Raw genomic sequence first — 144179 nt, forward strand, 5'->3', positions numbered from 1 at the left:
TCCCAACACCAGATCCCAAGTATCTACCCCCTGGTGTTTCCACCCTTTATTTCTTGATAACTCCTCCAACTCCTGGGTATCGGTACTCCAATGTTCTTTCCTAGGGGGAGAGGGTGGTGGGGTGGTCTGAGTCTCCCTATGAACCGCGGGGAGCGACGGCACTCCCATGAACGCCTCCTGTCTTTGCTTGGGGACTTCACACTATTTCCTAAATCTGTTTATATGAACACCCTTTTCAATGCGGGTGAAGTCCCAAATATTCCAGAGATACCTCTTCACATTCAGTTTTCATTCAAATCAGCACAAATGACTGTGAGAAGAACCCAAAAGACTGCATATCTCTTGCTTGGCTTGCGAGAAAGATCACCTCTTCCCTAATCTCTTTAGTGCAGTGGTTCCCAACCTTGGGTGAACCAGGTGTTCTTGGACTGTAACTCCCAGAAACCCCAGCCTGCAGAGTTGATGGTGAAGGCTTCTGGGAGTTGCAGTCCAAAGTTGGAACCATTTGCACAGCAGATACCTGAGCATGGAAACAAGACAACATGGGGTGAAGCACTTTCTCCTCCCCCTCCCTTACAAATGGAGCAATCACACTGGACTACACAGCAGGGCTGTGTCCAAGCTATTTTTGTCGTCTTGTGATGGGAGGCATTACAATGGTCTGCATTGCAGGGCTTTTGTGAATCACTTTCTGCTGCTTTGGTTGGGAAACAAAACAGCTTTTTGTGCTACAGCTGCTTTCTTGCCCTTAAGAAAAGGAGAGGGAAACAGAACTACACTTGCAGGGCTGTTGTCAATCGTTTTCACCTCCCGAAACTTAAGGGGATGTGAAGGGATCAATGATAATAGCCTTGCAGATCAATTATAATACCCTGCAGTCTATTAAATACCAGTCTTCTTCATTCAGACTCATCATCTTTGATCATCTGTCTTGGTGCATCTGCACTGGTTGCCTGCATGCTTTCAGGCCAAGTGGAAATTGTTTATGCTACCATTTATAGCCATTAATGGTTTAAGGACCTTGCTACCAGTTTGAGTGCCTCTCCCTCAAAACGTCTACCCATCCCACCTGTAGTATCTCATACTCTGGGGATGCTGTGAGTGGCGATCCCGAAGGAAGCCTGAAAATCTGTCACTCGAAACCGAGCCTCCTTGGTGGTCGCTCCACCGCTTTAGAAATCACTCCCACTTGAGGTACGATTCGCCCCATCTCTCCTCGGTTTCAGAAGACAAGTTAAAACCGGTCTTTATTCCACAAGCCTTTTATGGCTGTGCCTCTTTTATGGCTGTGGGGGGGGGGTTGTACTTATGAACGTGCTCCATTTTGAAGCCTAATAGTACTGCATTCAATATTTAAACTATTTTATAGTCACCGTTCTTTATTAGTTATTCTATTTTTAGATGTTAGGCTCCTTGTCTATGTAGGGTTTTTTAAAAAAAATGGGGTGACAAATTGCGTTATTGCAATTTGTTTGCTGCCCAAGGAAGTGGTTTAGCCACCAGTTGGACTGGATGGATGGATGGATGGATGGATAAATAAATAAAAATAAATCAGCCCTCACCTCCGGTCAGGAATACTCCATCCATCCAACCTCAGCGGGACGAGCTCCCTCTCCTCTCCTGCCGCCCTGAAACCCTCCAGCCAACCGGCATCCTCTCCATACTCTCTTCCGCTTCCGGCCCTCGCCGGCCAATCAGGGGATGGCCGCTGCTCTTTTTTGCTCTTCCCGGATTGGCGGTCGCTGCCGTTGCCCCTCCTCCTCCTCCTCCTCCTTCCTTCGGGCCACCTCAGCTCAAGAGAGGCGCCTTCCGAGCGAGCACGCCGACGGTTTCTCCCCATTCACGCCTCCGAAGCAGGGAGGGGGAACAAGGCGGGCGCTGATTGGCTCCTCGCGCCTCAGCCAATGGGACGCCGCGCCGACGGGCCGTGGCGGTGGCGGCGGCCCCGGCAGGAGGAACGACCAGCATCCTCGGCAGGCGAAGCCGGGCGTGAGGGGAAGGGGGGGCTGCGTGTTTCCGGAAGACGTGGCGGCTGCGGCGGCGGCGGTCGGAGCTCCCGCTCTTTCGGCGGCTTCCTTGGACCTCTTTCGACTTCCCCCTTAGAGAGCTCCGGGGCTCCTTCTCCCGCCGACACCATGATTTCCCTCACGGATACTCAGAGTGCGTGAAGTGGAGGAGGAGGAGGAGGAGGGGAAAGAAAGAAGGGGGGGATGCCGGGAGGGCCTCTGAGGGGCCGGGGCCGCGGGGCTGAGGGGGATTTGCGGGTGAAAAGAGGGAGGATTGTCCCGGCGAGGGAAAAGGGGGAGGCTGGGCGCTGTGACCTGGGGGCTTGCGTCTGGCTCCCTTCATCTCAGGCACGTCTCAAATCAAAAGTGATTAGCAGGAATACTAATCAACGGCGAACTGTTTAATATAGAGATCAGTAAGGGGGTAGCAGTAATGCGTGGGTGCGAAAGTTGCCCTGGCACACTTTTCACCCTTTCCCCCCCTTCATTCCGGGGCTATATAGGGTTGTCGGAATGGCCCCATGCATGATATCCCCACCCTAAAAAAAAAGGAACCCTAAAGGTTTAGCTAGCGAGAAAAATTATGATTAGCTCGAACTGAAGAAAACAAGTCAAGCCTTGGATGGGTGGGTGGGCGAAATGGTCAAGTTACATACTTCCTTTGTGTGAGAGGTCCCTTGGGAAATGTAGTTGTTGTGGGGGGTGAGGGACAATGACAGGTTGGGAAGAGCAGAAAGAATGGGGTGGTGGTGGTAGGAGGTGGATGTGGGGAAATGGCATATTCATTTAGACCAGTGGTTCTTAACCTTGGGTTACTCAGGTGTTTTTGGACTGCAACTCCCAGAAGTCTTTACCACCAGCTATGCTGGATGGGGTTTCTGGGAGTTGCAGTTCAAAAACACCTGAGTAACCTAAGGTTAAGAACCACTGATTTAGACCCCAGTGGGCAACTTGTAGCCCTCCCGGTGTTGTCGGACATCCGAATCCCAACGTCTTTCAGCATTCTTTATGCTGGCCAGACTGAGGAGAGAAGGACACTTGGAGGGCCACAAGTTGCCTGGTGCTGCTGTAGATGGATTACCCCTTGTTAGTGGAAATCGGGCCTTCTCGGCGGTGACTCCTCGCCTCTAGAACAATCTACCTCCTGAGATTCGCGGGGCTCCCTCGCTGGGTATCTTTAAGAATCCATTAAAGACATGGATGTTTCGGCAGGCCTTCCCATTAGACAATTCCTGACGCCTTTTCTTTCCTCTTCTATTGTTTCTCTTACTCTGTGTATGGCTTTTATTATTTAAATTGTTTATATATTTTTATTGTACTTTTTATGGTTGTTAGCCGCCTAGAGTGGTCCTGACCCGACCAGATAGGCGGGATATAAAATAAATAAATAAATAAATGTTCAGGACAATGCATGAAGATCTGGGGTATGCATTAGCATAATAGATTAATGAGACTGGGGGGGCACAAGAAGGCTTGCATTTCAAGAATATCAGTGGCTACAGGGTGTGTTTGTGATTTGGAGACAAATGACATTGGATATGGCTCTTTAATGAGAGTTGTCCATATTCCGGAAAAATGTGGTCCAAGAGCCAGCTGTTGTATGACGAAATGGTAGCTGTCTGGTGACCCAGGATAGTAGTAGTTTGCTTATCTTGAGTAAATAGATGGCGCTAGTACAGGTTTGTTGTTATTATTTTCTTTATGTTATGTGAACTTTTTGATTCTGAAGCTTTGAGTTGGGGTGACTTTAAAAAGTCACTCTGCTTGATATTCATGTTGTTGGTGCTCCCTGGGTTTACAGAGGCAACTTGTAATTCCGTTTCTGCATTAGGTGAAAAACTTAACTGACTTCTTTCCCCACCCCTAAATCCTCACCTGTTCATCCCACTTTGTAATATCCAAGAGGTATTCCAACTAGTAGTATGGAAGGAGGAGGTTTATTTGGCCGTAATCTAGTGTGCACTAAACTTTGAAAAAACCCCAGGTTTTGTATAAATTTTGTCAGATATCTATTTTTAGTTGGAATGGATGCATATGATTAGTGTTTCTTGATAAATAGTTTAATAGGCATAATCATTCCTATCTATGATGGCCTTGTATTTTCAGTGGAACAGACCAGTATTTCAGCAGTTAATTTTTTATTCTAAAATAATTCCATTGTTAGACAGGTTGTTCAAGGAGATGCTTGGGAGATTTACACAATTCATGTGAAAGTCAGAATTGTGATGCAATGATGCAGTTGGAATATATTTAGAAGAGCAAATTGATCAGTATAAAAATCAAGCTAGCATCTCCTATGTTATATTACTTAAAGCAAAGTTGTAACATTTGATATAAATCCAGTTAAGGCTTCTCTGATGTACACCTGGCTTGTTCTTTCAATGTGAATATGTGAGAGTTAAAGGTTCAGATGTTTTTATATGGTCTTATGTCTACGGCTGGATAAGAAGAGGTGGCAAGAATACACAGAGGTATTATACCAGAAAGATTTAGATATCCCGGACAACCCAGATAGTGTTGCTGACCTTGAGCCAGACATCCTGGAGAGTGAAGTCAAGTGGGCCTTAGAAAGCATGTCTAACAACAAAGCCACTGGAGGTGATGGCTATTTAAAATCTTAAAAGATGACACTGTTAAGGTACTACATTCAGTATGCCAGCAAGTTTGGAAAACTCAACAGTGGCCAGAGGACTGGAAAAGATCAGTCTACATCCCAATCCCAAAGAAGGGCAGTGCCAAAGAATGCTCCAACTACCGTACAATTGCACTCATTTCACACGCTAGCAAGATTATGCTCAAAATCCTCGAAGGTAGGCTTCAGCAGTATGTGGACAGAGAACTCCCAGAAGTACAAGCTGGATTTTGAAGGGGCAGAAGAACTAGAGACCAAATTGCTAACATGCGCTGGATTATGGAGAAAGCCAGAGAGGTCCAGAAAAACATATGTACTTCTTTCATTGACTATGCAAAAGCCTTTGACTGTGTGGACCACAGCAAACTGGCAACTCCTTAAAGAAATGGGAGTGCCTGACCACCGTATCTACTGAGAAACCTATACATGGGACAGGAAGCAACAGATAGAACAACTGATTTGTTCAGAATTGGTAAAGGAGTACCACAAAGCTGTACAGTGGTGCCTCGCAAGACGAACGCCTCGCGGGATGAAAAAACTGCAAGAAAATAGTTTTTTTGATCACTATGGTGTCTTGCAAGCTTCTTCTATAGCCGTGCTTCGAAACACGATTTTCCCGAGACAAATGCCTCGGAAGATGAAAAAATTTCATTCGTCTTACGAGGTTCCCATAGGAATGCATTCCTATGGGAAGCTGCTTTTCACAAGATGATTTTTTTCCCAAGACATCTCTTCTCGCAGAACAAATTACATTCGTTTTGCGAGGCACCAATGTGTATTATCCCCTGGCTTATTTAACTTATATGTAGAATACATTGTGCAAAAGGCTAGACTGGAGGAATCCCAAGCCAGAATTAAGATTGCCAGAAGAAATATCAACAACCTCCGATATGCAGATGATACCGTTCTCATGGCAGAAAGTGAGGAAGAATTTAAAAAAGATAATGGCCACTGGTCCCACCACCTCCTGGCAAATAGAAGGGGAAGCTATGGAGGCAGTGACAGATTTTACATTCTTGGGCTCCATGATCACTGCAGATGGTGACAGCAGCCACGAAATTGAAAGACGTGTGCTTCTTGGGAGGAAAGTGATGACAAACCTCGACAGCATCTTAAAAAGCAGAGACATCACCTTGCCGACAAAGTCTGCATAGTCAAAGCTATGGTTTTTCCTGTAGTGATGTATGGAAGTGAGAGCTGGACCATAAAGAAAGCTGGCCGCTGAAGAATTTATGCTTTTGAATTGTGGTGCTGGAGGAGACTCTTGAGACTCTCCTGGACTGCAAGGAGAACAAACCTATCCTAAACAAAATCAACCCTGAGTGCTCACTGGAAGGACAGATCCTGAAGCTGAGGCTCCAATACTTTGGCCATCCCATGAGAAGAGAAGGCTCCCTGGAAAAGATGCTGATGTTGGGAAAGTGTGAAGGCAAGAGGAGAAGGGGACGATGGAGGATGAGATGGTTGAACAGTGTCATCGAAGCGACCAACATGAATTTGACCCAACTCCAGGAGGCAGTGGAATATAGGAGGGCCTGGCGTGCTCTGGTCTATGGGGTCACAAAGAGTCAGACAGGACTAAACAACTAAACAACAAAAGGTAAATTGCATAAACTACAGTGGCAGATTGCTGCTAATTAATGAGTTGCCACTCACTTTCTTAATGACATGTTGATCACACAATTTGGTGCATGGCCAAGGAGGTGAATGGCAACTTGTTAATTAGCAGCAGTTCACTGCTGGCGCTTGTTACCAAATTGATGAAGTTTGTACAACATTCCTAGAGGTTCTCAATCTTTCTAAGAAATGTATGTATGTAGCGTAGTCTGTTGTAACTGAAAAATCTGTCTGGCCAAGGACAAGGACATGTTAAAAACAGTGACTGTAACAAAATAGTCTCCTGTCTTAAGTGAGCCAAACCCCCAAGAGGAAATGACAGGAATATAGCTCTAAATGACACTTATCAAAATTGCTTAGAAGACTTGAATACCCCAGCCAAAATGTCATCTCACAGGATAGCTCTCATATAGAGAGACCATGTGTATCAGATAATCTTTTGCTTTTCTGCTACCAGGATTGTCTGGAGGTCTGTGAATACAAATAGACTAGAATGGTCTGCATTTTTATAAGCAGAATCGGGCCATTTCCTTCTACCTGTATATGAAGTGGCCCACAGTATCCCATTGTCCCTGGACCATCAGATTGGGTTACCAGATGGGTAACATTCCATAAACCATTTTTTAGAAGAGGAGATACAGCAGATTAAGTGGACACATGGCTAACAACAGGCCAGATCACTTTAGTTAGCCTGGCCAAAACCAAATAAATAGACACATGGTAGCCATAGCTGGAGTTTGGGGGAGGCCAGGCTGAACCTCCCCGTCTCCAAGACAATCTGAGACTAAGGAGAAGTAATCCTTGTCACCACTAATCTATCTTTTTGGAGTATTTCCCCACCACATTCTACCCACACTTCCATATGTATCTGTGTGTGAGTTAAGGAAAGATTCTTGCTTGCTTTCTTATTTTCATTCTTACAGCATCTCTGCAGATAGTCTCTTCAGGCACTGCAGATCTTTGCAGTACAACCTGAATCTCAGAACCCTCTCAGCCATGCAAGTGTGCTTTTAAGTCTATATTTCCCAATATACTTTATTGTTTAATCTTTATTGTTAAAATGTAATCATTGTGTATCTTTAATTTTGGTCGTACAATAACATTGCCCTTATGTATAGCTCTGTTTGAGTGTGATACACTCAGCCCAATCTGTGTCAAGATGCACTGTTACTGTAGTTCAAAGATCCCTTACAGTATCCTGAACATGTGAAAATCCATGCATGTACCCTGAAGGGATACCTAGTAATAGGCTTCTGTAGTTACACTTATGCTGACATATATCCCCAATAGGATTCTGACCAATCTGTCATAATGTTTCTGCATAAAACTGAGTAAACTGTTAGACAAGTTAAATTTTCTCTTGAAGAAAGTGTATCTAGGATGGTGCGGAACCACAGCCCAAGAACAAAAGGTTCTGTATTTTTTCAATATAAGATCCCTAGCTCTCCTGGTCTTTACATTGACATTTTCAGCTAATGTTTTTGAGAAAGCTAGTGGGGAATACTGATTTGGCAACAATTGCCAGTGTTGGGTGAAGTTCGCAGAGTTTCTCAAGGATCTGCTTATATCTTTTTCCCATACAGTAATTGTTTCACTGCCTTTGGGTGTAATAACTTTGTATTAATTGAGGAGTTCTTCAGACAATACTCTTTGTACTTTTGTATGATTCTGGAGTACAAGATACACACACCAAACCTTCTTTCAAATGCATAGCAATGCAGTTGTGAACCCATCTTTCTTTAATGTGTACATAGCAATTGCATGTGTATATTAGAGTTGAGATGAAGAATATGTGAGCTTCCAGACATCATTGGTCCATGACTTTAATCATTGTTAGTTAAACTGGCCAATGGTGAGAGATTAAGATTAGCCAGTGGCAAAAGACTATGCGGGTTGCAGTCCACAACATCTAAGGGCCATACATTTCATGTCCATATGGTAAAAAAAGTACGTGTCTGTATACTGTATAAAAACAAGCACCTTCAAATACAGCCAGATATAATGACATGAGGAGCCATACTAGTCTATAGAATTGTTTAAAGTTGTATTTATCCCTAATACAACTGGAACTTTAGTGCTTTGAGGTAGCCTTAAATTTACAGATTTTGGTAAGTGTCAACACCTGTAACCTTTTGTGCGACCTGAAGCAAAACTTCTGTGAGAAAAAAAAGGCTGAGTCCAGTTTTATGTTAGGTACTTCTTTCTGCATGAATGATCTGTGACTTCCTTCTCGTTCCTTGAAAGGAAAATGCATTTTCCTGGAGTAATCGTCCACATAAATCAAACTTCTGCCAGGCTATCAAGGGACAGCTTCTTTTCAGTAGTGTGTAGCTGCTGCTACTAATTGTATCTGAATTAGTGGCTGTTTCATGATTTGGAAGTGCCATGGATATACATCTAAATATAAATTTTGGCACTTCCACATAATGTATGCAAGTTGTGTATAAGTGCACACAGGATATTAGATTGGGAAAAATGTACTAGCCTTCTGGTGGTTTGCAGAAGTAGGATGGAGAACTGTGTTTCTATGCTGGACACAGAAGAGGAAACTTTTCTCCTCTGATAACCGGTTCAGTTTCTGTGCTGGTGCAGATCAAGGATGAATCATTCCATCCCTCCTCTATAGCAGCCTGCTCCTGTATACAGGAAATTTGTGTTCTCCTGTGGTTCCTGGTCTACTGTTTAATGTTGATTAATACAGCATCAGAAGCAATTACCTTTATTTTGTATTATTTTTTCCTCTTTAGATTCTTAATTGGAAAATTAAGAATCCTTTTCATAGAACTGCTCCAGCTGTTCAGTTAAGAGCTGCTCATAGCTGCTTGTAACAGTTTATAAGTGTTTTGGGAGTGAAGACATGAGCTTTCTCATTTTTGTTGCCATTCATAAAATGATTCATTAATAATAGTAAGAACTAGCTGTTCCTTCCAGTTTCATTGTACGACTGTTTCAATAAGATTGTGGCTTCAAAGGCTTTAAATTTGCACTGTAAAATATTTTGAATGAACAGCACTTTCAAAAATAATCTTTGGCTGGAGAAATGAAATCTCATTTCGTTTTAAAAACATTCTAGGGAAATGATGATTCATATAATTTGATATATGCAATGCACATCTCTTCAATAAAATTAAGACCAGCAAATACACATAAAATGTAATAGGTTAAAAACCCCGAAGTGATACATTTCAGTGTGAAACATCAGATTTAGCTACTTAAAATTAGATGAATTATTAGATACAGTGGTGCCTCGGTTCCAAAAAATTCATCGCTATGGGAAAACATCGCTAAGCGAAACACAGTTTCCCATAGAAATGCATTGAAAACCGGATAATCCATTCCAATGGGAACGGATTGCCGTCCTTAAGTGAAAATCGCCATAGGAAACATCTCTAAGTGAAACGTGGTTCCCCAATTGAAATGTATTGAAATCTATTCAGTGCACCTCAATGGGGGGGGAAATTACAACAAATTTAAAAAGAGAACAAACTCAAATTAGTTTAACAAAGGGTTTATTAAGTGCACATGATTTCAAGCATTTTAAACATTTTTAAACGTATAAAAAACAGCCAACATGAGGCTGTCAAAACCATCGTTAAGCGAAACAGGGGGACCCAAACTGTCATCGCTATGCGAGCATGGTCCCAAACATTGCTATGCGGAAATCGCCCATAGAGAACATCGTTAAACGGAGCGCAAGATCACTCCGAAAAAGCCATCGCTAAGCGAATTCGTCATTAAACAAAGTGCTCGTTAAGCAAGGCACCACTGTATATAACAAGAGGGATGTAATAATTCAATTTGAACCACCTACTTTTTTAATCCCCTAGTGATTATCACTGATATTTTAGGTCAAAACATTTCACTTTCATTATGCATGCGCTGGTCATGATTTTATTGTTGAGTGATGCTTCAGTTTATTCAGTAAGAATTATTTCCAACTTTGTGTTTGTGTGACAAGTACATTTTATATTAAACATCTGCAGCATATTCCTTTTTACCTGTTGCTTATATCCAAAATGGCGACATCATTTTTGTTTTTTGAGAAAGCCTGAACAATTAATATTCTAGGTTTAGCAACATTGTTGTTTTTCAATTAAACTCATCTGTGTAGATGGCATGCATAGAGATAAACTTCAGATAACTTCTGAGGGGTAGTGTTCTGTTTGGTATTTATGTGCACAGAACTCCCAACTGTGGAAGATGCTGTGGTAGTCTCACATAGTACTAGTCATGCACAACCAGAACCTTGTTAGATTGCCACAATATCTTCTGTAGCTCTGCAAACACATATAATACAGAACAGGCTACTGGCCACTGTGTCTAAACTTTGCAGGGGGAACCAGTAGAAAATATAAATACATGTATGTTTCTGGTGTTAGCATCTGTTCAACCCATTTTTCAATTCATGTTTTCTAGTAGTATTGAACATTTAGCAGCACTTTATAGTAAGGGCAGTAAAGAGGTTTCACCTATTGAACTGAATAGTTTACAAATTCCATTTTGAAGGGGAAATTTGGCACACTATATCTTTCTCTGAACCGTACAATGGCTGAAATGTCATTGCTTAGCACATTAAGTGGCACTAGAGTGAGCCCACTGAATCAGTAGGGATTTGGTGAGTCAACTCCTCCATATGTCTTATTGATTTAAATGGGCCAAATTAAATGTGCCAACTATAGCATAGTAAGTTGTAACCAGAATGGAATCAATGGAACATATGGAGGAGTTGCCTCACCAGATCCCCACTGATTTAATGGGTTTGCTCTAGTGCAACTTACTGTGCGAAGCAACAGCAGTTAAGTTGGCAGATTTATTGACTTTTTGAAACATTCTGAATATAATTAGCAAATATTTTAAACCAGCACTTTTCGACTTGACTTACAATTGACTTGTGGAAAACTAAAGTAAAAAGCAAAAGTGGGGAAACAACTAAAGCTGCAAACATAGTTGATGAACTGTAGGATTAATCTAATCGTGTTTGTTTCAGGTCTCCCTATTCCTAGAGATAAGAGTGCTGGACTAGATAGACTAGGTCCAGTAAGGAAATTCTTTAATGATGCTGTAACGGTTGCTGTCAGAATACGCATCCTGCACCAGATTGGACAGGTGTCTTGTGTGGCTGTAAAAAGAGCCAATAATCCAGGAATGTTATGGCTGCAAGTTAAAAAAAAAAAACCCAAAAACTAAAGTTTTGCATATTGTATTCAAGCTTCATTGTTACTAACACTCTCGTTCTTTTGTTGCAGAAATTGGAATGGGGCTTACAGGTTTTGGAGTGTTTTTCCTCTTCTTTGGAATGATCCTATTTTTCGACAAAGCACTTTTGGCTATTGGAAATGTAAGTGATTTTGTGCAAGTAGCATTTGCATAGAGTATCATCTGAACATGCTTCCCTCTAAATATTCCGCCATTAGGAGGCAGGATGAACGAGTCTGCCTGCTCAGCTGCTGAGTGGTTAGCAGCGCAGGGAGGCAGGGAAGCACCAGCTGGGCTACTTCCACAATTGGCATGGTGCGAACAACAGCCATGTACACGCTGCGCCGCAAGCACTAAGTGAGCTGGCCAGTTCTGAGGGGTGGGTCCAAAGGCCCCAGCCACCTGCGGTGGCAATATTCATATTCGTCTCCCCTAGGAGACAAATATGAATATCTCATCTCTAGTAACTACTGTCTGGACAAAGGTCTTTAAGCACCAATAAGATCTGCTCAATGTGGTATTTGTCCAGTCTCCTTCCTAGCTCTTTCAGCTTGCCTAATGTAACTAAGATGTTCCAACAATACATCTTAGTTGCATTACACACATACACACAGCCTGCCTTCCTGTCTCATATTGATAGAAAGTAATATAGTGGTTGAGAATGAGGGCTTCTAACTGATATGGTGCTTGGCAGGAGTGGTCATATTGACCAGTTAGGCGGTGTGTGTGTATGTATCAATCAATCAATCAATAAATAAATAAATAAATAAATAAATAAATGAGGGAAATTAATAATTCCACTTAGGCACAAGAGATCAACATTTAAGATCAGATGTGAAGAAATCCCATAAAGGGTGGTTAATCTATTGATGCAGGGCAATGGATAATAGAAAACACAGGTAGTAGACTAGTACAAATTTTGCAGATACATTTATTAAAGCTACTTGTACACTTTTGTGACCCTTTTTTTTTAACTCTTAATACTAAATTTCAGCTTTGATTGTCTGGAAACTAAGTTGTAACCCATTAGCAGTAAGCACTCTTGCATCCCATTAGATTTCATTAGAAGAAATACAAATCTGTAGCCTAAGTGTCTTACAGAGATCCGTGAGATTTTAAAGTGTTTAACTGTAGTTTAGCTATGCCTTCTTTATGTAAAAAAATAAAATAACTTAAACAGCTTTTTTTGTTGCTCATAGGATGAGGAGGGTCATATTTGTGAGTCAGTTCCGGAAGTGATATGGCAATAATTTTGATTTCATCAAAATGAAATTAGCCATGGCCATATATAAGACCAATGAATCCTCTTTCCAGACACATAATACTTTGTTTTTTATTCGTGTTAACACATTTCAGCCTCATTCTTGCAAGTTTGCAGTGATGTCATATTAGACTAAGCTGGAAAGGCTTCATAATGTCCGGATAGATCAGTTTTCTTCTCTGGCCTATTAAAAACTTCTTCAGTAAACCAAGCATACACTATTCATGACAAATAGTGCTGATGTCAATCCCATTTATTCTAAGTGCTTAGAAACTTGTTAATTTGCCCTAGCAAAGTCTGGTTTTGTATTGTACCAACACCAGGGAAACAATCTTTTAACACATCCATGTTTCTTTCTGTAGCATCATAATGTCACAGAAGCTTCAAGGAACAGACTTTGATTTTGTGTAATGCCTTGCATTTATTCTGCAATTTTTAAATCTTTCTGGGCTTGTACTCAGATTTCATTTCTCTGATTGCATCGTTTTATTCTTGTTTCTTCTAGGTTTTATTTGTGGCTGGTCTGGCATTTGTGATTGGTTTGGAAAGAACATTCAGATTCTTCTTTCAGAAACATAAAATGAAAGCAACTGGCTTCTTTCTGGGTGGTGTACTTATAGTTCTTATTGGTTGGCCCTTGATAGGAATGGTCCTTGAAATTTATGGCTTCTTCCTTTTATTCAGGTAAGACTGCTTTTGCTTTGAGCAATAATCTTTTCAATTGGCAGCCAATAAAAAAATTACAGTTTAATGCAGAAAGGTTTTGTAAGCATAGCCTAGACATTTCTCCCATTACGTTGTGGTTGGCATTTAAAACTCCATGGGGGGGAGACCATGATGTGAATACGTATTTACACTGGTGTCACTCATGGTTGCATAACTCGGTGTGTAACAGCAAGTAGCTATGTACACTTCTTTTAGCAGGTCACTGCTGATATTTAAGTCAACTGCATTGTACCAATGGCATAAAAAATAGGATTTTGGCCAATATAAATGTGCAAATAATAAATATATGTAGAAAGTGGAGAAGATTATTACAATGGTAAAGTATCACACATCCTTAAGTCTAAACTCATGCAGGTGGGAAGAGCCCAGAGTTTGAGAGAGAGTAGACAGAGAGGAAGAATCAAGAGAAAGGGGAGAGAGAGCCAAAACAGAGAACCAAGTGGGAATTGAGGGAGGCGCAGCTAGCAGTTCAAGCTAGCAGTTCAAACTCCCAAAAACTGTGCTCAGGCTCTCCTGCAAGGCAACAGTATGAGATAGATAATGATGTGGCAGAATGAGGCCCTGGGCACTGCCAGTATAGTATGCTGAACAGCTAACTCTCAAGGGGATGCAGCTCTCCACAGAGAAAGGATACCTTGCTCTACGCCTTGAGCAAAAGTCAGCTTGGACCCAGAATGTATTTATTTTCACACCAAAATTGCAAGCATATACATACTTATGAGGAGTAGAAAGAAAGAAATACACATAAATATTTCAAAGTAGGATACAACAGTGATAAAAGGCATACAATAAATCATAACGTACGTAACAAATGTTATGCACTAACAGCATGCACTAAGTGACCTTTCCATGGTACGTTGAATCAGACTGATAAAAATTGCAAACAGAGATGTGTTCTCAACATGTGCTTTAAAAAAAGCACCAAGAATTGTTATATGGGGAGAAGAGGAGGCCAAATAGGAGGCCGTGATTGTGTTAACTGCCCTGCTTGAACAATCCCTGCGCAGGGATTAGGCTGACGGATGTGTCATTTAGATTTTCTGCTTCAGAGGATGAAATAACTTGAGCCAGCTCTTCCCATCTATTTATACTATGGCCCTTTCATCTCTTCTTCCTTTTGTTGATGTGATGTCTTCAAATATGAAACAGTGAATTTATCTTAAAGTAAAAGAGGAATTTCAGTCTTAATTTGTCATCTTACATATTCCCTCTAGCATGTTTAGATAGCAGGACCTATTTTTAGAAGTGGACAACAATTCATAATTTAGGTCATCAACATTTTCCTAATAATGCATAATTAATTAAATTAGAATTGTTTTAGCAACAGAATATTACGGCTAGTACCCATTTCTCATGTTAGTGAGATATCTTCAAACTCTGAAGTTATATGTCCTATTTTTGAGACTTTTAAACTTAGTATGCATGTACATTTCAGGCTTCTCTCCTATAGTATGAGGGCTGGCGATTGTACATATGTGTATATGTTTAAATTAAAGCCAGGTCCAAATTCTAAAAAGCGTAGTCTGTGCGTAAGTATATTGGAAGCTTTCTGCAGTCTGTTTAGTTCTCCTCCTGATTATACAAATGCTATGTCAATGCACGATGTTTTCTACAAGTGCTTGTTTTAAAAATCAGTATCAGTATTCTGTGCAACCACTTAAAACATTCATCAGAAAATAAAAAACTGGATTATCTTGTGGTGTGGTTTCTATTCTGTAACACAGTAGTATACTTCTGTGCAGTGTTTGTTTCCGTATAAATTGCAGGACAGGAAGTGTAATATTGCCTTATTTTATTAGTACTGACCATGTGTCAAATAAGTGAGTACTTTATTTACTTATTATCCACTGATGGAAAAGGCTTCAGGAGTTAACCTAGAGGCAAAATCCAGAGCTGGAGTCCCAAAGGCAGTTTGTGTCGTTCTGCCAACTCCTGCGATGTTGCCAGAACCAGTTGTATTGGCCCTTTCCTTTCCATTGGAGCATTTCAGCAATGTGGGGAGGGGGAATCTGGTTCTTGGGTAGCAGCCTATCCTCCGTATTACTTTACCAAGGCTTCATGCTCTGGAGAGGACACTCCTCGATTCAGAGCATGTTACAATAGTCTCTCGAGACTGAAGGATGCCTGTGGAATGGAAGTGTGCAATAGGATGCCCTCTTGATCCTTTGGAGTACAGTTCCCACGATCTCCACCTGTTGACTGAGCAGGCTTGCGGCTTATGGAAGTAGTAGCCAAAAAAAGGGGGGGGGGACTGGAGGGCACCAAGTTGCCTACTCTCATCTTTAGAGCCTTCTACATGACTGTTGTTTACATCGCTGTATTTCGTGCATGTCATCTCGGGAACCACAGCCAGTCGTGGCTTCTTCAGAGGAGCAGCTGCTGAAGAATTAAAAGCCTGCTGCCTACTCTTAGCTTTCATACTTGTGGCTTTTTCCTTTAAAACAGTGTCTAGTTCTGCAAAGGAAATGATAACATTTTAATTGGCCTGAGGTATGTAACAATTTAGACGAGCTTATTGCTCTCCTTCTGAAACTAGGAGAAGGCATATGCTTTATGAGATATTGTTGGTAGAAAATATAGCAATTTTGGTGATAATTCTGACTTAGTCATAACCAGGTAGCCAAGGTAACAAATTCTTCCTAACCTGCGCCATTTTCTTTCTTTCAAGGGGCTTTTTCCCTGTGGTGATCGGTTTTATCAGAAGAGTGCCTGTTCTTGGATATCTCTTGAATTTACCGGGCATAAGCTCAGTAAGTACTAAACTGTTCCCTTCAAGCTCTAAAATATTGTTTTACTTCTGTTTCCTTAATTCCAAGGCCTGGGGACAGTTGCCTTTAAGTTCTGGCATTTTTAGTCCTTTTTGCAGTCATACTGCATCTATGAACTTTAGGAAGACAAATGAAACACAGGTGGCACAAACAGTTGGGAGAGGAATCTTAATTTTTTGAGTCTACAGTCAAATATTCTAACTACTGCCCTGAAAAATGATTTTGTCAGAGCTCAAAACTGTCACAGCTGTCTAAAGATTCTGGGCTAATGGATGGTGTGTTTTGTCAAATTGTATACAGTACAGATGTATTCAAAATACAGTATGCCTATAGTTCCTTGCTCTAGTCTACATTGCTAGGTAGGTAAAAATAAAATTGCGATTCTAAATTGTGCTGAGAGAAACAGAAAGACGCATAGCTGTGCCTGTATGTGGCATAAAAATTCTGAGAGAACAGCATACTAATACAGTTTTGTCAGTTGGATCACGGCATAGATTTCCTTTCTCTTCTGCATATTCTACCAGCATCATTACTTTTTGAGAATCCTCAAGGAGAGAACAGTGGCCTATAATTAAAACAAACAAATACATTTATTCAGACTTCACATTTGATAGTCTTTGTGAAGTTGTGCAAGTGTGTTTTGATTACCTTGCAGCTGCTTCAGAAGCTGGAGCGTCAAGCTTGTATCAGGTTCAATAATAGTAATTCTATGTTTCTAACATGCAAATTTTAATTATCCGTTATCATGTAACATGTAAAAGATCCATCTGGCATTAATCCAGATCACATCTTTCCATTCAAAAGCTTTGCTAGTTGCAATATCTCCAAAGTGGGGCTGATTGTATAAGACAGTTGCCACTTCTGCTCACCTTCCCTGGACGCCTGCTTCCCTGGAGGAGTTTGGGTTATGTTTAGGGGCAACCATGCACACAGAACGATGGAGAAGATGCACTCTGTAGTAAATTTTCATTTTTATAATGGCCATGAGTGCTATGATAAGCATATAGATGTTCTTTTGAAAGAGGAGTGAATAAATAGTTCTGTAGTGAGTGACAGGATGTTTGAAAATCCATGGGCTGCACCAAGGATCACAGGTTGCCCATGTCATTTTAAAGCATACACTTTTTTTGAAAATAGCCTTTGCATGTAAACAAACATGGTGTCCTCCTTGTGGGTGCTGTCTTATTTGTTTGTGCCTGTGATGGCTAATTTTTTGCATCATGCATGCTTGAACACATGTTGTCATAAACAGCTGGAGCTAGGTCATGGGCAGCTGAGCTGCAATATAATTATTAACATTAAACATTACCTATACAGGATTGCACTGTGATAATGGACTGCTTTGGCCACAATGCCCTTAGGACAGGGGCTGGCCAGTTCTGTTCTAGCCACATGATGCTCTTTGTCTGCTTAATCGTATGCTAGACCGCACCTTTGTACATCTAGCTACGCTGGTCCAGTGATTGCTACCTCCCCCCCCCCCCCGAAATGTAGTAAATACAGCAAATTGTGAGATTTTTCCAAAGGCCTAGTTAAGATAGATACATAGGCAGATTTTTCTTCTCATGTTAAATCTATGTTAACGTTGTTACTGAAGTACTTGGGTATCTGGCTGGGCATCTTTCTAAGCCCTGATCTGTACCCACATCATTTATAATTTGGTCTTTTTGAAGTTAGGTCCTACCTGAAAAGTAATTGTTGATGTTTTCTTCAAAGCCTGCGTAGGCTCAGGAGACAGTCCCAGTAATGGTTAGTTGAAAATATCATCTTCAGTCTATTAATGCATGAATAGCTAATTTTTTCCCCAATATCCTTTTTCTTTTGGGCTTTTTTTTTGAAGCTAACAATATTTATACTTCCATTTCTCTGGTTCTTTTCTTTTCTCCATTGTGTTGCATCTTCTCGTTGCTCTGTGTCAACATAGAAACATGCTGTGCCTAAACACAATTGCCATGCCAATTGCATTGTCTTGTATAAACCACATAAACCTTAGTGAATACTACTGGAATATAGTAACAGCTCAAATGCCTACTTAAAAGATCAGCAGTGTATATGTATTCTTAAGCTGCATGCTAGTATGCTTGAATCTTAAAATTGCAATTTCCTTTGTCTCCCACTTTTCCTCTCTCTTTCCCCCCCCCCCCCCCTGGCAGCTTGTAGATAAAGCTGGAGAAAGCAACAACATGGTATAATGACAAGAGTGCTGAAGACTGGTTCTAAACTCACATTATTTATAAGCTCTCCTTGAAGAAAAGATCAGCACAAAGATTATGTTGTATACAAAGGCAAAGTTTGTAATGGTCTTGATGTAAGTTTTTAATTTACACCATAGTCTACCAAAAAAAAAATCTTTAGCAAAGAAAAATGGAACCACTGTGCACCAAGACTTGCAGCTTCAGGAATTCTGTCAACTAAACTGAAGAAAAACTGAAGCGGAAAACTTTGGTATTAAACTGTTCAAGACTGCTGAATACTTTCGGAGTTTGAGCTAAATGGAGCAGCCACACCCGTGGAACTAACAGTGCCTGTAACTTTTACCTCCTCCTTCTGAAGGTATAACAGAGCAAACAACGGTCTGTTTTTAAGACAAGACCCTGCCTACCCTGCCAAACCTCCTATTTCCTCTCCTGTCATGGAAGAAATCTCCCCATCTTTTCTTCCATTGAAAGCAAGAAGTTCCCATAAAGGTGAGGTGCATGGTGTTTAAGATGGATTTTCATCTTCAACTGTACTCATTAGCAGAGGATTTCACTACAAAGTTCTGCTGTATTCAACTCTTTGTAAATATATGGCTGAAATAAAACTTAGTAGGAAATTATTTAAAGCCAGATGTAAATTCTAATTAGGTATGTGTTTACCCTTGGAATATGCAAAAAGACTTTTTTTAAAAAAAAAACTTCAGTCTTAAACCACTCCTGGTTTTGATATCAGTTTGTTTGTCAGGGGTTATGGCGAACAACTTTTACACTCCTTGGCTATCTGGCCAGATCCATGTTACATGCATTTGCAAAGGGGATGTAGCTTTTTCCATTGAATAAACTTTGTATACGTCATGTGTAGCTCCTGAAATGATTTGCTGTGATCCACGTTGATTACACAGTTTATAAAATATGACTTGCCCAGCTAGCCAACCTTTTGGAGAGAGAAAAACATGCCCATCCTGAATATTATTTGCTGCTTCCATCGTCTGCAGCTGACGTTATGTCCCTGCAGCATGTAACACCATGTTTTCTGTACAGACAGTACACCCAGTATACCATATAGACATTAGGATTTGGGCATTAAATTTAACCATCCAGTTCTGGTTTGCAGACAGCATGATACAGAGCTAACCTATTGTGTAAATAACATTTTTTCTAACAATGAGATGAAAAGATATGAAATTTGTGTAGTGGAAAATCTTGGGAGACGGTATTTAAGTATCCTTGATCAAGTGTTACATCTAAAGACACATATATTCATGTAGGTCAGTTTCTCATCCTGATGTTTAGCTGATGACAAGTCTGAGAGCTAGTCTGAATATTCCAGTGAATCAGGAAGAGAGGGAGTGTGAGTGACTTGAGGACAGGCAGACTTTGCAATTCCTCCCTGAAGCCCTGATTCAAAGATGTAGAAGTATAGGAACATTTCCTCTACACCCCTTCTACTAGCCTTCTGATGTAGCTCTTGGGGACGTGTCTAGTTTAAATTGGTCTTTGGCAAAGTTCCACATTCATTCAAGACTTACTGTTTGCTTGTTCCCAAAGGCCTACCATAAGTGCCTGTCGAGAGAGCTGGATGAAGACTTACCATCAGACTTTGTATGGGCATGTTTCATTTATGCTATATGATTTCTGAACACTAGTATAAGCCACTTGTGTCTGCAAATGCTTAAAACAAGGGGCCATATAAAAAGAAATCAGAATAATGGGCAAAACCCTGTAGGTTCAATCTGTTGATATAAACTGGATTGGGGTCCTAGAAGTAACTAATTTAAATTAATGTAAAGCTTCCTGCCCCCTGTTTCTGCTTCTGAGGCTCCTCCGGACTCCCTTTTGCCCTGGAGAAAACTTTGGGAGCTGCAGGACTGGGTTGGGTGGGTGAACTTTCAATAGTAAAAGAAATGCTGCTGGGTTGCCACTGCTAGGATCAGGATGTCTGCTAGTGATCAGGCAGCAGTATTTAATCTTTAAAAGCCCCACCTGCATCCCAAGTCTCCCAGAGCAAAAGGGAGCCCTAGGGAGCTTCAGAACCTGAAACAAGGTGATCACACTGTAATTAATTGCCTTCTTTGAACCTGAAATGAAAATAGGAACTTGAAATTAGGATAGGAAGTCTTGTTTCTGGCATCCTAATCCAGTTTATGCCAATGGAGCTCCACCAACAGGATTTTGCTGATTATGTGATTTTATTAACTTTTTTTCTCCAGTTGAAACAAGCTAGCTGTAAATCTCTGAAAATCATTTTGAGTTCATGCTTTCAATTGCATGAACAGCCGAAGAGCCCCATTTCTTTGCTTCTCTCTTGAAAGGAAAGCACCTCTTAAGGAACTAAACAGATTCTTCTCAAGAAGAGGTCTAAAATAAGTTATGTTCAGATTTGAAGCCATGTGTGTACCTCATCCTGTTCTCACTGTGATACACTTTGCTGTCTAAGATTTTTTTTAAAAGAGATGATAGAAACAATCCTTTAAAAAATGAATCTAATCAACTTGAGTGGGAAATGCTGGTGAAATAAGCTCTGGATGTCTCATCTATGTTTAATAACTCCCTCATGAAGTTTTAGTTACAAAAGAAGGCTTTTGTGAATTATTCCCATATTTGGAATCAATGAATTCATGTTAGAACCTCCAGGAGAGATGCTTATGGTTTGGAAACTTCATTTCTAGAGCTGCAACAGCCAATGGGGTGTCCTCTGTAGAGATAGGAATGGACTGCTGGTATTCTGCAGTTCGGCACCCCGCCCTATCCTGTGGGTACCCACTCAGAGGCCGTGCTTGGAGGAGACAGGTCAGAGAAGCTGGGACGCTGCCTCTGAACGGGCACCCAATGGAAGGGGCCCAACACCTGTTAGATTGTCGGCCAAACCAAGGCTTTGGGTCCATCTCTACTCCTCAGTATTCTCCTTAAGAGGTGATTGGGTGTGTGCTGGTTGCATGGGTCCTTCCTTTCCCCTCACCATGAAGAGAAGGAACTGAGTGAACTGGAGGGATGGATCAAAGTCCTGGATTCTGCAACCTATTACCCAGTGATGGAGACTCTGTCTTCAGATAAATGCTGAATCTTCCCAATTCATCATAGTCTCCCTGTGTTGACGTGAACCAAGCTGGAATCTGCACCCAGTCACTTCCAGCTATGATCCAATGGAGAAGCATTGTCTGAATGCATGCTGAGGTTAATTGTACCCATGTGAATGCTCATGCCTCTGGTTTACTTACATATTGGATGGAGCTTCTCCATTAAACAGTAATGATGGTAGCACTGACCCCCTAGATAGCAAAGTCAATTTGCTTCTTAAATACAGTATTCAGAGAAGCAATCATGTTAGTCCGTCTAGGTCCGTTGCATTAAAGGGGGGGGGAGGGAGAGAAAGGCAAAATATTGTGGTACTGAAGACTAACAGATTAATTTCAGCATGAGCTTTCATGGATCAAAATCTTCAGACAAATTTTCAATTTTTTTCCAGTTTTCACCCATATCCGCAACCTGTACTTCAGAATGCTCACAAGATCTCATTAAAATTTCAAGACGCTGTGTCTGGCTTTGGCATCCATGAAAACTCACTGATACTGGTTAGTCTTTAAAGTACCACAATTTGCCTTTGCTCCTTAAACAGTCTGGTTCAGTAGGGAATCTGGCTGTTTGGTGAGAATTGCATTAATCTTCAAGCCCCATTTCATTTTTAAGAGAAGACACAGAAAAGGGTGATGGCCTCTAAGGTGATCAGAATATAAACGTCAGGTACAATCTTCTTTTTTTACTGGCTGTCCTATCTAATAGAAAAGTATGCAGATAATTTCTGTCCTCCATAATTATTGTGAAGCTTTTAAGGAATAGTGCCTCTGCAACTGTCCTTTGGTGAAATGGAAATTTCCATAAAACTTGACCTCTGCTCTACCTAAATATGCTTTGTCTTGAGATTATTTGGAGTGTTTATCTCGAGGACAGTGAGATAAATTTTCTCAAAGCTTTGACCTGTAATTAGCAGCAGAGACAGGAATAAAGCCTTTGGTTTCCAAGGTACTTTACGATGGTAGATGCAGCTTAAAATTTTGCAGAATTGGTATTATGGTAGAAACCAGAATGAGTCTTTAGCCTTTAGACTGCTCTCTTATGCATATTTATTTTGGAGTACGTCACACTGAATTGGGTAGTGTTTACTTCCAAGGAAACTTCTATAAGATAGGACTGCAATCGACGGGGCTAATTTATTATTATTATTATTATTTTGCAAAACAGAAAAATGTATCTTCTATAACAAACTCAGATTTTCCCCATTTAAATGTAATTTTTAAATGCTTCTTTGAGAATCACACAAAGGTCATGTCTTGGAGAGGAAAAAAAATCTGTATATACACTTGTCATACCTTGAATAAATGGATACTTTTTCTATTAACTTTGTTTTGATATCAGATGATTTGGTAACTCATGTGGTGTTCTGTAAAATGCAACATAGTGGGAGAATAGTTATGTTCCTTTGCCCCCTCTGATGTATGAAGGAACATCATAACCCACTAGGTCAGCTGGATTGAGTGTTTTCATACTACTTCATACCACAGGAGAAAGTGGTCCATGTTGCAGCTCACTTCTGTGCCTGCAAGAGGGCCCTCTGAGATCAGAACTGCACATGTGGGTCAAATGGAATGTTACTTTGAAGATGCAGCCACTGTTACATCTTTCTTTTTCTTCCCCATTTCTGGAAAGTGATGGCAAGATGTTCAGATTGGTGACCCACCATTATGAGTGAGGTACGGCAGGGCAATCTTTTTAATTCTGTTGTGACTTGTATCCCACCTGCCACTTCCATGCCTATAATGTTCACTGAGAAGGCTAAACAATTTGGGAGAGGAGGTTATGCTCATTTAAAGGATTGCCCCTGGTCCCTGCTTCCTTCCAATTTTTTCTCATTCCCCCACAATAGCTGTATGTCAGAATGTCCCCAAGATCACACAATACACTAACATTTCAAGAGGCTGCATTTCAATAGCTTCTCTGGAACCAGTTTGCCATCGCTGCCATAGCAATTGAGGTGGATGATTTCTAAGCAGAATTTGTCCAAGGCAAATGATCCTTCAAATAAGGGTCCAGACTCGGTGAAATCTTTCCCCTTTTCCTTTCTAGCAATGCTTGCCATGGCAGCATCCTTCAGAGTATCGATTAGATTTCAAAATGCAGCTTTTGAACAGATGCAAACACATTGTTGGCTGGATTGACAGGAAGCATTTGCTTCACAACAGATCAAGCCCAAAGTACCTTTTCATTTTGTATTGGCTTCCATGCCACCACAACAGTGTGTGTAAAAGAGACCTGTAGTTGAACGAGACTTGTAGAATATTTATTTATTTATTTATTGGACATATACCGCCCCATAGCGCTACAAGCACTCTCCGGGCGGTTTACAGTTTAATTATACAGGCTACACATTGCCCCCCCAGCAAGCTGGGTACTCATTTTACCGACCTCGGAAGGATGGAAGGCTGAGTCAACCTTGAGCCGGCTTCCTGGGATTTGAACCCCAGGTCGTGAGCACAGTTTTAACTGCACTGCAGCGTTTTAACCACTGCGCCACGAGGCTCATATTTTTACACATGGTACTGACTGGCTTAAAAACTGGCGGTGGCCCGCCAGCACTATTATTTTAGTAAGTGTGTTTGTCAGCTTCACTGTGAGCTTTCTTTCAAGGATGAGACTTCATTAAGTTATTACATCTTTCCACAGAATGGAAGTGAAAGTCAACTGCAGGTACGGACTTTAAACAAAACTGTATACCAAGATCCATCACAACCTCTGAACTGCATTGTATTTTTCATGTTCCCTAGCTCACAAAATAATTACATACCATCAAGTCGATTCTGATTTACAACAGCCCCTTTTCAGTGTTTTCAAGGTACTATAGACTGAGCACTGGTTCTTAACTTTGGGTTACTCAGGAGTTTTGGACTGCAACTCCCAGAAGCCTTCACCACCTGCTGTGCTGACTGGGGTTTCTGGGAGTTGCAGTTCAAAAGCTTCCGAGTAACAAAGGTTAAGAACCACTGCTATGGAGTACTCAGAAGCAGTTTATGGTTGCCTTCTTCTGAAGGCACTTCTTGGATTGTGTGGCTTGCCCAAGGCTACACAGGCTGACTCTTCTCCCAGGAGGCACATTGTGCAATCAGATTCCTAACTTCTACCTCTGAAGCCAGATAACTGGCCCCCAGCTAGCTCACAAACCAGTGGACGGCAAACAAATTGGTTAAACCCACTATAAGCTTGTCCTTATCATCCTGGAAGGGGCAGGTAGGGAAGCTTATAACATTCTGCAGATGTGGAATTTCCCACGCAGAGCATGTTACAGTAATCTATGCAGGTTGTAATGAAGGTATGTGTCACCCTAACAAGACCAAGAATAAGCACAGCTGGTGCACAAATTATAGCTGAGCAAATTCACTCCTGGCCACTGCCAAAACCTTGGATATCCAGAGATGAATCCAGGTGTGCCTTCAAGCTATGCACCTGTGTTTTCAGAGGAAGTGTAACCCCACACAGCACAGGCTGGTCCCTAACCCTTGATCTGCCTTTCAACTGACCAGAAGTCCCCTTGTCTTGTCCGTATTAAGATTCAAATTAATTCACTCTCATCCAGTCCATTTCCGACGCCAGGCACTGATCTAGATCTGGAACAGCTTTCTTAGATTTAGATGGAAGGATAGAGTTGGGTGTCATGGTCCATACTGATGACACCAAAGCCGAAAACTCTGGATGCCTCTCCCAGAGGTTTGGGGTAGGTGTTAAAAAGTGTTGGAGATAAAACAGAACTCTGTTGTAAAAACTGGTCCTGCAGGTGCCCTGATTTTCACCCCAACCAAAGGGAAGATCCAGAACTGAAGTCCATTCAAGTGCATTTCTGACCCTAAAGGTGACACTTCTTTTGAACTTTGCAGGGGATCTTGACCTGTCTTGCAAGGCTGCCTTACAATAAGCCCTCCTGAATCATCTAAACTGCTGCCAGTTGGTTGTAGGGCTGCTGTTGTCTTATTGTTGTTGTTTGTTTTGCTTTTTTAAAAGCCTGCAGTACTCGTTGGCATGGCAAATAGGTTTCCAGCATCTTTTGCTGCTGGCTTATGATTTGAACATTTCCATGGCAACCCTTGCTCTCTGCTTTCTGATCTTGCAAAGGCTTACTCACAGGTTGCTTTGCTGTTCTGGGAAGGACTCATGCTGCTCATCAAAGCCAAACAAAACAAGCAAGCAAGCAAACAAACACAGACTTTGCCTAATGGTTTCACTTTGTTCAGCCCCACAAAAGGGTCCGCAGGACTTTTCAGCACCAATTCAGAAACAGCAGCCTTTCAGAATTCCAGTGACATTTAAAAACTGATGACTTCTTAAAAAGCATAATAATGTGTTTTTATTCAGTCCTTTTCTAGCTCTTCTCAGCACATGAAAGCCATCAAGAAAATCCTACAAAGAAACCAAGAAATGAGTACAATATCGATAAAATGTAAATTAAAAATTACAGAAGATGCAATAACGTGGAACATTGAAACAATTTGCTTTCCAAAGCCCAGCTATGACTGAGTGGGCCCCCATCCAATCTCCACATGTCTCATCCCTAATGCTGGGGGATGCTGGGAGTTGTAGTCTGAAGCCTTTGGAGAAGGTACTGATTTGGAGGGGGCTACCGAGGGGGAAAGTAGGGTTTCTAAAGGAGTGACGTGGGGAATACAGATGGAACGAACAACATCAATAAAGAAACTTCAGTGAGATTCACTGAATTGTCAGACTCTCTCTCCTTATGATCCTCTACCTGGACCATTTGATCATCTCAGGGTTCATTCTTGCAAGTGGTTAACCTGAGGGAGGCCCAGGAAACAACCATTACAAACTGGGGCTTCTCTGTGATAGCTGCAGCTCTGTGGAATATCCTCCCTGTTGATGAACGCCAAGCTCCCTCCCATTGGTCCTTCAGGATGCAGGTTAAAACAGGACTATTCAAAGAGGCATTTAGGAACATCCTTCCCCTGGAAAAGATTTGTTACATTATCTGGGTTTGTTATTGTCACCATTATATATAATGTTAGTTTTTTGCTGTGGGTATGTGTTCAACTTTTGTAAACCACCCAGGGCAAGTGGCTTGTCACAGGACAGGTGGTATACGAATACAAGTAAATAAATAAAATAAATTCACCTTGGACTGGACACTCTAGATGACAATGACATACTGCAGGTATGGTAGGACTCTGTGTCCCTCTAGCTCAATGTAGTTAATGAGGATAATGGGAATTGTGTTGTTGTTTAGCTGTTAAGTCGTGTCCGACTCTTCATGACCCCATGGACCAGAGCATGCCAGGCCCTCCTGTCTTCCACTGCCTCTCAGAGTTCGGTCAAATTCATGTTGGTCGCTTCAATGATACTGTCCAACCATCATGTCCTCCGTCGTCCCCTTCTCCTCCTGCCTTCACACTTTCCCAACATCAGCGTCTTTTCCAGGAAGCCTTCTCTTCTCATGGGATGGCCAAAGTACTGGAGCCTCAGCTTCAGGATCTGTCCCTCCATTGAGCACTCAGGGTTGATTTCCTTCAGAATGGATAGGTTTGATCTTCTTGCAGTCCAGGGACTCTCAAGAGTTTCCTCCAGCACCACAATTCAAAAGCATCAATTCTTTGGCAGTCAGCCTTCTTTATGGTCCAGCTCTCACTTCCATACATCACTACTGGAAAAAATATAGTTTTGACTATGCGGACCTTTGTCGGCAAGGTGATGTCTCTGCTTTTTAAGATGCTATCTAGGTTTGTTATTGCTTTCCTCCCAAGAAGCAGGCGTCTTTTAATTTCGTGGCTGCTGTCATTGTCTGCAGTGATCATGGAGCCCAAGAAAGTAAAATCTGTCACTGCCTCCATATCTTCCCCTTCTATTTGCCAGGAAGTGATGGGGCCAGTGGCCATGATCTTTTGATGTTCAGCTTCCGACCATTTTTGCATTCTCCTCTTTCACCCTCATTAAGAGGTTCTTTAATTCCTCCTCACTTTCTGCCATCAGAGTGGTATCATCTGCATATCGGAGGTTGTTGATATTTCTTCCAGCAATCTTAATTCCGGCTTGGGATTCCTCCAGTCCAGCCTTTCGCATGATGTATTCTGCATATAAATTAAATAAGCCAGGGGACAATATACAGCCTTGTCCTACTCCTTTCCCAATTTTGAACCAATCAGTGGTTCCATATCCAGTTCTAACTGTTGCTTCCTGTTCCACATATAGATTTCTCAGGAGATAGGTAAGGTGGTCAGGCACTCTCATTTCTTTAGGGACTTGCCATAGTTTGCTGTGGTCCATACAGTCAAAGGCTTTTGCGTAGTCAACGAAGCACAAGTAGATGTTTTTCTGGAACTCTCTGGCTTTCTCCATAATCCAGCGCATGTTAGCAATTTGTCTCTAGTTCATTTGCCCCTTTGAAATCCTGTACAATGTAATGAGCCTCCATCCATAGTTCTTCCAGCACTCTGTCCACCAAATCTACTTCCTTAAATCTCTTCTTCACTTCCACTGTGTATTCATAAGGGATTTGATTTAGATTATACCTGAGGAGCCTAGTGGTTTTTCCTACTTTCTTCAGTTTAAGCTTGAATTTTGTTATGAGAAGCTGATGATCAGAGCCACAATCAGCTCCAGGTCTTGGTTTTGCTGACTGTATAGAGCTTCTCCATCTTTGGCTGCAGAGAACATAACCAATCTGATTATGGTATTGCCCATCTGGTGATATCCAAGTGTAGAGTCGCCTCTTGTGTTGTTGGAAAAGAGTGTTTGTGATGACCAGCTTATTCTCTTGACAAAACTCTATTAGCCTTTGTCCTGCTTCGTTCTGTACTCCAAGGCCAAATTTCCCTGTTGTTCCTTTTATCTCTTGGCTCCCTACTTTAGCATTCCAGTCCCCTAGAATGAGAATAACATCTTTCTTTGGTGTCAGTTCTAGAAGGTGTTGTAAATCTTAATAAAATTGGTCTATTTCAGTCTCCTCAGCATTGGTGGTTGGGGTGGGATATAAATTGAATAAACAAACAAACAAACAAACAAACAAACAAACAAACAAACAAACAAACTTGTATTACTGTGATGATGAAAGGTCTGCCTTGAATTGGTATTGAAATCATTCTATCATTTTTGTATCCCATTACAGCTTTCCCCACTTGTTTGTTGACTATGAGGGCTACTCCATTTCTTCTATGAGATTCTTGCCCACAGTGGTAGATACTATAATTGTCTGAATTGAATTCGCCCATTCCTGTCCATTTTTGTTCACTGACACCCAGGATGTCACTGTTCCTTCTTGCCATCTCCTGTTTGACCACTTCCAGCTTACCAAGGTTCATAGATTTTACATTCCAGGTTCCTATGTAGTATTATTTGCAGCATTGGACTTCTAGTTCAATTTTTTTCTGGGAAAGGCTCAATACTTATCAGCACCCTCTTGTACAGACTTTATCCACCCTAAAAATATGGGCTGCAAGCCCTTCTCCATCTTTACTGGGGATTGTCCCATGAAGTTTGCTAATGGACCAATGGGGGAAAGTTCCCCTCCTATATTCTGCTCAAGATACACTAAGGCCCACAAGACAGCGAGGATAGGTGAAGCCAGCAGAACTTGGAAAACTTGTTTGTTTAAAATAAAAGGGAGCTGTGTGGCCAAAACAAAATGCAAGAGTAGGCGGTACCTAATTTTTTTAAAAAAAGCCTTTATAGACCAGTACAAAAATTGTCATACAAAGCGTGAGCTTCCATGGATCAAGACTACTGAAGGGGACTTGATCCACGAAAGCTCGCATAGTGTATGGCGATTTTTAAAGTGGTCTGTAAAAGTATTTTTACTTTCGTTATTTATTCGATTTATATACCGCTTATCTGGTCTACGGCCACTCTGGGCGGTTTACAACATCAAAAAGCACAGTAAAAAGAAAATAAAAACAACAAGAATCAAACAAGTTTTAAAATACATTCTAAAGGTCACGCTTACTCTTGCAATTCTTTTTTTAAAAATTTTTTATTTCGTTTTGGTTTTTTGGACTACAGAATTCCCCAGCCCAGCCTACTTTTTGGAACAAAACGCGGTGGGGGGGGGGAAGGAGAAAAACTCCTGGCTTTCGCGACTGTCCGGGCTTCAATACACGCCTCCGTCCCGCCGGGTGTCTCCAGCGCGGGGGCCCGTTTATGTGACCTCGCGGGAGCCCCCCGTGTCCGCCCTCCGCGCCCCGGAGACGTGCGCAGCTATTCCGCGCCTGCTGCCCCCCAGCGGCGGCGGCGAGGAGTGCGCCCTTCCTGCGCACCGTGATGCAATCGGAGCGGACGCGGAGCAGAAGCTGCACCCTCGGCCGCCTCGCCGGGGACTCTTCCTTCTAGGCTCCGCTGCACCGGCGGCTGCCTTTCCTCCGGATCCGCGGGGGCTGCCTTTTTGCAGGGGAAAGCCCGGATCGGGCTGCCTGGCTCCATCCGCACCGACAGAGCCCTCCGGGAGAGGAAGACCGCCGTGCCGAGCCGCCTTCTCGTTTTTCTCGCCTCGCTTCTGCCCCCCCCCCTTTTATAATTTGGGGAATTTCGAGGAGCGCCTCGGCCAGCATGATGAAGGTACATCGCGATCCCGACCAGCAGCCTCGATCGCCTCCCGTTTACACGGAGGGAGTGTGGGCGGCGGGCGCCCCATTCGGAGCAACCCGGCCACGTTTGCAAAAGGCGCGCGCGGCGGCGGCGGGGGGGGGGGATAAGCGCAAGCTTCCACTGCATCATGATGAGCCTGAGGATGATTGAGGATGCATTTGCAACGGGGTTTCAGATATCCCCTTCTAAGGAAGTCATTCCAAATTACTATTCTCTCCAACCGGGTCCGTATGGATGCGCGTTGGAAATCAATCGAATCACAGGGGAAATTTGGTTTTTTTCCCCCCCTCTATTCCTTTCAGAGACGTATTGCATTCATTCCCCCCCCCCAGGAGGTCCGATTCTGAAGATTCCTGTACGATTCATGCATGTATATACTGTATATATTTGTATGCATAGACATTTTAAAAAGCGACCCTTAAAGTACCACTGCAGGCTTAACCATATATGTATATAGTAAAATATCTATCAACCCATCTATATAGTTAAGTCTGCAGTGGCTTGCGTGTGTGTGTGTGTGTGTGTGTGTGTGTGTGTGTGTGTGTGTGTGTGTGTGTGTGTGTGTATGGTGTTTTATATATGTGTGTGTATCCCTATATATACAGTATATAAATATATATATATATACATAAATATAGCAAAGCTAGAAAGGAAATGAATGCAACCCCTTCAGAAAATCCCTGGAGGAATGAATTGGTTGTGGGTTTTGGGGAAGGGGTGGGTTGTGGATGTTTTGCATGTTGCCTTTAGGGCCCAGGAGTTTATTTATGGATCTTAGCTTTGGGATCAATTTCCAGCGTTCTGAATCAGGTCAACCGGTGGGAAGTGGAGGCCCTGGTGATGGTTGTAGCTGGAGGTAAGGGGAGGCATGGGCTTAGTTCCATTCCTGCTGTGAGATCCTGCATGCATCACATCTCCCCTTCTCTGCTAATTAAAATGTTTCCTTCTCTCTCTTTTTTGCCATCGTTTTGGTTTGAATAGAGGTGTGCTCCATCGGGTTATTTTCCCTTTCTTTTGACCTCCTTGCCTTGAGATGAAGGAGAGAAAGCAAATGATCTTTTCTGCAGCACCCTGCAGATTTTCAGCTTTCCAGGATGCTAACGGATGGGCTGGGGAGGAAAAGAGAGAAACGGTCATTCCACACCAGTGATGAACAGTTGCACCCCAGAAATTCTTGAGGGTGGGAGGGTTGGGGTACCAGCATCTGCACTGGAGACTTCAGTGAAGGCAATTCACGTGAGCCTGGGGACATCCATGTGGGGACCCTTTGCTAGTGAAAAGAACATGGTGAAGTTGTGTGTATTGTCTTTCCCGTGCTTCGTCTTACTACAGTCAGGGTGGGACGTGCTGAGAGCTAAAAGGCACAACTTGCTTCTTTCTGAAGTCGCTTAAGAAGATGATCTTATTTTCTTTCTCTTCTTCCTGTCCTACCACAGGTGGGCTGCCATTATGCCTGTTTTGACTTCAGACGTGGCGTTCTGAATAATCATACACATTTGCTTCCAAACCAGTCTCTCAGGTTCTTCTCCTTCCTCTGATGCTTTTTTTGTATTTTTACCCCCTTGTATAGCAGTAACAAGCTATAATTTTTATTTCTCTATTTTGTGACTTATCCTGGCTTTCAGCATTTTACCTGTTTTAAGTATTCTTGGTCTTTATTCATTTGCTATCGTACTTCTTCATCGGTCACCCTCTCAATCCAATAAACTCTTAGTACAGTATCTTGTAATTAACCCATGTTTAAAATATTTATACCCTTTCGGTGGCAGCACATATTAAAGTCCACCATTCCATGCTGTACAGTAGACCTGACAATACACAACACAATAGCACGGACTTTCTCAAAGCCAGTTTTAAGCTTTTGTTATATATTGAATATACTGTATATTCTTCATATGCATCAGTTGTTATGAAACGAGACTTATTCTACCATACTGATTGGAAACAAAGGCTTCAATTTCTTTCCACTGTTTTTTTTTCTGTGCCATTAACAAACTGCCTGACAGTGAGGTCGCTGAAACTTCCCTCACACATATCCTGTTTTGTCTCTGAGGTTAAAAAAAAAGTATCAGGGCAGCACTGAAGACCACAGGCACTAGGCCAGATGGAAGACTTGATAACCTGAAGAGTAAACTGTAAATTATGAGATTTGGCATTAGGATCTGCAACAGAATGTTGCAGTGTGATGTGCTTCTCCTCAGAGATCCAGCCTGTCACATCCTCTTCTGTGATTCTTCATCCCATTCCTCAGAGAAGCTCCATTGTGCTTCATCTTTTGTTTCCTTTTTTTGTGGGGACAAGAGATGTTGGCCACTTAGGATCCCAACCCCTTTTTTACCTATTTTCTTCAGTTTAAAAGAAAATAACCCCCCAACCTTTATAGTTGAAAACAAAATAAAAATAGAAAAGTTTATAAAAAGACCGAAATATGGTGGCACCTTAAGACTAACATAATTTTTTTAAGGTGAGCTTTCATGGACATGAGATATAACATGGCAAATATTTATACATAGCCACCATGTTTTGGTCTTGTGTTACTTTTTATTTTTATTTTGTTTTTACCTATAAGGCTTGCACAGACTAACGCGGCTACTCCTTCTGCAAAAACCGCTGGACTTAGCCAGATAGAGTGGAGATTCTGATATCTATTCATTGAAGCCATGTGTAAATATTTGCCATGTTATGTCTTCTTCTTCTCCATCATCCGCTAAGTCATTTGTGTTAAAACTGATGATGCCGTGAATTATATCTGAGATTTTCTCAGCACGTGCTTTACTACTACTATTACTATCTGTTCCCTGTTGAAGATGTAATGGAAAGTACAGCTTGGAAAAGGACCTTTTATGGCTCACAAGTTCCAGAACCCCCAAGCTTGCATGGCCAAAAGAAGGGCACTTTCTCAAGCCCTGAATAACAAGATTAGTGTGGTTCTGGCAAGTCTTGAAAAGGAAGATCAAAAGGGAGAAAAAACATGCGGAAAGAGAAGAAGAGGCTGCTCCAGATACAGTATGTCTGGCCGTTTCTTCTGAGCATCTCCAGGCAGAGCTGAACACAGAACGAAAGCCTGCGTTGTCTGGAAGAAGGTTTGTCTAATCTGACCATGAGGATCCTGTGTCTCTTCCGATGTCACTACATTCCCGCTCCCATGGGTAACAGCCATGATACCAGGGGGTCATGGGAGTTGTGGTCCAATAGCATCCTGACAACCGCACACTACACACACACACACACACCCGTTTTACGTCAGCAGACAGATCAAGGTAGTACGGGCTGCAAGAATTCAGATTTCATACTGGCATGCACAACTTCGACATCCTCATCAGAGCATCCTTCAGTCTTGAGAGACTATGGTATCGTGCTCTGCATGGAGGACTTGGAACAACGTCTAGTGTGGCTGAGAAGGCTAATTCAAGAGTGACAATCTCTTCCACACTTAGGACAAGTACAATCTGTACCCCATCTAGCTCCCTGATTTTGCTGCTTTCGTGACTGCCTCTTTGCCTCAGCCTGCTGCTCGAGGGTCTCTTCAAATTGGGAGAGGCCCTGATGCACCACCTGCCTCCAGGCTGAACGCTCAGAGGTCAAGGTTTCCCATCTGTTGAGGTCCATACCTAAGGCCTTCAGATCCTGCTTGCAAATGTCCTTGTGTCGCAGCTGTGGTCACCCTCTGCGGCGATTTCCCTGCACTAATTCTCCATACAGGAGATCTTTTGGAATCCGACCATCAGCCATTCTCATGACATGCCCGAGCCAACATAGGCGTCGCTGTTTCAGTAATGTATACATGCTAAAAATTCCAGCTCGATCTAGGACTACTCTATTTGGAACTTTGAAAGGCATAGAAAGAGTCTGTCTTGTCAGGGAATATTCCTCCCTTCTGGGAAGGGCACCCCTGTGCTCTGTTTATGCCCTGAATCATGGGTTGAGTCATCTTTAAAAAGAACAAGGATGGACTGGAAAATTCATCATAGGCATATTGATTTGCCTGGCAACTGTAATATGTGCAATCCAAACAGAGGCTTGGATAAGAAGACCTTCATTAATTATGAGGATTGCATGCCATCAAATCAATTAAAACATACAGTGACCCTTTGCAGAGTTTTCTCAGTGCAGGATACTTATTTATTTATTTAACTTAATTCACTTAGAAGTGGTTTACCATTTGAATTCACTTAGAAGTGTTTTACCATTTCCTTCTTCTGGGGCTGTGCAGGATGCCCAAGGCTACACAGGTATGCTGTTCTGACAGGAGGCACAGCTGGGAATCGAACTCCCAACCTCTAGTATCTCACTGAACCATCCGGCCCAAGGCTTGCCACTGATTAATTGCTACATTTATATCTCAAGTTTTCTGCACTGTGCTCATAGTATTCCTTTCTTATTCCACTTCTATCTTCACCGGGCAGCTGAGCCAGGATCATTCAGTGAGTTTCGTGACTCAATAGGGACTAGAACTTTAATTTTTCAAAGCTTTGTCCAGCACTTTTACCACCATACTGCACTGGCTCTTTTGATCTGCTATTTAGGAGAAGAAGGCTTTAGAGACAATTAGCGTTATCCAGGCTTAAAAGAAATAACAGGGGACAAGCTATCTCCCCTGTGATGGGACACACAAAAAAAGTTTTTTTTATAGATTTTGTGTGATAACTTCAGCAAGAGCTATTTGAAATAATAGCATTTATTGATATGTGACGGTGTACATTTTTGTTGACTAGAGCCTCATTTTGTGAGCTGCATGAAATAAAATGAACAGGTGAACTAACTATGTATGTATGTAGGAAATCATGGACAGTGATGATGGTGGATAAATTATTTTGCAAAAGAAAGTAAGACAGAGGGCTAAATCCAGTTGCTGGCCTCGAGTAGACCTACTTCAAGCATGGGGCTTCTTAACTTGCATAGATCCTTTGATTCAAGGCTCTGTTGTTAGGATTTAGCCTAAAACTGCAATATTTGTCTTCAGGATTCCAGATGGTCAGTAATTCCTTCCTCCAAGATCCTCCATTCAGTTCCTTGCCCCCCCCTTCATTTTACGTCTTTCGACTCCGCAGGACTCAACCAGCATTTCATGTCTGATGAGAGTCTTTAATTTTCCAACAGCTGTTTTTTTTGTGCCCATCGCCAGCAGGTCCAAAATACTGCAACCAGACTGTTAACTGAGGCTGGTTACAGGGATCTCAAACATTCCCCTGTTATAGCAGCTCCACTGGTTACTGATCTGTTTTTGAGCACAATGCAAAGTGCAGATTTTAACAAATGAAGCCCTCAATGGCTAGGGTCCAAGCTATGTCAAAGACTGCATCTCCCTTTATGTTAAGATCGCTAGGAGAGGCCTTTCTCTCAGCCTCACCACTCTCACAGATGGGGGTTGTGAGCAAGGGCCTTCTCTGTGACTGCTCTCAGTCTCTGGAACTCCCTCCCACTGGAAGCTAGGCTGGCCCCGTCTTGGCTGCTCTTCTGCAAGCAGGCAATCTCTCTGTTCAAGCAGGCTTTTCCTTGGTTATTGACCGTCTAGGAGAGGTTTAATGTGGAATGGCTTGTATTTTGTTGCTTCTAAATGCTTTTACCTAACATTTAAATATAATGTTATTAATTATTTTTAAATATTTGAATATAATGTTTTAAGCTTTGAAGATATAAGCTGCCTTGAGTTTTTTTTAGGAGAAAGGTGGGAAATTCCTTGGTGGTCTCCCTTCCAAATACTAATCACGTTTGACCCTGCTTAACTTCCTAAATTAACCCAAGATCAGAAATATCCAGAGTGGTTCATGTCCTTCTAGTGTCATTTCTCCCTGGAGGAAAAATACTGCTTTCTGTACCTTTTCCTAGTAGAGATGGTGGCAGCTGATTGGGGGGGGGAGGTTTTAATGCTGCTTTGTAAGTTTAAGCTTATAATTAGAAAGACCTTTCCAATCAAAAGCCATTGATTACAGGAGAAATATGCAGAATATGCAGAATACATCATGCGGAAGGCTGGACTGGAAGAAACCCAAGCCGGAATTAAGATTGCCGGAAGAAATATCAACAACCTCCGATATGCAGATGATACCACTCTGATGGCAGAAAGTGAGGAGGAATTAAAGAACCTTGTAATGAGAGTGAAAGAGGAGAGTGCAAAAAACGGTCTGAAACTCAACATCAAAAAACTAAGATCATGGCCACTGGTCCCATCACCTCCTGGGAAATAGAAGGGGAAGATATGGAGGCAGTGTCAAATTTTATCTTCCTGGGCTCCATGATCACTGCAGATGGAGACAGCAGCCCTGAAATTAAAAGACGCCTGCTTTTTGGGAGGAAAGCGATGACAAATCTTGACAGCATCTTGAAAAGCAGAGACATCACCTTGCCAACAAAAGTCCGAATAGTCAAAGCTATGGTTTTTCCTGTCGTAATGTATGGAAGTGAGAGCTGGACCATAAAGAAAGCAGACCGCCGAAGAATTGATGCCTTTGAACTGTGGTGCTGGAGGAGGCTCTTGAGAATCCCCTGGACTGCAAGGAGAACAAACCTATCAGTTCTAAAGGAAATCAACCCTAAGTGCTCACTGGAAGGACAGATCCTGAAGCTGAGGCTCCAGTACTTTGGCCATCTAATGAGAAGAAAAGACTCCCTGGAAAAGACCCTGATGTTGGGAAAATGTGAAGGCAAGAGGAGAAGGGGACGACCGAGGATGAGATGGCTGGACAGTGTCTGCGAAGCAACCAACATGAACCTGACACAACTCCGGGAGGCAGTAGAAGACAGGAGGGCCTGGCGTGCTCTGGTCCATGGGGTCACGAAGAGTCGGACACGACTAAACGACTAAACACACACACACACAGGAGAAATCAAAGAGAAGAGCAAGGGTAGGGAAAAGTCATCATGATTCAAGTACAGTACTGTACTCATTCTGTGTATTGCAGAATTAATTGTAATGCTCTAAAATTGCACCTTTATCTCTACAGAACATCACGGAACAACATAAGTAGTTTATAGTTCTCTTCGGAGTCCAAGAATTCACATGATTCTATCAGTCGTGTCAACAATCAGTTAGATGTAGTTAGGGACAGATAGAGCGAATCCAAGCAGGTTGGGTTTCAATTATCTCCAAAACATCAGAAGTGGTCATTAATTGTTGTTTGCAGTGGCAATACCAGTCTTTGTATTGTGAGATCTGTTGGGCCAACGATACTGATAAGTTGTTTTAAATTAGAGGAAACTTGCTTTAGATTTTAGCGGTCGAACTTCCTTTTGACGATGTTAGCAACAGAGATAAACGTGTGTAGGGAACAGAAATCCAATCCTCACTAGAATTCGCATGAGACAGCATGAAGGGGTGGATGATGGGAGTTGTGGCTCACCCTGTTGTGGCATGGCTTTCCCCAAAAATCTTTGAGGAGTGGAAGGATGGCAGCAAGATCAGTTTTAAAAAAGAGGCCGAAAGAAAGAAATGACTACATCTGCCCATTCTCTGGACTCAAATGCTGCCAATTGGCTGTATCCATTAGTTGAAGTGTTGCAAAACTGTTTTGCAATGTTTGGCTTATATACATCTGCTCAGTTCTCATAAAATGGGTACAATCCACTCTGCCAAAAAATTCATCCTCATTCTTTCTAACCCATCCGCCCATTATATGAGTTAGAAAGAATGGGGATGAATTTTTGGCAGAGTGGATTGTACCTGTTTTATGAGAGCTGAGCAGATTTCAAGGTTAATTCCTTTTTAAACGAACCCTGTGATTCACTGCCTAAACTCAGGTGACTGTTGACACTCAAAACAGTAGCGTAGAAGGCATAGCCAATCACCTGGAACCAGTTGGAGGCATAGCTGGTTACTGAATTACCTGGAACTGGAGCCATATCTTGGAATCCTTTCCTGTGAATGCAGGATGAAACCCCACCAGCTACTGATGTCCCTCATTTCACTCTGTGTACAGAGCAGTTTCCCAGACTTGGATCTGCAGATGTTCTTAGATAACATCTCCCAGAAATCCTGGCCAGCACAGTTAGCGGGGAGGCTTCTGGGACTTTTCATCCAAAAACCTCTGATATGGTCCGTCTTGGGCACTTTGGATGTTTCAGACTTCAGTGCCCAGCCTATTTTGGCAGTGATAAAGTACTATGGGAGTTGTGTTCCGAAATATATGGGATGCCAAGGAATCTAGACAGTGATCTCATGGACTCATAGAAATGGAATTAGAAGGCACTCTATGAGTCATCTAGAACAATCCCTTTCAATTTTAGAAATCCACAGCTAAAGCATTCTTGACAGTTGGCTGTTCATCTTCTACTTCAGAACTGCTAATAAGGGAGAGTCTAATTCTCTGATTCTCTCTCTGGCCCTAATATGGTAAATAGGAAAGCCAATTAGATTTGCACACACCTGGGAGGCAGGAAAGTTTTAAAGAGTCGGACCGGACCATACTTCCGCACTATTAAAGAGCAGGCCGGGTAGGTGGGGATCATCAGTATATGAAGGCAGCCCATCTAGGAGAAGGAAAACTCCGATTTCAAACCTCCACTGCCTTGTGGCTCTATCCACTGATGGAAAAGGCTTCAGGAGTTAAACTCAAGGCAAAATCCAGAGCCGGATTCCCAAAGGCAGTTCGTGTCATTCTGCCAACTCCTGCAATGTTGCTGGAACCAGTTGTATTGGATCTTGCCTTTCCATTGGACCATTTCAGTGACATGGAGAGGGGGGATTTGCTGCTTGGGTAACAGCCTATCCTCCATATTACTTTACCCAGGCTTCATGCTCTGGAGAGGACACTCTTTGATTCAGAGCATGTTACCATAGTCTCTCGAGACTGAAGGATGCCTCTGTATGTACTACCTTGCCAAGACGATGTATTTTAGGGTGTGATCCATGTCATTTAGCTTCAGTCCAAGCTATCACAAGGACCACATCTCCCTTTATGAGCCTGTTTGGCCGTTAGGATCACCAGGAGAGATCCCACCACCTTGGGAGAGGAACTTCTCTATTGGTTCTTCCAGAATCTGAGACTCCCTCCCACAGGAGGCTAAGCTGGCCCCATCTCTACTATCCTTCCGCAAACTGACAAAGACCTTCCTCTTCAGGCAGGCTTTTCCTTAATTGACTGATGGTCTGATAGGATTTTTAAACAGATTGTTCTGTCTTACTGCTTTGAATGTATTTTGGTGTTCTTGTTTACTAGTTTTTTTAGTGTGGTATTTGTTTGAGCCTTTAGTATTTGTATACTTATTGTTTTTAGCTTTAAATATTGTCTTTGAATGATGTAAGCCACCTTGTGTCCTTCTTAAGCAGGAAGATGAGGTAGAAATATTTTAAATAAACAAAAATACTATGTGAGTAGATGCTTGTGCGGAAGGTGTTAATCAGGGGCAGAATGGGAGGCTTATGATTCCTCTCCTGGGGTATCAGCCCAGAAGCATATATCTTAAGTGGAGAAGCTGGTTATTAATGCAGTCTGCTACACAAGAACACAGATTGTAGAACCATTAGTTCAAAAGCTCATCACAATCGAAAGCTGTCTCCCGTCAAAGCATGGAAGCAATGCACTACTATTTTACTTATTTATTTATTTAATTTATATCCCACCTATCTGGTCGGATCAGGACCACTCTAGGCGGCTAACAACATAAATAGTACAATAAAATTGATATATAAAGCAATTATTAAGTAGTAAAACACTACGTCTAACCATGTGGGTTCTAATATTTTACTTGGGGAAGTAATGGGAGGGAAAATGATTTTTTTAAAAAGAAATGGTCCAACATCAACTTTCATCGAGGCAGAGTTTAAAAATGAAACTTGCATTGAGGGGGTGGTTTCTGGGGTGTATTTGACCCTGTAGGTATTCCAATTTATTCAGGGTTAGTACAAGAAGAATTGGTCTTAAAGTGACCACAAATTACCTTTCCTGAGCTCACTGAGAAATCTCATTCTTCCTCTAAAAATGAAGCCAGCCGTAATATGCCCTTTCTGCATTTTTGTGTTTTAAATTTTTTAAAGCACTTTAAAAGTTACATGTTAATAACACATGACCTCTGAATAATATGTCATGCTATTTTTTTGGCAGAGAGTAACAAGAATTAATTACTTGTTAAAGAAAGATAACACAAGCATGTTAGTGTTTAAATATAATGTTCCTGATTTTGGGAGAGGCCGTGATGCAATGCCTGCCTCCAGGCTGAATGCTCAGATGTCAGGGTTTCCCATCTGTTGAGGTCCATTCCTAAGGCCTTCAGATCCCGCTTGCAGATATCCTTGTATCAGGGAGCTGGACAGGGGACAGATTGTATTTATCTTCGGTGTGGAAGGGATTGTCACTCTCGAATTGCCCTTCTCAGCCACACTAGATGCTGTTCCAAGTCCTCCATTCAGAGCACGTTGTCATAGTCTCTCGAGACTGAAGGATGCCTAACTTAACCTGGTTTTTGCTCCTGAGTGTTTTTCTTACTTCCCATAAGGGTGGACCTTTAAGGAGGATGGTCCTCCATTTGAAAAGTTACCTTTCATTTGCTTGTAAGTGGCCGTCCTACTGCCCCCTCCACCCCGTGAGTTTCCCTGATCAAGCAGAGAAGGTAGAGGCATTTATTGGTAAATGTATCTAATCACCCCTTTCTCATTTTAAGTGAAATAAAAAAAATGTGGGGTCATTTTATTTAAAAAAGACACAAAGCAGTGCTTTAGACCCTTGAGTCTGATGGTGGTGGCCTGGTTAGCCCCCTCTCATGGCATAGTGGCTCCACATGATTGCTGTGGAGAGTGTTGGGCATGCTACGATGCTGACACAGATGGGGGAGGCATGTCTCTCTCTGTGTGTTTTTAATCCACTATATGTGCTTTGTAGCTTAGTTTGGGTATTATATATACAAATTTTTATATATGTGTTATAGTATATACAAATTTTGAACTACACGGCAGTCCAGTGCCGATTACCCCAGTGTTGTTGAAGGGAGAATCATACAGTATTGCAGTAATAAAAGAGATGTGCTGCTAATTAAATAGTGATGATGATGATGTGTGGTCAAGTTGATTTTCGACTCATAACAACAACCTTCCCAGGGGGTTCGAGGTGTAAAGTGTTCAGAACTGGACCCCCAGTCCCATTTTCTTATGGCGCTCAGGGATCATGCAACCTGCGCAAATGGCGAGGCGCATAATGCCATCAGCCACATTGGCTCTCGGTGGTTTCAGCTGACCTCCTTCCTGGGAGGCTTAGTGGGGATTCAAATTCTGGACACCTGGTCCAAACCCATTGAGCTATACCAGATACGTCATATCTTAGACATGTCCCTATAGATGTAAAATTCCCAGAACTTTTGAAGCCACGGAAGGGGGAGGGAGGTCGTGGGGCAGGGAACCCACAGTCTTCTTTTTATATCGCACCTAAATTCCATTTACAGTTTTAGCATGATAAATTGTTTCATTTTTAATTTAGTTGCCAGGTGAAATTATACCATTTGACATACTTGTGAAATTTAAATATACAGACACTTTGGTTGCATAAACACGAAGTTGTAGATAAATCTTAATAGTAGAGAAGGGCATGCACGCAGCAATTTGCCCTTCATGTGCAAATCCACAACTGATGACCCCACTCTCTGTGAAGATGGTAGAACCACTAGGTGTTAAACATGTATAGTGGTGCCTCGCTTGATGATGTTAATTCGTTCCAGCGAAATCGCTGTAAAGCGAAAACATTGTCAAACGAAACGAAAAAACCCATTGAAACGCTTTGAAAACCGTTCAATGTGTTCCAGTGGGCTGAATACCTGCTCGTCCAGCGAAGATCCTCCATATGGTGGCCATTTTCGGTACCTGTAAATCGAGGAATCCGTCCTAGAAAACAGCGGGGGGGGCATTTTCTTCAGCCGGGGGCCATTTTGAAGCCCAACGATCAGCTGTTTGCTGATCGCCGTAAAGCGAAAATCGTTTCCCAAAGCAGGGAACCAATCATTGTTAAACAAAAAAAACAAAACACCCAATTTAAAACATTGTTTTGTGATCGCAAAAACCTAATCATATACTGATTTCCTCGTTAAGCAAAGCAATCGTTAAGTGAGGCACGACTATGTTAGATCTGAGCACTGCATATGTTGACATGCACAGGAATTATTGTGTTTTTTCAATTCTGTGGACTATTATACTTCAGATATATCATGAGAAGAAAATACAGTACAGTATTCAGCTAATGCTAGGAAAAGTTGAGAGTAGTAGGAAGAGAGGAAGACCGAATATGAAATGGATTGGCTCAGTAAAGTAACCATGGCTTTCAGTTTGCAGGACCACAGCAAGGGTTTAGGGACAGAAAATTCTGGAGGTCAATAATTTATATAGTTGCTACGGGGTTTGAAAGAACGTGATGACTCATAACAACAGCAATTCTGTGTTGTGCATCATAGTTTTTCCTTGTGTTGAATATTTGTGCTGTATCCGGTGAGCTGCCTTACATACTGATCTTCGTACTGCGCAGTTCCTAGCCTTTTGATTAAGCAAAACGTTGTCTTCAAAAGCACTCCATTCACTCCAAAAGCGACACTATTCCATAGAAATACTTTTGTGGGCTCCACTAAAAAAAATTTAAATTGTTTTTAAAAAAAACATTATTTTTTTTCCTGGGACTTCATTTTTTTCATTAGCACTGACATTATCCCCCATAACATTAAATGATAGTGTGATGGTTAAGTTAGTTACAGTCATAAAATATGAACTAAAACTGGGGAAATCTGGCAGCCCTCTTATTTGTTTTAATAAGCTTTATCACCTCTACCTCCCACCCCCTTATCTGTCATAGATCCAGGGTAGACATCTTCCCAGTTTCCTGGAAATTAATAGCTTTGTCTCATGAAGTACCCATTAAGAAACCGAGTTACTGAATTTAAAGAGCCAGGTTGTTAAATCGTTATTACATTTGAGGTCAAATTAACTTTAATCCCTTAGAACCGGTGTCCGCAAATATTGCCATATGCTACCAACAGTGAAAATGTGCCGGCTTTGCTTATCTGAAAGAGCAGCGCTTCCTTTTGCTGCATAATTCCCACAGAAATGGTCTTGCACGCTCATCAAAGCTTTTTAGTTGTTTTGTCTCACCTGATAAATTAGCCCCAGCAGATGGGTTTCTTCTTGTGTGTAATATCCTGTCAGAGACTCTCTGGGTGCAAATGTTTTGCCTTCCTTTGATCCTTGCTGCGCATCTACAGAATTTAAATGCCAGCTCCATGGTCTTTGGAGTGTAAGATGGTTGCCTAGGCTACCAAGCTTGAACCTTTTTCGACTGGTACATAATTCTGTCATCTTTTAAAAATAAATCTGACTTGGTGCTTGAGGTCTACACTAGATGTTTACTCTTCTTGCAAAGTTCAGCCACCCTCGCTCCAAGATATACTGGCTGAAATCCTGTGGCTTAGTTTAGTAAGTAAGAACCAGAGTAGACCCTTAAAATTAGTAGGATTTGGTGAGTCAGCACCTCTGCAATTTCCACAGATTCAAGGGGTCTACTGTACAGTAGTTGCAGCTTACCTTGCTGACCAACAGGATTTCAGCCATTGTTTAGCACAACTCGTATGCACGGAGAGACCAGTAATAATAATCTTAGAACGGCAGAGCTGGAAGGGACCCTATGGGATCATGGAGTCCAGCCCCTCTCAAGGATGCACGGTCGGAAATCAAACTCCCAGCCTCTGACTTCACAGCAGAGATCTGTGTAAGGAGTTTCCAGAAAGCATGATTGATATGGATAACAACCAAGGATATTTGACCTGTGTACGTCCTGATGCATGGGTTAAGTCATCTTTAACAAGCCAGACAAAACACTTGAAAATTTATCACAGTGATATTGATTTGTCAGTTAACTGTAGTGTGTGCAATCCAAATTAAGGCTTGGATAGGACCTTGATTACTAATAATAATCATATGCCTTCAACTCAGTTCTGACTTATGGATGACCCCCTTTTTGTAGGTACCGAGTACTCAGAAGCAGTTTACCATTCTGTTTTCTGGGGATACTCTATAGCTGGCCCAGGACCACATAGGTTGGCTCTTCTCCTAGGAGGCACAGTGGGGAATCATCCTCTTAGCGGCCATGTCCAGGTGCTCCAAATCACTGAGCTACCCAGCCAGCTACATACATACATAGGCATCTTTAATCTTGAGAGACTGTGGTAACATGCTCTGAATCGAGGAGTGTCCTCTCCATAACTGGACCACTAAAAATATTACAAAGGTTAAAAATCCTCCAGGATTTTTCATTGCACCAACCGTTGTGAATCTTGGTGGGGGAAGGAAAAGTCCGAAAATCCTGGCCACTTATCAAAGCCACAGGAAATCCAGAAACAACTAGAGATGTGATGGAATCAGATTTCAACAGAGGGGATGTAAAACAAATAGTCTTTTCCCACCTATATAGAGAAAAGCATTTCTGCCACTCAACAATTGCCTTTTGTTAAAGCAGAGGGTTCCTATACTGGCTGGGATTAGAAAAACACACAAAAAATACAGCAATCCTCGTGTCAGAAAGGATGGCTACGAAATTTATGTGGCACATTCACCTTGCTGTAAAGCATCATGTGCTAGGTCTCATCTGTGGTGGCAGATCTGTAGTGGCTGATTCAGAAATGCTTCTTCTGGAATCAAAGGATGAGAGTACCTGTACAAAAACTACCGAGGCTGAAATGCAGAACTTCTTAATTCACATCTTTCTTAACAATATTAAGAGATTCATTGTGGTGCAGTGGTTAAAATGTTGGTTGCAAGCATTCAGGTTTGAGTTCCTTCTGAGCTTTCCACTCAATGGGTCACCTTGGGCTGGTCAACCTCTCTCTGTCTTTCCCCTCCAGTCAGGAGGGGAGCTGCGTACGTCACCTCAAAGCAAAGTGTGCTGCTTATAGGCTGCCCCACAGTGCTTCAAACTCTCTCTCGGCAGTTTGCAATTTAATTTTGAATGCTGTACATTGCCTCCCCACCCAGTGAACTTTTATTGACCTTGGAAGGATGGAGGGATGAGTCAATCTCGAGCCAGCTATCTGAGCCTGAGATCAAACTCAGGTCATGACCAGAGTTTTCACTGCAGTTGTTGTTTAGTTGTTAAGTCATGTCCGACTCTTCGTGCTTCCATGGACCAGAGCATGCCAGGCCCTCCTGATTTCCACTGCCTCCTGGAGTTGGGTCAAATTCATATTGGTCGCTGCAGTGACACTGTCCAACCATCTCATTCTCTGTCGTCCCCTTCTCCTCTTTCCTTCACTCTTTCCCAACATCAGGGTCTTTTCCAAAGAGTACTGCAGTTTAACCACTGTGCCATGAGGCCCCTTCAGCCTCATTGAAAGAAAGACAGACTACATAATCAAGAAAAAAAACCCAGCTTATTCAACAAGTACACAGCTTTATTTTTAAAGCAAGAACTCAACTAACTACTCCTATTGTGATCAAAAGGCTGTGAGTATTAGAATGTCAAAGATCTTTCAGCTTGGATTGCACCAGCCATTTTTCCCCCTTCAAAATGACAACGGAACTTGGGAGTTTTAACATCATGAATCTCATAATATGTATTCTGTCCATTCTTGGAAACTAACACGCAGAACAACCTGTATGATGTTTTGAGAGCCCGTGATGCAGTGAATCAGGATGGCCAGTTCCTGAGCATGGTACTGGCTGGGAAGCATTGTCAGCAACTGGGCAGTCGCTGGGGTCCAGGCAGCTTGACTGCAAAGACTGTAGTCCTGGGCTGCAGATGCCAGTGAAAATAACAGTTCTGTTTGGTGATCGTCCTTGTCATCTCTTCCTAGACTCCTTGGTTCTTGCGTTGACTGATTCCTTGGTGCCTGAAGTTGGCTTTTGTTCGACCCTGCTTTTGGACTATTCCCTACCTGACCAACCAACTCTTTGGCCGCAGTTTACTGGTTTGATCTTTGGACTGCTTCTTGTATCTTGGTTGTGCCTCATCTTGATCTGATTTACCTTCTTTCTGTTTGGGTTGTCCTATCTTGGAACCCGGACAGCCTTTTGACCCTGTTTTCAGATTGCCCTTACCTGGATTGCCTTCTTTCTGGTTGGACCTTGCGGGCTTAGACCCTTGGCTCTTGAAATCTTGCTTAGTAGAGCCTGCCTAGTTCAAAGCAAGAGAGTTTGACTTGAACTATAGCTTGATGTCATATGAACGACTCTAGGTAAGGCTTGGGCTTTCATGCTCCTCCTTTCTCGTCTTCTCTTTCCAGCATGACTGGAAGGAGAAGGCAGTGAACAGAACCTTACTGGGGTTTATTCAAAGTTTGTGTAACCCGCTGTAGCTAATTACTAGGGGATGGGGCACATCTCAGTTAGGTGCCTGGCTATGCTTTCAGTTGCTCAGATGAGATGTGCAATTAGCTGTAACTAACCTTAACCAGACATCTGTAGAATTCTGGCTAATAGAACATTTTCACTTCCGTTTTAATTAGCCTAGTTTCATATCATGTCCGAATCCCAGACGAACTGTAATTGTCACTAGATTTACTGCAACAAACTACCTTCAACCTGTATTTGTAATGATGCTGGCTTTTTTAATAATTGTGGTCAAGATTAGCCATAGTTTGGACCCAATGCTAAACTTTGTGAAATAAAAAAGGAGAAAATTTAAAGTTTTTTTTTTTAAAAGTAAAGATTTTCATCTTTCTCTTGCTGGGGGTGAGAAGTCATGTAATCCTGAAATATAATAAAATGTTATGTCTGAAGGCCAGAATACTTCCTTTATGGTTTCATGTAAGGCTGATGATGGCCAGGGTAGCCAGAAGCAGAAAAAGAACAGCTTTCTTACATGTTTGATTTATTTGCAAGTGAATGGATTTTAGCAGGTGGATAATTCCGGTAATATCCATGATAAAAATTCTTGCTAAAATATATATTATTGTGCAAATATCAGCTGGTACATATGTTCTGCTGTTTCTACTTTTCTTATCTTTTATATTTGATCACCTTGGTCTGACCTTAATTGTTAGGCAGCCAGAAGGAGTAACTTCTTTATTTCAAGGAAACATCTGATCTAATCTACCTTTCTGACCTTTTCTACACTTCCTTCGTTTTTGATGGTACAGTATGTTGCCAGGGCAGCTTGGTAATAGATGCACCTTTAGATAAGTCAGTCATTCTTTTGGCCCTGCCTTACAGCGATAGTTATGATTTTAATAGTATTTATTAGTCAAATATTTTTTTAAAGAGTAAATGAATATAGTGGTGCCTTGCTTAATGAGGAAATCGCTGTATGATTAAGTTTTTGCTATCGCAAAACGATGATTTAAATGTTTTTTGGTTTTTTTTGTTTGTTTGTTTAACAATGATCGGTTCCCTGCTTTGGGAACTGATTTTTGCTTTACGACGATCAGCAAACAGCTGATTGTCGGGTTTCAAAATGGCCACCGGCTGAAGAAAACGGCCCCCCGCTGTTTTCTAGGATGGATTCCTCGATTTACAGGCACCGAAAATGGCCGCCGTATGGAGGATCTTCGCTGGACGAGCAGGTATTCAGCCCATTGGAATGCATTGAACGGTTTTCAATGTGTTTCAATGTTTTTTTTTTTAATTTCGTTTGACAATGTTTTCGCTCTACAGCAATTTCGCTGGAACGAATTAACATCGTCAGGTGAGGCACCACTGTACTATTCTGCTCTGTCTTGAGGTGATGTTAAAGTAGTTTGTAGAATGCATGTGGCTCAATGCAGGGGAGCAGGTTCAAGGTTCAAAGGCTCAGTCTCTCTAGCTGGGTTTAGCAGAGATCTCTGCACCCGATCAGGGTCAACCAGGATGGGAATCATGCAGCCTTCTCATTTTCCCAGATGCTGCTCCATCAAAAACGTTTGGCCAGAAACGATAGAACTGCCACAGCTTTCAGCATCCAGGAGAAGTCGTTGTCCTTAAACACTGTTGCAGAGTTTTTGAATTTGTGGTAAAAATGCTCTTTGTGCTTTGCAGTACAGAGATTTGCAGACAAGAATAAAGCACACTCCTTATAACTGCCCCGTAGCTCTTCACTCTTTGGGCAGTTTACAAATTAATTATTCAGGCTACACATTGCCCCACCTGCATCCCAGCAAGCTAGGTTCTCAATTTACCGACCTCAAAAGGATGGAAAGATGAGTGAACCTCTAAGCTGGCTGCCTGGGATTGAACCCAGGTTGTGTGCGGAGTTTTAGCTGCAATTCTGAAGTTTAATAGCTGCAAATTCTCCAGATTATCCACCCCTCTCTTATTAACTGGCACTTGTTGTCTCAATAACTCATCTGTAGGAGAGAAAAAAAATAAAATGTTCCATTACTCGTAGTTGTGAACAGATCAACAGCAAACAAAAGAACACTGCTTCCAGCAGACTAAAAAGAGGGAAAGGCGTTCTCAGCAGAGAAGGGGAGTGATCTTTGAGTGGGAAGGAATGGTTGATTAGTGCTGGAAAGATTGACATTTGCCCCCAGCCCTGAAAGGCCTCTTCCAGCCACACCTACTAGAGGGAGCATGCAAGATTGTAAAAACTCCAATTAAAAACAAGGTCAAAACTTGTTTTTGTTTTTGCTGGGGTGCAGCATGTACAAAGTCCTGGACCCTGAAACTTGCATCTTGGACATCCCAGTTAGAATTGGTATAGGGCAGCTTTGTTCTCAGCACAGTGTTTAAAAACTGAATATGAAAGACCAGTTAAATAAATATTAAATTGATAGTGTGCCTAATCTATAAATTAAACAATTCCTCTGCGGACCACTTGTGATCCATAGCAAATAGGCAAAAAGAAGAATGTGTGTCCTCTCTCTCTCTGTCTCTCTCTCTGTCTGTCTGTCTGTCTGTCTCTCTCTCTCTCTCTCTCTCTCTCTCTCTCTGTGTGTGTGTGTGTGTGTGTGTGTGTGTGTGTGTGTGTGTGTGTGTGTGTATAAGCATGCCTCTGGAGGAGCAGGGTGGGAACAGGAGAGCTTTGTGAAATCCTGGGCTTCTAGCACAGTCGTTTAGCTTAGGATATGATATTACTCACCCAGCACAGAACAGTTTGGGATGGGATCTTTTGCATGTAAGCAAATAGTTATTCGTCACTTTGGAAATACCTTATTCATTTAAAACTGGGATGAGCAGAGCTTTGTAGAGCTTAGAAAAACTTTGTATTTCTACCCCAGTGTGGAACTAGAGTTCCCAGAATTGGACTCTGGACGTTTCTGGGAGTTATATAGCCCCAAAATTACAAATAATTGAGCAAGAGATAGATGGTGGCCCATCAGTGGATGATTCTTCATTTCTAGTGGGATATGTAGTACAGTACCTCTTACTTGCCAGGAGGATCAGAGAGTATTTTTGCAAAGTACCAGTGCTGTCAGAGCAAGGCAGCTGCCTCAGGCAGCAGATTTTGTGTGTCTCACAAGAATCACTTCTTCTTAGCATAAGGAATGGGAGAAAGTACTTGGAGGATTTTCTACTTGATGTGCCTTAACAGCCTGGTTGATCCTACGTATAAGGCATCTGGACTTGGCAGGGACTGCATGCTGCTCTCCTTCTGGCAACTACTGTGCTTGCCTTGTTCCAGTCCTGCAGAACCAGATATGAGATGGATGGATTCCAAGGTCTTGGGTTTGCAAGAGCTGAGCAGGGGGCTCTTTGAGGGCATGTTGGAGGTCATCCATTCATAGGGTTGCCATAAGCTAGAGGTGAGTTGACAACACATAAGAACAGTAATAGCTTTTCAAAGAATACAGGCTTAAGTAGATCTTGTGTGATCCATACTACTGAACAAAAAAACATATAATAGTACAGAATGATGATGCCTTAAATGTGGCAGCGTTTCATGGCAAAACCACTTGGGATGCACCAATCTGGCCTGATTTTTCGAAGCTAAACAGGGTCTGGCTCGGTTAATATTTGGATAGAATATTGCCAGAGGATATCAAGGATCTTCTGGTAGGGGTAGGGGAAGAAATTCTGTTCGGAGTTCTAGAGACCCATAACTGCCCGTTCGTACTGGGCAGTTATCCAATACAAGTACTTTTGTTTTATAACTTTAAGCTGCAACCCTGCTTACCGCATGTATGACAGTGAGTCCTGTGGAACCCGGATGGCTCTGGGAGGCAGCTGGCACAAGGTCATCTTGTGAATTGGTGGTGATTTAATCATGGGTTGCCCCAGCCCTGGTCTAGTCCTTTAACACTAGCTGTCTACTTTCTTGCAAATACAGTGGTGCCTCGCATAGCGACAATAATCGGTGCAGCAAAAATCGCTGCAAAGCGATTTCGTCGCTATGTGATTTTAAAAAGCCCATAGGAATGCATTGAACCCCCTTCAATGCGTTCCTATGAGCTTAAAACTCACCTTAAAACGAAAATCCTCCATACGGCCGCCATTTTCGCTGCCCGGTAAGCGAAGAATCAGCGCAAAAACACAGCAGGCGGCCATTTTGGAACCGCCAATCAGCTGTTAAAAAATCATCGCTTTGCGATGATCGGGAAGCGAAACAGGGTATTGATCATCGCAAAGCGATTTTTCCCCATAGGGAACATCGCAATGCGATCGCAAAATCTTTGTTGTTATGCAGTTTCGTTGTTAAACGGGGTGCCCGTTAAGTGAGGCACCATTGTAGAGGGAAATTGCTGAAAGACGGTGGTTTGCTTAGGGCAGTGGTTTCCCCATCTTGGGTCCCCAGATGTTCTTGGACAGAAGCCTTCACCACTAGCTGTACTGGCCAGGATTTCTGGGAGTTGTAGTCCAAGAGCATCTGGGGACCCAAGACTGGGAACCTAGTGGCTGAGGGTCACTATGTGAGTACACAGCAAGGCAGGATAACAGCCAGGGTTCTGCATTGTGACGGTGCTGGCTGAAGGCTTCTGAATGTCCAACAAAGATATTTTCCCAAGCTCTGCTTCTTCTGTAAAACTAGATGTTTGGGAGTGACGGGTATGTTTTTGTTTATTAACTAGGCATGGCACAAAGAGATTTTATCTGTGTATGGGAAGTGATATTTGTCAGCTAGGCTCAGCAAATACCTTGAATATCATTGTACGTGGCTCTGTTGTCACAGTAGTGAACAATGCAATTGTTCAGCAAAGGAAATAACGCTGGATGTGACAAGCGGGTCAACAAGAGACACTTGCAGGCTCTGTCTTCTGGATCGGAAGAGAGGGAAAGGCTGGCTCTGCCATTCAATTCTTTCTCTCTCTGTCCCCAGTTGTTCCATATTAAGCGACACTGTGGGGTGGGGTGATAGCAGTGAGGACAACAAATGCAAGGGTTGTTTTAAGTTTGGAAAATGAGCCCGTGATCCAACCATTAACGGCTTCACACCAACAGAAGATGTTTCAAAGTTCTTGGCCTGCATTCAGTTGATAGCCTTCAACTGGAGCAGATTGCTCAAACCAGTAGGATTTACACAAGTATTGACTCATAATTAAACAATTGAGAAGATAGTTCTGCTCTACCTGGGACCACCATACTGGACTATGCAGCACTAGACTTCTAATTTTTTAAAAAAGAAAGATGTGGATGTAGATTTAAGGCCCCTATTGCGGTTAGAGTGCAATTCCCATCAGCCGTCACCATCATAGCTCCTCCTTAATCTCTCCTAAGTTCTGATGTATCTGAGATAGCGTGGCAGGTAGCAGGGAAGAATCGGCAAGCAGCCATAGCTCATTGAAAGGGAATGCAATTCTGGAAAGCTGCTGCCAGTCAGTATTGACAGTACCAGGCTGGATAAGCAATGAGATGACTTCAGTATAAGGCAGCTTCCTGTGTTCCAAGATGCCATCCACTCCCCCATTCGACACAGAAGAGGTAGTAGAATCTTAATTCAGTATAACCTGTGGGATAGGATCTTCCATCTCTGCTGACAATAGTTTTGGTGCATATGTTCTGTCAAGTCACTTCTTAAAGCACCCTCTGGATGGTTTACAATTTAATTATGAATCCCTCACTTCTCCAGTGAGCTAGGTACTCAATTTACAGACTTTGGAAGGGTGGAAGACTGAGTGAACCTTGAGCTGGCTACCTGGGTTTGAACTCGGATGGTGAGGAGAGTTTTGGCTGAAGTACTGCAGTTTAACCACTGTATCCTTAGAACAGTAGGCCAGTTTAATGCATAAGTGTCAGATTGGGGACTCATAACTCTGCTTTTGAACAGGGAGGAACCTCTGAGAGGTTCCAAAACAGCAGCACCTTAGCATCTGCTACTTGAGGCAGTTACCATACTCTGCCTAATGGTAGGGCCAGCCATATCAAGTGGAGCTGCTTTGCTTTGTAATGTGATCCATGCTCCACCCATGGCGAAACTGCCACTCCCTGGGGCCTCCAAGAGCAGAAAATGATTTTTCATGTTTTGTTTTGTTTTGTTTTATTTTTGCTCGCTTGGGGGCATGTGGGGGCTCTGAGAGATCGTGGGGTCAGAGAAATATGTGAACTGCTGACAGTGCTTCGTTTTAATTTTAATAAAAGAGAACATTTAATACAAGCGAGCAACCTAATGCTACCTGGAATCTATTCAGGTTGGTCTAAAATATAAGTTATTAAAGACATGATTCTCTCAGCTTTCTTCCAAACAGCTCAAGAAACCGGGCCTTCTCGGCAGTGGCTCCCCGCCTTTGGAATCATCTCCCCTCCGAGATTCGTTTGGCCCCTTCGCTGGGTATTTTTAAAAGCCAACTTAAAACCTGGCTATTTAGGCAAGCCTTCCCTCCAGACACTACTTAATTTATCTTTTTATCTTCCATCTTGAATAACTGTTTATTGTTGTGAAATTGTTGTAAAATTGTTGCCCTATTACATTTGTTTTTATTCTACTTGTTGTGAGCTGCCCAGAGTAGACATTGTTTAGATGGGCGGCATATATGTCTAATAAATAAATAAAATAAATAGGTTTGTGTATGTAGTCCTCCTAAACAACAGGTCTGTGAGGAAGGCATGGCCAAAACATGATATTCAGTTGAATGTCAACGTTATAGCAGGCTATTAACCTACATCTCCCTCAGTCTGACATTTTTATTCCTTGGTCAGTCTTCCATGTTTTCCCCATCCCCATCCAAAATTCCTTTTCCATTCCTGATCATCTGCGAGGACTTGTATTTGACAATAATATATGCATTAATTTTCTCTTGAGATTGTTTACTTTCTTGGCTGTCTCTTCCTGATTAGTCTAATTATTATACCAACCAACTGCTGCAACTGATTTTGAAGGGTTCTTATTTGCATAATGCTGTGTAATACATTCTTCACATTATTAGCCAAGCAAGTGGAGGAGCAGAGAATGAGGAGGGGTGAGGAGGACAAACCAAATTATTGATTTCCTGTTCACCTTGTCCTTTCCTCATCAGCATTGGGTCCTCGGCAGTAACGGGGGACCAGCTGGAGAACAAGGTGACACTGCAAGTTGGGAAGGAAGGAAGTCACTGCAGGCATTGAGTGGGTGACATTTTGTATTAGGGATGGATTTAAGACCGAAAGTCCTCAATTAAAGGACTTTCGGTGGCAAAGAAATAGGAATGAAGGCCTGTCTGGAAAGAGAACTGCGCCAGTGCTTGGCCGTCACCCGAAAGTCCCTGTTTCTACTAACCATCAACCTGGGAGGAAAGCCACCAAAGATGACTTCTGGCTGTTGGCAAGTTGATGGAGGAGCAGAAGATCCACCTGGGTAGGAATTGCCGCTTCATGTTTGAGGATTAATTGGATGGCTCAGGAGTTTAGACATCTGGAAAACAAGCAAACGCTTGTACGTGGGAAGTGGCTGAAACCTGGGGACATTGTAATATTTAGGGTGAGGACATCATGGAACGCCTACCGGTATCATGGAACTCCAGTTTAGTGTGAATTCTGTAGCAAGACATGGGTCCGTGGGGTTAAAATATTTCAATCTGGTGCACGAAGATTGAAGTCTGATGTGGAGAAGATGCTGAAGAGTCAAGTACACAGCAGCCTGTCTGAAAACAATCATTTCTGTGCATGTTTGCATCTGGAACTCTTCCGGGTGACATCAAATGTGAAATTTTAAGAGTCGTGGGATGGATTTCCTTAGCTGCATTTGATCCAGAAATAGCCATTTCTCCAGGCAGGTGTGGGGCACATGGTGGGCCTTCTCTTCTTTGAATTTAAATAATAATAATCATGCGCTGTCGAGTCAGTTCCAACATGGCAACTCTTTTTCAAGGTTTTCTATGTAGAGACTAATCGGAAGTACCGTATTTTTCGCACCATAAGACACACTTTTCCCCACAAAACAGGGGGGTGGAAAGTCTGTGCGTCTTATGGAGCGAAGAAAACAGATTATATTTTCCTGGTTTCTTCTCCTAAAAAATTGGTGCGTCTTATGGAAAGGTGCGTCTTATGGAGCGAAAAATACGGTAATTTACCGTTCCTATCTTCTGCGCCTGCCCTGGGACTGTGCAGCTTGCCCAAGGCCACACAGGCTGTCTCTGCTCACAGGAGGCACCGTGGAGAAGTCGAGTCCCAATGTCTAGCTCCACAGCTAGATACCTAATCCACTGAGTTATAAACTGAGTTTAAGAAGGTCTAACATTAACGAATCAACATCTTTTGGCACACACAGCAGAATATTTAGGAATTTACCGATGGTTGTTGTGGGTTTTTCGGGCTCTTTGGCCGTGTTCTGAAGGTTGTTCTTCCTAACGTTTCGCCAGTCTCTGTGGCTGGCATCTTCAGAGGACAGGACTCCATTTACCAATGGTTTTTGAGAACAAGTTTTTTTTAAAAAAAACTTTTGCCTGGTCTTGGCTCGGCTTCTTCACATCAACATGTAAATAGCTGCAATGGCTTTAGAGGTGCTGTGGGTGCCTCCCTTGCTTTTCCAGTTCCCCTTTGGAAAGGTCATCACGGCTGAGACACAAGCCACCTTGTCAGCTGGAGGTAAAAATAGCCACCAATTACTCAGCAGAGTTGCAAAATCCCTTTCGCTGTTGGATGAAAACAGTGGTGGCGTATTACATGCTTTCTGCAGCACCAACTTCACAGCTGGTGCTGTTCCTGACTTCCATTAATCTTCTCCCAGGTGCCTTCCCTTTTATGTTTTTTCAAGGTGATGGAGTGTGTGTATCTGTGCGCATATGATTTAAATCACTCTTAAGTGGCTCTGCTACAGCTTCTTGGTTTTGATTATTTTAAAAGGATGTTAGCGTTCAAGGTAGCAGCATGATAGGCAGTTTCTTGGTGGAAGAGGAAGCTTTGGTGCAATGTTATGAGACCTCCCGTTGGCTTGCAAGATTCAAGGAAATGTGCCATCCCTCTCATTATTATCTTACTGTTGGGAAAAGTTGTGGAACGCAAAAAAGGGCTTCGTTGACAAATGTGTCGATCGTCTGAGTTATCATTCTGTCATCATAGCTTTGGAAAATGTCCAGTTCTGAGAAACCAAGAGCATGACCAGCGACAGGATGGCCAAGGGTGGCCATTCTGGCTAGGGGATTCTGGGAACAAAGGAAATTTCACAAGGACTTTGCTCTGTTTTGAGAAAAAGAATAGGTTCTCCATGAGCATTGAGCCACAGGAACTGAGCTTGCCTTCTACTTCCTTGCAATTAGGCATAAGAAACTGTGTTTGTTTGGGTGATAACCTAGAGTTCCATTATTTGTTCATCTACCCTAGGTAGGAGTCACATAGGTTGCCTATAGATACAAAATGATAATTGTACTGCTTGGAGATACGATCATATTTCCCCTGTCTTGGCTCACCTGCATTGGTTGCCAGTTTGCTTCCATGCCAAATGCAAGGAACTAATGTTGTCCTATAAAGCCCTGATTGGTTTGGGACCTCACTACCTATTGAAATGCCTCTCCTTAAGATCAACTTTCCATTCCACTTGCACCTCTCAGGCTTTGATGCTGCAGGTAGCCACCCTGAGGGAAGCCTGGAAGTCTACGACTCAGAGCCGGGCCCTCTCTGTGGTGGCCCCTGTGACAAACCCAGACCTACTGGGATATGCCACACGTTAACTAAGCTGCCACCAACCATTCCCTGTAAGAAGTCACACAGACCAGGGATGGATTTTTAAACAAATAAAAGAATAAGGTTTATTTAAATACACACAGGGAAAAATAAAACGATCAGGTGAATAAGATAAAGTAACGTGGCTTATTCTCACTCATACATACACACAGTTTGGTTCACACAGAACCCTTAACTTGAAGCACAGACCCTGAACCTATCAGTTCTGGCTAACCAACAGACACCTGAACCTATCAGGTTGGTACTCTGACACACAGTAGTACCCTGTCTGACACACAGACTCCCACACCAGCTTCTTCTTCCCAGCTGCTGCTTCGTCACATCCCAGCGTCTCCTCTTCACCACACAGGCTTCACATATATATACAGTACAGCCCCTCCTCCTGATGTCCCGCCTTCCACTCCCCATAGGATGGAACTTTCCCTCCAAACCCATGACAGACAGGTAACATCAGTGCTGTATGTAACACCTCCCCTCTTTATAAGTTGTTTTGTAGGGGGAAAGCTAACGTGCTTTTTCCCAAAAAACAACCTGGATAAAACACACAAAACAGTTATATAATAACACACAATACCATATCATACTTACTTATACTTACATTCTAAGTTAACCATAGCAATTAGGCATTTAAACATTTACCATATACATTACATCAATTTACCTTTATTCATACAAACCAAGTTCAAAAAACAGGTACATTTAACTTTTTGTCATCAATATATATATACATAGTCCATGTTTCTTTCGCCGTCTTCATTCTTCAGGTCTTCTTGACAAGGCGTCAGCAACACAGTTCACTGACCCTCTGACCACTTTCACTTCAAAGTCATAGTCCTGTAGGTTTAAAGCCCACCTCATAAGTTTGCTATTGTGGGTTTTCATTGTCTTTAACCATTGCAGTGGTGAATGGTCAGTGCACAGAACAAAATGTCTTCCCCAGATGTAAGGCTTGGCCTTCTGGATCGCGTAGACTATGGCCAAACACTCCTTCTCCACGGTTGCCAAATGTCTCTCACCTTTTTGAAGTTTCCTACTCAGGTAGGACACTGGATGCTGGTCACCATTCTCATCCTCCTGGCACAGAACTGCTCCTACCCCGCTGTTAGACGCATCGGTGTAGATGATGAACTCCCGGTCGAAGTCTGGAGCCCGCAGCACAGGATAGTTGATTAACGCCTCCTTCAACCTCTGGAACGCCTCCTCACAGTCGCTGGTCCACGGGATGCGGTCATCAGCCTTCTTCCTCGTCAGATCGGTCAGCGGAGCCGCAATCTCGCTAAACCTCGGGATGAACTTTCTGTAGTAGCCCACCAACCCAAGAAATGATTTGACCTTTTTCTTGGTGTTGGGTCTAGGCCAATCACGAACAGCTTCTATTTTGGCCTCCAGGGGTTTTATCATTCCTCCCCCTACCATGTGACCCAAGTATTTTATTTCTGGGCTACCCAGCTGACACTTGCTGGCCTTTACTGTTAGCCCTGCTGCACTTAACCTCTGCAGCACTAACTCCAGGTGTATCAGGTGATCTTCCCAGGTATTACTGAAGATCCCTATGTCATCAATGTAGGCCACTGTAAAGTCACTGAGCCCTGCCAAGGTCTGGTCCATCAGCCTTTGGAATGTGGCTGGTGCATTTCTGAGACCAAAGCTCAGGACTCGAAACTCATAGAGACCAAAAGGGCTGCAAAAGGCAGTCTTTTCTTGATCCCTGGGATCAATTCTTAATTGCCAATATCCCTTTACCAGGTCCAATGATGAGATGAACCGACAACCCCCTATGGTTTCAATCAGGTTGTCTAGCCTGGGCATTGGGTAGGCATCAGGAGTGGTTACACGGTTTAATTTCCTGTAATCGACACAAAACCTAATGCTCCCATCAGGCTTGTCCACAAGGACTATCGGAGAGGACCAAGGACTAGAAGAGGGGACGATTATGTTCTCCCTAAGCATCTCGTCCAACTCCTTCCGCACCTTGTCCCTATAGGGTCCCGTTACTCGGTATGGGGATACTGCCTGCGGGGGTGCATCCCCTGTGTGGATCCGATGCATCACTCCCTTCACTATCCCCGGCTTGTTGGAAAACACCTGTTGATATTTACTAAGCAGCATTTTTAGTTCTTGCTGCTGGTCTTGGGTGAGTGCAGGACTGATCTTTACCTCCTCTGGGTTGTATTTTACTTCCCCTCTACCCTCCCAGAAGGGTAATTCAGCTTCCTCACTCTCAGCTGCTTTTATCGCAAATAGAACCCTCTGTTCCCCTCTGTAGTAGGGTTTTAGGGCATTCACATGAACCACCCTCCTTGCTTGGTTCTCCTCCTGCTCTATAAGGTAGTTCAGGTCTGACATCTTGGAAATGACCCTATATGGTCCTGCCCATTTGAGCTGCAGTTTATTCTCTCTGCAGGGCCTAAGCCAAAGCACTTCCTCCCCTGGGTCAAAGTGCCTCTCTCTAGCTTTGTGGTCATACCATGTTTTCTGTCTGACCTTCTGAGCTTGCAGGTTTTCTGCTGCCAGCTCTAGATTTCTCTGTAGGTCATTCATCAAGGTGTCTATGTATGTCACAACGTCTTGTGGGTCATCCTGGGTGATCTGCTCCCAATTTTGTTTGATCAAATCAAGGGGCCCTTTCACCCTTCTCCCAAATAAAAGTTCAAATGGACTGAACCCGGTACTGGCTTGTGGCACTGATCGATAAGCAAACAAAAGGGATTGCAGCTTCTGGTCCCAATTGTTTGGATTCTCTGCCAAGTAAGCCCTAATCATGCGCATTAGAGTCCCATTGAACTTTTCAGTTAACCCATTACTTTCAGGATGATAGGCAGTGGTTTCCTTGTGCTTAATTCCACAGATTTGCCACAAGCGTTTCATGAGCTTCGATGTGAACGATGCGCCCAAATCTGTGATTATTTCTGAGGCAAATCCCATCCTGGACATATACCCCACCAAGGCATCTGCCACTGTGTTAGTTTCAATGTTAGTCAAGGGTATGGCTTCAGGGTACCTTGTGGCATGGTCCACAATGGTGAGAATGAACCTGTTCCCCCTCTTTGTGGCCTTGGGCAAAGGTCCCACAATATCCACCCCTATGCATTTGAACGGAGTGTCAATCACAGGCAAAGGGCACAACTTTGCTTTGGTCCTGTCGCGGCTATTCCCCTGCCTTTGACACACATCACATTGTTTACAGAACTCCCTGATCTGCTTCCCTATGTCAGGCCAGTAGAAATTCTGTGTGATTCTCTGCTGTGTTTTGTTCACCCCTAAGTGTGCAGCAAACATGTCAGAGTGCCCCCTTTGTAAGATCATGGGGCGATACTTTTCAGGTACCACTAGCTGACTTCTGATTCCCTCTCCCCCTTTTGAGATATTCCTCAGGGTCTCTCTATACAAAATCCCCCTTTTCTCCAGAAATCTCACTGGGGTTTCAGGTGTTAGCTGGGCGTCAGTCACCTGTTCAAAACACTTTTGGAGAGTGGCGTCTGCCTTTTGCTCCTGTCCAAATCTGCTGTCTGTGGTTAAGGTTTCCACCACAGCTTCTGAACTCCCCCCACCTGCTTCCGTCTCTGGCTCATCATTACCCCCCTGAACTGTCCCCGTGGTGGCTTGTGAACGTGTAATCACTAGCACCCGTTTCACATGTTCAGCCAGGTCATTTCCCACGAGCACGGCTGCTGGCAGAGTCGATGAAATCGCTAGCCGCCAAACTCCCCTCCAGCCTTGAAAGTTGACAGGTACCTCCGCGACTGGCAGTGAGATTATCTGCCCCTCAATCCCTGCCACCTTCATGCTCTCATTTGGGATTACATATTCCCTAGGAATAATATCTGGATGGCACAGGGTCACCTGAGAACAAGTGTCCCGCAGCCCCCGATACTGACGGTCAAGTATTCCTACATCCACCCCTGCTGTCTCAAACAACTGAGAATCTGTTCTCACCAGCAGGCAGCGCCTGACTTCTACAAGAGGACCATTTTCCTCAGCCTGATCAGCAGAGGTAGCTGTTCCAGACTGAGTAGCCATGGCAACAGGCTCCCTCAGTGACAATGAGCCTTGCTCTTTCTGGACACAGAACACAGCTTTTGGCTTGGTTCCACTCGACTCCTGAGGCACCATTCCTTTTAGCTGCTTTAATTTCTCACACTCTGAGATTAGATGACCCTTTCCCTGACAGAAATAACATTTTCGGGTGTATTTTGATTCTCTCTCCTCTTGTTTTAGTTTTCCCTCCAAAATCTGAGGTCTTGGTTTCATGTCTGAGGGCTTCCCTTCACCATGGGCCCCTCCCCCTTGCTGGCTTTTCCCTGGTCCCTGAGAGTACTTGCTGTAGGTTTCTTTGGGTTTACCTACAGATTTCCCCTCACCCAAGGGCTTTCTTATTTGCGAAATAAAATCTGCGATCTCGGCTGCTTCTACCACAGATTTTGGTTTCCTTTCCCTCACCTGGAACTTCAATTCCCCATGGAGAACTGAATAGAACTGTTCCAGCGCTATTAAATCTTTAAGCTGCTGAAAGGTCTCTGTCCCCTCCTGAGATAGCCATTTCTCAAGCAGCCTCACCAATTGGGCCCCCACTTGGGTAAAAGTCTGTTCTGGCTTCTTGGTGATTGACCTGAATCTTTGTCTCAGTTGTTCCGCATTTATCCCATGTCTTGCAAACACCAGTTTTTTAAACTCTGCAAAATCTCTCATCAGTTCCTCAGGCATCTCGGCATAGACCTCAGCCAGGCTACCACTGATTAAAGATCGCATGATGGTCATCTTCTCAGTTTCCCTCACTGAGAAGTCCACAAACGCTCTTTCCACTAAGGAAAAGAACACCTCAGGACAATCTCCCTTGTGGTACACAGGGAATTTCTTCAGGTCAGCCTTAGACAATTGGCCTCCCTCAGAATCCCTATTGTTATTATTATTCTGGTTCATCATTTCCAATTTCCTTAATTCAAACGCCATCCTTTCTTTTTCCAGAGCAATTTTCTCTCTCTCCATTCTTTCTTCCCTCTCCATTCTCTCTCTCTCTCTCTCTCTAATTCAAATTGCCGCTGTTTCTCTCTTTCCCTTTCCTCCATTTCCCTCACCCTCAGTTCATGCTGTTGGGCTATGAGTATTTTTCTGAGTTCTGGGTTTTGTTCTCCCGTGCTGTCACCTTGCACTGAGCCAAATTCATCCTCAGAACCTTGGTCAATCTGGGGGTCTTTCACTTCACCCATTTCTGCCATCTGGCTTCGAGTCAAGGGCATAATCCCCCCTCAGAACAGGCTGCTTTAAAAAGTCAAGCCTCAAAATAAAACGACCACCTTTTTTTTTTCTTCTCTTTTGCCTCAGAAGCAGCTTTCCCTATAGAATGCTGCTGTCCTTCAGCACTTAACTTGCAACTGTAGCAAGTTGGAGTCTACCCCCCTCTGCTGGGCCTCTCAGCAGGCAGGCTAGATCACTGTTACTATACAGTTTTGCCTCAGCTTTTTTCCCGCCAAAACAGGCTGCCTCAGAGCACTCTAATCTAGTCTCCCCAGTTGGCACGTTCTTCCACTAGCGCACCTCCCCGTGAGGTACACCTAGAAGATTACCTACGCGCCTCAGATTGTCCCTGACTAGACCCCCCTTGCTCTGGGCACTCTTGCCAAGGCTTTGCTGGACCACTGGACAACTGGACCAGTCGTATCCCACACGCTGGACACCAATCAATGTGACAAACCCAGACCTACTGGGATATGCCACACGTTAACTAAGCTGCCACCAACCATTCCCTGTAAGAAGTCACACAGACCAGGGATGGATTTTTAAACAAATAAAAGAATAAGGTTTATTTAAATACACACAGGGAAAAATAAAACGATCAGGTGAATAAGATAAAGTAACGTGGCTTATTCTCACTCATACATACACACAGTTTGGTTCACACAGAACCCTTAACTTGAAGCACAGACCCTGAACCTATCAGTTCTGGCTAACCAACAGACACCTGAACCTATCAGGTTGGTACTCTGACACACAGTAGTACCCTGTCTGACACACAGACTCCCACACCAGCTTCTTCTTCCCAGCTGCTGCTTCGTCACATCCCAGCGTCTCCTCTTCACCACACAGGCTTCACATATATATACAGTACAGCCCCTCCTCCTGATGTCCCGCCTTCCACTCCCCATAGGATGGAACTTTCCCTCCAAACCCATGACAGACAGGTAACATCAGTGCTGTATGTAACAGCCCCCTCTTTGTAGAATGCTCTACCTGTGGTGGCGCTGTTGGCTAAACCGCAGAAGCCTCTGTGCTGTAGGATCAGAAGACCAGCCGTCGTAAGATCGAATCCACGCGACGGAGTGAGCTCCCATCGCTTTGTCCCAGCTCTTCGCCAATCTAGCAGTTCGAAAGCATGTAAATGCGAGTAGATAAATAGGTACCATCTCAGTGGGAAGGTAAAACGACGCTCCCTAGTCATGCTGGCCACGTGACAACGGAAACGGTCTTCGGACAAGCGCTGGCTCTACGGCTTGAAAAACGGGATGAGCACCGCCCCCTAGAGTCGGACACAACTGGACTAAAAAATGTCAAGGGGAACCTTTACCTACCTGTGGAAGTATGCCACGCCCCTTCTCTCCTTCTTTTCAGAAAGCAGACAAAAACATTGATTTTCAGGGAGATATTTCAAGTTACCCTCCCTTTATAACTTGCTTCTCAGTTAAGTCTTATTTCTTTCTCATGATATTTTGTAGTTTGTATCTTATCTGTTACCGCCATCTTGGATTATTCAGTGTGTACAGAATATAATGTTATATTTTTGTATCTGTGGGTTGCACGTAGTGTGGTTGTGCTCTTTATGTCTATTTTACTGCCGGAAACCGCCCAGAGTAGTGGCAAAGCCACTGTATGGTGTGGTATAAAAATGTAATTAATAAATAATGAAATATATGCTTAGCGATGTTCCTCTGGACCCTCAAACTGGGGCCCCCAGATGTTCTTGGGACTGCAATTCCCAGACGCCTCACAACGCTACAACAAAGCCTCTGCTTCCACCAAGAAAAGGTGATTTTCGAAACTGCCCATCATACTGCCATCTTGAACACAATCATCCTTTGTGTGCTGGCCAGGATTTCTGGGAGCTGAAGTCCAAGAATATCTGGGGACCCAGGTTTGAGAACCACTGCTGTAGACCGAGATAAGGACTTTCTGTGGTGTGTCTGGTGGGGGCTGCAGCTTTGAAGGTTTCAGAATTGTATGTGAACTTCCAGATGGGGTGAAAAACAAAACATTTTTGTCTTCTTTTGGAGGCAGCCTGTAGATAGTCCAAGACAAAATTGACCCCCTGACCTACCAAATTTGCCCATCTTTGCTCTAGTTTAATCAACGGCTCTGACTTGGGAGAAGCCCCGCTGAGGTTTTCCGCCTTACCTGACCCTTTTGTGGACTTGGAAGTGCAGTGCACTGGACCAGGGGCATTCTCCATGCAAAGCATCTTCTGCACTACTCCGTGTCTCAGCCCAACATCCATAACCCTCACTGAAGAAGCAGTTAAAAGAAATCATACATGATGAAGGTCACAGTGATCCCTCTATGCATACAACAATCTGTGTCTCCCTTGGAGGTCAGTTTAAAAAGACCAGTGTCTGTACAGGAACCCATTCCTCCACACTCTAACCTACACTCTATCCAGCTATTTGACAATGGAGTTTCCCCAACAAATATTTTGAAAGAGGGCTCAGCAACTTGAAAACCACCAGCCTAAAATCAATCCTATTTGATTGTATAGTTGGGGAAAATGTAGCCCCAACTTAGGAAGAATTTCTACTGAGCCAGTATGCTCAACTCTGGCTAGCAGAGATTTATCTGGGCTTTTGGTCAAATTCTTTCCTAGCCCTTCCTGGAGATTTTTGGTACTCCATAGTGGTTTCCCTAGGAAGCTGGGCTGAGGCTGGCAGCCAGGTATGTTTGCATGGACATTTTGTTGAGGAGTTTTTTTCTGGGCTTTCTTCGGGTCTCCCCCACCACATGGCCTGGTGGGTGGGGCTTTCTGCTTTAAATGAGCGTGTCCAAGGACCCTGGACTCTTTTCCCTAGGAAGCTGGCCTGAGGCTGACGGCCAGGTATGTTTGCATGGATGCCTTGCTGAGTTTTTTTCCCTGGGCTTTTTTTTTTGTCTCCTGACCACATAGCCTGGGGGTGGGGCCTAGGGGAGGGACTTCCTGCTTTAAATGAGCGTGTCCCAGGACCCTGGGCCCTTTTCCCTAGGAAGCTGGGCTGAGCATGAAGGCCAGGTATGTTTGCATGGACATTTTGCGGAGTTTTTTTTCCTGAGCTTTCTTTGGGTCTCCCCCACCGCATGGCCTGGACCACAAGGTGCATGTCCCAGGACCTACCGGCACGTGAAATTCTCAAATTCTCTGATTCTATCTCTGGCCCTAATATGGTAAATAGGAAAGCCAATTAGATTTGTATACACCTGGGAGGCAGGAAAGTTTTAAGGGTCGGACCATACTTCCGCACTATTAAAGAGCAGGCCGGGTAGGTGGGGCTCGTCAGCCATAGAAGGCAGCCCATCTAGGAGAAGAAAAACTCCCATTCCAAACCTCCTCTGCCTTGTGGATAAATCCACTGATGGAAAAGGCTTCAGGAGTTAACCTAGAGGCAAAATCCGGAGCTGGAGTCCCGAAGGCAGTTCGTGTCATTCTGCCAACTCTTGTGATGTTGCTGGAACCAGTTGTATTGGATCTTGCCTTTCCATTGGACCATTTCAGCAGCGTGGAGAGGGGGGATCTGCTGCTTGGGTAACAGCCTATCCTCCATATTACTTTACCCAGGCTTCATGCTCTGGAGAGGACACTCCTCGATTCAGAGCATGTTACCATAGTCTCTCGAGACTGAAGGGTGCCTATACTAGTGGTTTCCCAGTTGGATAAGAACCAGGCCTGACCCTGCTTAGCTTCTGAAATAAGTCAACCACGAGTGTGTCGAGAGCGGATGGTGGTATGTTATTCAAGATGGTATGTTGCTGGAATGCACTTCTTATCATTGTCTGTGCCATTGAGGGCTGAAAGGAAGGGCACCCCAGAGGGCTACAGGTTCACCTCCCCTGTTCATCGGTATCCCATTACTCATCAAACCTCTTGTTTATTGTTCAGTGCAAGAAGTTGCCAGCAGATGCAAGAGAATTGTCTTTGCTAATAATAACTGGATGATGTGCCTGCATTCCACCTTGGCAAGAGTAAACTGTAAAAGCTATAACCTGAGTTGGTTTATGGAAAGGAGTCTGTGCTAACAGACTTCTTGGCAACATAAATAATTTCCTGCTGCCTTTGAAAGGACAGAGCTTTGACCAGGAATGGCATAAAATATCAAAGAAAGATGGAGTGCTGGATTTGCCCTGCATTGCTTGCCTCTAAATCATTTCGAGCTCTGCTTGGCCTAAGGGACAATAATAAAACTGTCAGTCTTGTTAGGAAGTAAAATAACTTGGGCCCAGACTCACATCCATGCACACAGAGTTCTTTTAACAGTACATGCACAAAGCAATCCGTCATCACAGTTATGTTCACTTCATCTTGAGAACAGTACTTTTGCAGGCATGTGTGTGTGTGAATGAGTCAGTGAAGAGACAGAGAGATTAGCCACTGTGCGCCCCCCTCCCCTCCCGTTACTTTGTTAAGATGCTATAGTGCAATGTCGGGCTGTTTTTTAATAAGAGCCTGGGTTTAGTGGAGAGCTCTTTCTTCATACACAAGTGGGTATCTGGCACTTGTGATGCAGTGGTTAAACTGCAGTACTGTAGTCAAGACTCTGCTCATGACCTGAGTTTGATCCTGGGCTCAGGTATCTGCCTCGAGGTTCACTCAGCCTTCCATCCTTCTGAGTTTTGTAAATTAGGTACCCACCTTTCTGGGGAGGGACAGCTTGTGTAGCTCCTACAATTAAATTGTAAACCACCCAGAGAGAGCTTGAAACACTATGAGGCAATACAGTGGTGCCCCGATAGACACTTACCCCGCATGACGTCGAAGTCGCTTGCCAATGACTTTTTGCGATCGCTATTGCGATCATAAAATGATGGTTCCAGTGGGGGAAATCTGCTTTACGTTGATTAGGAGCCTGCTTCGTGAACCGTTTGTTCCCAAAATGATGTTTTTTCTGGCTCTGCAAAATGGCTTCCCTCCCTTCTCAAAATGGCTGCTTCCCAGACGGAAATGTTGCATTACAATGATTTTTAACAGCTGATCGGCGGTTCTCTATGGGCAATCTTCACTGGACAATGAGATATTTCCCCCATTGGAATGCATAGACCAGTTTTCAGTGCATTCCAATGGGGATTTTTTTTTTTTTTGCTTGACGATGATTTCGCTTAACAGCAATTTTGCTGGAATGCATTATCGTCGTCAAGTGGGGCAGCAATGTATATAAGTAGCACTCTCTTTTTTCTTTTTTTCTTTTTCTTTTTCTTTTTTTTGCTTGGCTTCCCCCCCCCCCCCCGCCGATTCAAGCTGAGTGGCAGGATTTTGATAGCCTAGGCACCTTGGTATGACTTTATTCTTGATCTAAAATCCATCAGAGACCCACACAGAATCCTAATTGGAGAACCAGTATAGTACAATGATCAGAGCCACACAGAGTGGCTGGGGGAAAAACTTGCCAAGCTCAAGAAAAGGGATGATAGGTTTTGAACAATTTATCGGGGAAATGTTTTCATTCCTTTTTGTTAGCTGCAGTCCACCTGTTACACAGCTGACGGAGGAACGGTTGTGGTTTATTGAAAGTTGTGGTTTACTGAAATAACTTTAAATGTATGGTTTATGAAGTTGGCTTGTTCTGTCATAAAATGTACTGTAGATTTAAAGTTTGGACATAACACAAATGTATAGTTAGTTTAAACAACAACAACGAAAACTTTGCCCACTGGTGGGACTGAAAAATTAGAGACTACAGTAATTCATTTAATACTAAACAGCAATGTAGTGTAGTCTCCCTATAAGGCCATTATAACAATTTGGCAGATTGCTAATATAAAAGGAGCAGAGTAGAACAGAGGAGAAGTTCACAATTACTAAGGCAACTTAGATGTGTAAATATTTGGTAAATGAATCGGGGAAGGAAAAGAATTCTGATTTTTACTTAGTCAAAACAACTGCAACAATAATTGTTGACACTTGAGGAGTTTCCATATGGCAATTAAATGAAAACCATAACATCTTTCTAAAAGTTGGAATCCACATGTTACTGTACTTGCTGAGTAAGCTTCTACTAGTGATAGCCTCTGAAATTTTACGAGCCCGTCACTGTTCAGAACACTGCTTTGCAGACATTATATGTTCATATGACTTCTGCTTGTATGCAATTATTGAAGGAGGTCTTTATGCAGGAATCCAAATTCATCAGATCAAAACAATGAAGGCACATAATTTTAAGTGTTATTCAGAGTCCTGCATTTTCCTGGACATATTCATGCCCCAGAACATCAGCACTGCCGGACATTCCTACATTTCTATCTGTTTTTTGAGAAGTCAAAGATTATGTTCTAATTGCATTGTGCTTTTAAATATTTTTGTTTGAAAGCTACCTTGAGTTTAATCTTAAAAAAGAAAAATCGCAAAGAGACAGGTTGTAATAAACGTCAAAATAAAGAATGAAGGAATCCATTGACTTGGTGGAATGGCATGCCACTGATTATTGGTTTAGCTTTTAATTCAGAAACAATTGTGTTCTTATTCGTTGGTGTGCTAGGGTCCCAAGCACAGGGTAAAATAGGATTTAGCCAATCCTATCAGGAGCCCAGAGAGTTGAAGAAACAAAACAAGCTCTCTCATAACAAAATGGACTGTCGTAATTGTAGATTTCAGGTAGTGTTTTTGAGCTCCCCCCCCCCCCGCCCCGGAAAGACAATCTTATTTTCCGAAGTGGTATTTTAGTCCGTGTAAGCTCGCGAATTGTATGATGATTTTTTAAGTTGTCTATAAAGGTATTGCTTATTTTTGCATTTGTATTTTGTTTTGTTTGGACCCCACGGCTAACCTTTACTTCGATTTTCTCTTTCGCTGCCCAGCGCCTTAATGAAACAGGTGCTGCTAATTGCTTTGCAAAAGGGTTCGTGCCCGTTTTTTAAAAAACCTCTCCGCTGTTCTTTTGCAGGGTTGTCAAAACGACTGCGTGGCTGGATGTACAGGGGCAGCCGCAAAACATGTGACTGAATCGTTCAAGGTATGTTGTTTGTGGGGAGGAAAATTGCCTGCAGACAATGCAGGGAGATTGTTTTGACGTCAGCTAGTGGAATTTATGGACATGCACAAGCGTGGCTAGCTTGAAGAGGTGGAGGATGAGGTTATGAAGTACAGAGCTTAGAAATTCCTGTATTTTTTTTAAAAAAAGTATAATTCCCAGAATCGTTCAGGGCCAGTTCTTGAAACTCCAATTGTGAGAATTTGCAATCCATAGAAAGAGAGTAACTTTTCCAAGCTGCAGTTTAAGGATACAACTGAAGTTCACAAAACAGGTCCTCTCTAGGCATTTTCTAAGATGTGATTCTGGATCAATTAAACATAAGAACTTTGTTGGGATAAATAGCACAAATTTCTGGCGTTTTTGTGCTCCTTTTAAAACTTGATTGTCCTCCTTTTCTGTGTTAAATTTGAGAACAAATACTCTCAATAAGATAGGGGGTCACCACTTTGCTCTTTTAACCAAAATGTTTGAGTTACATAACCAAAAGAGTATTTTAGTCACTCTTTCACAAGAGGGAGATTGGCAGGCTGCTCTGAGTATTAGTATATATGAATATATATATGTGTGTGTGTGTGTGTGTGTGTGTGTGTGTGTGTGTGTGTGTGTGTGTGTGTGTGTGTGTATAATGTATATATATGTGTGTGTATATATCTATATATCTGTATATGAATATATAGATACATACACATATATGAATATCTATCTATTTATATGTATATATATATGTATGTATGTTTGTGTATATATCTATATATTCACACACACACACACACACACACACACACACACACACACACACACACACACACACACACACACACACATACATACATTTTCTCCAAAGTCACTCCAGTGTTTATTTCTGGTGTCTGTGTAGCAGCCTATTTCATTTTAGATGATGCCTAGAACAAATATGATATGGAAAAATGCAGGATGTATAAAGAAGCATGAAGAGGGGCTGTTTTTTTTTAAAATGTTGACAGGTATTATGTTTGTGCAGTGGAAGTACTTCATCCAACTGAACCTAGTGAAGAAGTATATTCAGTGACTGATTGAAAGATTGGTTGATTACAACTTAAAATCCAGGCAGTAACAACTGAAGTGCCACTGATTTCTCTCTGAAACCCATTCTCAAAGTGTTCTGTTTTGGGGGATGTCTGAATTCTTTGGAACAGAGATGGGTAGGATTTCATGACACTGCCTATCACTTACCCATTAGGATTGTAAGATTATAAACTTTATTTAAGTAGGAACATGAGGAGCTGCTGTTTTACTGAGTCAGATCTGTAAGCTATTTAGCACAGTACTGTCTGCAAAAGGATAGGAGCGAACCCCCAAGAAAAAATATGGGGAGAGTGTGTTGTTCCAAGGATAATTTTTTAAAAAAAAAATCTACTGGAAAAAGCAGAAAGTTCATGGAATCTAGAAAAACATCCTGATGAATTATGTCCTCTTTCGGAATGAGTGGAATGCCATAAACTGTGTTCTGTGTAGAACCAGAGGACACAAATTCCTGACTCTGTTGCAGACATACACAACACTCACATCCAGGATGTGTTTCTGTACCTGGTTGTCATTTCTTGTGGAGTGTAATAGTGAGAACTCTCTCTTTAGTGGAATATTCCCACTTCTGCATATAAAAAACTAAAGGTTTTGTGTCTTTAAAGTCCAGTTCAGGTGCTACATTTTGAATGAAACATTCCATGTTGCTAAAGCTGTAAAAATATGTTTCTGCTTGATAAGAAAATACAAGTTGTCTGCATTTCACATTTTCTCAAATGTTTATTTCCTTAGCAATGCTTGCTTTCAAGGTTTCTAGAAATTTTATATCTCTGACAGTTACGGGAACTGGTAGGGATTATGTGAGGGTTCAGGGACTGGCTCCGTTTTTTTTTTTCCCCCTGTAATAAATCAACTGACTTCCTCTGCTTAGAAATTGGTGTAATGTTTATTGGATTATTTAACAAGAAACCTGTATCAACAAAGGTGTTCCAACCATTTCCTCCCTCTAACAACGGGTCAGGTGGGGGTTTCCAATCTTCAACTTTAAAGGGGTTACACCCTTGAACGTTCCAGGGTCCCGGCCACTCCAGTGAAACATTTGTATTCAGTAATCGTACTGCCTCCCCTTCCAGTAGGGGGACGATGTCTTCGTCCCAGTCGTCCACCCAGATCTGGTCTCGAGAGGGGGAATCCACCTGCCGTGGTCCTCCGAGGCTTCCCTCCATAGTAGCTCCCTCGTCCTCCATTCTAACCCTCCTTTCTCTCTCAACCTTCTCCTTCCCCTCTCTTAGCTTCTTTCGCCACACTCTTTTCTCTCCCCCCCCCCAATATGAGGGTTTAGGGGTACTATTGCCCTTTTTCTGGCATCTGTGTCATGAGTACAACTGAAGATCTGGAACCTGAGGGGTTAACTACAGCTGAGGAGAATGCTGAGCGATTAGAAGCACCGACAGCTGAATCGCCACCAGATTCTCCTCCCCCAGTAGCCAGAGTAAGGGCTAGACTTAGGCAAAGACTCATGACGCAAAGGTCAGAGGATCGCCTAAATGCTGCGCATAGAAACATCAGGTCAGCTAGTCCTGAATATTAACAGAATGAAAGGCTTCCAGGAGTTCGATGACTGTTTTGCTACATAATCAGCTCCCAGACAGCTGGGAAGCTCGTGGAAGCAACAAGTCAAAACTGGCTCGCATCCACGCGCCTGACTACCTTTAACCTTGTTCTCTGGACAGTAGGCTTTGGATCCTGACCTCAGATTACGGTTTGTGATTTGGCTTTGGCATTTTGATATCGGCTTTGGACTTCTGATATTGGACTGGCTTATTGGACTTTGCTGTTGAAAGCCCTGGGAATGTGACAATCTGCTTCTTCCTTAGGAATTCTCAACTTCTCTCCTTTCCCCATCCAGGGATCTTCTAACCAGATCCACTCCCAACCTGGCAGTAAATTGCGGTCACCCCTTTTTATATCCACGAGTCCTGCCTCCACTTCTACCCAGGGCTTCTGCTCAATTCCTGCCAAAACGGTCCTGGTTTCTTTAACCATCACCTCCTTCAATCTTCCCTGTACAGTCCCTGGATCTGTTCCAGGTGGCTTTATTTTCCAGGGAGGGGGAACTGGAGGTGTTTGGATTTCCTTGTCGGCAGTGGGTGTGAAGGACGGCATTCCTGTGAGAGTAATCTTACTCTCACCTTCGGATCTTACAGATGACAAGTTAGCAATCCCCGTTAGCAACAAGCAGTCCAAAAGTGGCACTCCCAAGAAGTCAATAAACTGGAAACATTTTCAACAGGGCGCAACGGGTGCTTGCATGGCTGAGTGCATGCGCTGCAAGAAGGTAATCGAGAATGGGCAGAATTTGGGGCACCGCTCCAATAGTGGCCTGAAGCCTCAGCACAGGGCAGTGGTGCCAGCAAATGAGTAGGGCGCTGTGGGGGCAAGTGACTTCCTTATTGTGAAGGGTAAGAGTCATCAGAGAGCAGAGGTTGAGCCACGCCCAGGGAGGTAGATGGGCAAATAGTAAGACGTGGGGGGACAGTAAGCACCAGACCCACATCTCAAGAATATGCCTAGAAGCTCTTCTGCAAACTTGAAAATGCCAGGATTACATGTTGCCTTCGGTATATGATAGCCTTTGATGGCCAGCTATTCTCTTTGATGGGAACACTGGTCCATAGTGGTTGTTGTGGGTTTTTCAGGCTCTTTGGTTGTGTTCTGAAGGTTGTTCTTCCTGACGTTTCGCCAGTCTCTGTGGCCGGCATCTTCAGAGGAACAGGAGTAGGAACGCTGTCTGTGCTCTGTTCATTGGGAACACATTTCTTGCTTCACAGAGCATGGACAGAGTTCCTACTCCAGTCCTCTGAAGATGCCGGCCACAGAGACTGGCGAAACGTCAGGAAGAACACCTTTTAGAATATGGCCAAGGAGCCTGAAAAACCCACAACAACCATTAGATCCCGGCCGTGAAAGCCTTTGCGAATACACTGGTCCATAGCTTCGTGGCTGGCCCCTCATTACCAACTGCCATTCTAGTCACCCTTAGCTGGAATTATAATAATCATCTTCAAATTGCAGAGTTAGAAGGGACCCTTTGGATCATCAAGTCCATTCCCTGTCAAGGAGGCACAGTGGGGAATCGAACTCCCAACCTCTGGCTCCACAGCCCGATGCTTAAACCACTGAGCTATACAGCGGTCCTACCCTATCCCTTCGTAATAAGCGCAGGGCAAGGTTAACAATGTTTAACCTGCTGTAGCAAAACTAGCAGAGCCTCATGCCACCTTGAAGCCCAACATATTTTACTTGGCTTGAATTTTCATGGTCTGGTCTCACCTGGTCTGACACGGCGTGGAACAAAATGACAATGGAGGCCTAAAGTGGAAAATTTGTGCAGCTTGCGTCCGAACATCAGCCATCTACAGCTTCAGTTGGTCAGAGGATGGAAACAACCCCAACTCTTTAATTACTCGGCGAGAGACGGACAGCTGTCTTAAATTACTGCAGACTGATTCTCTACTGGATTTATCTCCCCCAACTGTTCCTCTCAGAAAACACCGAGGGTTTTAAATCTCGGGGCAGAGAAAGACGAATGCCTGTGAAAGGAACAGATGTCCCTGCAGGAATGAACCCTTGAGTAAGAATGTGCCCCCAACCCCAGCTAGGTCACAATAAAGTCTTAGCCATCAGTACTTCTGTGCCTTATGGCTCTGTTACTTAACGTCTTCTGAGATGCAGACACGATTTCAGCTGGCCACGGATCGCCCGCCTGCCTGCCTTCCTGTCTGGTACGAAGGGCCTGTCTTCCCGAGTGGTGTCGTAATACAAAGATTCCTCAAAGCTTAGAGCCAGTCTGTTGTTTGTCTTCCTCCCCCCCCCCTTTTTTTTCCTCTGCTAAGCTGGCGCATCTAAAAATGGATCACTGGTTAAAAAATACAAAACAGCAACAAGACAAAACTCGTGAGGTCTACAGACGCTTGCTTAAGGCGTGCTGTCATTCTAGTGTGGCACAGCTCAAGATGGGGACCATAATAATGCAGAATTGCACACCGTGCTAAATTTTAAACATGCGCGTACAGCATGCGCACACACTGACCAGCCTTTCTCTCTCCCCACCGCCCTACTTTTTAAAAAAAGAAAAATGTGCTGCTTTTTGTTCTCCTCTCCCTCGTAGTGTTTAACACACCCTCAGGGTGGTTTACAATTTAATTATGTAGGCTGCGCATTGCCTCCCCTCCAGCAAGCTGGATACCCAATTTACCAACCCCAGAAGGATGGAAGGCCAAGTCAACCTCAAGCCAGCTCTCTGAGCAGAGTTTTAGCTCCAATACTGCAGTTTAACCTCTACGCCATGAGGCCGTATTTTAGTGCTTATATGCTGCCTTTCTCCCCTTAGGTAACCCAAAGACACACACAGTCAATCAGAGCAACATAATAGACACAATTAACCACAATGTAAGGATATAATTTTTTTAAAAAACCAAACAACAAACAATTTTAAAAAGCACTAAAGTGGTGCCTCGCTAGACGGTGATAATCTGTTCCGCTGAAATCGCTGTTTAGCGAAATCATTGTCTAGCGAAAAGCATTTCCCCATTGGAATGCATTGAAACCTGTTTAATGCGTTCCAATGGGGAAGAATCGTTGTTGTCTAGCAAAGATCGGCCATAGGAAAGCCGCTTTGCGAACCGCCGATCAGCTGTTTAAATCGCTGTCTTGCGAAGCTTAGGTCCCGAAAACACCTGTTTTGCAAGCGCAGAGGAAGCTGTCAAAATCGTCGTCTAGCGAAAATCGGTTTTGCGAAGCAGGGACCAAACATTGTCTAGCGAAATTCCCCCACAGGAATCACTGTTTTGCGAATCGCTATAGCGATCGCAAAAAGTCAATGTCTAGCAAAAAAACTGTCATGCGGGGTAACTGTCTAGCGAGGCACCACTGTATTTTAAAACACTTAAAATATGCCTGCTTAATTTAGTAAATACTGTTTTCATGTGCCATCAGGTTGCCTCTAATTTATGACAATGCTATGGATGACAATTTCCAAAATGTCCTCTCCTCAACTGCCATGTTCAGCTCTTGTAACCTCAAGCCTGTGTGGTTCCTTTAGGGAGTTAGTCCATCTTGTATCTGGCCTTCCTCTTTTCCTGGTGCCTTCCACCTTTCCTAGCATTATTGTCTTTTCCAGAGAATTCTGCTTTCTCACGATGTGCCCAAAGTAGGACGGCCCCAGTTTCAACATTCCACATTCAACTTCCAACAGTAAATATATTGTTGGTAAGGTTCTCTTGTTGACAGCCTGGCCAGTTTTGTCTTCTCGGGCAGGTTCTTTATGTTGTCGCTCCGCCTGTTTCCGGGAGATGTACAGTATTGTGTTCTGTGCCGGAAGCCACTTTATGCAGTGGAGTGTGTACATTGTGTTGCTGGTTGTGGGCTGAGCCACACTAGGAGAATCAGTTCAAGCCAATGATATTATCTAGTCCTGTTGAATTAGGAGCGTACCTGAAGATGCTCCGCTCCTTGACAGTGCAGACACAATGAGCAGCCTTCTGCAGAATCTGACCACTCCTCATATTTTTCACTCTCGCTGGCAGCACCGCCTGCCCAAGATCTTGGATCGAGGGGCTTTTCACAGCTCTCCTGTTGGTGACCATCTCAGCCAAAGAGACAGAACATTCAAGTATCTGTCCAAAGTTTGTGAAAGGATTCTCATAGATGGCTTAATAGACACTGAATTTAGTGATGCCAGAATTCTGTAATAGCACCTTGTTTTCTCCACAAGTTGAATGGAGTACAACGGATGCTCCATTATACACCACCATTTCTTGTTCTTTGTGGTCTCCATGCCTCTTGTTGGAGAGAGCCAAAGATGCACAGGTAACAGTATGGGGCTTTCTAGAGATACAGTGGTGCCTCACTTAGCGATTGCTTCGTTTAACGATGTATTCGCTTTGCGATGGGTTTCTTTGAGGAATTTTCAGCATTGTTTAACGATGTTCTCTATGGGGGAATTTCACTTAACGATGTCCGTGTTTGCTCATTTTTAATTGTCTTACAATGTTTGGAACATGTTTTAAATGGTTGGAATAGTTAGTCCACCTTGTGAAACCTATGCACACTTAGTTTGGCTTTCTTCTGAGTCTTCGTTAATTTTTGGTGATTTTTTGTTTTTTCCCTCATTGAAATCCATTGGACGAATCCAAGCATTTAAAACATGTTCCAAACATTGTAAGACACTAAAAAATGAGCAAACACGGACATCGGAAAGCCATTCAAAAGCACTGAAGCCGGCTTCAGTGCTTTTGAATGGCTTTCCGTTGGGGAAACATTGTTTCACTTAGCGATGTTTCCTATGGGGATTTTTGCTTAAGGACGTTAATCCGTTCCCATTGGAACGGATTAACCGGTTTTCAATGCATTCCTATGGGAAATGGTGTTTCACTTAACGATGTTTCCCATAGTGATGGGTTTTTTGGAACCAATTAACATCGTTAAGCGAGGCACCACTGTAGTTGAAAAGGTAAAAGAGAAGGTGCTGCTGCTTGAAAGAATGGGTGAAACATCTCCTTGTTCAGCCGTCTTCTGACCATAGGGAGGGTACCAGCAAAAAGATCCTTCTTCTTGGTGGTCTGTGTGCGGTTATATATATTTTTCTGCACATTTTTAAACTGATTTATTCAGATTACATTGGCTGGAATCCTACTGGTGCTCATGTAAAGTCTGCTTAGCATGCCACAGCTAGTTGTGGGTGATTGACAAGGTCACGAGGCACATCACAGTTCTGTAATCAAATGTTCCATTTCTAGATTCAGTGGCCACCCGCACGCCCACGCCATTTCCCGAGAGTTGGCAGATATTTCTGGCTTCTCTCAGGGGGCTCTTTGCAGTATAGAATATGTTCTTTCTTTTGCTCTTTTTAACTGGTGTTAGTTGGCTGCTTTAAGATGCATGAGATATTCTGTACACACACTTAACACACACAGGCTGCTTGTGTATCCCGTAAGAACATGGTCTGCACATGGTTTTCAGTGTTGGTCACATACATTTAATATGGTGAAAGTCTTGGCATACATACCGTATGTATGGAGCGAAAAATACGGTATGTATACCACCGAAACCCAAACAGCTTGTTGAACTTTGTCAGAACTAGGGCAAATAGTCCAAACCATGGAAAACATAGTGGAGAAACTAGGTACTGTATTGTCCTCCACCCAAAAGTAAACTCTGAATATTTATTTATTTAAAATATTTTTATCCCGCCTTTCTCCTTACAAAAGGACCCAAGGCGGCTTATAACGCACTATACATGGGGCTACCTTTGGAAAATATCAGGAAATTTCATCAGGTTCGAAACATAGCAGCTAGATTGCTAACTGGGGCTGATCACGGAGAACATAACCCCCCTGTTACAGTAGCTCCAATGGCTGCCGATCCATTTTGGGGACAATTTAAAGTGCTGGTTCTAATCTATAAAGACTTAAACAGGATGAGCCCAAGCCATCTCGAGGTCTACCTCTTCCTTTATGAGCCTGCCCAGGTGTTAAAATCATCAGGAGAGGCGTTGCTCTTGATCCCATCATCTTCACAAGTGCACTTGGTGGAGACATAAGAGAGGACCTTCTCAGTTGCTACTCTCAGACTCTGGAACTCCCTCCCACAGGAGGCCAGCCTGGCCCCATCTTTGCTGTCCTTCTGCAAGCAGGCCAAGACCTTTCTCTTCAGGCAAGCTTTCCTTTAGTGACTGAGTGCTGTTGTTTTAATGGATTATTGTGACTGACAGTGGAGCAAGCCTCTGTTTTGTGGGGACACAATCTATCCTACCAAATGTGTCAGATTTTCTCTTTTAATATTACATCTATTTTCCATCCACAAAATGATTAGGGTTTCATTAAAGACAGATGACCTGTTTGTAAGGCAAAACACTCTGAATATGCAGTGTCAAGCAGAAATCGATTTTATATACTTATGTGTGTTTCCTAAAAGTTTGATGCAGCTTTTTTAGCTCAGGACCTCCCACCCACTGAGGCACCCGAAGGGAATGGTCTCCACACGGTCTCACTCAATACCACACCGAAGCTGTTGTAAATGGAAAACCCTGCTAGTTTCCTCATAGCAATATTTACAGCATTTCCCCCTTTTGTCTTTTCAGTGTCAGTGTCACTTTCACCGTTTGTCAAGTCAGCATTAACATTTCCTCACCAGACTTGTCATGAGGAAATGAACCTTCATCCAATTCTCTATTGCTGTATTATTAATGTTTTTTGGACTTTGATGAAAAATGGATGTTAACTCTTACTTTGTTAGTAGTTAGTATTCTTAATCGGGGCATATTGTGTGTGTTCGTATATGACCCCCCAAGTCAAAACCAACTTAGGTAAAAAGATTGTCCATTTGTGTCCAACTCTAGGAGACGTTGCTCATCCCCGTTTCCAAGCCATAGAGCCAACGTTTCTCCATAGACAGTTTCTGTGGTCACGTTGCCAGCGTGACTAGACACGGAACACTGTTACCTTCCCACCGTGGTAGTACCTATTTATCTACTTGCATTTTTACATGCTTTTGAACTGCTAGGTTGGCAGGAGGTGGGACAAGTGACGGGAGCTCACTCCATCGCGTGGATTCGATCTTACAACGGCTGGTCTTCTGACCTTGCAGCACAGAGGCTTCTGCGGTTTAACCCGCAGCGCCACCACCTCCCTGAAAACTAACTTACAGCAATGCTAATAGGACTTTCAGAGTAAGTGAGATATTAAAGAGTAGTTTTGCCTGTTCTACCCCTCCCAGTGAATTTCCATACCCAAGTGGGGATTGAACCCAGATCTCCTGAATCCTAATCCATCACTCTACCCACTACACCACACTGGAGATGTCCATAGTATTGTACACTGCGTTTAAAAAAACAAATATCAAAATTCTGGCCCATAATAAGTTGGTAAGTTATGTGAACTTTATAAATTATACAAATGGCAAATCTTGGCAAATATTTGCACATCAGAACCACCTTTTAGTTCAAGACCCACTCTTACCTGTTCGACTACAAATGTTGTTTAGCTGTTAACTCGTGTCCGATTCTTTGTGACCGCATGGACCAGAGCACGCTAGGCCCTCCTGTCTTCCACTGCCTCCCAGAGTTGGGTCCAATTCATGTTGGTACCTTCGATGACACTGTCCAGCCATCTCGTCCTCTGTCGTCCCTTTCTCCTCTTGCCGTCACACTTTCCCAACATCAGGGTCTTTTCCAGGGAGTGAGCTGTTGGAAATTAGATGCTGATGACATGTGTAGTGCTTTTTGAGTAGCTTGTATATTTTTTATTTTCTGTGTTGATGTCATTTCAGTATAAAAACCTTGTGTTTGCTGCATCTTGAAGAAAATGGAAAGCTTAACAAACACTTAACGATTATGCCCAGAGATGTAATCTTAGAACGCAGAGCTGGAAGGGGCCCTATGGATCATCAAATCCATCCCTGTCAAGGAGGCACAGTGAGGAATCAAACTCCCAACCTCTGGCTCCTCAGCCAGAGACCTGAACTATCATTTACACAAGCGTAATGTATGAAGGTTCAAGGCTTGGCGGGGGATTCTTGATCCTGAAGTAAAGCAATGGAGCAGTTTCTCATGGCTGCTAAAGCTGGAAGCAAAGCATTGAGAGATTTCCCCGAGGTCACAGAGGAAATCTATCGTGGACAAGGAAATGCTAACCTTGAGCTTTTCTACGTTTTTATCAGCCTAAGCTCTGATGCATTGACAGTCGGATAATTTTGTCTTTTTCCGTTTCCTAGAGGTATTTAGGCTTTTATCACAAGGCGAACGCTAAGCCTTTGCATTTATTTTGGCTACCGAATAAGCTTGCACTTCATTTTGTTTCCAGATTTCTATGTTATCAATTTTAAGAAATTGTCCAGATCGTTAAAAGTTCAAGAGAGGCGTTTCTCCATGTTCTTTTAATATCTGAGGATAAGAGCCAAGCCTACCCTTAGGCAGAGTGAGTGGGTGTCCAGTTGTGTCCAACTTTGGGTGTCTTAAAGGGATAGCAAATGGTTGCTTATACTTTTATTTTTTTTTTACTTTCTGGAATGGAGAGAGGTGCTTGTGGGATATTCTGTCTAATTATAGAAAAATGGAGTTGTGAGGGGCTTATAAGACTATCAAGTCCAACCTCCTTGTCAATGTAGGGAGCGAAATTAAAGTTTTCTAATTTTCTCTTGAATGCCTCCAGCGTTGGAGCACTCTCCTCTTCCCAAGGGAATGATTCCAATGTCACACTGCTCTAACCATGAGGAAGGCGGTCCTGATATCCAGTCAAAATATGGCTTTCTGTAACATGAATCTACATCACATGTGCTGCACTTTAATGACCGAGAACAAGTCCTGCTCCTCCTCTGTATGTATCAGCAAGCTTGCCAGGTCAATAGCCAGGTCAATAGCCAGGTCATCCTCTGAGATTTCAGCACCATGATCTGAGGTGTGGAGTGGGTCCTTGTGATGTTATAAGTTTGTTAGGGCAGAGGTCCCCAACCCCCGGTCTGCGGCCCAGTGCCGGTCTGTGGCCTGAGCCGGACTGGGCCACAGAGAGACACCACCCCACACCCGCACAAACTCCCTCCCGCAGAGCCCACATGCCCGCACGAGCACTGTGCCACCCATTGTGCATGCGCACGAGTGTGTGTGTGCCTGCATGAGCGCCACCGCTCCTTTGCACATGCACCCATGTGAGATGCTCGCACTCCTTCACGCATGCACAGGGGCTCAGGGGGTGCCCAGCCTTCCCCAGCCAGTCCGTGAGGTTAAAAAGGTTGGGGACCGCTGTGTTAGGGTGCAGCATGACACAAAATGCAGCTGAAAAGAATTGTGCAACTGGTAATTCAGAGATGATGTGCAGTTGGAAAAAAATGGTGCTGGGAATTAATTTGTGTGTGTGTGTGTGAGAGAGAGAGAGTTATGCATTATATTTATTAGGAACTTAAATGTCTGACACCATCAGGGGCAGTAGATAAAGCAAATTAAAATTAACTCAGTTTGTGTGCTCGAAGCAAGTTGCCCAACTTAAACTGAAATAAATTCTAATTTTGGGTTGGAGCTTCCTCTTTTTCATCTTCTTCTTTAAGCCTGTGTTGCTTAGCAGCATTGTTGCAAATAAAGCAGTTCTTATGCATTAAGCTTGTCCCGTTTTCTTTGTCCCTTCTTCTGCATCTCTTATAAAACAGCTGATCTAGGATCCTGGTTGGCCAGCAGTCGCGTATTATTAATGGATGTGTAGAGACATGTGCCCCCCCATTTCCATAGATAGACAGGCCCTGAATTTACGTTTGATTATAATGTTTTACTTTTGGGGTGTCAGTGCTGCGCTGTGGAATGTGGAGTAAATTATGTGGGGAAATTCACGGCTGTTTTCTGGTTATTCAGTCATGTTGTGAATAATTTAACCTGGACTCTAGTTGCCCACGCCAACTGTAGAAGGTGGAAGCAGAAACTTCGAGATTTCTGCAAGAGTCACCAGAGCCGTCATTCAAATAGAATATTTTAAAATTGTTCTTCTCTTCCTTTAGCTGCTTGGAACACTCTTGTGTTGCAAAGTTTGAATTCTGGTAAAGTTCCCTTTTGCTACGCAGTAGAAAGTTCCCTTCTGGAAAAGTAGAAAGTTCCCTTCTGGTAAAGTTCCCTTTTGCTACGCAGTAGCCGCCCAGAGTGGTAGAATATAACAGATGGGCGGGAATATGAATCAAATAAATAAATAAATAAATAGAAGTACAGAGATCCACAGAGGAGATTCGCTAGAAGTTCCCCAGAGTCCACCCCTTTCTCATGAACTGGCATTTAAAGTCTCACTAACTCATTATGAGTTATTTGTAGAAGAAAGAATAAAAACATTTGGTTCTTGTAGGTTTTTCGGGCTGTTTGGCCGCGTTCTGAAGGTTTTTCACCAGTCTCTGTGGCTGGCATCTCCAGAGGACAGAACACAGACAGAATTCTGTGTATGGGATAGTTGAGTACTCTTAGCTGTGGCGTCAGCTTTTTGTCCTTTTCAAGAGATTGGGTAATTATGGTGATCAGGGTGTTTTTTTTATGGGTGTATTGCTGTGATAAGGGGGGAGATGATCTGTCACTGTAATTGATGAGTTGAGTTTTTATTGTTTTCTCGAAAGTATGGCTTTGTTGAGTTTTTATTGTACCTGCTGTACAACTGCCGTGCTGCCATTTGCACATGTGCACAAGCGTGGAGTGCCCCCCACCTTCCCCAGCTGGTCTGTGGAGTGAAAAAGGTTGGGGACTGGGCCATGGAGACAGACCTCCTGCCCCATCCCCCACACGCACTCATCCCCTCACAGCTGCGAGCATGTGCAAATCAGCTGTGTGGCGGTGAGTGCATGCGGGGGTGGGGTGGAAGGTCTGTTTCCACAGCCCAGTCTTGCTCAGGCCACGGACCGGCACCAGGCTGTGGACCAGGGGTTGGGGACCTCTGCTCTAGAGTTTCTCTCTAACCACCTTGAAATATTTTTAATTAAAAAAAAAAACTCTATCAACTTTAGTGCTAGATCGCCTCTTTAAAAAAAGATAAGAAAGGAGAGCTGAAGGTTGCCAGGTAGTTAGTATCAAAGGAAGGAGGCTGTAGGATGTGAGCACATACCAAATCATGGAGGATTGAGGGCCACACAGGCATGGAGATAATCTGAGGCAAGAGAGATGACACTTTAAAGATTTATTTTCAGCATAAACAGCATAAACATGGATTAGAACCCACTTCCTTAGACACTGTAGGGTGGAATCAGAGAAGCAGCAATGTTACAAAAAAAAAAGAAGAAGGATTATTTTAGGGCTGCGGGATGGGAAATTCTGAATTCTTTTCTGGTAGATTTTGACCCAGCACACATTTTTGGGGGGGGGGGGGGATAGCTGATTGCAGCTGGCTATAATGAGGTTGGGAAAGAAAGCCGTATTGGAATTGAAAGACTTTGTGACACTTGAGCGGGTTGGGATGAGAGATAGAGTACCACTGTCAAAATACAGTTTGAGTATAAATCCCCTGATTCTCCATTCTAGGAGTTCTTCCTGACTGACAGGCACCATAGTATGGCTCACCTGTGGGGGAAAGGCCTAAACCGAAAGGCTTTGAGGCCTAGCTTCAACCAATATTGCATTAATTTATATGCCCCCCAGGGGGCTGGGCTATTCTGGGGTGTTTACAAGCATCCTGTTTGGAAAGAAAGTGAAAGTTGCCAAGTAGCACCAGGACTTTTGAAAATCTTATTAATCGTCTTCACTTTTGTTTCTGCTTGGGAACAAAAGCCAGGCGTTGCTTTAAGAAACGATGATGTGCAAAAAATGACCATTTCTAGGGTCTCGGTATCTTCTTTCCAAATCTGGCATGGGGATGGTTTCACTTTAAGATAATCAGCATGTCTTTATACTGTATGTATATGTTTTCATTCTTTCTCTCCTGCCCCTTCTTCTTAGGCTTCTGACCTCATCATCAACCCAGCAACTACTTTAAAAGAAAAGCCAGACCCAAATGGTTTGGTATTTGGCACTGTCTTCACAGACAACATGTTATTCGTTGAATGGTCGTTAGCGTCAGGATGGGACACACCTCATATCAAGCCGCTGGAGAACCTCTCACTACATCCTGCCATATCAGCACTTCACTATGCTGTGGAAGTAAGTAGGATCAGACAGAATGATCAGACAAGTTGTTTGTTCTTCATGCTTGCAATTTTCTGTGTTTTTTTAAACTAACATCTTCTTGTGTTCTAGAAAATGATTTTATTTGGGGCTTTGATGCAAAGAGGCAAAAGTTGCCACTCATTATTATTATTTACTGAGGTACAAAGAGTGACTCTGAAATAGGGGGAATATCCATGGCCAAGACCCAGACTTCAGTCATGGAGGGAGGCACGTGAATGTTGCTGATCCATCTGTTCTCAACATTGTGTGGAAATAAATAAATACACTGTATTGTATGGACTGCCATTTACAAGAGGCAGGGAAATACCAGTGCAATGGCATCACATCACTGGCTTTTCCAAGCTATATTTTATGGATAAGAAGACAGTCGGTGGCACTGGAGCATCTCACCATAATTAATCTGTGAGTTTGTCCTGGAACATTGATAACTGGTGCACAGTTACTCTGTGGCTTTTTAAATGTCACCATGCCTCTCTCTGTAGCCAAAAAAACTGGGCAATGCTAGGAGTTCTAAGTGTGCTGATTTATATACAGTGGTGCCTCGCTTAACGACGTTAATTCGTTCCAGAGAAATCGCTGTAGAGCGAAAACGTCGTAAAGCGAAATTTAAAAGCCCATCGAAACGCATTGAAAACCCCTCAATGCGTTCCAATGGGCTGAAAACTCACCGTCCAGCAAAGATCCTCCATAGGGGCAGCCATTTTCGCTGCCTGTATAGTAAGGAATCCATCCAAAAACACAGCAGGGAGCCATTTTAAGCAGCCAGTGGCCATTTTGAAACCCGACGATCAGCTGTTTTTGATCGTCATAAAGCGAAAATTGGTTCCCGAAGCAGGGAACCGATCATCATTAAATGAAAAAAACCCATTTAAAATATCGTTTTGCAATTGCAAAGGCGATCACAAAAACCTAATCGTCAAGCGATTTCATCGTAGAGCGGGACAGTCGTTAAGCGAGGCACCACTGTATTTATGTTTTTCTGTTAACCACATGATGCAAAGAAAAATGTGGATCAGCCTGGAGTCGCCCCACGTCCATTCTTAGATGATCATAATCCCCAAGGCCCACCACACATCTGGATACATCCCTAGTCCTGTTTTAGGGATGTTGATCTGGAATCTTAGGTATGCACACTGAATAATCAGGATGCAGAGGTCTTAAATACGCTATTGAAGGATATGTCCTGTATGTACTTCATTTGGTTCCTCGAAACTGGAAGCCATGGTGTTGAATATGGAAAGTGGCAGAAGTGAAAATCGTTGCATTTGACTTAACGACAGTGCTGTTCAGTCCCTGATGACTCATTTGAAAATGCAGCTCACCTTTTGGTGCTGTAGGTACCAACTGATGAAGAGACATCATGGACCAACCCTTGCCTTGGCTAGCAGAACAGACTATGTGAGGTTGTCGTCTTCCTTCTCCAACTCCTGGTAGTTCTGCTGGGCCATTAAGCCTTGTATGTTGGGTGTAGTGCATATGTACGTATGAAGCCCAGGACAGGTGGCTGCTTGGAGTACATTGAATTGGTAACTGCCAGAAGCCAGCGTGGTTAACAGCTGAGGAGTTTAGTGCCAAACATGGCTGTTTCGGAGTCCGTTAATTTCAATGTATATGTTATACTTCCATTTGTGTTGGAGCCTCGGTTCTAGGCACATTTTTGATGCCAAGGAGCATGTGGAGAAAACGTGGGGCATTAAAAAAATAAAACTAAAAGTCACTCTGCATTGTAGAGTCTTAAGATGTTAAATTTGTTTTGCCGTGATGTGTTTCAAAGAATGAGGCGGGAAAGAGAATCTGGCCCCGAACCCTTTACCCCAGCAACCTTTTTAAGTTATTAGCAAGACTCCACTGGGATTTCTGAACTCCTAGCCCCCTTCCCTTTTAAAAAAAATTCGAAATTTTCTCACCTGCCCCCTGCCAAAGGCCAGCCTTGTGATTTTTGTAAGTTCTCTCTGGCTGAGGAGATCTAGATGCATATAAGCTCCCGGTTTTTCTAAGAGGAGCAAAGGAACCACGCTGGAGTCCTGGATGTTTATCTTGCTCATAGTAGCGCTAACTGCTGTGATGCTCCATATCGGAAATCTTCGTTGCTAATAATCAATGTGCTCTTCTTCTTTTCCCTCTTTTCATGCATTTCCTCCTGTTACTTTTATTTCTATTTGTTTTTACCCTTATTGCATCACGTTTCCTCCAGCCAAAGGGACTGACAGAGGCGAAACTGCTCCAAATGCTATGGCTCAATGAATACACAGTGGGTATAACATGAGATGATGATGCTTTTGGCATTTCCCCACCCTGTGTCTCTTTGCTTTTCTCGTGATCTGTGACTCCTCCGGTAATCCAGGCTCTGCCAACCAACCTTGTCTGTGGTCCACCTTGTGCGTTGCAGTGCAGACAGATGGCAGATTATTTTCGTTTCTTTGTGTAGGTTCATTAATAATGTGCTTTGTGAAGTAGGTGCATAAAACTGGCTAGCCTGCTTGCCCGTATATAGTACAGTTGCGCTAGACTTGTGCAGAGTTAAGATAACTCTCCTGTGCACAGTCCCTTGTAGGTGAGCATCTTTAAGTGAGAAAATGGGACTAACTTCTGAGTAAATATTTGTGAGCTGTAAAAGAAGAAAATCTATAATCCCATCTACCTAGATCATCATTAATTTGATATGGTTGATTTTTTTGGACATTAGGTATAAAGGGTAAAACCCATTTACCTCCAGCTAGAGAAGAACCATTGAACTAATTGGACTTGATTAGTCAACATTTAAGCAAGTCATCATGATCCAGGAAGTGTACTCTACTTGGAACTACAGTGGATCCTTGACTTACGGAATTAATCCGTATTGGAACAGTGGCTGCAGGTCAAAAAGTCTGTAGGTCAAGTCTCCATTGACCTACAGTGCATTGAAAACCGATTAATCCCGTAACAGGCCGTTTTTGTTCCATTTAGGTTTTTTCTAGTCTGTAAGTCAAATCTCAGTCTGCAAGTCAGACCTAAATTTTGCGGCCAGAGAAGTCTGTAACTCAAAAAGTCTGTAAGTCAAGCCGTCTGTAAGTCAAGGGTCCACTGTAATATTATTGCAGCTTTATGGGCCAGGAAGGGAGTTTTGGAGGGCAACGAAAGGTCATAGAAACAGTAAAAGAAACAGTTTTTTTTTCAGAGCGTTGAAAAGCAAACAAACAAACAAGCACTGACTCTCAGGAGAATAACTTTTTATTTCCTTCCTGGCCAAACAGACATTCATGCTGGCAAAGCAATCTTGTGTCTGGTTGTAAAAATATTAAAAAAGATATTTAAAAAGGAATAAAGAACAAATGTTCAGAAGCTCAGTGGTTTAAGCCAGTGGTTCTTAACCTTTGTTACTCGGATGCTTTTGAACTGCAACTCCCAGAAACCCCAGTCAGGACAGCTGGTGGTGAAGGCTTCTGGGAGTTGCAACTTTTCCAGGGAGTCTTCTCTTCTCATGAGATGGCCAAAGTACTGGAGCCTCAGCTTCTGGATCTGTCCTTCCAATGAGCACTCAGAGTTAATTTCCTTCAGAATGGATACCTTTGTGCCATCAACTCACTTCTAATGTGTGGTGACAATATGAGTTAATGACCTCCAAAATGTCATACAGTGGTGCCCCGCTTCACGATGACCCCGTTAGACGACGAAATCACTTTACAATTAGTTTTTTGTGATAGCGATAGCAAAACAACGATTCAATGTGGTTTTTTTGTTTGACGACGATCGGTTCCCTGCTTCGGGAACCGACTTTCGCTTCACAACGATGAAAAACAGCTGATCGTCGGGTTTTCAAAATGGCCTCCCGCTGTTTTCCGTACCTATTTCCGGAAGACAGCAATCGGAAATGGCTTCCCCTATGGAGGATCTTTGCTTTACGATGAGGTATTTTGCCCATTGGAACACATTGAACGGTTTTCAGTGCATTTCAATGGTTTTTATCTATCTATCTATCTATCTATCTATCTATCTATCTATCTATCTATCTATCTATCTATCTATCTATCTATCTATCTATCTATCTATCTATCTATCTATCTATCTATTTATTTATTTATTGCATTTATATGCTGCCCATCTAGACATGGTCTACTATGGGCGGATCACAACATACAAATAGAAAACAATTAAAACATACACAATTTACATAGATAAAAACAGAAAAATATATAATCAAAGAACTTACAATTTTTAACAATCAATTTAAAGCAAAGCAAAGAGTCCCAAGATGGCATGAATTAAAAGGAAAGAAATAAGAAATAAGCATCACTTAATTGACTGGAGGGAAGGCCTGCTTGAATAGCCAAGTTTTCAGTTGGCTTTTGAAGATGCCCAGCGAGGGTGCCAGCCGAATTTCAGTAGGGAGGGTGTTTTACTTTCGCTTGACGACGATATCGCTTAACAGCGATTTTAATGGAACGGATTATCATCGTCAAGTGGGGCACCACTGTATTGTTAACAGCTCTGCCCAGATCTTGCAAACCGATGGCATCTCATGTTAGGTTCTCTCTCCCTACTGCCCCCCTTTTCCTAGCAATGTTGTCTTTTCCAATAAATTTTGCTTAGCTCGTGCAAACTAACAGCTGTGGATTCCTTTTTTGAGACCGTCTTTATTGAGGTCCTCATCTCTTGCTGCTGCCCCAACCCACTTTTCCCAGCAATGTTATAGTTTCTGGTGAGTTCTGTATTTTCATTTTATATTCATGGTAGGAGAGCTTCAGTTTCTTCATTTTTGCTCTGCTGAGTGTTCAGGCTTGGTTTAGCTGAGCACCCCCTTTTTTTGCCTTTTTCGCTATCAATGGTATCTTCTTCAATACCACATTTCGAATGAGCTGAATTTTGTTTCTGTTTTTTTTCACCGTTTTTCTACCACATAGTTTCCAGTGACAATCTTTGCTAATTCTGAGCCCTCCTTTTTAATATACATTTTAGAAGACAAAGGAGCATCTTTTTGGAAAACATGCATACAACGCGTTCAGAGAGCTTTTGGTCGAATATACAGTGGTGCCTCGCTTGACGAGAATAGTCCATTCCAGCAAAATCGCTGTAGAACGAAATCGTCATCAAGTGAAAGTAAAAAACCCATTGAAATGCATTGAAAACCGGTTCAATGTGTTCCAATGGGCGAAATACCTCAGCGTCCAGCGAAGATCCTCCATAGGGCGGCCATTTTCTGGTGTCTGTACAGCGAAAAAGCCTTCCTAAACACAGCGCGGAGCCATTTTGAAACAGCGAGTGGCCATTTTGAAACCCGACAATCAGCTGTTTTGATTGTCGTAAAGCGAAAAATCGATTCCCGAAGAAGGGAACCAATCGTTGTGAAGCGATTTTTTCCTATTAAAACATCGTTTTGTGATAGCTATAGCAAAATACTAATCATTAAGCGATTTCCTCATCTAACGAGGTAATCGTCAAGCGGGGCACCACTGTAGTTTTTCCCCCTCAGCTTGTCTACCCCACGGATAGGGTTTGGAAACTTGAACATAGTTTTCTAGTCTGCATTCTGTAGAGCTGTCATGGCAACATCAGTTTACCTGAGCGGTTAAAGGGTGTGTATGTTTCTTTTGTATGTGTTGCATTTTGCTTCACCATTTCATTAAGTCCAAAAACAGCCCTTCAACATCTTTTGGCACAGGCAGTCTAAAGCCACATCCCAGTTGTTCTGTTCTCCTCCTGCCAACATAGTACAAATCATAAACATCAACACAAAAAAACAACTCTGATGATTTGTGTTTGGGTGACAAGTACTTAACTGATGAAAAAGGGAATACACTTCTGGGATTTTCCCTTGCTTGATGTCACATTTTGAATGGGAGTGAGCACAGGAGATTGTCCTGTAGACCATGGGTCCCCAACCCCCATTCTGCAGCCCAGTGCCGGTCCGTGGGCTTGCCAGGACTGAGCCGTGGAGACAGATTTCTGGCCCCCCCACATGCATGCATGGTGGGCATGTTGTGCTTGCGGGGGTGGCGTGTCGCACTCGTGGGGGGCGTTGCCCACCCACGAGTGTGACATGCCCACCTACAAGTGGAGTAGAGATGCCCCCACCCCCCCACGCATGGAGCTTACCCCCACAACCAGTCCGTGGTTCCAAAAAGTTTGGGGACTGCTGCTGTAGACCATCTAAACTGTTGCCATTGGTGCTGTCAACATTCAGGCTGCCCTTTGCTATGTAAAGCTTGGCATCTTTTTTCCTGCTGGAAGGGATGGAAATGGTTGGAGCTAGGGCCTTTTTATTCTTGGGCAGTGAATTCATTCTTGGCTTTTCCTCCATGCTCGGAGGCAAATTTTAGAAACAACTAGAAATAATATTGAGTAATGGTCCGAGGCTGGCCATGGTGCCTCCCTGTCATAACGCCATGCCTGGGATAAGACGGATGTTCAGTTCTACAAACTGTGGGAGAATCGGTGCAGGCTTTTAAATCGGAACCACCAAGATAGTTCTCACAGTATATTTCCTTCCAAAGGATAAGTTAGTGTTTCTGCCTGTTGATTAGGGCGCAGAGGGATAAATTTGCATCCATGTGGTATTGCCATGTGACTCTTGGTTTTGGTGATCTCTAGCTTTCATTTACTGACAAATTTGTTTTCCAGCTTTCATGACTGTAAAGATAAATGTGAATTATGATAGTGGGGAAAATGTCAAAGATAATTTCGTATTATAGTACTGAGGTTTTCTGGGGTCATGGGAACATGCTAGTTTAAGAAGGAATTAGTGATTCCAGAGAGTAGCTGTGTTAACCTCAGTTCCAAGTATACCAGGAAGAAATACCTGTTGAGCAAATATATGGACAATGGTGCCTCGCTTAACGGCGATAATCCGTTCCAGGAAAATCGCTGTTGAGCGAAAACATCGTAAAGCGAAAATAAAAAGCCCATTGAAACGCATTGAAAACTGTTCAATGCGTTCCAGTGAGATAAAAACTCACCATCCAGCGAAGATTCTCCATATGGCGGCCATTTTCAGTGCCTGTATAGTGAGGAATCCATCCCTAAACACAGCAGGGAGCCATTTTAATTACCCGGTGGCCATTTTGAAACTACCAATCAGCTGTTAAAAACATTGTTTTGCGAAGAATCGGTTCCCAAAGCAGGGAACTGATAATTGCAAAGCGAAAAAACCCTATTTAGATCATCATTTTGCAATCACAAAAGCGATCGCAAAGACGCCGTGAAGCGAGTCGTTATGCGGGGTAATCGTAAAGCAGGGCACCACTGTAATTGCCATTCAGCTGTAAGTGTATCTTAAGCCTAAGTAAACATACATAAGATTGAACTCGGAATTTAGAGTCTTTTATTTCACATGTGTTGCTTTATCCCTTTATTGTAATAGCTTGTAGTCAGAAGTTCAAAATTCATGTATGAAGAGTGATAGTGAGAGCATGCATGCTTGACCCACAGCCCAACATCCATGAGCCTGTGGACAAAACACAGAATTTAATGTTTTTAGTATGAAGGCCTAAACATTTGGTTGCATGTTGATCTCCCTTGTGTGTTTGGGAACCTTGACAATGGAACAGAAAACGCTGTCTTTTGCTGAGTTATATTGCTGGTCCATGGAGTCCAGGAATGTTTCCTCTGACTAGAAGCCGTTTTCCAGAGTTTCAGACAGAATTTATTCCTAATCTTTTTTCAAGGCTCCCGGGCATCCAATTATTGGCCAGGTTTGACCCTGCTTAGCTCACACAATTAGATGAGATTGCCTCTCTCCGCATCTGTCGCTCATGAAAAATCACTGATTGGAATCCTGTTGCACGACTTTACTCTGTGCAACTCAACTTTACTCTGTGGTCATCAACCACAGCGATTAAACATTTCCTACCATCCACCCACCCAGAGAATGGTGGCACTGTGGGTTAAACTGCAGAAGCCTCTGTGCTGCAAGGTGAGAAGCGCACAGCAGTCATAAGATTAAATCCACGCGACAGAGTGAGCTCCTGTTGCTTGTCCCAGCTCCTGCCAACCTAGCACTTCAAAAGTATGCAAATGCAAGTAGATAAATAGGTACCACCACGGTGGGAAGGTAACAGCATTCTGTGTCTAGTCGCGCTGACCATATGACAACGGAAACTGTCTATGGAGAAAACGCTGGCTCTACGGCTTGGAAATGGGGATGAGCATCGTGCCCTAGAGTTGGACATGACTGCACAAATTATCAAGGGGAACCTTTACCTTACCGTCCACCCAGGATCCAAACATCCTTAGATATTCCTTTTGTTCTGGGGAAGCCTGTGGGAGCCATGGAATGGAAGGGATTTTTAATGTTTGAAAAATGCCCCTTAGATCCAGGGTGGGAGAATAGGGAAGTTTAATTTATGGCAACAGTTGATGATGCCATGTGGGTTGCATGGCATAAAGTTGTGCAGCAGGATTCTGGCCAACATGACTTTTTAATTTGCATCTCCACATACTTTAAATTTGCACTTGGTGATTAAGATTGGTTAAAAGTTAAAAGACTGGTTAAAACTAGACTGGCTAAAAGCCTAGTTGAGAATTGGCAAAAGCCGACCCTCCCAAATGCTGTAGGACCACAGCTGTCAGCATCTCTCAACCATTAGCTGTGCTGACTAGGGTTGATGGGATTTATAGTCCAGCAACATTATACACATTTATACAACATTTATACATTTATACACCCCCTCCTTGAACTAATCCATCAATTAAGCTTCATCACCCTTTAAAAAACCCCTCAAAGAAGTCAAGCAGGGTGCCTGCAGTCTCTAGTCCCTTGAGAAATCAATTGCATCTGGAAAAAAAAACCACTTTAAAATGTCAGATGTGGTAGATCCATGGTTCTTTTGCAATGTAAAAGATAGAATAATGCAATCATGTTTTTTTTTACCATGTGTAAATAACGCAGGAGTTATTTGTGGCTATGTGCCATAAAATTGCTTCCATCATACGGCAATCCTGTAAATTAGCAAGCATTTAATGTTGACCACATAAAGCTACTGACCATCTTATTTTGTATAATATGCATACATTTCTTTATCATTTTGAAAGAAATTGTGTTTATTCTAATAAAGTTTAGGTAATACAGATCCTTGCTCGCAGTGCAGAACAACTCACAGTTTCCAATTGTTCTCTTCTTGATTCCTTTAGCTCTTTGAAGGCATGAAGGCATACCGAGGAGAGGATGGCAAGATCCGCCTGTTTCGACCAAGTCTCAACATGGACAGGATGTTGCGGTCAGCTGTACGGGCAACTTTGCCAGTGAGTTTCCGTTCCCTTTTGGCTTAATATAGTATTTTATCTCAGCTGCTGACAGCTTTCAAAAGGTGGTGACAGCTAATAGCTTCAGATTTGTCCTAGGAAGACTTCAGTCCCATGTCTTCATGATATGCCATCAGGCAAATTCCTTGGAAGTAAAAACAGCAGGAGATCATCATAACCTTGGATCAATCTGTAGTTTAAAGACGATAGAATATACAGTGGTGCCCTGCATTACGATGTTAATTCGTTCCAGCGAAATCACTGTAGAGCGAAAACGTCATAAAGCAAAATAAAAAAGCCCATTGAAACACATTGAAAACCCCTCAATGCGTTCCAATGGGCTGAAAACTCACCGTCCAGCGAAGATCCTCCATAGGGTGCCTGCCTTGCGAAAAATGGCTCCTAAACACAGCGGGGAGCCATTTTGAGCAGCCAGTGGACATTTTGAAAACCCGACAATCCGCTTTTTTTATCGTCGTAAGGCGAAGAATCGGTTCCCGAAGCAGGGAACCGATCATCGGGAAGCGAAAAAAGGCCATTAAGACATTATTTTGGAATCACATTTGCCATCGTAAAAATATTGCCGTGAAGCGGATTCGTCGTTATACGGGGTAATTGTTAAGCGGGGCATGGCTGTAATGCATTACATAGATCTCCTTATCATGTAGACTCAACATTACGGGATAGATTGTAGTGACTTGCTGGTAGTACATGCCAGATATGAATCACAAATTTCCCTTTTTGTAGAGAAAAAGAATGGTGAATGGCTGACCTGATCACCAAATTAATGCTTAGTTCAGGCTACTCTTGCAGATAACACCCCCCATCTGTTAAATCAAGAACAGGTGGCTGCTAATCCCATGGGTTACACCAAACAACTGAAGCAGCTGTAAAAGAATGTGAGAAATAGTTTCATAGAAATGCTTTTATTGCTTTCTCATGTATATTTGGGGAAAGCAACTTTCAAAATGCAGAACTTGCAAATTTGTTCCTTGGTGCTGCATAACATTACGATCCCAGCGTAGATTTCCGCAACCTGCTGAATTCTACTGAATTTTTAAAAAGAAATTGAATGCTTCTTGTTTATCTTAGAAATGATGAATACATGGGAAAAAATGATTCCGACTCTATCTTCTTTCTATACATTTAATCATAAAGCGGATAATACTGTAATATCACCTTCAAATTAAAGCTGAATCATCAGTTCTGTTCGAGCTTGAGGTCCAACTTGCATCCCATGCCGAATCTCTATATTCTATCCTTTTTTCCATTTTTCTGTTTGTTTTATAGATCTGTGTAACAAGGCAGGTAAGGACCCTGCCCAAGAACCCAGGGAACTGCTATTGTAATAGATCAAAAATGATCTATTACAATGGCCAGTGGCCTTTCTCTGTACAAGAGAATTTTACATGTGTCCACGACAGTTCTCTGTGTTAGCGTTTAGGACACAAGTTGGCAAATAACATAGTAATTAAGGGATGGGCACAGACTGCCCGTTTGGCAGCTTGTGCCAGTTGATTTCTTGGCCAAACAGGTGTTCAGTGATTCCCAGCCCTGCCTCCTCAGGCAGGTGCCCACTCAGAGGAGGCAGCGTCCAGAGGAGGCGGGGCACAGAAACCAGGACACTACGTCTCAATGGGCATCTGCTGGAGGAGGCAGGGCTGGGAAACATCAAACACCTGTTCAGCAGAGACACAAACTGACGTGAACCGGCAAACCAGCTTAATGTAATAGCAACTCATTAAAATGTTCTGTAATTTTCTTATATATGGCGATAGAAGAAAGCACTGATTTTCTTCCATCTTAAAAAAAAAATCTTGATTCTTATTCCCAACAGGTTGCCAGCAAAAGTTATTCACAGGTTTACAACAAAAGCAGTAGGTATTAATTAAGGGGAAATCTGCTGACAGCTGTCACAGGAAATTGGAAAAAAATTTTGCAGTTTGGCCAAACTAGAATTGCTTAATGTTGTAAATTGCACTAGAGGAGGCCCATTGACTCAATGGGGATTTAGTGAGTTACTGTAACTCCTTCGTACGTTTTGTTGATTCAGATGGGCCTAACTCTAACTGCAGCTTATTGCCCTGTCACAAAAGACTGGCGGCCACAAAACAACTATTGGTTTTTGTGGGTTTTTCAAGCTCTTTGGCCGTGTTCCGAAGGTTGTTTTTCGTAACGTTTCGCCAGTCTCTGTGGCCGGCATCTTCAGAGGACTGGAGTAGGAACTCTGTCTGTGCTCTGGTGTGTACATTACAGTTCTGAGAACACAGAGCACAGACAGAGTTCTGACTCCTGTCTGAAGATGCCGGCCACAGAGACTGGCGAAACGTTAGGAAGAACACCCTTCAGAACACGGCCAAAGAGCCTGAAAAACCCACGAAAACCAATAGTTGTTTTGTTTCTGCTTAATCATCCCAATATGGGAAAACCTGGGCCATTCTGGTCACTTCTATTGCCTGATTTTCCTCCCATTGAGATGTATCTTCTTCTAATGTTGATCCAGAATCTATCCTTCTGTGACTTCAGCCCATTTGATCTAGTCTAGTCCTCTGGGGCAGCCAAGAACAAGTCTTTGTTTTATTTCTGTGGCACCCTGTGGGAAACTTCTGCCTGAAGGCTGTAGCTGCATTCTGTTCCAGTGACGTGCATACACTCCTGGCAGGAAGCGGCAGCTGCCAGCAGGCAGGGTAACCCCTTATTCTACTCTTTCACTAAGAGGTAGAGCATAAGATTAAAGGGTTATTTCAGCCAATCCTGGTTACGATTTGGTAACTAGTATCCTATCTGAATTCTAGCAACTTACTATATAATCATGCTAAGTAAATAAAAGCTTTCAGGGCGTTGCCTGTTGGCTCCGCTGGCTCGGACATCCATTGTTGACTCCTTTGTTCTTTCTCTCAGGCAATTAGCCTTCTTTTGTTCTGTGATCACCCACAGCATCCCTTCATGGACTGAACAGCTCTATTATGTTCCCCATCAGACTTCTTTTTAAAAAGGCAAATACAACTTGTTCCTTCGGTCTTTCCACGTGGAACTTGTTTTCCATATCCCTGACTATTTTCAGTGCCTCTTCTGAGCCTGAAACAGAACAACTGAGGTATCTGTTTTTCTGCTCAAGTATGTTTATAGCTCCTCAAAGATCCAAGTTTTCTTAAGGGCAGGTTAGAACTCATATAAAATACAGTGAATATTAAAGCCAAAGTCCTATTAAAAAACAACAACGGTGTAGTCATGGGCAGCTGCAAAGCAGTTTCCTCAGCCTGGCAGGCTGTCTTTCATTTTGCAACCAGTGCATGACTGGTTTCACGGTGGAGAGCATGCCGGGGACCAGTCCGTGCCCGATCACATGTGAACAGGTTTCTGACTGCTAATACTGCAAACCTGTATGCAGCCTAATAATAATAATAATGAAATACTGGCACAATGGTTAGTGTAGAGATCGTTAAATTGGCAAATGACAATGTTGAAAGAACCCATATTGCTGCCCATGCTGTGAAATGAGTCTAAAGAGCCTTTTGGCTGTATCTTGATTTATATGAAACCAGCTAAGGTGGATATTAATGGCAGGGATGTGACTAGAAGCTATACTAGAGCTTGGCTGGGAGTCTTTCAAAGCCATGGTCTTCTGTCCCCAATCTGGGAGAAAAACACAGAATGAAAGTAATAATAATCATTTAAGGAGTGAGACTATTCCCTCCCCTCATGTTGAACACTTAATATCCTCCAACACGTATTTCTATGCAGCTGCATGTTCAAAATACATTTCACGATGGTGATGAAATTAGCGAATCCGGCTTGTTTCTGGGCTGCTCAAAATCATAAGGCCTTTTGGCACAGTGGCTTGTCACACATGAACGGTAGCGTACTTAATATGCTGGAACATCATGGCCTCTGACTTAATGGCCTAATTAAATGTTCCCTTTGGAGCGTGTTCTCATAAACATTATTTCTAAGCGTGATCGTCCTCTCTTCTTGCTTTCAGGCATTTGACAAAGAAGAACTTTTGGAGTGTATCCGGAAATTGGTAGAAGTCGAAAAGGAGTGGGTACCATACTCAACCTCTGCTAGCCTGTACATTCGGCCTACTTTAATTGGAACAGAGGTAGGGGGGGGGGAATACATGAGTCTTCCTTCCTTCCTTCCTTCCTTTCTTCCTTCCTTCCTTCCTTCCTTCCTTCCTTCCTTCCTTCCTTCCTTCCTTCCTTCCTTCCTTCCTTCCTTCCTTCCTTCCTTCCTTCCTTCCTTCCTTCCTTCCTTCCTTCCTTCCTTCCTTCAAAAGTGTAACATAGAGCAAGACACCACCTTGTGCTGTATGTATGTATTGCAGTAAGAGAGTGCCGAAGAGTCATGGAGAAACAGAAAAAGGGGGAAATAATGAGCTAAAATTTAAGTAGAAATTATATTTTGCTTATCCCTGCCTGTGTCAGCACTGAACCATTGCAGTGATATACTAGTTTAACACTAGACCACCTTTGCATGTTTAAAAAAATGCAAACAAAAAAGCAACCCAGTGAAATTGAAAGATATCTCTGTGGTATGTGTGTATTTCTTTACACATTTACAAGAACTTTGAAATGCTGCCACTTTTTCCGGAACATGGCGTAACACTTTCAAAACCAAATGGCTTGATAGCTAACTGTATAAAGATCTGCAGAGGTGAGACCAGAGGAAAGAAGGCTCAGCAGAGGTGGGACCAGAGGTAGGAAGGATAGAAGGATTGCTGTGGGCTGGAATGAGAATTGTATTGCATCCAATATGAATGGTGAACTCCTGAACCAATCCAAAGTCGTTATGTGAGTGCTGGTTATGTGAGTGCTGACTGCAGTTTCAAACGTAATATAGGCTGTGAATTAAATTCCAGTGTACTTGCAACCTAAATTAGTTGAACCGAAGTCCATTTCAGATCATTAACCATGACATGATTTCAGCATGAATGAAGTACAACCAAGGTAGCTCAAATCCAGCATATTGCATGCAGCAGCTTTGGGAGACTGATGCAGGATGAGAGGACTGTAAGAGCTGGGTAACATCAATGGGCATTGCCATAACTCTTATATCAGGGGCATGATAGTGCCTCCTGATGTCATCAGGTCTCCAGCCAAAGCACTGGGCAGAAGAGCACAGAGAAAGATCAGGAGCAGAGCTGTCTCAGCCTGTGCTCAGAAATGCTGGCTGAGGTTCATCCAGAGGGTCCCGTACTTTTGTTAAGAGCAGTTAGCGTTACTTCCCTTCTGCTCCTCCTTTAAGTCAGGAGGAGGAAGAGCAACGTTGCTTTTTGCAGGTGCCAGCTGAAATGCAAGGCTGGGGCTCATCCAGCATCTGTAAGCATTCCTTCTCCAATTCTTCCTAGCAATGGCCGGGAGGGGAATGGGCTTCAGAAGGGATGAGGGATGAAAGAGCAGGATGTTCTCCAGGCTGGGATTAAGATGGTCTCTCATGCATTGGCCGCATTAGGCCCATATACCAGAATCAGAAAATCTGAACACTGAATGTTTAAATTTATCTCAGAACCTTCAGTTTGCTCTTTCTGTCTTAATTGCTTAATTACTACAATGCTTTAAAGGCTTTTAAATGTTTGGAAGCATTCAAATAGTTATTGTTCTTTTAATGAGGTTTTATTGAATGTGCCAGCTTTGAGTCCTCTTGATTCCGGGCAGGCTAGAAACACACACACACACACACACAAAGTAAAGGTAAAGGTTCCCCTTGACATTTAGTCCAGTCGTCACTGACTCTAGGGGGCGATGCTCATCTCCGTTTCCAAGCCATAGAGCCAGCATTTGTCCGTAGACAGTTTCCGTGGTCATGTGTTACCTTCCCACCGATGTGGTACCTATTTATTGACCCGCATTTTTACATGCTTTCAAACTGCTAGATTGGCAGGAGCTGGGACAAGCGACAGGAGCTCACTCCGTCGCGTGGATTCGATCTTTCAACGGTTGGTCTTCTGACCTTGCAGCAAAGAGGTTTCTGCGGTTTAACCCACAACACCACCACGTCCCATTTACACATACACACACACAAACACACGTACACACACACACACACACACACACACACACACACACACACACACACACACACACATTTAAAAATTGTAAATAAATAAATCAAGTAAATAGTGGATATAACATTTTATGTACTGACAGAAGAAGATTAAGGGAAGGTATGATAGCATTTTTCAAATATTTGAAAGGCTGTCATACAGAGGAGGGGCAGGATCCTTTCTCGATCATCCCAGAATGCAAGAAAAGCAACAATGGGCTCAAGTTACGGGAAGCCAGCTTTCGGTTGAATATCAATAAAAACTTCCTAACTGTTAGAGCAGTACGACAATTGAACCCATAATCTTGGGAGGTGGTGAGTATTCCAACACTGGAGGCATTCAAAAGAAATTTAGACAACCACCTATCTTTTGCTTTGTATTTCTGCATTGAGCAGGGGGTTGGACAAGATGGCCTTATAGGCTCCTTCCAACTTCATGATTCTATGAATTTACTAGTTCAGCTTTTGCCAAAAGTTAAGATTGACTTCTGCCTTAATTTCATGAAAAAGAACCAGCCTGGCAACCTCTACCTCTTCATCAGTGGCTTGATCTGTGGATATTAGCATATATGACATGGAACTAACTTAATAAGATCCTGTGGTCATTGCTGGAGATCTGGGTGCTGTTGAAAGGAAAAAGGGAAATACTGTTTCATAACAGCACCTGGAGCGCTCCACGTGAACATCCATCACTCAGAGACTTAAATCACACTAGTCAGGTCCTTCCCAGGATCAAGAGATTATCAATCTGAGGTTGTTCAGGTGGATTCTGGTGTTTAGTTCTCGTTATTTTGATTCCTGTTTGTTTATTTAAAATATTCTTCCCTGCCTTTCTCTTTAAAAGGACCGGAGGTGGCTTACATAATTTAAAAGACAGTATTTAAAAACTAGTGTACAAATATTCAAAAAGAATTCAACAAGTATTATACAGTATTAAAAACAATAAATAAAATCAGTACTAAAGACACGTTTTAAAGCAACAAAGCAAGCAATCCATTTAAAATCTCCCTCTCAGACCGCCAGTCACTAAGGGAAAGCCAGCCTGAAGAGAAAGGTCATGGCCTGCTTGCAGAAGGATGGCAAAGATGGGGGCCAGGCTGGCCTCCTGTGGGAGATAGTTCCAGAGTCTGGGAGCAGCAGCAGAGAAGGTCCTCCCTCGTGTCTCCACCAAGTGCAGTTGTGAAGATGATGGGATCAAGAGAAAGGCCTCTCCTGATGATCTTAATGCCCAGGCAGGCTCACTGAAGGAGATAATAAATATACTGTATTTTTCTGTGTATAAGACGCCCCCATGTATAAGATGCCCTCCACTTTTCTAATCCAAAATTAAGAAAAATAAGTGGGGCTTAGCAAGTGTAGGGGGAAAGGGATCAAAGCGCTGCAGGATCGCTTTGATCCCTGCTTTCCCCTCCACTTGTTTTTGTTCTCTCCTCAGCTTACTTCCGTGTTTAAGATGAGCCTCAATTTTGTTTAAGCAAAAATGAACCCACTGATTGTCTCTTGTCTTTCTTTCCTATGTTCAGCCTTCTCTTGGGGTGAAGAAGCCATCCAAAGCCATCCTCTACGTCATACTGAGCCCCGTGGGTCCCTATTTCTCAAGTGGCACTTTCAACCCCATATCATTATGGGCTGATCCAAAATATGTCCGGGCCTGGAAAGGAGGGACAGGTGACTGCAAGTTGGGAGGGTAAGAGAATTCTCTGAAAAACACTGTGGACTTCAAAATGTAGCGCAGGGTTTTCAACCTCTCCATTATAGCCATGAAAACCTTTAAGTTACCCTGTAGGAAATATTAGATACTAGAATCTTTGTAAGCTGTCTTGAGTATGAAGGCACGCAAGAGTTTTATATCCTCAGAACACATTCATTCAAATAACCCCATCCTGCTATTTTTCTCTGTTTCCAAAAGGAACTACGGCTCTTCTATTTATGCCCAGCGTGAAGCTATGGAGCTTGGGTGCCAGCAGGTTCTCTGGCTTTATGGCGATGAGCATCAAATTACAGAGGTTGGAACCATGAATCTTTTCCTGTATTGGCAGAATGAAGATGGAGGTACAGTGGCATGCATTTTCACCTCTTGCCCTTTCTAACCCCCCCCCCCGCTCCCATCCTTGACAGCCATATTTGTAGTCGACATATGTTCCTACATGTGCGCTGGAAGTTGACAGCCAAAAGTACTCAAACACACGCTGAGCAGATACAGTTGTAGCCCACATTTTAACAAATGAAGCCGTGTAGCAGCCATGTTTTCCTGCGTTTCAGAGGAAGACTGAGCATTTTCGGCTTTCCCATCCATTGTTATTTTTTCTCTGGCTCTTTCAAAAAGGAAGATACAGGTGCTGCAAGCCACACTTGACTGGAGGCCCCAGCTGACATACAGGGTGAAAATTATTTGTCAAAAATTGTTCTAAAGGGTTCACAGCTGCCCTGCTCCTCTATGGCAGCTGGCTGGGCAAAATGTCTGTGTATATGACTGCCTTGGTTCCAGGGTAAGAAGGAACGGAGTTTTGCTGGGGTTGTTTGGTGGGATTCGGAGTTCTGTAGGCCGTTTTTTCCAGCTGCCTTGCTGTGGTTTATAGATATTGATATATCTGCCCGCCCATTGTGTGACTGTGTATGTAAAAATAAGCAAAGACACAAATGTATAATCCTTTTTTTAAAAAAAAACATGCTAGACTTCTGTCTTTTGTATTGATAGAAGAGGAACTGGCTACCCCACCACTAGATGGCATCATCCTACCTGGTGTGACAAGGCAGAGCATTTTGGATCTGGCACGCATGTGGGTAGGTGTGTGGACTTCACCACAGCAACTTTATTTGGCCGTAACAACTGATCTGCTCCAAGAGAGGGAACTCAGTCCCCAAGGATCTGAGTCTGTGGGCACTTGTGTTCTCTCATTGCTTTCTCCGGCTTGCTGGAGGCAAGGAAGGCATAAAGCCCACCAAGCTGGCACTTTCAGTAACTTCAGAGCAGCTGTGTTAGCCTGTGGAGAATAAGCTGGATCGTGACCCTCCCTCCTAGCACCCGCACACTGCACATACCTCTGTGGCAGATTTCAGTTTCGTTTCCATATTGAGAAGGGGATTGTTCAGGAAGATACTAACCGCACTGGCCGTAGCTGTACCTGGAGGACTGTGCACCTGAATTCAACTAGTAGCCCTGACCGGAGGAGACACTGGCCGAAATGGTGTTGCAAAACTGCGCTGTGGTGCATCTGATCATGTGACCAGCTGCAGCAGTTTCTCGTAAATTAAATCTTTCCAATTCCTTCTCTGTAGGTTCTGAGGCTCTCTAGGGATCCCTCTCACCTAAGAACTGCTGGATAGCTCAATGGTTTAGGTCTCTGGCTGCAGGGCCAGAGGTTGGGAGTTCGATTCGTCACTGTGCCTCCTATGTATAGAGCGAGTCTGTGTAGCCTTGGGCAAGCTGCACAGTCCCAGGGCATCCCCAGAAGAAGGAAATGGCCAGCCACTTCTGAGTACTCTCTACCTGGGAAACTGTGAAAAAGGTTGCCATGAGTCAGAACTGGCTTGATGGCACATTATTATTATTATTATTATTATTATTATTATTATTATTATTATTATTATTATTATTATTATTATTATTATTATTATTATTATTATTATTATTATTATTGACATATCAATTCATTCTTCATGGATCGATCTGTTCCAGTTGGGACTAACAAGCAAGATTAGAATGTGGTTTTTGATCAGAGTTTATTTCTTCCGACCCCCACTGACACTTGACTATCTGAGATCATGCGGCTGAACCTGCTAGGATTCTGCTTTGAGTAACAGTTGCTGAAAATGTCGGGTGTATTGTCAACAAACAAATATGTTAATTTCTCCCTTAGCTTGTCTATATAAATTACTAGTTTGCTTTTAAAACAAGGGAAAACTATGAATAATTGAACAATGGGTTTTTAAAATAATTTTGTGTGTCTCTCCCTTTTGCAGGGGGAGTTTAAAGTGTCGGAGCGGTACATCACCATGAGCGAACTGAAAACTGCCCTGAAGGAAAACAGAATGAAGGAGATGTTCGGCGCTGGGACTGCTTGTGTTGTGTGTCCTATTTCTACCATATTATATCTGGGTGAGGTGAGGGCAAGAGTTTTCTTATTCACCTTGTATAATAAGGTTGTTCGGTGATGTCCACAAATTCTGAAACATTGTCATATGTTTCAATACTTGACTGATTCAAAATAGGCTATGGTAGGTTACTAAATATAAGCTCACTTCAAACCATGGTTTAAAAGCTACTTTAAACCAGGATGCTGGTTGCAAAAGCTGTGCAAGAGAATAGAATCCTAATGCTCCCCATGAAAGTTACTGGGGGCAACACAATCTTTACTATCTCTTTTTTAGTAATGAAAACTCTAATGAGCGATGGGAACTGATTACTTTGAAAAAGTAACTTTCCAAACATAACTTAAAATCTTGCTGCCTTGTTGAGCATGAGAAAGGTAAAGTATTCAGTCACTTCCAGCTAGCAATTAATGAGTCTCTGCTGAGATTCTTGGGGATGCACGCATACACCCAGCTTGGCACACAGTCGAGAATCCAAGTGAGGACTTGTTAATTGCCAACAAGAAGATGCTGAAAGGTTGCCTTCCACATGTATAATGAAGCCACAGAATTTGAGCCATTGTCTATAAGTTTCAAATATGATTAGAAACTTTATTTTACGTTTGGGAGTTGATTGCATTTATACTTGTTTGCTAATGAATGTATTCAGGTAGTGGCTGCATATCAGAATTGCTTGCCAGGGTTTTAAGACCTCTCTGCTGTCATAGCAGACCTTAAGCTTTTTAACCTAGAAAAAATAATGAATGTAACTGAAGCCATTTCTAGGAAATAAGTTAATTTTTCCACTGCTGATTTTGATCCTCCTCCCTCATTATTCTTAGCTTTTCTAGTCCATAAGACCCATAACTTTTCTCAACAGTTTCATACACTTGTCTGACCCCTTCTTTCCTTAGAATTTGCACATTCCAACGATGGAGAATGGACCTCAAATAGCTACGCGTTTCTTGAACCAGCTCAGTGATATCCAAGTAAGAATCTTATTTCTTTTCCGTGATAATGATGCAAGAAAACAATGATTAAGTTACGCCTTTGACTAGCAGCACCCTGGCCAAAATATTATATTATATTATATTTATTTTGATTTTTTTACTGCTTATTTGGCTACCAAGGCCACTTGGGGCAGTAGGAATTCAGTTTACCAATTTCTCTGAATTGTGGAGTTGGACCGAGATGAGCCAGCTTTGTGTAAGACTGCAGCATGATGGTTGCCAGCTTGGATGGCTCCAGAAGGAGCCATCAAACCTGATCAATGAATGGCACCTCCAAGACAGTAGGCCACTGAATACCCAAGTCTGGGAAGCAACACTGGAAAAGAACCAACGTCTGAAGTTTTCCTGATCATCTCATGATCACTGAGGGAAAGAAGGAAAATAGAGAAAGTAGGACTTTAATTTGGTACCACAGAATTTTACTCATGTTCTTATGGGCCCACCATGTCACAAAATGTGTATTTACAGCAGAAGTGGGCCTTCAGGTGGTGTTGTACTACAACTTCCATCAGTCCTAGCCACCATTGCCAATGGTGTGGGATGCTGAATGTTGCAGTCCAGCAACACCTGGAAGGCTGCATTTTCATACCTACCTGTGGATGATTCTCCTATGGAGACCTCAGGAGTGCCGTTCTTCTTACACCATCTATTCATTGTCTCGGCAGCAAGAAGACACGTTACAAAAGCTTCTTCCTGGCATAATGGCGATCCATATATGGCAGTGATTCCCAACCTTAGATAACCCTGGTGTTCTGGGACTACAGTTCCCAGAAGCCTTCACAACCAGCTGTTCTGGCCAGGGTTTCTGGGAATTGCAATCTAGGAACACCTGAGTCACCCAAGGTTGGGAATCACTGATCTGTGGAGATGTTTTGAGGTAGAGATTCTTTTAAGCAAGGATTCCCATCTGTGTTTTCTTCAACACCATTGTTCTCAAAAGGCTTTCTCACATGCCCATCCTAGTTGTTTAAACTGCTGTAAAGTACAGTGGTGGCTCGCTTAGTGATCGCTCCGTTGAGCGACGAAATCGCTTAGCGACAGAGTTTAAGCGATTGCAAAAGCGATCGCTTAGCGATGGTCCCTATGGGGAAAATTCGCTTTGCAGTGATCGCGGGGAAGCGATCATCGCGAAGCCCCCATTTTCGGCCAGCTGATCGGCGGTTTCAAAATGGCCGCCCACTGTGTGTCCTCGTTTTAGAGGCACCGAAAATGGCTGCCCCTATGGAGGATTTTCACTTAAGGTTAGTTTTGAAGCCCATAGGAACGCATTAATGGTGTTTTAATGCGTTTCTATGGGCTTTTAAATTCCGTTTAGCGATGAAATCGCTTAGCAACGTTTTTTCCTGCACGGATTAACGTCGCTAAGTGAGGCACCGCTGTACTGGGAACCCTTTGAAAAGCGAGATGGAGCCTATTAGGAAAATCCCACAATCATAGTCGGGACCTCTTGCAGTAATCCTCTTCTTCCTCTATCTTTATTTTTCTTCCCGACTATGGTGGTGGGGAACACAGTCAATTTGTATTTTGGTTTATGTATTTTATGTTTATGTTGTAGTTAAAATAAAATTTTTAAAAAGAGCGGAAAATCCCACAATATTCTGTGTATCTGCTGTGTGGCCACAGAATCTTTTCCTTCCATGGACACCACAGCTGCAACGAGGTGACAAGAAGGCTCGGGAGAGGGCTGGATGTCACAGTATCCCTCCCGGCATCTCAACAGCCATCTCTTCTGCCTGGTGAGGCTTAGGAGGGTCAAGGAAGGTTTTCTTTGCAATTCATCCCATAAGCTTCATGGCTGAATGAGAATGACACACACACCCCCAAGATTTGACCTGGGCTCTTCCTGGTCTTAATGAGCGTGCCACTTTGCAGTTCGGTTTCTCATAAGGCTCTTTGCTTCTTTTTCAGTACGGTAGAGAAGAAAGCGAGTGGACGGTTGTGGTGTCATGAAGAGAAACCGCAGGGAGGACTCGTACCTTCTGGCAACACAACAAAACAGGCTGAAGTACCCCCCCGGAGGATGGCCAGTTTTACTGTAGCTCTACGTAGAGTAGTCTCTGTGTTATCACTTTGTTCCCGGGCTGGGGTGGTGGTTTCCACATGAGGCCAGGGAGTGTGAACACAATCGTTTTGATTTTTTTTTCTACTGTGATTTTGATTTAGAATAGAAACCTGTCTTCTGGTAGAGGTGCTAGATGTAAGCAATAGACACTTCCTTAGAGGATTTCTTGGTTCCCCTTGTGTCCTTGGTAGATTTGACACGTGTAAAAATTTCTTCAACTGATCTTCAGTGCAAACCAAGTATTTTTTAAAAAAATGATTTTATTTAACTTTTAAACCACAGACCAGGATGTTAAAATTGCCAAATGACTCAAGGAACTCTTTGGGATCTCTGAGTCTTCTCTTCATGTCTAGCTTTTTGAGATAATATTTTTTTTCCCTTGCTATCTCTGGGGCGGGGAGAGGTGTGTGTGTGTGTGTGTGTAAAACATTGGTCACAGTTTTCTAGAAGTTTGAAGGACCACATTTTTTAAATTTTCTTTCTTTCTTTCTTTCTTTCTTTCTTTCTTTCTTTCTTTCTTTCTTTCTTTCTTTCTTTCTTTCTTTCTTTCTTTCTTTCTTTCTTTCTTTCTTTCTTTCTTTCTTTCTTTCTTTCTTTCTTTCTTTCTTTCTTTCTTTCTTTCTTTCTTTCTTTCTTTCTTTCTCATCTTTTTTTGCCTTGATCACTTGAAGCCAAATCTCCTAGCCACATATCTTTCTAGACAGGAAGAATTCTGTTGTGGTACCTGTTGACACCATGCCGTAAGTGGATCCAAATTACAGTGATTCCCACCCACCCCCGACTCCTAAGTGACCTCTATCTATGCTGTGCTGTAGAGTATTACTTGGTTCTGTGCAACCCATAGCATATGATACAATCCAATTCTTTGTACTTTCTACAGAGCAGTGATAGCACAGTCTGTTGCTGGAGGCGTTGACCGTGAAGTCTCATAATCCATCGCACCTCCTTCATAGTCTAGCTGGGTTTGCCACCCATAATTTTGCAAACATCACACAAATTGAGCAACAAAGTTGATTCATTAAGCACAGCCTTAGTCTAGCAGAAGATGCAAGAATGTGCTGTGATAAGCATTCTAATATGTTGGAGAGCATCTGTCCATGTCAGGGTGGCAGGATCCATTCCATTCTTCATTAAAAAAAAATAGACCCCACTGAACAGAGACAGTTATAAAATAATGACTTTGAGAGATTGGCGGGGAAGCAAAATGGTGGCTCAGGAGTGCCAGGTTCTTGTCCAAGCTAACTACACCAAGCTCAGAGCCTCCAAATACAACAAACAAACAAACAAACAAAAAACAGTTACGAAATGCCACATTTTACATTATTCTTAGAGTAATTCACTTTTTTTGCAATATTGTGGGGTCTGTTGAAATTCTCAGTATATCTTAAACTGAGAGTCTCAGTATATCTTAAACTGACCAAGACAAGGATCAAAGTTATGTGATCTCTCAGGGTAAGGGTCAAAGTTCTGTGACCCCCTTCCCCGTGAACTCTGCCTTGAGATAACCTGAATATACAACTCTGCATCTAAGGGGGTTACTGTGTTGAATGGAAAAGCCATTCCTGTTGTTAACGTTGCTAAACAACCAAGGCTCAGAAACACTTGTCCTTCTATAACAAAACAGTCCAGCCATTGTTTCGTAAATCACATCTACCTGATCGAGCCTTCTGCCTGCTTGATATTAAACCATCTTAAACATCTAATAGCCTTTAAAAAGTGGCATTAAATGTTCGATACAAGAGCTCGGGTAGGATCAGGTTTTATTTATTCCCTATTGATCTAGCGCTATTTTTATCCCTTCTCCAATGCATCTTTCTCTCCCTCCCTCCCCGAATCTTTATTTGGATCGATTCATACCTCTCCAGTTCATTGCTTATTGTTGTTTTTATCTCTCACCTGACAGGAATCTTTACACCTTCTAAGCGAGATTATTAGTTCTTGGCTCATCCCTTTCTGAGCTAGCTTTAAGAGGTCTTTTGCCAAAGAGGTTACTTACTACAGCGTTCAGTGCTCTCAAATTCCAGGGGCAGATCTTTATTGAGTTAACCTTCTTCTAGTTTGATAGGGGCAGCAACTGAATCACACTGGTAAGACAGCCAATAAAATAGTATAGAGAAATAGTTTCTCTGTTTTGCTTTTGCACTATTGCAATATTCACAAATAATAGTCGTTCCCCCACTCATCAATGGGGAGGATGAAATTTTGGGAAGTGTTGAACTCTGCCGCTTTTTAAACTGATCCTACCTCTAATTGTTGATTTGGTAAACAACTAGATGCTAAGTGTCTCTCTTTCTCTCTCTCTCTCCCTGCCCCAATTTTCTTCTTGATTGCCTTGTTAATCAGGTAGCCGCTGTAGCTACCTAAAGTATTCATGAAAAGGACATGGCACGGGATATCCCATATTTAACCTCTACAGGATGCAAGTGGTGGAGAGACTGCATGTTTAAATCCTGGCCTGTGTGAGCACTTGCTAGGGTCTCAGGGAAGAATGTTAGTGACACAGGCTTCTTCCTGATCTGATGGTTTTAAATGTATAAGAGTAGGGCAGACCCTGCCATTAGGCGGAATGAGGTGATTCACTCAGGTGGGAGATTCAGGGTATCATAAAAGCAAATCTATACTGACTTAATTTGCCTCTGTTCTATTTGTTACTGCCGGGGAGGGGGGGGAGGAGTACTTTGGGAATTTTCGCCTTTTTGTGCCAAATAAGTTGAGAAGCTCTGGGTATTCTGGATCTTGATTTCAGTGGGTGTGAGTCCCTTTTATTATTGTGCTCCACCCCAACATGTTTTGAGCTAGCGTTACAAGACAGAAGAGCAGCACAATTTTGTGTTTCATAAAAAGACATAGAAATGCATCAGTGCATTTTGAAATATATCTAGCCTAGTCAGAAGAAATGTTTTGTTCCACTGTTTTTTTTTAAATAGTCAACTATATAATCCCCTGCTGGCATCCTGAATTGAAACACTCCCAATAGGACTGTGCCAGTTCCCTTTTCAGAATGTTTTGTTTAATCCATGTATATGTGCATTAGATGATATAATTCAAGTGTTGGTTACCAATGCTAGATACAGCTGGCAGCTGTTCCTGTCGGCATAACAGGAGGCATCGTCAGCCTCGCTAGCATCTCAGCTGGAAAAGATCCTGCCAGCTGTATCTATCTGTAAAGATACCTGTTAAGACCTGAACATTTCTCTGCACAAGGTCAAACCCAAGTTAGACCCAGGGCTCTTTGGATGGGGAATAAAGCTGGTTTTGTAGCTTTGCTCTCTGCTGATGAGCAAGGAACTCAAGACAGACTTTGATTTTTGCAACTTTTGATGTCACTTTATTGAAGACCAGTTGAAGCTCATAGCGCCAGGTTGTACCATTTATGGTAGAAGTAGCACCATTAATTTTCTTCTTCTTCGTACTTCTTGAGTGTATATCGTGTGCCAGTCATTGTTCATTTTCAGTCCAAGTATTGCTAGCCAGTGGTGTGTGCTGGGGGCTTCTCACTGCCTCCTACGCATTCGACCTGGGGCCATTGTATTAAGAGACGTGATCAACAATTTTGACATAAAGTGGAGGGTTATTTGAACAAGGCCACGATCATCTCTGCCGAGTGCCTTTTGGATATATCTTCATTAAGACTTCATTAAGACCAAGACTATATACTGCATACATTCTCCTGCAAAATGTCAGAAAAGCTACTTTTTAAAAGTAATTTGATGTGTCACACACACACACCATGAATTGGTTAACATTGCAACAATTGCTGATAATTTGTGTTAATTGGTCACTCACTGTACTGTCATTACATTTTTAAGGGAGGAGAAAGCTGTTCGAAATCATGAGACACTGTTCAGTAAAGTTGGAAAAAAAAATCTGCAAAAAGGAGAGTCAAATGCCAGGAGAGTAGGAAGTGAATGCCAGTGTCGTAGATAGAATGTCAGGCTCAGACTCTGATCTGGTTTCAAATCTTAGTTTGACAGTGAAAAGCCATGGGGGGGGGACATGACTGGTAAAACCACTCCTTATCTCACGTACTTCTGAATCCCCACTAACGTTGCAATTGGTCGACTTGATGGCACACTAATAGACATAACAAAAAAGTAAGCGTAATGTTGCTCATTATGCCAAGGAAACCAAACAAATCTACATGTCACTCCTATACCTTACATTGGTTTTGAAATGTAAATTCATTATCCCTCATTACCACAAAAGTTGTAGATGTACTTGCAATGTTTTACTTCCAAGCTTTGTAAGTGTGGCCGCCTACTCCTACGTCACAGAGGAGCCGCCACTTCACACTCACATACACTTATCACGCTGCCACCAACCACACACATATATCTGACTCCTCAGACAATGGTAGGGATTTTAAAAATAAAAATGATTGTTTATTGATACAACATAATAGATAGTAAATCACAGTATAAACTAAATAAGGCAATCAATATCATAGAGTATCCCCTCATACACTCTCTCACACAGACCTTCACTAACACAGTACCTCATAACCTGCACATGCCCTAAGTCCCTAACAAGACCCTAACCAAGTCCCTCTCTAGACCCTATCTGACTCACACATCATTCACTCCCCCCTTATATACCTTAGCTCCACCCCCTGAAGTCCCACCTCCTGTCCTGCCATAGGCAGATGAACTCCAGCCATAGCATTGACAGGCAGGTGACATCATCACAGCCGTCACAGTAAGCAAGGGAGTTGATTCATAGTACTGTAAATCAAAAAGAGAGAAGGATGGATCACCTTTAGCTCTAACAGTGCTTTTTCTCCCAGAACTGTCCTCCATACAGAACTGCTACTTCCTTGTTTGCTAAGGAAAGCAGCTACATTATGGGGGGAAGTGACTTCCAAGGGGTTGATCTTGCCAACTGTTTCTATACTACATCATCTCCCCTGTTGGTTTGTACGGGGATCTGATCCCCTGCAAGGCTATGTATTTTTCCACCGTTCAGTATCTTCTCTTGAGCTTAGGAAAGGCTCATGGCTTGACATCTGATGGAATTTGAAGGGAATGTTTTTAACCCTGGTGGGTGGGTGGGTGTTGGTCTATAGGTGATGAACAGGTCTCTTATTTATCACTGCAAAAAAAGTCTCAATAAGCATTCTGAAACAACATATCCAGAGCGATAGGTGGATGGTTGTCTTGTAAGTGCAATGAATGCCTCCCTCTCCTTAATTTCCGTTCCAGGCAGTTGTGAGCCTTCACAGTGCAGACTCTCAGTGCAACTTTCCATTCTCATCCATAATGAGAATTCTAGAGAAATGTAGGTGAGTCAATGCTGTTAAGCAGGGGTTTAGTAGAGTCAAGACCCTCCAGATCAAGGCACCAATGTTTTTTGATGAGCAGAGATGATTCTGTCATTGGCCTTCCACCTCAGGCCTCCTGGTTCTCTCTCTGTTTGGTTGTAATCCCCACTGTATGTGAGGTGCAAAATGTTTTGTCAACAGGGATATATATGTATCTATATTGTTGTGAGCTGTCCCTACTGCGATACAAATGTTTTGAAGTGGCTTGATTGCAGATGGTCAATTAAGACCCATTCTTAATTATATAAGATCTGCTTCCATGAAGAGGAAACATACTAGGTTTGTTGATATGATTCAAACACAGTATTTTCAGACCCTAGGGATGTGGCTGTGACAGTTGTCAGGTGCAGTGTTTCCCCAACCTTGGGCCTCCAGATGTTCTTGGACTTCAACTCCCAGAAATCCTGGCCAGCAGAGGTGGTGATGAAGGCTTCTGGGAGTTGTAGTCCAAGAACATCTAGAGGCCCAAGGTTGGGGACCACGGGACGAACTCTTGGAATTTACCATTGCACCACTGATTTTAAATGTGGTAATGGAAAAGAACAGTTTGTTAAGTCCTGTGTGATGGTATGCAGATAGTGGCATGTTGTTACTGCTCAGGCAGGGCTTTTGCCACATATTACCTTTGCTGGAAGAGCCAGTCCCAACTTCATGGAAGATGAAAACCATTGTTTAAGCCACAAAGTCTGTGGAAGTTTGTGGTTATCTCTGATGTTGATACGTTATCACTTGATGTAATTGGTTTTTTTTTTGTACCCTCTGAAGATGACTGAAGGAATACTGTAAAACTGTGATTGTATACATGTTGTAATATACCAGGGTCAAAGTAGTCAGCATCAACTGATTGACGGAGATGTTTTATACCAAATGTTGTGTGTCCTTGAGTCGCTTCTGAGCGCATTCTGCATTTGGAGGCTTATTAACCCAGATTTAAAGAAACAGAGGAGATTTACCAAGAAGGTGTGTTTCTTCTTCTTCTTCTTGGTAGTACGCCAAAGCTACCTTCAGTGCACTCTTGTTATACCAGCTGCTTTAGGAGAATTGAGCTGAAGAGTTGGAACTAGCCATTTTTGCTGGGGGCAGTTAAGAATCTCATAAACACTGGTTGGCATGTGGGCCCACTTTGCAGGTACGGTAGGAGGAGGCAGGAGGGAAAGGAATAGTCTGCCATTACATACTCTGTTCAATTGTGTTTACTATCATTTTTGCCAATTAAAGGAAGAGCATTCATTTTCATAGGTCAGGAGAGAAGGAGACGTCCAATCAAGTTTTGCAGGTTCATTACAGCAGCTTATGAGAATGATGACTGCCTGTCCCAAAAAGTTTTTATTATACAATAGGACCCCATATCTGCGGGATCAGTATCTGTGGTTTCTGTTTGTCCACGGTCTGAAAATATTAAAAATATTAAAAGGGGAAAAAAAGTTGAAAGATGTATTTTCACAATGTTGTTGCCGGAACTGGCCACTAGACAGAGCCAGAGACTGTGCTATATATCCTTGTTTTTGAAGAATACCTAGGATGGTCTCTGGTTCCCTCTAGTAGCCAATTCTAATAATAAATTGTGAAAATATATATTTCTAGGTTTTTTTCTTTCTTTCGCCATGCTAATATCCACAGTTTTGAGCATCAAGGCGGGGAGGGGGGGAGGCTTGGAACTAATGCTCTGTGGATACACACTTTGCTTAATATATCATCAAAGGTGTGCCATTTGTTTTCTTTTTCCTTTGTTTTGTTTTTTGGACTCCCATCTCCCAGATGTCTCCAAGAATTCCTGCCCATGGACACCCAACTACAGACACCTACATTGCAATCACTTGTAACAGAGCTTGCCTTCCAGACTCTCTTGGGTCTACTTCTTGTACAAAAAAAAAACCCTGCCCCAGTGCTTCCTAAAGGCCTAGTTCGTTGTAGGAGATGTAGTTCTTCGGGAGGTGCCTTCAATAGAGCTTAATGGGCAGCAAGGTGAATGGCGGATGCCTTGGCATCATAGCTTATAGTAAGCAGCCAAAACAACACTAAGGTTATAAATAGTTATTTGTCTGTTTTACTGAACACTAGTGGACAATTTGGCTTCAAGTCTAAGAGATCAATGCGCCAGATCTATACATGTTCTCAGAGTCTTAGAAACAGAGGAACAGGCCTTACACTGAATCAGACTTGGATCTGTCTAGTACGGTATTGTCATATCTGACTGGCAATGTCTCTCCACTGGTTGGAGGGCTGGATTTTTTTTCCTAGCTTGACCTGAATATCCTTGGTATTCCTTTGAGGTCTCCCATCCAGGTATTAACCAAACCCAACCCTGTTCAGCTGCTGAAATCAGACGAGATGGATGTGTTCGGAGTGGTATTTCATCTCTTCCCTCTTCGGCTTCCTCACCTGCTGAACAAGGTTCAGAAGAACTGTGTACATGCATGTGATACTTACCTCTTTGCTCAGTGGCCTTTGAGTTTAACCAGAGTGCACTGTTGGATCTTTGCCATGCAGTCCAGGAGTTGTTTTGTATCAGGAAACCATCTATGTAAATTGATACAACCTGTATGAGGTGCTTTTTCAATTGTTTTTCAGAGTGTATGGTTGCTAAAGGCTCTGGTTTTTAAATGGTCTTTTCTTAAATGTAAAAGAGGTTCTCTGGCTTGAACCAGCAGAGTATTTTGATATTGCGTGACAATCCAAATGGAAATATATATATATATATTAAAACCTGTACCTTCCCTTGTCTGTATTCTTAATGTTTGCACAACTGTAAAAGTGGATACACAAGCAAGAAGGAAAGAAAGCCATGGGTAAAGTCCACTTAGGAGGTGCACTTGATCAGCATGAAGCTCATTAACGAGGTGCACAGGTAGCTCTGTACAAGTGCGATATCAGAGCACATATATCGACACAAATATGTCTTTGCATTCTGCATTTTCTCCATGATAGCCCCCTTGCCAATGGGGGCCATCATGAGCAGCTCCACTACCTTAGAGGAATCAGGATGTAGATATGCTCTTGCTGTCGTCTCCTGATGCTCCCTTTGGTTGGGGATCTTGTGATATCTTCACTTCAAGGCAACACCCTTCTCCAATGCCAGGGCAGGCAGTCATCATCCAGAACTTGGTTTGCAGAGAGATGGAGCAATTGTTTTAAGAGATTTGGCAAAGGTAAAGAACTGGACACAGCTCAACAAAAGGACCTGACAAGCTGGGTTTAAACATAATGAATCTGCCTTCTCTTAAGTTTGACCAACCTTGAGATATTTGGATAGAGTTCCCCCAGCAGTTGAATAGCAAGTGATGGTGACAGTTACAATACAGATCATCTGGAGGGTTATAGGTAGGCAGATGTTAGACCAGGGATAGGGAAAGGTGGGATTTCCAGAGGCTTAGAATGCCCAACCAACCTGGCCAACAAGAATGATGAGAGTTGTGGTCCAAAATGTCGGAAGAGGCAAGAGTTTCTCACCTCTGAGTTATGCAGTCATGTTCTGTGCTGTCCCATCTGAGTGGTAGTCTCTTGAGGAGTGTCTTAGCCTGGTCATCGGCTTGTCCCTTTAACCCTGATGGGCAGCCAAATAGGGCACGGACCACATGCAGCCTCCCAGAGCATACACTACTGCACACACCAGTCAGTTAAACTTTTGGTTCAAGTCTAACGAATCAAAAGTTTAACTGATTGGTGTTAATGCTAGAGATGGAACATCCCCAACTTTGGAAAAGTGTCTGTACTGGCTGGGGGATTCTGGTAGCAATTGCAGAAAGAACTAAGGATCTTTTTTATAAGCAAAGCCATGTGTTTTTCCCTCCTAGAACTCTGCTCCTCGCTTTGTGAGATCTCTGCTGAAGAACGATAAAAACTAGCTTGAAATAGGTTGGGGTTTCCAGCTACTAATTCTTGTAATAAATCTCTTTCACCATAAATGACAATAACATAATTTGAGATACTAGATTCTGTTGTCCCTCCCACCCCTTCCTTACTTAGACACTGCACAATTCCCTAAGCTAATAATGGATTGTAAAAGAACATCTGTGCATCTTTTCTTTCCCCTGTGCGCTATTTGTTTAATTGTGGTGGATTAACATAGCAAGGGGATGGTACAGCATAACTAGGCAATTATCCATTCTTCATCGCTTAGTTATGGTTGTGCTAATTGGTCGTTTTAACACATAAGAGGGGCTAGCATTAGGAACATTTGGGGCTGTTCAAAGAAGAAATCAACAAATTAATATTGTTGTATCATATTTGCATAATTGGCTGCAATTATTTAATGTTTAATTGGGTTGATCAAATGTGATTCAGCACCCTCACATGTGTGCCTGCAACTTGTAACTGGTGGGGCTTTAAAACAATAATGATCAATCTCAGTACACATATATATCCTTTCTCAGTTTCCTTCTTTGGTATCTTTGAGGTTTATGTGCAGCAAATCAATAGAAAATAACATCTGAAGCACAACGCTTGAGGGTTGTCTACAGGCACATGAGGTTTCTCCGAGATCTGAAGTCATGAGAGCAGCAGGGCAGAACTTGTAAGCTAATCACCTTCCCTTGTGGTCGTTTGCAGTTTGTTATGATGTAACATTGGGAACATTTGCAGTTTGTTATGGCGCAACATTGTGGTGCTGGAGGAGGCTCTTGAGAGTCCCCTGGACTGCAAGGAGAACAAACCTATCCATTCTGAAGGAAATCAACCCTGAGTGCTCATTGAAAAGACAGATCCTGAAACTGAGGCTCCAATACTTTGGCCATCTCATGAGAAGAGAAGACTCCCTGGAAAAGACCCTGATGTTGGGAAAGTGTGAGGGCAAGAGGAGAAGGGGACGACAGAGGATGAGATGGTTGGACAGCATCATCAAAGCGACCAACATGAATTTGACCCAACTCTGAGAGGCAGTGGAAGACAGGAGGACCTGGTGTGCTCTGGTCCATGGGGTCACAAAGAGTCAGACACGACTAAACAACAACAAAACATTGGGAACTGGGTTTTACTCAATATTGTGTGCACCAGGGCACCACAGATTTTAGGTTTTCAAGATCTCACTGGTGTGTTTTTCCCCCCTGAGGTCCACCAACCAGATGGATGCAAAAGGTGTGTGCTTATGACCAAATATGTTACCAATAGCCAACGATTAGAAAGTGTAATCCATTACTGTTCAGGAGCAAGTCAGTCAGACCAGCATGACTGGTGAGTCGTCATAATAAAATAATTAGGTTCCATCGAGTCAATTCTGACACATGTGAGCTTTTTCCAGGTAGAGAATACTCACTTCTCCTGGAGGCATCCTGGAATTGTGCAGCTTGCCCAAGGCTAAACAGACTGCTTCTTCTCGGAGACACAGCTGGGAATCAAAACTCCCAATGTTTGGCTCCGCAGCCAGATACCTGATGTCTGGCTGCATTGTCATAGGTTGGGAGTTGGGATTCCCCACTGTGTGCCTCCTGAGAGAAGATCCAGCCTGGGTTGCCTTGGGCAAGCTGCACAGTCCCAGGAGTACTCAGAAGCAAAGAATAGTAATTACTTCTGAGTACTGTGCCTGAAAAACTCTGAAAAGGGTTGCCATAACTCAGAGAAAACATAGGTGCAAACAAAGCCCATCTTTAGCTCCAGAAGACCAATCACAAAACAAAACAAGCTATAGGAGCTGTGCAAACGTCATCTTGTGAGAAGCACTTGAGAAATACTCTTTTCTATCTATAATTTACAGTTTAACCTTAGAATCTGAGAATTCTGAGTTCAGGATTTTTTTTAAGAACCAGAACTGCGTAGAGTTCAGTTTCACTACTTTTAAAGCCATCCCTGATTACCTCACATTTTCTTAATTTCAGCAGTGTCGTTTAGAATACTGAAGCAGAGGGACAATTTGTTTTGTTACACTGTTGTTAAACAACGAGGAGTCAGAAATCATCGCTGGTTTATTGCAAATCACCCAGACGTCTACCAGTAGATTCATCAAGTAGGTTTTCTGAGTTTCAGAAAGGGTTTTCTTCTGTCTAGTCTCCCTGCCCTCTGAAAGAACCACAATGCCCAGAAAGCACTTTGGAAACCTCCATTTTTGTACATTAATGTCAGGAAGTAAGCCCGAGACAGGCATAGGTCCCTACAAAGGGCCTTTCTCCAGATGCGTAAAATATATGGGCTCGAACTCCCAAAATTCCACCCCAGGAATTTTTGGAGAATTCTGGAAGTTGAAGTCCAAAAAAAAAATCTGAACGGCACATCTCTACATGGGATACCTTTCCCTTCATTTAGTTGTGTATGCCATTTTAGATAGGTTATCTGGTTGACACACATGCTGGACATAATTCCATTGTTATTTTGGCATCTTGGTTACTGCTTGGAAGCTGTATGGCTTCATGCAGGGGTTGCTTCTATACAGCATGGTCCATGTGGTGTGGACTGTCAAGACCGAATCTTCCTAAGGAGCATGGATCCTTTGGTCAGGGAATCCCTCATCCACACATCTACCACCTTTACATTGGGGGAAGTCCTCAACCTCCAGCAGTGCATAGCCTTTGCGCCTAGAATAAGCCTGACCTTAAAAGAACACTATACTTTCACCCAGTACTTTGCAAGTACAGACACATGGGCTTTGTAGTTCCTTAGAACTTACAACAGCGCAGTTAATTAGGACTTCTCTGGTAGCTAGTCAATGGCTGTTACCACTCCTCTGGATTTAGCCAAACCCTGCTGAGTACAAGAAACAATCCTTGTTGAAGATTTTTATGATTCATTTTTTATTAAGAAAATACATAGTTTCACAGAAACAAGTTTGGTTTTGCTCGAGTATAGCATAAGGAACAGGTTCAAGAGAATACGCAGTTAAAAACAACTAATTCCCATTAAAAATAACAAACACTAAACTGGGCTAAAGTGGGCTAGCCCCACCTCCCTCTTTCTCTTACTTACATTCTCTCTCCTTCAAGCAACATATGCAAACCATCAAGTTCTCTCCCCATCATCATGGAATCTCTCGCACATAACCCATCGTCCATTTTCTACATTACTTGGACCTTTTTTTGACCATAAACCAATCGACTAAAAGAGGCATAACTGTCCATTCCGCCCACAGTTCCATTGGGTCTTCTCTCTGTGCCTCCCATCCTTGTCCACTTACAAGGATTCACGCTGTACCAGGCTGGCTGTAAATTAAGAAAAACAATCTCTCTGTCTTTCTCACATTCCCATGTCTTCCTTTCACTTTTAAAACCTAACAAACTCCATTTTCTCTCTCATTGACTACAATTCCCATTCTCCTTTAATCTCTGACAACAAGTCCCATTCTCATTCAGTCTCGTGACATGGACCAACAGTAATCATGGGCCAAAGGAAGCACCAAATTTTGTGGTATTGCTGGCATAGTTGCTGTCAAACCTACCGGCTGCCCCTTTAATGCAATTGCACAATCACTATGTAAACTACAGCAGTGGTCCCCAACCTTTTCTGAACCACAGACCGGTTGGAGGGGCAGGGGGTGGTGCTCATCATGTGCATGCATTGATGGGCAGGGGGTTCTCATGTGCATGTGTGGATGGGCGGGGCGTTATTGTGGATGGGTGGGGCACGCTCGCAGATGAGTGGGGCTCACTCACACAGATGGGTGGAGCACCTGTGCGTGCAGGTGGCTGGGCCGCGCATGCATGTGGACATGCATGGGGGAAGTGCCACCCTGTTCAGGAGATTTCAAATTCCAAGGGGGTTCAGGTCAAACTGACAATGTACTGGGATAACGTCTTCCATCAGTTGTCTGTGTTAGCATAGCCCTGATTTATTTATAGTTTATTTAAAAAAACATTTATGCAGTTGGAAGTGACATGTTCAGTATTCAACCATGGTTTAGCAAGAATGTGCATAACCTAAAGAGAACCTAAGGAGGTCTCCCATGCTGGTCTCCCATGTGGCCAGAAGGATTTCTTAAGCTTTTACTTCCCTGTTTGTGAAACCAGATGAAGGATCTACTTAGTGGAGTTTGTTGAGAGACTGTTCTCTCTCTCTCTCTCTCTCTCTCTTTCTTTCTTTCTCTCTCTCTCTCTCTCTCTCTCTCTCCCCCTCCCATTCATTAGGAAGCTAAATAGTGGAAGAATCTGGATAAATTAACCAAAGTACTTGCCTGTACAGCACAGGGGATTAGATGAATTTATGGAGATTAGGGTCATCCCTACTGGGGAATGTGGCCACTTGTCAAAATGTCCACATATCACTCCCAATATTGGGACAGTACATCTCTGTACATCAGTTGCTAGATCATGCATGATGGAGAGAGTATACTGGCAGATCTTCCTGACGGTGGGTTCACCATGGACAACTGGCAACTGTGTGGGAGAATTGTGCAAGAGGCAGGCCTTGGGTGTGCTCCTCCAGCATAACTGTCATGTCTCCAAACAAGCCAGGTTCGAACTCAAGAAGCTGGCCTGTTCCATCTGAGCAGAATTTGTGCTAAACCATGATCTGGACAACACAAGAAACCATTGTTTAAGCTGTTCAGAAGCCCTTGTGGTCATCTGAGAGGACAGGAGAATTGATGAGCATGAGGTTTGTCCTGTCATGCTGAAGTATATAGTTCAATGTGACCTGGGAATTGGCTATAGGTATTTTGACTGTGGGTCAGCTCGGTGGCTAAGCAGAGAAAGCAGACCACATTTTCCGGGGAGGGGCCTGTGATGGTGCATGGAGACAAGAATCGCTATTGAATTAACAAAGGGAAGCCTTTTTCTGTCTCACTGCAGGATGTGATACTTAGAAGGTAATTACAATGGTCATTCATTTAATGATGCTGGCCACCCTTCATTATATTCAGGCCAATCTCAATTCAGAATTTATGAATTGTTCCCGGTCTACTAATCTAATTAATAAACTAGTGACTGCAACATCAGAAGATCGTGAGTATGGTTTCCAAGCACTGCTAAGCAATGTTTAGCTCTCCAGATGTTGTTGGGGAGCTGTTTCCCTCAGCCCCAACGAATATTCCCAATGATGAGGGATAATGGGGCTTGTAGTTCAGTAATATTTAGAGACCCAGCTTTCCCCATTCCTGGCTTAGAGGTGCAGTTCAGCCTTGTAGCTTCTCGATTTGATTCATGACCCCATCATTCCCACCTAGTAGGACACCCGCAATGCTAGGTGTGGATAATGGAAGTTGAAGTCCAACCTATCTTCAGAGCATCAGGTTAGCAAAGCTGGATTTACTTGATGGCGCATTCTTCTGCTATACCAGATGTGACACCAAAGCATCTCAAAGCCACTCAATTCTACAAGTTTGACAAATGTTCTTTTAATTCACATAGTCTGCAGATACATTTCGCAGGGGCTTGAGACATTCTTTGTCACAAAGCGCACTGGAAAAGAATTGTGCCTCTTTAGAAGCGCCCCCGCTTTTATAAATGTTTAAGTTAACAGGATGCTTTTGCGAAAAGAAGGACCTATAAAAACCATAAAGAAACAGATGGTTGAGTGAGAAAAGACTGGGTAAAGAGAAGGAAACTCTACCTCATTCTTCTTTTTAAAAGTTTTGGAAAAGTACAATTATACATTCCTAACGGGGTTGTTGCACAGAAACCATCTGGCATAGAAAAGAACCCTTTATGTGTGTACGTCTAAAAGAGCGGTAATCGTTGTATTGTGCTGGCAATCGAAAACACACGCTGCCGGTTGCACTTTCCAAATCGTATCGGTAATTACGCTGTGTTGTCCTGTTTCCAATAAAGCAGTTTAATGGACACCTGTTTTGTGGCCTGGCGTGACATTCATGTTGCAGAATGCATTCATTATTTATGAGATATTATTTTAGTAGATTAACACTTCCTCAAGCGTTTTGCAACGTATTGCGGGAAAGCGTGCCAAAAGCCAATTTAACGCAGGCGGGAAACTACCGAGGTAGCCCAGGTGGCTACAGGACAGGGCTAAAGAACCTTTGACCCTCCAGATGTTTTGACCTTTTGACTCCCTTGAGACTCATCCAGTCTACGCAAGACATTATGGGGACAGTAGTTCAAAATATGTGAAAAAGTCAAGGGCTTGTCCCTGTCCTACATAAACCCCATCATCATCATGTGCTGTGAAGTCAATCCTGACTTATAGTAACCCTTTCTAGGGTTTTCTATTTATAGAACATGCAAAAGAGATTTATTATTTCCTCCTTCTTGGGGTGCCCTGGGGCTGTGCAGCTTGCCCAAGGCCACACAAGCTGGCTCTTCTCTCTGGAGGCATAAAACTGTTGGATATTCTGAAGCCAGATATCCAACTCATTGAGTTACCCAGCCCCCTAAGACATGGATTGATTTGGTAGTGACAGCAAGCAGGCAGTTGTTGCAGGGGGGGGTGCTACTTCACCACAGTTTTAATCACTACATCGGGTCTGACAATGCATCGTGGGGAATTTTAAAAGTCAGCTTCCTTAATGTGCTCCCCTTATCTATCAAATGCTAAACCTGAGTGATTGCTAGAACGGATTGCTCTGTTTTCTTCTTATTATTTGTATCAGAGCGTTGCAAAATTCAAAATCGTGGAAGCGCATAGAATGTAGGTAGAATTAAAAACAAATTAAAATGTCAACACAAACTATTTTCAACCAGAAGTGGTCAAAAATAGTTAAGAGTGCAGAAATGTTTCTTCCACTTCAGCAGTTGTACAGGAAGTCAGCCTCCATGAAGTGGGTGGGTTCAGTGCTATACCAGTGCAACATTTCTAAAGGTAAAGGTTCCCCTTGACATTTTTAGTCCAATCATGTCCGACTCTAGGGGGCAGTGCTCATCCCGTTTTTCAAGCTGTAGAGCCAGCTCCTTGATTTTGCTGCTTTCGGGACTGCCTCTTGGCCTCGGCCTGCTGGACAAGGGTCTCTTCAAATTGGGAGAGGCCATGATGCACCACCTGCCTCCAGGCTGAATGCTCAGATGTCAAGGTTTCCCATCTGTTGAGGTCCATTCCTAAGGCCTTCAGATCCCACTTGCAGATATCCTTGTATCGCAGCTGTGGTCTCCCTCTGGGGTGATTTCCCTGCACTAATTCTCCATACAGGAGAGCTTTTGGAATCCAACCATCAGCCATTCTCACGACATGCCCAACCCAACGTAGACGTCGCTGTTTCTGTAAAAATTCCAGATTGTTCTGCTAAAATTCTGCTAAAAATTCCAGATTGTTCTGCTAAAATTCTGCTAAAAATTCCAGATCATTCTAGGACTACTCTATTCGGAACTTTGTCCTGCCAGGTGATACCAAAGATATGTTGGAGGCAACGCATATGGAACGTGTTCAGCTTCCTCTCCTGCCATGCACAAAGGGTCCAGGACTCACGGCAGTACAGGAGTGTACTCAGGACACAGGCTGTATAGATCTAGATCTTGGTATATGCTGCCAGCTTCTTATTGAGCCATACTCTCTTTGTGAATCTAGAGAACATGGTAGCTGCTTTGCCAATGCGTTTATCCAGCTCGACATCTAGGGAGAGAGTGTCAGAGATTGTTGAGCCAAGGTACACAAAGTCATGAACAACCTCCAATTCTTGCGTCGAGATAGTAATAGAGGGAGGTGAGTCCACGCCTTTGCCCATGACTTCTGTATTCTTCAGGCTGATTGTTAGTCCAAAGTCTTGGCAGGCCTTGCTAAAATGATTCATGAGTTGTTGGAGGTCTTCAGCAGAGTGGGCAACAACAGCTGCATCATTGGCAAAGAGGAAGTCCCACATACATTTCAGTTGGACATTGGTCTTTGCTCTCATTCTAGAGAGATTTAAGAGCTTTTCATCTGATTAGTCCGGAGATAGACATCTTCTGCTGCAGTTCCAAAGATGTGCTTCAGCATGACAGCAAAAAAGCTAACAAACAGGGTTGGCACGAGAAGACAGCCCTGTTTCACCCTGCTTCGGATGTAAAAGGGATTTGATCAATCAAATCCCTTTGACATCCGAAGCAGAGTGAAAGTTTTTGAGCCATCAAAAACTACAGTGCCCTTCATTCCCTCATGAAAGGACCAGATGATGTTAAGGAGTCTTGGGAAGGATTTTAAAAAAGCCATCCCTGCTAACCAAATCAAAGGCCTTTGTGAGATCTATGAAGGCCACAAAGAGTGGCTGTCGTTGTTCCCTCATTTCTCCTGCAACTGTCTGAGGTAGAATACCATGTCAGTGGTGAATCTATTAGCTTGAAATCCACACTGTGATTCTGGATAAATTCTGCCTGCAAGCACCTGGAGTCTCTTCAGTACAACATGGGCAAGCAGCTTCCCTACAACACTGAAAAGAGGGATGACACAGTAGCTATTGCAGTCACCCCGTCTCCTTTGTTCTTATACAATGTGACAATGTTTGCATCCTTCATGTCCTGTGGTACTCCACCTTCCCTCCAGCAAAGACGAAAGACTTCATACAGTTTGGTGGTGATGATCTCTTTACAGCACATCAGCACTTTCAGCGGGGATGTTATCCTTCGCAGGTGCCTTGCTGGAGGCGAGGGAATCCAAGGCTGCTTTTATTTCTGCTAAGGTTGGTTCTCTGTCCAACTCTTCCAAGACAGGCAGACACTCAATGTTATTCAATGCCTCTTTGGTTACTGCATTTTCTCTGGAATATAGCTCAGAGTAGTGCTGCACCCAGCGTTCCATCTGCTGTGCTCGGTTCTGGATGATCGTGCATGTACCAGACTTAAAGGGAGCAGATTTCTTCTGTATTGGACCTAAAACCTGCTTGATACCATCATATATTTCCTTGATGTTACCTGTGTCCACTGCTACAGTATCTGTATCTGAGAGCAGAGCTGAAGCTAATAATCGGTGGAATATCTCCTGGTGGCCTGTTGGACTTTGCTACGAGCAGCTTGAAGAGCCTGCAAGTTGTACTCACTAGGACAGGCCTTGTATGCTGCTAGAGCTCTCCTCTTATCCTCAATGGCTGGCATCAACTCCTCCGAATGGGCTTTGAGCCAGTCAGCCATCTTTTGGGTCTTCTTGTCAAATGTGGACTACGCTGTGTTATAAACAGAGTTCTTGAAATGTTCCCATCGTTCAGGTGCATTTGCAACAGCCGGGCCTGGAAGGATTTCCTCAAGCGCTTGGGCGAATTCTTCCAATGTTCTTTGATCACAAGTCTTGCTGATGTCAATATGTGGTCTTCCTTCCTTTTTCATGTGATACAATCTCTTTGTCCACAGTTTTACTCTACTACAGTGGGGTCTCGACTTACGAACGGCTCGACATACGAACGTTTCGACTTACGAACTGCTCTCATAGGAATATATGGACTCAACTTACGAACTTAGATTCGAGTTACGAACTATTTTTTTTCCTTTTTTTAAAAGCTTAGTCATCTTAGGTTAAAAGAAAAAAAGAAAAAAATACCCCCCTGTAGTGGCAGAAGGCGGAATAGCAGCTTCCCATTAGTTTCTATGGACGAAAAGAGCAGATACGGATTAAATGGTTTTCAATGCATTCCTATGGGAAATGCAGATTCGACTTAAGAACTTTTCGACCTGAGAACTGCCTTCCAATACGGATTAAGTTCGTAAGTCGAGACCCCACTGTACACGCCAGGGAGTGATCAGTATTGCAATCAGCACTCTGATAACTGTGTGTGATTGTAATACTAGGAAGGTTAGAACGTCTAGTGAGGATCAAATCGAACTGATGCCAATGCTTGGATCTTGGATGTCTCCAGGAAACTCTGTGTTGAAGCTTTGTATTAAAGATCGTGTTGCTAACACAAAGACCATAATAACAGCAAAACTCCAGCAAGCGTTGGCCATTTTCATACACCTTCCCAATGCCAAAATGGCCTAGACAAGTGGGCCAAGAATTGTGATCAACACCAACTCTAGTGTTAAAATCTCCAAGAATGAACAGTGGCACTCTCTCAGGGACTTTTTTGATACAGTGGACCCTCGACTTACAGAATTAATCCGTATTGGAACGGTGGCTGCAGGTCGAAAAGTCTGTAGGTCGAGGCTCCATTGACCTACAATGCATTGAAAACCAATTAATCTGTAACCGGCTGTTTTTGTTCCATTTTGGGGTTTTTTCCCGGTCTGTAAGTCAATTCTCAGGCTGCAAGTCAAACCTAAATTTTGCGGCCAGAGAAGTCTGTAACTCGAAAAGTCTGTAAGTGGAGCTGTCTGTAAGTTGAGGGTCCACTGTAGTAGCTGCCAGATTGTCATAAAATTTGTCTTTCACTTCTGTTGTGGACAGCAGTGTTGGTGCATATGCACTAATGAGGGTGATTGGTCCCACTGATGAGTGGAACTGCAGAGACAGGATTCTTTCACTCCCCACAGTAGGTGGAACAATGGATCTCAGCAGAGTATTTCTGACTGCAAAGCCAACACCATATTCCCTGGTCTCATTCAATGGTTTTCCCTGCCAGAAGAATGAGAATTCTTTTTCTTTGACAGATCTTGAGTCTGGCAATCTCGTCTCTTGCAGAGCAACAATGTCCATTTGCAGTCTACTCAGTTCCATGTTGATGATAGCTGTCTTGCGCACATCATCTGTTTCCTGCAGGTCATCAGAAAAGCCGCCATCAGAAAAGCCAGAGGTCATTGTCTATACATTCCAGGTGCCAACTATAGGGCAGAAGTTTTCTTATGATTGTTGCATGGTGCAGGGTTATCGATTTGCTTGTCGGATTTCACCCTAAACTCCATGCACCCCATGAGGTTAACAGACCGTGGTGAGGTAGCACATTACTGGCTGGGGGGTGCCCAACTTAAGGCAGGCGGTAGCTGCCTAGTGAGGTGCAATGACCTCTCCTACCCTCGGAAGTATCCCCTGGTGTCATGCTCTACGCCAATCGAGCAAAGTAACTGTTACTTCCCATGTTGTTTCAATGCTGTATGCGAAGCTCAAGTGTCCTCTCCAGAGCATGAAGCCTGGATAAAATAATATAGAGGATAGGCTGTTACCCAAGTAGCAAATCTCCCCACTCCACATTGCTGAAATGGTCCAATGGAAAGGCAAGAGCCAATACAACTGGTTCCAGCAACGTTGCAGGAGTTGGCAGAACGACAATGAACTGCTTCTGGGACTCCGGCTCTGGATTTTGCCTTGAGTTTAACTCCTGAAGCCTTTTCCATCAGTGGATATAGCCACAAGGCAAAGGAGGTTTGAAATCGGAGTTTTCCTTCTCCTAGATGGGCTGCCTTCCAAGGCTGACGAGCCCCACCTACCCGGGCTGCTCCCTAATAGTGTGGAAGTATGATTCGATGCCTAAAACTTTCCTGCCCCCCAGCTGGCACTGTAAGAGTATCAGTTAAATAAAGCAAGTGTTTCAAGTGAGGAAACAATCAAGAAAAAGAGGTCGACTCTACTTGTGATATCTCTAAGGACCACTTCTCTGGAGTGTGTGTGGCCTCAAAATCAACAGGGAGAAGTTAATTTCTAAAGAGTTCTATGCTATCCTCCTCAAAGAAGGAAGGTCCAAGTGGAGGACTTCCTTCCTTCCTTGTAACAACTGGAAGGGCCCTTAGCTGAGAAGGACTACCGGCAACTCTAATCTTTTGGCTTCAAGATGACATGACTGTTGCCACTCACTTTCTGAGCTCAATCCAACGTGTTGGTTTAAGTTTTAAAGCCTAAACAGCTTAAAGCCTGGATTCAGTCTGACCTTTGAAACATTGATTGATTGCTTGATTGGTTTTGTTTGTTTGTTTGTTTTATTGTTGTTGTTTCTTTGATTTATATTAATATCATTATAAATTAATAAAATATTTAATAAAGCCATGCATTATTACACAGAATAACAAAATAACCTAAACAAAAATGTAAATAATTACTATTACCATATTACTATTGTTGCTTTTTATTTTATTATACTGTTTTTATTATATTTTTATTGTTAGAGTAGATTTGTGTCTAGACGGGCGGGGTATAAATTAAATGAATGAATGAATGAATGAATGAAATAAAACACTAGCAGATTAAAAACAATTTAAACTATTAAGTGCATAAAACAAAATGGCATCAGAGGCAATTTTCCAATAATGGCAGGACCAGAGGGGTACAGTCAACCAGGGTCAGTGTGGAAGGCCTCCCTGAAAAGCCATGTTTGGAGTCCTGGACGTCAACAGGGAGGGAGTCACACATAGCTCCTCCATCGCAGAGAAGGCCCTGCCTCTTGTTGATGACTTATAGGTCTCCCTTGAGGTGGCAACGTGGAGGGAGCATAGCCTGGGAGGATCTGGTGGGTTGAGAGATGACGTTGGGGAAAGGTGCTCCAACAAGGAACATGATCCCGAACCATGGAAGTCTTTATAGGTAAGCATCAAAACATTGAACCTGCTCCAGGACACAACAGGTAACCATTGCAGGCAAGTCAGGACTGGGGTGATGTGATCAATTTTGCTCACACCAGCCACCAGTCTGGCCGCCGCATTCTGGACCTACTGTAGTTTATTGATGTTTATTGATCGTTGTCATTACTTTGATGGTTTTATCATTTAACTGTTCTAGTGATATTTGTTAATACAGTGAACACTTTGTTGTTGTAAAAAGTTGGGATAAAAATGTACTTAAAGAAATTACTTCCTGCCCTATCAACTTGGGCTAGTGACAAAGTCTAACCACCTCTGGGTGCCCACTGGATCCTTAGTCTTGTCTTCACACAGTCCATGGACTTGAATATCATTTCCAGGTTGCAACCCTGTTCCCAGAAACTGCAGGATCTTAGAAAGGTTTGCTGCTCCAGGGCTAAGCAGGCTTAATATGTGAGAACCCTGGGTTCAGCATTCTGACATTGATTGGATCTACTAAAGGATGGCAAAAGTCCTATCCTAGCATTGAGGTCCTTTGGACTGAGCTGGACGTAGTGGCTAGGCTTAAGCTCCATGCAGATCTGATTCCTTTATGGACAATGCTACTGATTCTCTACTTAAATCTACTTCTAACAGATTCGTGATCATCTGAGTTATAGCCATTTCATTTGATGCAGTGAGAATTGCAGTTGTTTCATAGAATATGCAAACATGAAAAAGTGTGCCACAACATCCAATTGTCCTGATGCATAACCCATACTCTGGAGAAGAGGATCCCGTTATGGCAAAATAAGGAGAAACAGAATGGTTTCTCATAGGCAAAGGGGTCAGACGAGACTGTATTCTGTCTCCCTATTTGTTCACTTTCTATAGAACATATTGTGTGGAAAGCTAAACAGAGGGAGGAGGAGTGAATATTGCTGGAAGAAATAGCAATAGTTTAAGATACAGCAGTGATACAATGTTACAAGCAGAAAACAGTAATGATTTGAAATGATTCCTGATGAAGATTAAAGTGCAAATGCAGGACTGGAGGTGAACATTAGGAAGACAAAAATTATGAGTTCAGAAGAGCCGTGTAACTTTTTAATGTTGACAGTGAGCATGTCGAAATGGTTAAAGATTTTTAGTATCAACGTTCAGTTGTCAATCTAAATGAGATTGCAAAAACTGAGCGATTCAGAAGAGCAGTGATGAAGGAATTAGAAAAGATCCTCAGCAGTAAGGATGTGTCGCTGGAGACAAAGCCAAGATACTCCATACTATGGTATTGCCCATTAGTGTTAAAACTGAACATGGAAGAAAGCTAGTGGGGGGGGGGAGCACTGTTTATTTAGAATGTGATGTTGGAGAGCAGCTTCACAGACATGGTGGATCTCCAGAAAGACAAATAAAGAGGTGCTAGATCAAATCAAACCTGAACTCTCTCTAAAAGGAAATTTGACTAAAGTGAGGCTATCATATCATTGGATATATCACAAAAAGGCAAGACGCAACGGAAAAGGCAGTAGTGCTTGGAAGAATTGAAGGAAGCAAGAAAAGAGGAGCATCGGATGGAAAACCAAATGATGATGATAATTCACAGGATCAGCATAAGTCAAATGTGTCTTCATGGTATATAATCACAATGGCAAGATCAAAGATTTTCCAGCAACATGTAAGTTAAAACTGGAAAAATACAAACAAATAAGCAAGCCACAGCCCATCAAAAGAAACAATATTGAACTATAGAGATTCAAAGTAAGATTAGGTATTTAAAACTCAAAGTCACATCACAGTTTGAGAAGTTGCCACTTTAGACTAAAACTTTCAGAATCCACCAGAGAGCATTGCTGGCTAGTGGATTTGGAGCGCTATTTTTCAAGCTGGGGAACCAGTATCGTGTACTTCCTTAGAGTGCTGGACCAAGAAATGGGAGAGCCATCTTGTCATCCCCACTGAGCCATGAAATATGTTAGGTGCATTTCAGCCAGCCACCCATGTCAGCCTGATCTACCTCACAGGGTTGCTGTACAGATAAATTGGGGAGAAGGAGAGTCGCATGTACTGTGGGCCAGATATTAGGACTTTGATTCTCCACTGTGCATTTAAGAGCCAGCTTATGTAGCCTTGGCAAGCTGCACAGTCAAAGGGCACCCCTAGAAGAAGGAAATCATGAAACATATGTGAGTATTATCTACCTGTAAAATCCTAAAAATGGTCAGAATTGACTTTAGAGTGCACAAAAGAGCTGGCTAAATAGCTCAGTGGTTTATGTATCTGTCTGCGGAGCCAGAGATTCAGAGTTTGATTCCACTCTATGCCTTCTGTAATTAGAGCCAGCCTGGGTGGCCTTGGGCAAGCTGCACAGTCCCAGGGCATCTCTGGAAGAAGGGAATGGCAAATCACTTCTGAGTATTCTCTACCTGGAAAACCTTGAAAAAGGTTGCCATAAATCATAATTGGCTTGATAGTAAACCACTTCTTAGTATCTTGAAAACACTGCAAAGGTTCACCCTAAGTCAGAACTGACTTGACAGCTCATGATTATTTATTGTTATGTATGTTTTAAACATCTGGTGCAGATGTAAATTCCCCACTTGATTTCCACTTGACCCCTCTGTCTTTCAGCCAACTTAGAGTCCAATTAACCTATGCTCATCTACTCGAAAACAAGTTCCACCAAGTCTGGTCAGATTTACTACCAAATGAATGTGTGAACAGGATTGCAACCCTAGTAGAGGAGTTTTGACAGTTGCTTACATTGAAAGGAAAGGGAACTGCTGTTTCGGTAAGAAAACAGCAGATGGTGCTTAGTCTCCACATTTCTCCGATTTAGCCAGGAAGTGGCATTTTCAACTAAATGCACTTTTCTTGCTGGCTCTGCAATTAATCAGCCTGATAAAATGGTATGCAAATGACAGGCAGCTGGATGTTGAAACTATCGGCTGGGAGTTGAGACAAGACCACACCAGGTTGCATCCAAAATAAGTCAGTCATCTTTTAGGATGATTGAGTTTGCCAAAGTATCTCCAGAAGGTGACTAAAAGGAAATGGAGATCCTCTGAAGATCACCCAAATCATGGAATATCCTACTCACTTTGTGTGTCTTTTAAAAACAAATGCCTGACCAAACAAAAACGGGGCATTGAATTGAAATAAGATCTAGGCATTAAAAATAATTGTTTAGTGTGGTCCAAAGTCAAATCTGTTAGTGATCACTATTCTTAAATACAGAAATAGATTATTATTATTTATTCCTTGCTTTCCCATCATAATGTCAAATGCAATCTTATACCCATTTTCCAGGGACTAAGTCCCACTGAGACGTGGTGGCGCTGTGGGCTAAACCGCAGAAGCCTGTGCTGCAGGGTCAGAAGACCAAGCAGTCGTAAGATCGAATCCACGCGACGGAGTGAGTGCCCGTTGCTTGTCCCAGCTCCCGCCAACCTAGCGGTTCGAAAGCATGCAAATGCAAGTAGATCAATAGGGACCATCTTGGTGGGAAGGTAAACAGTGTTCCGTGTCTAAATCACACTGGCCATGTGACCACGGAAAGATTGTCTTCGGACAAAACGCTGGCTCTATGGCTTGAAGAGCGGGATGAGCGCCGCCCCCTAAAGTTGGACACGACTGGACAAAAATTGTCAAGGGGAACCTTTACCTTTACTAAGTCCCACTGAAGTTAGTGACATGTACTTCTGAATTGACATCCATAAAATATGTATTACTCCTCATGCACAAGTCACATGACATGGCGCACAATGATCACTATAGTGCTCATTGTGCACCATGGTTAAGTTTGATTGTTGCTGGTTAAGGGGACATGACATCCCCTTAACCAGCAACAATTTGTCACTATGGTTTAACCTATTTCACTTGTGCTGCTGGATGTAGGCAAGAGGATTTGGACCATTTGAAGCAAATATCGTAACTTGTTTCACTGTGTTTTAGCATAAATCATAGATTCGTAGAATAATGAAATTAGAAGGGGCCTATAAGGCCATCGAGTCTAACCCATTGCTTAGTGCAAGAATCCAAATCAAAGTATATGTGATAGGTGGTTGTCCAATTTTCTCTTGAATGCCTCCAGTACTGGAGCACTCCTCACCTCCTGAGGTCATTCGCTCCATAACAGGCCGTTTTTCCTGTTATTCACCTGAAATCTGGCTTTCTGTAATGTGATACCTTTTCGAATGTTTTCAGCTCAATTTTTGCCTGCATCTGCTTTGCTTTTGTTGTCAGCCTCTTGGGCTCTCAGTTGCTGTATAAAAGCAGAAGATAAATAAAATAATAAATATCAATGGTAGGATATGTGCAAGGTCACAGCCAGAGAGGCATTCTCTGAAATCCAGCTGCTGTAGGTAGCCCAGAATACACTTAATTTCTTCTCCTTCTCTCTTTCTCTCCCTCCGCCCTCAGTCTCTAAGTCTACAAGCAATGTCCTCTGATCACAACATGATATAAACCTCCACTCTGGAAATCAAATTAAAACCCTCATTTGTTTCCTCTAGAACTGATACTTCTGCTGGGAAAAGGGTCACAGCTGGTATTGCTTGGCCTGCTCACTGCGCATCCGGATGGTTAAGTATCCACACGTTCAGCTGAGCAGCTGTCAGGAGCCCTTCAGTGAGTTTCTGAACGCCTCTGGAGTGGCCTTCCTGCCAGATCAGACTTTAGAGCTCTGGGCCTCTTGAAATGCAAATGTTATTTGCCTTAAAGGGTGTGGGGAGGAGAAAGAGAGAATTAACACAGATAAAGAGAAGCCTATTTGTTGAACTGCTTTGCAGAAGCCGGACAACAGAGGGAAGCAAAAGTGGAACCTATGTGCCCCTGTTCAGAGTTCCTGCCCGTCAGCCACAAACTTTTCCAAGAGGTTCTGTTCTATTGTGCTCTCTCTCCGTCACCATCCCTACAGCATCTAGACTTCATTCTGTGGCCAATGAATAGGTTTTTCTATGTTAGGCTATTGGGCATGTTGCTGTTGCTGTTTTTACTCATATGCTGCCCCACAGTGCTAGAGCAGTCCCTGAGTGATTTACCATGTTATTATGAAAGGAATATTTTGCCCCGCCCCTGGCGAGTTGGATACTCATTATACCCACCTTGGAAGGATAGGTTTGTCAAGATCAAACTCAGGTTGTGGGCAGAGATGTGACTGCAGGACTGCAGTTTAAGCACTGCACCACATGCAGTGGTCCCCTCAATGCTCCTCAAGACATCTTTGAAGTGGTATGCCCCTCTGGGGGGGGGGATATACAAATGATAGCCTAATATTATTCATCTTGTCAAAGACTTGGATGTAGTAGTCAGCCAGCCAGCCAGCCAGCCAGCCAGCCAGCCAGCCAGCCAGCCAGCCAGCCAGCCAGCCAACCAGCCAACCAGCCAACCAACCAACCAACCAACCAACCAACCAACCAACCAACCAACCAACCAACCAACCAACCAACCAACATTTATTTTGAACGAAGTACAGAATATCTTCACTATTCAGTTTTCCGCACTGAATCATTCATAGAGGAATTCATGCTAGTTCATGGAATCTCTTCTTTGGGAATGGAGGAGGGTTACCTTCAATGCAACTTTTATAAGTCAAGACTAACAAACCTTCAGCTACGTTCTCAAATGTCCGTAGTCAAGTGGTGTAAATGTTTAAACCACCATTCATGGCCCAAACAATATTGCTGGGCTGGGGTTAAGTCTTCCCACTCAACTGGACCTTTCTTCTTGGTTTCAGGAGTGGCCCTTGGTTTAGTTTCAAGCTCTTTGGTCACCCCATGATCCTCTATAGGGAGTCCCCTCAGCTGGTAAAAAAAGAGTGGGCTACCCTTGGATGCTGCAAAGTCATCCTATACAGCAGGGTCCCAGTTCAGCCTCTACCTCCCTTATGTTCTCCACCTGGCAGGAGATACACTTGGTGTTCTTTCTCAAGCCTTTCTCTTCTTCCTTCTTTTCTGGATCTCTCCAGAAAGGATTGTGGGTAATGCCCTGCAGAAAGGATCCAGCTGGGACCACCAGTTAGCCTCAGTAGGGACTAGTGGGCCATGGAGGTAGAGAACTATTTGAGTTCAAGACAGCCTATGTGGCTTGTGATGTAGGCCAGGGTTGAGAAAATGACAGCCTCCCAAAGTCAACCGCTGAATTAACACACATGCCCTAAGTCTTAGTGCAACACCCCTTCCCACTCAAATCACTGCACCACACTGCCTCTCTTAGGCTCCAGACCTCTTCCCCAAGACCTTGGCGCTCACTTTAAAAAGGCTGTTTTAGAAACATTCCTCTGGAAGGGTTTGCTCTACAAAAGGAAAAGGAAAAAGAAAAATAAGCCTTACAAAAGTGGTGAAGTGTGCATTTTCAGCATTGCATATATTAGGTATACAACATTTCAGGCACAAAATATACCATTATATGGGGAAAAGAAAGAACCTTCAGTCAGGGGTTTTTACACCATATAGAGGCTCTCCAAAGGTAAACACACACACAAACAAAACTCCCACCAGCACTTTTTGACGCCCCATATAGAGCAGTCTGCTAGGATTCTTTTGTCAGATGTTAAACATGGTTAAGGGTGGGACCATCTGCGACTTAAGAGTGAATGGTGGTTATTGTTGTTGTTGTTGTTGTTGTTTGCAGGGCATATCGCTGAAGGAGGCAAGATGAGAAACTGAACAGAACTTCCACACTCTGCATCTTTCCCTGATGTTCTGTCACAAGGTGCACATGTCTATCTATTGTGTCAATATACAATGCAGTGCAAATGTACACTTGTCAGAGTAGCCCTACTTGGGTATTTAATGAAGGGCTCAAGTAAAAACACGAGCAGGGAGAGGTTTTTTTTTTTAATTTATTTATTTATTTATTTATTTATTTATTTATTTATTTATTTATTTATTTATTCATTTATTCATTCATTCATTCATTCATTCATTCATTCATTCATTCATTCATTTATTTATTTATTTATTTATTTATTTGATTTTTACCCCGCCCCTCTAGACAACATCTACTCGAGGTGGCTTACAAATATTAAAACACATTGAAACAACGTATAAATAACGAGCATAGTGCAATTATTATAATTAATGCTATCCAAGATGGCAAAATTAAAAACCAGAAGAAAAGGAAAGAAAAGAACTTAGGTGACTAGGGGGAAGGCCTGTTTGAATAACTAAGTTTTTAGTTGGCTTTTGAAAACACCCAGCGAGGGTGCCAGCCGAATTTCAGTGGGAAGTGTGTTCCACAGCTGAGGGGCGACCGCCGAGAAGGCCCGGTTTTTTGTTTTATCCTTCCGGGCCTTCTCGGTGACAGTCCCCTCAGCCGTCCCTGCTGGCTATGTCGGGTGATTCGGGTAGATCTGGGCAGGAGGAGGCGATCTGCCAAATATTGAGGTCCCAAAACGTTTAGGGCTTTATATGTAATCATTAACACTTTGAAGTCGATGCGGAAATGAATAGGTAACCAGTGCAGTGCAGCCAGAGTGAGGGAGATGTGCTGATATTTTCTCACCCCACTAATAAGCCTGGCTGCTGCACTCTGGGTTCTGGTCCTGCCTTCCCACTTGTGATTGTTTCCATGGAGAGAACAGTTGTCCAAAGAGGATAAAGCCTTCTACACATAGAGTCTCTCTGTGCAGCTTGGGATCCTGAAAAACCAGGGTTCTAGATCATGTGGGGGAGGCACTAGGTGTACCAAATTGTGTCCTCTGCTGGCTGTCCTTCTTTATATGGACATTGAAACAAGCAGACAGTGGGGCTAGAGTGTTCTTTCTCCTCATGCTTTCATATTGATCCATTTTTGTATGCCCTCTGCGTTCCACCAAGTAGGAAGAGGAAGAAAGATGGGCAAAGCCTTTTCTACTTTGCCGCCCTAGTAGTAGAATACTTTCCCTTTGGAAGCCCACGTGGTGCCATTTGTTGGAGTTACTTCAGTGTTAAATGAAAACTTAACTGCCCGTGACAGGTTTGTGGGCCTAGTGATCACAGAATAAATGAATTGGAAGGGGCCTCTAAGGCCATCAAGTCCAACCCCTTCTTAATGCAGGAATTCCAAATCAAAGCAGATCTGAAAGATGGTTGTCCATTTTTATCTTGAATGCTTTCAGCATTGAACTGGTCGCCACCTGCTGAGGTAATTGGTTCTATTGTCATACTGTTCTAAAACTCAAGAAGTTTTTCCTGTAGTTTGGGCCCAGTTTGATGACTGAGAACAGATCCTGCCTCTCCTCTATAGGACTACCTTTCAAATATTTGAAGTGCTTCATATCTCCCATTGGGTCTTTTTCCCTCAAGGCTAAACATGTCCATTTCCTTCAGTCTTTCCTCACAGCTGACTGTTCTCTGTTGTAGCATATAACAAGGGCGTGCAAAGACCATCCACTTTAAATTCAGTGCCATAAACTACTGCTCAACCTCCAATGTTCAGTCAAACTTCCACCAGTTTCCTGGCTTGGTTGCTTCAATTTGACAGGAGCCCCAGTTTAATCTGAGTGCTTTTTTAAAATTTTCCTAGCTTCAATTCAGATCAGTTTGGAAGCAGACAAACACCTTGCTTTACTTCATTTTCTGAATAAATTCTGAAGCACATTGGCAGGGTGTACAGCACACACTGTTTTAAACTATTTTAAATGGCCTCCACAGTTTTAAATTGCTGTTCTATCTTGTTTAAACTTGTTTAATGCTGTTTTATTGCTTGCACCCTACCACGAGATCCTTGGATAGAAGGATATAAAAGTTTTGGTAAAATAAATAAATGTAACTAAGTAATTTGGAGAAGTAACTTTACGAGCTCTGGGGGAAGTGAGGGAGGGGGCATAATAATAAGTAACAGTAACAATAAATATGGAAATAAAAAGTCAGGCAAGGGAAATCTCGCCCTCTTGGCTGTAATTCAGCACATAGCTAAACCTGCTGAATTCTTAGAGAGAACACTTCCCCTGTCCTCTAGTGCCTGAGGATGTTAGTGGAAAAGCTCCCGTTCCTGCAAAGGGAAGACCAATGTAACTCTTTGGCTCCAAGAGCAGCTTCTGGAGCCGTCACAGGAAACTCCCACGTTGTGCCTTTCCGAAGCCGGCTGTCTGTCACGAAATTCTCCGAGCCTTGTTAAAATGCAGCTGCAGTACTTAATTATTGTTTGTACAGGACTCGGAGAATGGAAAGTGCAATGTAATTGCTGTTGTTATTTAACTTTGGAGTGTGATGGGATCCAAGGGAACTCCTGGAATTGCGACTCAAGCGCCGCAGCGCTGCAGCGATAACTTGCTCCTCTGGATCCATTTCAAAGGGGACATTGACGCTGGTCATGCCACTAAATGGATTTTGCATAACAGGGTGCTTTAGAGTGACTGAAAGGTTGTTTATTTGACCAGCAGGGCTCTAACTAGACATTTCTGTGCTCAGGGAAGACTTAAAATGTCTGCATTCCTTCTCCCGCTCCGAAGCAAGGTGACAGATGAAATATTGAATACATTCATTAGGTTCATGCCGAAGGAAGATCGCAACAATACTACTTAGCATTTATATAGTACGCTGGAGCATTGAAAGCACTTCACAAACATTATCTCAGTAATTGCACATAAATATTATTCTGCAACAGGTAACACAAATGGAGATATAAAAGCTGGCAGACCAAGAGCTGCTGTTGTCATGTCTCAAAAGTTGGGCAGGCGTAGCCGGGTGTTAAAATTCTCCCTCCCCTCCCCTTTGAAACAGCAGACTGTGGTGCTGTCGCGCAAAACAGTTGTCTCTGTATTGTCTGATTGAAAAACATTTTCCATACAATACTGAAAGCCTGGGTGTGAGGAATTTCAATCCATGCATATATTTTTTTTTCTTTTCAGATCCTGCCCTTTGTTTAATTTCCAGGAAATCTGAGCAGGTCAAGCTGACTCAGTACCAAGGTTTGTGTTTTGAGCATACACCTGGATTTTCCGGCTCCTCTTTTCCTACTGCAGCCTTTAGAATCCCTGTATTTTGCCCAGGCAATATAATCAACCGGGCATTTCCCTGCCAATTCATAAATCATTTTGGAATTTGCATTACAGATAATGTTCTCTCTGCCGATTTTAGCCTGTTTTTATTCTGTCTCCCACAGAGTTTCGTTAGATATCCGTGTGGAACACACAGCTTGCAACGGGGGCCCACCCTCAGCCCTTCTCCAAAGAAATGGCTAGCAGGCATAGTCTTTGTCACCAGCAATCCCCGTATGTATTTGGGACGCAAATGCGGACAGTGTTGTGGCTTTGTTGTGGCCCCTGTTTTAAAGTTTATCAAAACTTTGGTTGTCAAAGTGGAATGCTGCCCTATGTGATCAAATTTTTATTTCTGCCATAATACTGCCTACGAATCTACTTTAGTTCTTTTGGCATTAGTTCTGTTTTATTGTTGAATTAAAGACTTCCCCTGATAGAAGTGTTGTTGTTGTTTAGTCGTTAAGTCATGTTCAACTCTTCATGACCACAAGGACCAAAGCACTCCAGGCCCTCCTGTCTTCCACTGCCTCCCAGAGTTGGGTCAAATTCATGTTGGTCGCTTCGATGACACTGTCCAACCATCTCGTCCTCCGTTGTCCCCTTCTCCTCTTGCCTTCACACTTTCCCAACATCAGGGTCTTTTCTAGGGAGTCTTCTTTTCTCATGAGATGGCCAAAGTATTGGAGCCTCTGCTTCAGGATCTGTCCTTCCAGTGAGCACTCACTGGATAGAAGTGTACCTCCCCCCCCATGTCATATCAGGGCCCTTACTTAAAGACCCCTAAAATATGCATTTGTCCTCTCTTCGTCAGCTATATACGAATGTGAACGCTATACTCTGGAACTACTTACTGTTAAGGTTAGAGGCATATATTGGGCCTCTAATGAAAGTACATGCAGTGGCATTTGATATATAACATGCAACGGTATGTAGTTTAAGACTCCTGCTAGCATTCTGTATTTTATTTCAACCAGCTGCTAATCAAAAGGTGTTGACCACAGTAAAACTCTGCTGTAAAGTAAGGAATGCTCTGTGGCTGGAGAATTCTGATATTTGCTTAATACTTCCAGGCTCCTGACAACATTTAGAACTCTTTTTCTCTCTGTTTTGCTTTTAAAAAGGAAAAAGAAAAGTAACACTCATAAAATGAGAAGGACTTATTTAGAGTACCAGTTGGTTGGTCCATATCGTCATCCATATTAGAAGTGTGGTTCGTGGCTAGAGGGGTTTTGGAAATCATGCCATCCAGTTTTATTTCTTTTTCTGTCACTGGAGCGCCAACTTTGGAGAGGGACGGCTGTGGAAAAGATCTACAGGCGCAGGGAGAGGCTCTCCTCTGCCTCCAACAAGTCAGTGCAGGATAGGCCTGCAACCTAAAGCATGCTGACATTTGAGGTATAATCTGTACCTTCAACAGGCAACAGCAAATTTCAAAGAGCAGTCAAAACGGGGAGTAGTGATCACCTACCTACCTACCTACCTACCTGCCTGCCTGCCTGCCTGCCTGCCTGCCTGCCTGCCTGTCTGTCTGTCTGTCTGTCTGTCTATCGGTCGGTCGGTCGGTCAGTCGGTCTGGCCATCCCTCCCTCCGTCTGTCTGTCTGTCTGTCCATCCATTGGTCGGTCGGTCGGTTGGTCGATCTGTCTGTCTGTCTGTCTGTCTGTCTGTCTGTCTGTCTGTCTGTCACCCCACTGCTCAGAGCAGTTTACAGGCTAAAACTTTAAACCCCACAAGACACACACCCCCAAACAAAATATCTTCAACCAATAAACAATTATACACACCTGAAATTAGAGATGGGCAAGAACTGCCAGTTTAGTGGTTCATCTTGGCTCATTCACTGCTGCCACATGTGTCGATTGGTTCAGCGCCCTGCCCCTTCTTGCTGATGCCCTCTCAGAAGCCTCCCTGCCCCGCCTTCTCTGGGTGCTGCTTCTGAGTATATGCCCACTGGAGGGGGATGGGCACCAAACCGCCAAACACCTCTTGAGGCAGTAAACAAATGGGAAGAACTGCCAAATCAGCAGTTCATGGCCATCTCTATTGGAAATTCATGCATAAAGTAAAAGAAAAGAATTTTTTTACAGCATCCTGGAGATTCAGTTGTTGAAAGCAGCTTTGCTTAAATTCATGTGGGTCACTTCGATGACCCTGTCCAACCATCTCATCCTCTGTTGTCCCCTTCTCCTCTTGCCTTCACACTTTCCCAACATCAGGATCTTTTCCAGGGAGTCTTCTCTTCTCATGAGATGGCCAAAGTCTTGGAGCCTCAGCTTCAGGATTTGTCCTTCCAGTGAGCATTAATACCTTTAAAGGTAAAGGTAAAGGTTCCCCTTGACAATTTTTGTCCAGTCGTGTTCGACTCTAGGGGGCGTGCTCATCCCCGTTTCCAAGCCATAGAGCCAGAGTTTGTCTGAAGACAATCTTCCGTGGTCACATGGCCAGTGTGACTTAGACACGGAACACTGTTACCTTCCCACCAAGTTGGTCCCTATTTATCTACTTGCATTTGCATGCTTTCAAACCGCTAGGTTGGCGGGAGCTGGGACAAGCAACGGGCACTCACTCTGTCGCGTGGATTTGATCTTACGACTGCTTGGTCTTCTGACCTTGCAGCACAGGCTTCTGTGGTTTAGCCCGCAGCACCACCACGTCCCTTAATACCTTTAAGAAGTATTAAATACAAATAATTTCCTGAAACAAGTTCCTGGCGCTTCACCTGGAAAACTTCACAACACTTTTTTTTAATTGCCGGTCCCACTTACAAATCAGATTTGTTAACTTCATACATCCTGCATTGTTTGAGAAAACAAATCTTCCAGCTGCCCATCCCAAATCATAGGCCCCACATTCTGTTTGGAGTAGCCCTCCCAGCTGTGTGCTTCTTGAGTCAAACCAAGCGTAAAAATAACTTTTCTGTTCAATTAGATGTGTTCCCAAAGATGCTTTCCTCTTCTTTCTTCCTTTCTGCATCTTTTAAACTGTTGGAACAAATAAGTATCCCATGTTGGTTCTGTAATTAAGACCATGCACAGCTTGGCTCCGAAGATCCCTAATTACATCTGCTTTAGGGATGCTGTTGGAGACTAGATAATTGTATACGGTGGAACCATTAGAGCGGCTTCATCTACGGCCTAGGCTGAGGGGTTGTTTTTTATGGGTTTTTTTTACAGCATCATGCAGTTTGGAGAGAGTCCTTGGGCCATTTGCAGGGCTTAATTTGTGCCAAGATCCTGCAGTGGAATCTGTGGTTCGGAGCCAAGGTTCAACCTTGAAACATAGACATGGGATATGCAGGCATTTAAACAGGCATTATTTAAGAAACATGGATACTCTTTTAATCTGTGACACAACATTCCTTCCATTCTCTGTGGAGATATGTGTCATGCGGTGGTGGTGGAGGAGGAACAGGTGAAGACATGGAGATCCTTCCAGTCTTCATCCCACCAAAGAGACACACCTCATATTCCATGGCTGAAAAGGAGCGGAGGGACAGTCCTTAAAAGCCAGGTAAAGGTAAAGGTTCCCCTTGACAAGTTTTGTCCAGTCGTGTTCAACTCTAGCCACAGAGCCAGTGTTTTGTCCGAAGACAATCTTTCCGTGGTCACATGGCCAGTGCGACTTAGACACAGAACACCATGACCTTCCCACTGAGGTGGTCCCTATTGATCTACTCGCATTTTTACATGCTTTCGAACCGCTAGGTTGGCGGGAGCTGGGACAAGCAGCGGGCACTCCGTTGCATGGATTCGATCTTACGACTGCTGGTCTTCTGACCCTGCAGCCCTGAGGCTTCTGCGGTTTAGCCCGCAGCGCCACCACGTCCCCAGCGCCACCACGTGATCTAGCAGAAGGAAGCTGACCTTGCATGGCATAAAGTGCATTTGCCAAGGAAACTGCAGTCTTACGTCTGGAAGGCAGGAAAGGTACAAGGCTTGAAGCTGGCTGATGTTGGCTGAGAGACCTGGCAGAGGTGGTGGTGGATGTCATACAGTAGACATTGATGGATGTGTCAGGTCAGAGATTCTGATGCCTGAACATCTCCTGAACAGCTCTATAGAACTTTACAGACCTCTAGGGAAAAACCATAACCCTGTGTTCATCACAGCTGGCATTTATCCCAGTTAAAGGTTAATTAATTACGTTAGAAACCAGGCAATCATTTCTAATCCTATCCAATTCATAGGGACATCAAGACATAAGTCTTGTTATAGTTGCACCCCTGACCTAGAGGCAAAATCTGGAGCTGGAGTCCCGAAGGCAGTTCCTGTCATTCTGCCAACTCCTGCGACGTCGCTGGAACCAGTTGTATTGGCTCTTGCCTTTCCATTGGACCATTTCAGCAATGTGGAGAGGGGGGATCTGCTGCTTGGGTAACAGCCTATCCTCCATATTACTTTACCCAGGCTTCATGCTCTGGAGAGGACACTCCTCGATTCAGAGCATGTTACCATAGTCTCTCAAGACTGAAGGATGCCTATGCTATTTCCAGGCAACATCAGCTTGCCTCTACAAGCTTTATTTGTCTACATTGCTTCTATGTTCCATAGGTTCAAAGTTACTTCAAAAGCTGCAAGTCAAATTGCATTAAAAACATTTTTACAGCTATGTGAAAAACACAAATTATCCCAAAAAAACACAAAAAACCCTAATTTTAATCTGCAGGCAAAAACTCAAGTTCTGGCCTGAAATCTCAGGTAGATGGAAGCTGCAGACCTCACAGTCCTCACAAACCATTAGTGGTAAATCTGGAAAGCATTTACCTCAAAATGCCTCAGTATTTCCTACCAAACAGGAAGTACTATCTTCATCCTGAAGTTTACAGGCAACCCTAATTTCAGGCCTTCTCATTTTTGCTTGCTGTTGTGTATTTCCAAGAAGACGGATGAAACAATACAACACCGCTTGTTACAGAATTGATGTTTTCTGTGAGTCTCAGAAATAAGGCATATAAGGAGCCCACTGTGTCTACAGGTCTGTCTCACTCTTTAACTAAGGAGGAGGAGAAAGCAGCAGGAATAAACCTCACAAAAATAAGGAAGGATACCTGAGAATAACTGTTTTGATTTGTATGTAGATCTAGAAAAGATAAAGGGGCAAACACACCTAGGGTATATCTGCCTCATCCCATGCAGATGATCTGCTTTGTCGCAACCCAAAATTCCTTGGATGCTTTACCTAAATATGAACTTCCAAGATTTGCCTCAAAGTGTCATGTCACCTGAAATTTTGATAGCCAACGGCATGAGTGAAATCCAATGTTGTAGTGATGCCATTTTAAGCTTCCTTGGGCTTGAGTTAGTGAATTCTATCTGCATAGTTAGGGAGTAAAATAAACATTGATCTAAAAATGACATTGTCAAGGAACTTGGAATAAGGGGAGGTTGTTTTGATTTGCTGTTGTTGTATTTTCTTTTCAGGGAAATGAGAAGTTTCGATGACTTACAATGTATGGCAAAAAAGAGAGTGGATTCTACGCTTGGTTTTGCTGCAAGGACGCACATTGTTTGAAGAGGTGGGAGAGATAAAATCTAACCATGCCTCTCTTATATTTTCATTATAGTCAAATGGAGAAAGGCTTGTTTTCTATGCTTCTTTTGAAGAAACATTGTGCTGTCAGGTTCAAGGGGACAAGTGGAGGTATTTTTTTCCCCCCTTTGGAATTTTCTTTCCTCTTTTGTTCTGAAGTGTCGATTGATCCTGTTCAAGGTAACTTCACAAAGCTATTGTAAACCGGCTAATAACCCAAACAAGAGAGGCCTTTTAAAAAATTGCACATGAGCCCAGCAGGCACATTGGAAGGCCCACTCCATTGAATGGCCAGACTTTGGGAGGGTTTATGCTCTCCTGTTGAACTGGCCATGAAACACAAGCTTTGTTTAACAGGCACTTTAAAATCTCCTTCTCTCCTGCGACAATATAATATCTTATCTTCTTCCCCACTCTCTTTGATCATCTCCAAAGAGAGCATTTTTAAGAATGCTGACTGTTGTTGTTTTTCTTTTACAATGGTGTGTGTTTTTCCCGTGGGGGGTTGGGTGGGGAGGAATCGTTACAATGAAAGCCCGCTACCGGAATTGTCTAAAGCAGTTTGTTTGTCAGGGCATGGAAGGAATGCAACGAGAAACGGAGAATCAGAGAGCTGGGAGAGATTTTGGAGATCACCAAATACAACCTCTTGCCCAGTGCATTGTAACAGGGCCAGGTCTCAGGATTGGGCCCCGAGAATCAGTTTAGAGCAGTGGCAGCAAACCTTTTTTGGGACCCCAATGCCCAAACTGGGGGGGGGGGAGCCAGCGGGTAGTGGGCAGCGGTGGAAACGGAAGTGGGAATCCCAGGCACGGTGTTCCCTCAAGACCCCACTCCAGATCCGCTGCCAATTGCAGCGGCTCCGGATCGTGGCCTGCCATCTGTTGGTGCGCCAGCACCGCAGCTGCAGCTGCCTCCTCAAGTTTGGCTACGGGGTCGGGGGAGTAGTGATCTGGCGACTTATGGCTTGAGTGCCCGCAGAAAGAGCTCTGTGTGCCAGCTGTGGCACACATGTTTTAGGTTCACCATCGCTCCGGATTTATTCACAGATGATTGCAGTCTTTGGTCCTGAAATCTCAAGGATGGTGGTGATCCTGAAATCTCAAGGATCAGCAACCCTGATCTGAATTTTTTGAGTTCATCCTGATGTACCACAGTTTGTTCAGACATTCATTTGCCAGTAGATCCAAATTTGCACTCACCGCACCATCGGTTTAGAACACAGGAAGTGATGCAACAGGAATAATCTACAAGTGGGGACATAAAGAAATCAGGAGAGGCCAGGATGAGGAACCCCTCCAATGATTACTTTGAATACAACACAGCTGTACTTATTTTGACACTTATTCTGGCACTTCTTTTGCACTTATTTGGGCACTTGAACTTATTTTGGCACAAGGTGTACAAATCTGTGCATCTAGATTGCAACTCTCAGAATTCTCCAGGGACACAGAAGAATTGCTTCAGAAAAGGATGGCAGCTTCTTTTCTATCTATCTATCTATCTATCTATCTATCTATCTATCTATCTATCTATCTATCTATCTATCTATCTATCTATCTATCTATCTATCTATCTATCTATCTATCTATCATCTATATCCCGCCCATCTGGTCTGGTTGACCACTTCTTATCTTACGAGTTACTGTTCTGGCCCTGCTTACTAGCAGATCAGAGCTTCCTCTGGAAATACAGGGGGTGGTAATCCATACTCTGCTATCTTCCAATTGTAAGCGCTTTTGGACTAGGTAAGGTAAAGGTAAAGGTTCCCCTTGACAATTTGTCCAGTCGTGTCCGACTCTAGGGGTCGGTGCTCATCTCCCTTTCCAACCCAGATTGTCCGAAGACAATCTTCCGTGGTCACGTGGCCAGCGCGACTAGACATGGAACGCCACCTTCCCACCATGGTGGTACCTATTTACCTACTCGAATTTTGCATTTTGCATGCTTTTGAACCACAAGGTTG

At 43.1% G+C, this 144179-nt stretch overlaps 3 protein-coding genes and 1 long non-coding RNA gene across 9 annotated transcripts in view; 2 read left to right on the forward strand and 2 right to left on the reverse strand.

The window, feature by feature from the left end:
- RECQL (RecQ like helicase) overlaps nt 1–1700 on the reverse strand; it is a 28779-nt gene extending 27079 nt beyond the window's left edge. Inside the window, exon 1 of the mRNA XM_072999730.2 lies at nt 1563–1700. The gene's annotated coding sequence lies outside the window, so the exon portion shown is untranslated. The remainder of the gene's footprint in view (nt 1–1562) is intronic.
- A 107-nt stretch (nt 1701–1807) lies between these two features.
- Nucleotides 1808–19259, forward strand: GOLT1B (golgi transport 1B). 2 transcript variants are annotated; one of them, XM_072999732.2, is made up of 6 exons: nt 1808–2160; nt 11502–11593; nt 13218–13396; nt 16107–16188; nt 17923–17955; nt 18360–19259. In XM_072999732.2, exons 1-5 carry the CDS (start codon nt 1905–1907, stop codon nt 17929–17931), a joined length of 618 nt encoding a protein of 205 aa, XP_072855833.2. In that variant the 5' UTR covers nt 1808–1904; the 3' UTR covers nt 17932–17955; nt 18360–19259. The 2 variants fall into 2 exon arrangements, with proteins under 2 accessions (XP_072855833.2, XP_020669435.2); XM_020813776.3 differs by lacking the exon at nt 17923–17955 and having other exon boundaries at nt 1817–2160.
- A 10620-nt stretch (nt 19260–29879) lies between these two features.
- Nucleotides 29880–106710, forward strand: BCAT1 (branched chain amino acid transaminase 1). Of its 5 annotated transcripts, none has more exons than XM_020813778.3 (12): nt 29880–30002; nt 68040–68108; nt 82579–82779; nt 85001–85057; nt 91912–92022; nt 96005–96124; nt 99591–99754; nt 99977–100119; nt 100766–100851; nt 102031–102171; nt 103053–103127; nt 105057–106710. In XM_020813778.3, exons 1-12 carry the CDS (start codon nt 29994–29996, stop codon nt 105096–105098), a joined length of 1218 nt encoding a protein of 405 aa, XP_020669437.3. In that variant the 5' UTR covers nt 29880–29993; the 3' UTR covers nt 105099–106710. The 5 variants fall into 5 exon arrangements, with proteins under 5 accessions (XP_020669437.3, XP_020669439.3, XP_078232552.1 ...); XM_078376424.1 differs by lacking the exon at nt 29880–30002 and adding an exon at nt 67726–67750; XM_020813780.3 differs by lacking the exon at nt 85001–85057.
- LOC140707269 (uncharacterized) lies at nt 90081–91980 on the reverse strand. Its single transcript, XR_012087192.2, has 2 exons — nt 91879–91980; nt 90081–90226 (listed from the first exon to the last, which is right to left on the reverse strand). It is a non-coding gene; the product is annotated as an uncharacterized LOC140707269 (long non-coding RNA).
- Nucleotides 106711–144179: the final 37469 nt, after the last annotated feature.

Source organism: Pogona vitticeps, chromosome 5, assembly GCF_051106095.1.
Source record: "Pogona vitticeps strain Pit_001003342236 chromosome 5, PviZW2.1, whole genome shotgun sequence".
Lineage (NCBI taxonomy): Eukaryota > Metazoa > Chordata > Lepidosauria > Squamata > Agamidae > Pogona > Pogona vitticeps.

What these genes read in the sequence shown, in the direction of transcription:
- GOLT1B (XM_020813776.3), top strand. Translation starts at nt 1,905, where the DNA reads ATGGGACGCCGCGCCGACGGGCCGTGGCGGTGGCGGCGGCCCCGGCAG. An exon ending in TTCCCTCACGGATACTCAGA is followed by an intron (nt 2,161 to 11,501) that starts GTGCGTGAAGTG and finishes CTTTTGTTGCAG; the next exon opens with AAATTGGAATGGGGCTTACA. An exon ending in ATTTACCGGGCATAAGCTCA is followed by an intron (nt 16,189 to 18,359) that starts GTAAGTACTAAA and finishes CCCCCCTGGCAG; the next exon opens with CTTGTAGATAAAGCTGGAGA.
- BCAT1 (XM_020813778.3), top strand. An exon ending in CACTTCACTATGCTGTGGAA is followed by an intron (nt 82,780 to 85,000) that starts GTAAGTAGGATC and finishes CGTTTCCTCCAG; the next exon opens with CCAAAGGGACTGACAGAGGC. An exon ending in CTACTTTAATTGGAACAGAG is followed by an intron (nt 96,125 to 99,590) that starts GTAGGGGGGGGG and finishes TCCTATGTTCAG; the next exon opens with CCTTCTCTTGGGGTGAAGAA.